Genomic DNA, 144,179 nt, shown 5'->3' with positions numbered 1-144,179 from the left:
GGCCGCCATCTTGTCCGCCATATTGGCTGCCATCTTGGCCGCCAGCTTGTCCGCCATCTTGGCCGCCAGCTTGTCCGCCATCTTGGCCGCCAGCTTGTCCGCCATCTTGGCTGCCATCTTGTCTGCCATCTTGTCCGCCATCTTGTCCGCCATCTTGTCCGCCATCTTGTCCGCCATCTTGTCCGCCATCTTGTCCGTCATCTTGGCCACCATCTTGGCCACCATCTTGTCCGCCATCTTGTCCGCCATCTTGAGTCCGCCATCTTGTGTCCGCCATCTTGTCTGCCATCTTGTCCGCCATCTTGGCCGCCATTTTGGCCGCCATCTTGAATGCCATCTTGTCCGCCATCTTGTCCGCCATATTGGCTGCCACCTTGGCCGCCATCTTGGCCGCCATCTTGTCCGCCATATTGGCTGCCATCTTGTCCGCCATCTTGTCCGCCATCTTGTCCGCCATCCTGTCCGCCATCTTGGCCGTCATCTTGTCCGCCATCTTTGACGCCTTCTTGTCCGCCATCTTGTCCGCCATCTTGTCCGCCATCTAGTCCGCCATCTTGTGTCCGCCATCTTGGCGCCATCTTGTCCGCCATCTTGTCCGCCATCTTGTGTCCGCCATCTTGTCCGTCATCTTGTACGCCATATTGGCTGCCATCTTGGCCGCCATCTTGTCCGCCATCTTGTTCGCCATCTTGTCCGCCATCTTGTCCGCCATATTGGTTGCCATCTTGGCCGCCATCTTGTCCGCCATCTTGTGTCCGCCATATTGGCCGCCATCTTGGCTGAAATATTGTCCCCCATCTTGTCCGCCATCTTGTCCGCCATCTTGTCCGCCATCTTGTCCACCATCTTTACCACCATCTTATCCACCATCTTGTCCGCCATCTTGTCCGCCATCTTGTCCGCCATCTTGTCCGCCATCTTGGCCGCCATATTGGCTGCCATCTTGTCCGCCATCTTGTGTCCGCCATCTTGTCCGTCATCTTGTACGCCATATTGGCTGCCATCTTGGCCGCCATCTTGTCCGCCATCTTGTCCGCCATATTGGTTGCCATCTTGGCCGCCATCTTGTCCGCCATCTTGTGTCCGCCATATTGGCCGCCATCTTGGCCGCCATCTTGTCCGCCATCTTTACCACCATCTTATCCACCATCTTGTCCGCCATCTTGTCCGCCATCTTGTCCGCCATCTTGTCCGCCATCTTGGCCGCCATATTGGCTGCCATCTTGTCCGCCATCTTGTGTCCGCCATCTTGTCCGTCATCTTGTACGCCATATTGGCTGCCATCTTGTCCGCCATCTTGTCCGCCATCTTGGCCGCCATCTTGTCCGCCATATTGGTTGCCATCTTGGCCGCCATCTTGTCCGCCATCTTGTGTCCGCCATATTGGCCGCCATCTTGGCCGCCATCTAGTCCGCCATCTTGTGTCCGCCATCTTGGCGCCATCTTGTCCGCCATCTTGTGTCCGCCATCTTGTCCGTCATCTTGTACGCCATATTGGCCACCATCTTGGCCGCCATCTTGTCCGCCATCTTGTCCGCCATCTTGTCCGCCATCTTGTCCGCCATATTGGTTGCCATCTTGGCCGCCATCTTGTCCGCCATCTTGTGTCCGCCATATTGGCCGCCATCTTGGCCGAAATATTGTCCCCCATCTTGTCCGCCATCTTGTCCGCCATCTTGTCCGCCATCTTGTCCACCATCTTTACCACCATCTTATCCACCATCTTGTCCGCCATCTTGTCCGCCATCTTGTCCGCCATCTTGTCCGCCATCTTGGCCGCCATATTGGCTGCCATCTTGTCCGCCATCTTGTCCGCCATCTTGTGTCCGCCTTATTGGCCGCCATCTTGGCCGAAATATTGTCCCCCATCTTGTCCGCCATCTTGTCCGCCATCTTGTCCGCCATCTTGTCCACCATCTTGTGTCCGCCATCTTGTGTCCGCCATCTTGTCCGCCATCTTGTCCGCTATCTTGTCCGCCATCATGTCCGCCATCTTGTCCGCCATATTGGCTGCCATCTTGGCCGCCATCTTGTCCGCCAAATTGGCTGCCATCTTGGCCGCCATCTTGTCCGCCAAATTGGCTGCCATCTTGGCCGCCATCTTGTCTACCATCTTGTCCGCCATCTTGTCCGCCATCGTAGCTGCCATCTGGTCCGCCATCTTGTCCGCTATCTGGTCCGCCATCTAGTCCGCCATCTTGGCCGCCATCTTGTCCGCCATCTTGTCCGCCATCTTGTCCGCCATCTTGTCCGCCATCTTGTCCGCCATCGTGTCCGCCATATTGGCTTCCATCTTGGCCGCCATCTTGTCCGCCATCTTGACCGCCATCTTGTCCGCCATCTTGGCCGCCATTTTGTCCGCCATCTTGGCCGCCATCTTGTCCGCCATCTTGTCCGCTATCTTGTCCGCCATCTAGTCCGCCATCTTGGCTGCCATCTTGTCCGCCATCTTGTCCGCCATCTTGTCCGCCATCTTGTCCGCCATCTTGGCCGCCATCTTGTCCGCCATCTTGTCCGCCATCTTGTGTCCGCCATCTTGGCGCCATCTTGTCCGCCATCTTGTGTCCACCATCTTGTCCACCATCATGGCTGCCATCTTGTCCGCCATCTTGGCCGCCATCTTGTCCGCCATCTTGGCCGCCATCTTGGCCGCCAGCTTGTCCACCATCTTGGCCGCCATCTTGTCCGCCATCTTGTCCGCCATCTTGTCCGCCATCTTGTCCGCCATCTTGTCCGCCATCTTGTCCGCCATCTTGTCCGCCATCTTGGCCGCCATCTTGGCCGCAATCTTGGCCGCCATCTTGTCCGCCATCTTGTCCGTCATCTTGTACGCCATATTGGCTGCCATCTTGGCCGCCATCTTGGCCGCCATCTTGTCCGCCATCTTGTGTCCGCCATCTTGTCCGCCATCTTGTCTGCAATCTGGTCCGCCATCTTGTCCGCCATCTTGTGTCCGCCATCTTGTCTGCCATCTTGTCCGCTATCTTGTCCGCCATCTTGTACGCCACCTTTTCCGCCATCTTGACAGCCATCTTGTCCGCCATCTTGTCCGCCATCTTGGCCGCCATCTTGTCCGCCATATTGGCTGCCATCTTGGCCGCCAGCTTGTCCGCCATCTTGGCCGCCAGCTTGTCCGCCATCTTGGCCGCCAGCTTGTCCGGCATCTTGGCTGCCATCTTGTCTGCCATCTTGTCCGCCATCTTGTCCGCCATCTTGTCCGCCATCTTGTCCGCCATCTTGTCCGCCATCTTGTCCGCCATCTTGGCCACCATCTTGGCCGCCATCTTGTCCGCCATCTTGTCCGCCATCTTGTGTCCGCCATCTTGTGTCCGCCATCCTGTCTGCCATCTTGTCCGCCATCTTGGCCGCCATCTTGTCCGCCAGCTTGTCCACCATCTTGGCCGCCATCTTGTCCGCCATCTTGTCCGCCATCTTGTCCGCCATCTTGTCCGCCATCTTGTCCGCCATCTTGTCCGCCATCTTGTCCGCCATCTTGGCCGCAATCTTGGCCGCCATCTTGTCCGCCATCTTGTCCGCCATCTTGTGTCCGCCATCTTGGCGCCATCTTGTCCGCCATCTTGTGTCCACCATCTTGTCCGCCATCATGGCTGCCATCTTGTCCGCCATCTTGGCCGCCATCTTGGCCGCCATCTTGTCCGCCATCTTGGCCGCCATCTTGTCCGCCAGCTTGTCCACCATCTTGGCCGCCATCTTGTCCGCCATCTTGTCCGCCATCTTGTCCGCCATCTTGTCCGCCATCTTGTCCGCCATCTTGTCCGCCATCTTGGCCGCCATCTTGGCCGCAATCTTGGCCGCCATCTTGTCCGCCATCTTGTCCTCCATCTTGACCGCCATCTTGTCCGCCATCTTGGCCGCCATCTTGTCGTCATCTTGTCCGCCAGCTTGTCCACCATCTTGGCCGCCATCTTGTCCGCCATCTTGTCCGCCATCTTGTCCGCCATCTTGTCCGCCATCTTGTCCGCCATCTTGTCCGCCATCTTGGCCGCCATCTTGTCCACCGTCTTGGCCGCCATCTTGTCCGCTATCTTGTCCGCCATATTGGTTGCCATCTTGTCCGCCATCTTGTCCGCCATCTTGGCCGCCATCTTGGTCGCCATCTTGTCCGCCATCTTGGCCGCCATCTTGTCCGCCATCTTGGCCGCCATCTTGCCCGCCATCTTGTGTCCGCCATCTTGTCCGCCATCTTGTCCGCCATCTTGTGTCCGCCATCTTGTCCGCCATGTTGTCCGCCTTATTGGCTGCCATCTTGGCCGCCATCTTGTCCGCCATCTTGTCTACCATCTTGTCCGCCATCTTGACCGCCATCTTGTTCGCCATCTTGGCCGCCATCTTGTCCGCCATGTTGTGTCCGCCATGTTGTCCGCCATCTTGTCTGTAATCTGGTCCGCCATCTTGTCCGCCATTTTGTGTCCGCCATCTTGTCTGCCATCTTGTCCGCTATCTTGTCCGCCATCTTGTACGCCACCTTGTCCGCCATCTTGACAGCCATCTTGTCCGCCATCTTGTCCGCCATCTTGGCTGCCATCTTGGCTGCCATCTTGTCCGCCATCTTGGCCGCCAGCTTGTCCGCCATCTTGGCTGCCATCTTGTCCGCCATCTTGTCCGCCATCTTGTCCGCCATCTTGTGTCCGCCATCTTGTCCGCCATCTTGGCCGCCATCTTGTCCGCCATCTTGGTCGCCATCTTGTCCGCCATCTTGTGTCCGCCATCTTGTCCGCCATCTTGTCCGCCATCTTGTGTCCGCCATCTTGTCCGCCATCTTGGCCGCCATCTTGTCCGCCATCTTGGCCGCCATCTTGTCCGCCATCTTGTCCGCCATCTTGGCCGCCATCTTGTCCGCCATCTTGGCCGCCATCTTGTCCGCCATCTTGTGTCCGCCATCTTGTCCGCCATCTTGTGTCCGCCATGTTGTCCGCCTTATTGGCTCCTATCTTGGCCACCATCTTGTCCGCCATCTTGTCCACCATCTTTTCCGCCATCTTGGCTGCCATCTTGTCCGCCATCTTGTCCGCCATCTTGTGTCCACCATCTTGTCCGCCATCATGGCTGCCATCTTGTCCGCCATCTTGGCCGCCATCTTGTCCGCCATCTTGGCCGCCATCTTGTCCGCCAGCTTGTCCACCATCTTGGCTGCCATCTTGTCCGCCATCTTGTCCACCATCTTGTCCGCCATCTTGTCCGCCATCTTGTCCGCCATCTTGTCCGCCATCTTGTCCGCCATCTTGTCCGCCATCTTGGCCGCCATCTTGGCCGCAATCTTGGCCGCCATCTTGTCCGCCATCTTGTCCGCCATCTTGTGTCCGCCATCTTGGCGCCATCTTGTCCGCCATCTTGTCCGCCATCTTGTCCGTCATCTTGTACGCCATATTGGCTGCCATCTTGGCCGCCATCTTGGCCGCCATCTTGTCCGCCATCTTGTGTCCGCCATCTTGTCCGCCATCTTGTCTGCAATCTGGTCCGCCATCTTGTCCGCCATCTTGTGTCCGCCATCTTGTCTGCCATCTTGTCCGCTATCTTGTCCGCCATCTTGTACGCCACCTTTTCCGCCATCTTGACAGCCATCTTGTCCGCCATCTTGTCCGCCATCTTGGCCGCCATCTTGTCCGCCATATTGGCTGCCATCTTGGCCGCCAGCTTGTCCGCCATCTTGGCCGCCAGCTTGTCCGCCATCTTGGCCGCCAGCTTGTCCGGCATCTTGGCTGCCATCTTGTCTGCCATCTTGTCCGCCATCTTGTCCGCCATCTTGTCCGCCATCTTGTCCGCCATCTTGTCCGCCATCTTGTCCGCCATCTTGGCCACCATCTTGGCCGCCATCTTGTCCGCCATCTTGTCCGCCATCTTGTCCGCCATCTTGTCCGCCATCTTGTGTCCGCCATCTTGTGTCCGCCATCCTGTCTGCCATCTTGTCCGCCATCTTGGCCGCCATCTTGGCCGCCATCTTGAATGCCATCTTGTCCGCCATCTTGTCCGCCATATTGGCTGCCACCTTGGCCGCCATCTTGGCCGCCATCTTGTCCGCCATATTGGCTGCCAACTTGGCCGCCATCTTGTCCGCCATCTTGTCCGCCATCCTGTCCGCCATCTTGGCCGTCATCTTGTCCGCCATCTTGGACGCCTTCTTGTCCGCCATCTTGTCCGCCATCTTGTCCGCCATCTTGTCCGCCATCTAGTCCGCCATCTTGTGTCCGCCATCTTGTCCGCCATCTTGGCCGCCATCTTGTCCGCCATCTTGGTCGCCATCTTGTCCGCCATCTTGTGTCCGCCATCTTGTCCGCCATCTTGTCCGCCATCTTGTGTCCGCCATCTTGTCCGCCATCTTGTCCGCCATCTTGTGTCCGCCATCTTGTCCGTCATCTTGTACGCCTTATTGGCTGCCATCTTGGCCGCCATCTTGTCCGCCATCTTGGCCGCCATCTTGTCCGCCATCTTGTCCGTCATATTGGTTGCCATCTTGGCCGCCACCTTGTCCGCCATCTTGTCCGCCATCTTGTCCGCCATCTTGTCCGCCATCTTGTCCGCCATCTTGGCCGCCATCTTGTCCGCCATCTTGGTCGCCATCTTGTCCGCCATCTTGTGTCCGCCATCTTGTCCGCCATCTTGTCCGCCATCTTGTGTCCGCCATCTTGTCCGCCATGTTGTTCGCCTTATTGGCTCCTATCTTGGCCGCCATCTTGTCCGCCATCTTGTCCGCCATCTTGTCCACCATCTTGTCCGCCATCTTGACTGCCATCTTGCTCGCCATCTTGTTCGCCATCTTGGCCGCCATCTTGGCCGCCATCTTGGCCGCCATCTTGTCCGCCATCTTAGCCGCCATCTTGTGTCCGCCATTTTGTCCGCCATCTTGTCCGCCATCTTGTCCGCCATCGTGGCTGCCATCTTGTTGGCCATCTTGGCCGCCATCTTGTCCGCCATCTTGTCCGCCATCTTGCGTCCGCCATTTTGTTCACCATCTTGTCCGCTATCTTGTTTCCGCCATCGTGTCCGCCATCTTGTCCGCCATCTTGGCCGTCATCTTGTCCGCCATCTTGGACGCCTTCTTGTCCGCCATCTTGTCCGCCATCTTGTCCGCCATCTTGTCCGCCATCTAGTCCGCCATCTTGTGTCCGCCATCTTGTCCGCCATCTTGGCCGCCATCTTGTCCGCCATCTTGGTCGCCATCTTGTCCGCCATCTTGTGTCCGCCATCTTGTCCGCCATCTTGTCCGCCATCTTGTGTCCGCCATCTTGTCCGCCATCTTGTCCGCCATCTTGTCCGCCATCTTGTCCGCCATCTTGGCCGCCATCTTGTCCGCCATATTGGGCGCCATCTTGTCCGTCATCTTGTCCGCCATCTTGGTCGCCATCTTGTTCGCCATCTTGTCCGCCATCTTGTCCGCCATCTTGTCCGCCATCTTGGCCGCCATCTTGTCCGCCATATTGGGCGCCATCTTGTCCGCCATCTTGTCCGCCATCTTGTCCGCCATCTTGTCCGGCATCTTGGCTGCTATCTTGGCCGCCATCTTGTCCGCCATCTTGTCCACCATCTTGTCCACCATCTTGTCCGCCATCTTGTCCGCCATCTTGTCCGCCATCTTGTCCGCCATCTTGTCCGCCATCTTGTCCGCCATCTTGGCTGCCATCTTGTCCGCCAGCTTGTCCACCATCTTGGCCGCCATCTTGTCCGCCATCTTGTCCGCTATCTTGTTTCCGCCATCGTGTCCGCCATCTTGTCCGCCATCTTGACCGCCATCTTGTCCGCCATCTTGTCCGCCATCTTGTCCGCCATCTTGTCCGCCATCTTGGCTGCCATCTTGTCCGCCAGCTTGTCCAGCATCTTGGCCGCCATCTTGTCCACCATCTTGTCCACCATCTTGTCCGCCATCTTGTCCGCCATCTTGTCCGCCATCTTGTCCGCCATCTTGTCCGCCATCTTGTCCGCCATCTTGTCCGCCATCTTGGCTGCTATCTTGGCCGCCATCTTGTCCGCCATCTTGTCCACCATCTTGTCCACCATCTTGTCCGCCATCTTGTCCGCCATCTTGTCCGCCATCTTGTCCGCCATCTTGTCCGCCATCTTGGCTGCTATCTTGGCCGCCATCTTGTCCGCCATCTTGTCCGCCATCTTGTCCGCCATCTTGGCCGCCATCTTGTCCGCCATATTGGGCGCCATCTTGTCCGCCATCTTGTCCTCCATCTTGTGTCCGCCATTTTGGCCGCCATCTTGTCCGCCATCTTGTCCGCCATCTTGTCCGCCATCTTGTCCGCCATCTTGTGTCCACCCTCTTGTCCGCCATCTTGTGTCCACCATCTTGTCCGCCATCTTGGCCGCCATCTTGTCCGCCATCTTGGCCGCCATCTTGTCCGCCAGCTTGTCCACCATCTTGGCCGCCATCTTGTCCGCCATCTTGTCCGCCATCTTGGCTGCCATCTTGTCCGCCATCTTGTCCGCCATCTTGTCCGCCATCTTGTGTCCGCCATCTTGTCCACCATCTTGTCCACCATATTGGCTGCCATCTTGGCCGCCATCTTGTCCGCCATCTTGTCCGCCATCTTGTCCGCCATCGTGGCTGCCATCTTGTTGGCCATCTTGTCCGCCATCTTGGGCGCAATCTTGTCCGCCATCTTGTCCTCCATCTTGACCGCCATCTTGTCCGCCATCTTGGCCGCCATCTTGTCCGCCATCTTGTCCGCCATCTTGTCCGCCTTATTGTCCGCCATCTTGGCCACCATATTGGCCGCCATCTTGGCCGCCATCTTGTCCGACATCTTGTCCGCCATCTTGTCCACCATCTTGTCCACCATCTTGTGTCCGCCATCTTGTGTCCGCCATCTTGGCCGCCATCTTGTCCGCCATCTTGGCCGCCATCTTGTCCGCCATCTTGGCCGCCATCTTGTCCGCCATCTTGGCCGCCATCTTGGCCGCCATCTTGTGTCCGCCATCTTGGCCGCCATCTTGTCCACCGTCTTGGCCGCCATCTTGTCCGCTATCTTGTCCGCCATATTGGTTGCCATCTTGGCCGCCATCTTGTCCGCCATCTTGGCCGCCATCTTGGTCGCCATCTTGTCCGCCATCTTGGCCGCCATCTTGTCCGCCATCTTGGCCGCCATCTTGCCCGCCATCTTGTGTCCGCCATCTTGTCCGCCATCTTGTCCGCCATCTTGTGTCCGCCATCTTGTCCGCCATGTTGTCCGCCTTATTGGCTGCCATCTTGGCCGCCATCTTGTCCGCCATCTTGTCTACCATCTTGTCCGCCATCTTGACCGCCATCTTGTTCGCCATCTTGGCCGCCATCTTGTCCGCCATGTTGTGTCCGCCATGTTGTCCGCCATCTTGTCTGCAATCTGGTCCGCCATCTTGTCCGCCATTTTGTGTCCGCCATCTTGTCTGCCATCTTGTCCGCTATCTTGTCCGCCATCTTGTACGCCACCTTGTCCGCCATCTGGACAGCCATCTTGTCCGCCATCTTGTCCGCCATCTTGGCTGCCATCTTGGCTGCCATCTTGTCCGCCATCTTGGCCGCCAGCTTGTCCGCCATCTTGGCCGCCATCTTGTCCGCCATCTTGTCCGCCATCTTGGCCGCCATCTTGTCCGCCATCTTGGCCGCCATCTTGTCCGCCATCTTGTGTCCGCCATCTTGTCCGCCATCTTGTCCGCCATCTTGTGTCCGCCATCTTGTCCGCCATGTTGTCCGCCTTATTGGCTCCTATCTTGGCCGCCATCTTGTCCGCCATCTTGTCCACCATCTTTTCCGCCATCTTGGCTGCCATCTTGTCCGCCATCTTGTCCGCCATCTTGTGTCCACCATCTTGTCCGCCATCATGGCTGCCATCTTGTCCGCCATCTTGGCCGCCATCTTGTCCGCCATCTTGGCCGCCATCTTGTCCGCCAGCTTGTCCACCATCTTGGCCGCCATCTTGTCCGCCATCTTGTCCGCCATCTTGTCCGCCATCTTGTCCGCCATCTTGTCCGCCATCTTGTCCGCCATCTTGTCCGCCATCTTGGCCGCCATCTTGGCCGCAATCTTGGCCGCCATCTTGTCCGCCATCTTGTCCGCCATCTTGTGTCCGCCATCTTGGCGCCATCTTGTCCGCCATCTTGTCCGCCATCTTGTCCGTCATCTTGTACGCCATATTGGCTGCCATCTTGGCCGCCATCTTGGCCGCCATCTTGGCCGCCATCTTGTCCGCCATCTTGTGTCCGCCATCTTGTCCGCCATCTTGTCTGCAATCTGGTCCGCCATCTTGTCCGCCATCTTGTGTCCGCCATCTTGTCTGCCATCTTGTCCGCTATCTTGTCCGCCATCTTGTACGCCACCTTTTCCGCCATCTTGGTCGCCATCTTGTCCGCCATCTTGTCCGCCATCTTGGCCGCCATCTTGTCCGCCATATTGGCTGCCATCTTGGCCGCCAGCTTGTCCGCCATCTTGGCCGCCAGCTTGTCCGCCATCTTGGCCGCCAGCTTGTCCGGCATCTTGGCTGCCATCTTGTCTGCCATCTTGTCCGCCATCTTGTCCGCCATCTTGTCCGCCATCTTGTCCGCCATCTTGTCCGCCATCTTGTCCGCCATCTTGGCCACCATCTTGGCCGCCATCTTGTCCGCCATCTTGTCCGCCATCTTGTCCGCCATCTTGTGTCCGCCATCTTGTGTCCGCCATCCTGTCTGCCGTCTTGTCCGCCATCTTGGCCGCCATCTTGGCCGCCATCTTGGCCGCCATCTTGAATGCCATCTTTTCCGCCATCTTGTCCGCCATATTGGCTGCCACCTTGGCCGCCATCTTGGCCGCCATCTTGTCCGCCATATTGGCTGCCATCTTGGCCGCCATCTTGTCCGCCATCTTTTCAGCCATCCTGTCCGCCATCTTGGCCGTCATCTTGTCCGCCATCTTGGACGCCTTCTTGTCCGCCATCTTGTCCGCCATCTTGTCCGCCATCTTGTCCGCCATCTAGTCCGCCATCTTGTGTCCGCCATCTTGTCCGCCATCTTGGCCGCCATCTTGTCCGCCATCTTGGTCGCCATCTTGTCCGCCATCTTGTGTCCGCCATCTTGTCCGCCATCTTGTCCGCCATCTTGTGTCCGCCATCTTGTCCGCCATCTTGTCCGCCATCTTGTGTCCGCCATCTTGTCCGTCATCTTGTACGCCATATTGGCTGCCATCTTGGCCGCCATCTTGTCCGCCATCTTGTCCGCCATCTTGTCCGCCATCTTGTCCGTCATATTGGTTGCCATCTTGGCCGCCATCTTGTCCGCCATCTTGTCCGCCATCTTGTCCGCCATCTTGTCCGCCATCTTGTCCGCCATCTTGGCCGCCATCTTGTCCGCCATCTTGTCCGCCATCTTGTCCGCCATCTTGTCCGCCATCTTGTCCGCCATCTTGTCCGCCATCTTGTGTCCGCCATCTTGTCCGCCATGTTGTCCGCCTTATTGGCTCCTATCTTGGCCGCCATCTTGTCCGCCATCTTGTCCGCCATCTTGTCCACCATCTTGTCCGCCATCTTGGCTGCCATCTTGCTCGCCATCTTGTTCGCCATCTTGGCCGCCATCTTGGCCGCCATCTTGGCCGCCATCTTGTCCGCCATCTTAGCCGCCATCTTGTGTCCGCCATTTTGTCCGCCATCTTGTCCGCCATCTTGTCCGCCATCGTGGCTGCCATCTTGTTGGCCATCTTGTCCACCATCTTGTCCGCCATCTTGTCCGCCATCTTGTGTCCGCCATCCTGTCCGCCATCTTGTCCGCCATCTTGTGACCGCCATCTCGTGACCGCCATCTTGTCCGCCATCTTGTCCGCCATCTTGTCCGCCATCTTGGCCGCCATCTTGGCCGCCATCTTGGCTGCCATCTTGTCCGCCATCTTGTCCGCCATATTGGCTGCCATCTTGGCCGCCATCTTGGCCGCCATCTTGGCCGCCATCTTGGCCGCCATCTTGTCCGCCATATTGGCTGCCATCTTGGCCGCCATCTTGTCCGCCATCTTGTCCGCCATCTTGTCCGCCATCTTGTCCGCCATCTTGGCGCCATCTTGTCCGCCATCTTGTCCGCCATCTTGGCCGCCAGCTTGGCCGCCATCTTGTCCGCCATCTTGTCCGCCATCTTGTGTCCGCCATCTTGTCCGCCATCTTGGCTGTCATCTTGTCCGCCATCTTGTCCGCCATCTTGTCCGCCATCTTGTCCTCCATCTTGTCCGCCATCTTGGCCGCCATCTTGTGTCCGCCATCTTGTCCGCCATCTTGTCCGCCATCTTGTCCGCCATCTTGTCCGCCATCTTGTCCGCCATCTTGTCCGCCATCTTGTGTCCGCCATCTTGTCCGCCATCTTGTCCGCCATCTTGTCCGCCATCTTGTCCGCCATCTTGGCCGCCATCTTGGCCGCCATCTTGGCCGCCATCTTGGCCGCCATCTTGGCCGCCATCTTGGCCGCCATCTTGTCCGCCATCTTGTCCGCCATCTTGTTCACCATCTTTGCAGCCATCTTGTCCGCCATCTTGTCCGCCATCTTGTGTCCGCCATCTTGTCCGCCATCTTGTCCGCCATATTGTCCGCCATCTTGTCCGCCATCTTGGCCGCCATCTTGTCCGCCATCTTGTCCGCCATCTTGTGTCCGCCATCTTGTCCGCCATCTTGGCTGTCATCTTGGCCGCCATCTTGTCCACCATCTTGGCCGCCATCTTTTCCGCCATCTTGTGGGGAAGAGGGGGAGGGGGATGGAAGATGTTACCTCTTGAACAACATGCTCTCCTGGTATCGGAAATCTGAAAACAGCTGGTTTGTATGAAAAGTTAGTGTATAAACATTGCATACCTTACGGCGGAAAATTGGTTGCAAAGTTAGTGTATAAACATTGCATACCTTACGGCGGAAAATTGGTTGCAAAGTTATTGCATACACATTGCATACCTTACGGCGCAGTACCAGGAGCTACCTCTTCCGTGGATGCTCTCCTGGTACTTTAAATTCGGAAACTGGTAGTTTTTGAAGAAATTTTTCACGACCAACGGGAAAGTTAGCGTTTAAACATTGCATACTTTTCGGCGGTTTTCGAGCAAAATTGCTGCAAAATTTTACTCGACCCGAGGGAAAGTTAGTGTTTAAATATTGCATACCTTTCGGCGGTTTTCGACCAAAATTGCTGTACAAGGTGCTGTACAGGTGCAAAGTCTTCCGTGGATGCTTTCCTGGTATCGTAAATCGGAAAACAGCTGGTTTTGTATGGAATTTCTTACCAGCCGACGGAAAGTTTGAGCGAGATGAAGGATGCTTTCCGTTTTATTGATATTACTTATTAGCGATCGTTCTCACGTGTTTGATAGTATGCAATAGCAATTGTGATGGGCAAATTTGTCCCAAGCTGCAGATGTCACCTCTGGAAAAACATGCTCTCCTGGTATCGGACATCTGAAAACAATTGTGTGCATTGATTTCTTCAAGTATCTTTTTTCGTGTTTTTTTTTATTTAGATCAACGATTTCGCGGTGATGATCTTCAACTGTATGGATTTAGAATTGGAAATTTTAGAACAATTTCAGTCCAACAACGATGCAAATGTTACCGAGATTACAGTAATGTAGTTTGATCAGTATTCTACACAGGGATATGATAAAGTGTTTGGTGACCTACAATCCAGCTTCGATTAAGTAATAATCAAGAAAGACAGAAACCATGAGGTATGAAATATAAAACGGAAAAGAGAGTTCTAATGATTGCAATATGATTTTATTCATAATCTATGACAATGCTAGCTATGTCGTAGTACACTGGCATATTGTGTCGGTTATAACATCAATACCGGCTTGCAAACTTGCAGAAATTGTGACAATCGACATACTAAACACAATACTCCACCACAATACTGTTTCAAAACACATAGGCTAGACATTTTCACGGTTCAATCGAGGAGAGAAACAATACCTTGCGAATATTGCGGATGTGAAAATAAGCATGGTTTCTATACTAGCATCTAACGGTAGGATCATTTACGAACAGATGAAAAAATCCCGTTCAAGAAATAGAATACATGAACAGGTTGAAGTAAAAGGGCATATAAGGGTTCACGGGGCGGCCAGATGGTGTATTGGTAGCGCAGACGGTTTGCACAAGACAGGACCACGGAAAAATTTCATTTGGACCACCAAACCTCCGTACGCAGCACTAACTATCCTACGGGTATATAAAGTAAAAAAATAGAAATGGTAGGCTTAAACATCCTGAAGATGTCGTGCCGATAAAAAAGAAGCAGTTTGAGTACACTGCATACTTCTCTTGCGTAGCCGTGTAACTGGGCCGATATAGCTAATCAAATAAAAACAAATTATCTAACCAAGGATATATAAAATCTAAGGATATTTTCAATCAATTTTCTACCTTTTTTAATCAGATTTTGTGCTATAAATTAACTCTGCTGCTAAATTTCCAAAAATCGCCCAATCGGCACAAGTTGTTTGGGGCCCCCAACACGGCGAGGCCCTAGGCGGCCGCCTACTCCGCCTACCGTATGATTCGCCGCGATTGATTGGTACAGGAAAGAGTCACAGCAATTCCAAAATATCACCCCTCATCAAGAATGCATTTAAACTGTCGCAATAAAGGTAAAACTTGGGGGTCTTCACGTGACAATTACATCTGTTTATATCCCCCCGATATAATATGTCGATGAAATCGACATAATTGAAAAGTCCTAAAAGTAAATTGGAAATTTGGCAGCCATCTTACCTAGGCCGCTTTTAATCCTGCGAGATTGCCAAGCGGCTTTAAACAATAAGCGGAGCCATTTAAAATATTAGATTTGAAAAGAAAATTTGGGAAATTTGGGAAAAAAAGATTTGGGATTTTGGGATAGAAACAGTTTCTAAGAGCAAAATCATTAGGCCGTCTCCACATGGGCCACGTTTTCCGCGGTACCGCGAAAAACGCGTATAACTTGTATGCCACTTCGCCGCGTTCGGCTGCCAAATCTCCGCGGGAGACTGTCAAACAGGCCCGGAAACGCGGCTTTGTTCAAGATGGACAAGTGTGGGAACCGTTCACAACCGCGGAGATACGCGTGTTCCGCAGTACCGCGGAAAACGCGGCCCATGTGGAGACGGCCTTAAAATTTATAATGGATTTGTTGCTCTACAAGTCAACCCTAGCACCCCATAAGTAAATCGGGCTGCCCTTGCTGAGCGTTACAGTTTCATTGTTAGTACAGACTCCTCGAAGCGCGGATTTCTCTGGACACATTATCAGCGTATCTCGGGCATCGACTGCATTCTGAGATGCGCTGTCTTGGCGGAGAAGGATGCTCCGTTAATGTCTATGCTAATATTTGGTTTCGGGGTTTGCCAGCCACTGCACGTTCAAAACGAATAGACGATCAAGTAAACGTAACACACAAAATACTCGAAGGTCGAAGCAAGCATGGAACCAACGAATTCCAACCGAGAGCACCGCGCTAATGGCTCTATTGGTTTCGTTATCAGCTTGGCAACAAGGCCGAAAAGAATGGAAAAGAGAGCTTCTACCACTTCTACCACAAAAATGCTTATTTTTTCGAAAAGCGCGTGCCAATTTTCTCCTGCAAAAAAATAGTGTGAATCTCTCGCCTAGAATTTTATACAGCCTGAAATAGTTTAAATTTGTCAACTAGCTTGTAAGTAGCTCTGTTTATCCAACTTTGAATTTAGGTTTATCCAACTTTTAGTTTAAAATTTTCCTTACTAACGTTATAGGTTGACTATAAGAAAATTCCAACGCACTGAACTTATTATTGGCAGCGTGAGTAATTCTCACTAAATTTTAAGAGGGTACACTCAGATAATAAAGGCTAATATATCACCGTAAGAATTATTAAGCGAAGTATTAAGTAGTAGTTGTACCTCTACTAAACTTCCTCGTCATCTTTATCGTTCATTATGATAAGTTCATTATGACCTCTACTAAACTTCCTCGTCATGAATGAAATTATCAAAATAGTTATAGAGTCTTTTATATTTGTTAAAGGATGGCCTAGTCTTTCAAGCAAATATATTGAAACACAATAAATTGCTTATTATTTAGTATAATCTACAATATTGTCTCTAAGTAAGTACATATAAACATTTAAATGAGTTTATGGTGAAATGGGAGCCAGATGGTTGCATGTAGTACTAAATATATCACTCTTGATATAGGATATAGGATGTTTGCCACAACGGGCTATAAAACAAGACTTACACTAAAAATTATAGAAATCTTACAAACTAGGTTAATCCTAACAAAGAAAACTTCACAGACCATCACGCAAAAAGGAGCAAGCAAAGCAACACAGGAAGGGACATTAGGAACTATTGCGGATGTCGACTCGCATATAGTTTATCGATCAACTAAGTAACGCCTCGCTTACTGAAAAAGAACACAAGATTGTTCTGCGAACGGAATCAACATTTTATATCCCCCATGAGGATCTCATTTTTATTTCAACGTGATGGTGTGGATCTCACTAGACGCTTCCAATGCAGGAATCCAGGTTTTTGCTCACTAATTTGCTTTTGACGTCTGTACTACTACCTATTTGCACCGTAACTCCGTTCGTAAAATGCGCGTTTCCTCTTCCCATTTCTTTCTTGATTCATTTAGCTCCTTTTTAAACCTACTGCAATGTCCTGCCGGACCATGACCGGGTATGTAACATTGGTACCTAGCGCGAACGAAATTAACTACCAGTCGCTAAAATATCAACCCATATAATGACAGTTGTGGCGGATTGGTATCGCAACGCAGCAAATTTGTCAACCCTTAAAACGGTGAAGAAAACTGCCATGACTACCATACAAATCGTGGGGGAAAAATCAAGTAGTAGTTAAAAAAGTCTTTAATTTGTATCGCGTACGAGCTAAACTAATTATATCGATCGATATATTTATCTACTGCCTCGATGCAGTAGATATACGGTACCAAGCCCGTTTTATGTGAAGATTTAAGAACTTATTTTACGAGAAATGTAATGCAATGTAATGGGAAATGAATTATTGAAAAGGAAAAGTACAATCTTATAAAAAAATTAAAAGATTTTATTAATCTAATTTATTTTATTCTGGTAGAACGGACTTCCGTTTTTTTCTTCTTAGTTTTTGTCTGCTTTTCTTTACTAATCTCTTTCCTTTTCTAAACTAAACGTATTCTGTTAGGCCGTCTACACATGAGCGGTACCGCGGAAAACGCGTATAACTTTCGTTGCCAATACAGAACATCTGCTCGGCCCGGCTTATCTGGGTCCGTGTCAGTTGTCAAATCTTCCGTGACTGCTGTTCCGCAAAGCCGCGTTTTTCGCGGTACCGCGGCGAAAGCGGCCCATGAGGAGTTGGCTTTACATTTGGCTTTGATTTGACCACGTCCATATGAAAAACATATTAGGCCAACTCCACATGGGCCGCGTTTTCCGCGGTACCGCGGAAAACGCGTATAACTTTCGTTGTTAAATCTTCCGCAGAGTTGTCCATCTTGAACAAAGCCGCGTTTCCGCGCCTGTTTGACAGCCTGCAGCGGAGAATGACAGCCGCGGCGAAGTGGCATACAAGTTATACCGCGGAAAACGCGGCCCATATGGAGACGACCTAACGTTCTTCCGTTCGGTGCAACCAGTGAAGTTTCTGGTAGCGAAATTATTAATACGCAAAAAGTGTGGAAAAACTCGGCTTATTACACTATCTACTTCTTCGCGCAACCCTATCTCCTGACTTGTCTCTGCCTCTTTGCCAGGCCTTTCTTTTGAAGTGGCCATTCTAGTGATTGTAAATGACTTACCTCTTCTACTTCTCATCTACAGTGTAGACGTGCAGCTACTACATCCTTGGCAACGGTGGCGTCGTATCAGCAACCAGGAACATTGGTGACGAAAGGCTGGGACCTCCTTGGCAGCGGCGGCTTCGTGCCAGCAACCGAGCTCGGATGAGCTCTTTCCTTGCACGTTGCAACTCCTAGTTTTCATCGATGTAAGTGCTGCGTCTAAAAAGAGGATAGAAGCCGCTGATATTGTTCTGGGAATTCCGTTTTTTGTACTTCTGTAAATATGGACTGCTCAACTTGTAGTAGTTCCTTCACTGTGAGATGTCTTTACTGCCTATCTTTTGTGGCTGAGCGAGAATTGTTGATGAATCTCCATAAGTAAGCGATGGCGCGATGCAGACGTTTTCAGTGGGAGAATCTATCTAGAATGGGATTATCGGCGTTAGTTCGACATGATATGAGATGGTTGATCGTATTTCATCGTCCGTCCTCATAGGATCGAAAGCTTTCACTCGTTCTCCAGTTGTTGCAAGAAAGTTGGCCATTTAAACTAGCTTCCTTGCAACAACCGGAGAATGAGTAGAACACAGGTTTGAGAGAAACAAAATTTTCTTCCAGAACTGTTAAACTCCATTACCCATGTATAAATAGACTACTGAATAAGTGGTGGCATCAAGGACCTTTCTAAGGCACGGTTCTGTAGTGTCTTGAATAAAGAGATCTCACTCGTCTGATGGTCTATGTGCAACTGCCTAGTGTTGGGCGGATCGGATCGGATCGGATTCTGGGATTGGATCCTTCATTGGATCAATCCGGATTCGATCCCAGATCCAGGATCCTCTGAATTGGAATCCCAAACAATCCTTTTCGATCCGGATCTGTTATGACGGGAATCCGGGATCGAAATCCAAAACAAGAGTCCGGATTCGGATCCTTCAGGATCCGGATTCGTCAATACGAGAATCCGGGATCGAAATCCAAAACAAGAGTCCAGATCCCGGATCCGGATCTGTCATGATTGGAATGTGGGATTGTGGTAGGGATTGTTTTCGGATGCGGATATTTTGTGATTTATTGCCTTTTAATTCTGTTCCATGTGAACGTATTTTCTCTAAGGCAGGACAAATTTACACGGGCAGAAGAAATAGGCTGCTCCCCACAAAATGAATGAAATATTATTTCTAAAGCATAATTTAAACGAGGAAGACATAGAAATAATTGGATAATTTTTTTTTTTGATAAAATTGTGATATGCTGATAATCTGCTGATGCTGAAAAATGATAGTCTCATGAATGTTGAGTAATACTGAAATCGATACTGAAAATAATGAATTAAAAAGTATGAATTTTTAAATAATGAATAAAAATAAATAAATTTAATTTTCCCTTTTTTTGTTTTACAATAGCTCAATTGTGAACCCACTTTTTTAATTCAAGAAAAAAATGTCGTATTAGCAAATCCACTATGCATTTTCTTTGTTTACACAGCCAAGATTTTTTTTGTGGTCATAAAAAAATCTAGCAGGATTCGGATCTGATTCGGAGGATCGATCCCAAGGCGGATCCGGATCGGTCGGATCGAATCCCACATGGGAGTGATTTTTCCTATCACTACTACTGCCTATACTTTATTGTTCTCCCGGTCATTCAGTTCACACTACAGGGTCGAGTTCCATACGATCAATTCTCCGGATTGTTTCATGCATCCACATTCAACAGACACAGATAGCGTGTAAGGGTTGTTGAAATCAATGGAAAAACTTGATGTTTGTTTAACAAACACAGCACACCTACGCTTAAACTCTTGTAAACTACTCGCATTCTCTATTTCATTGGGTAACTTGTTGTACCGTTGAATGCCTTTGAAAAACAAAAAAATTCTAGCACTATGAGTAGTAACAGGTGGGCTGATAATTGTTTGGCCTAACACATTTATCGCACTAGAAAATTTTTATCCATATCATATTTCGTTTGTACCAACCTTCAAAAGAATTCTGTCCAAATTTGACAGCACTCGGGCCACAACCTAATGAGCTAGAGCATTTTGTGTGACGCAACTTTTGTGTTTTGAGTAGTCATGGAAAAGAAGGAATTTCGCGTGATAATAAAATATTAGTTTTTGAAGGGGAAACATATATTGTTTTTATTTTTATTTATTTTTCCATTATGACGGCCAAGGGCCGTATGATCAAGGGGAAACATATAGTTAAAGCCAAAAATTGGCTTGATGAAGAGTCTTTGGACACTGCTCTACCAAAATCAACCATCAGATATTGGTATGCTAAATTTAAAAGAGGTAAAATGAGCACTGAAGGTGGTGAACACAGTGGACGCCCAAAAGAGGTGGTCGAAACTGACGAAAACATAAAAAAAATCACAAAATTATTAAGAACACCCATAATGGAAAGCTGATCGAGATAGCTGACACCCTAAAGATGTCTAAGGAACGTGTTGGACATATCGTTCACGAGTATTTGGATATGAGAAAGCTCTGTGCAAAATGGCTGCCGCGCGAGCTCACATTTGACGAAAAACAACAACGAGTTGGTGATTCGGAGCAGTGTTTGGAGCTGTTTGAGCGAAATAAATCCGAGTTTTTGCGTCAGTATGTTACCATGGATGAGTCTTTGCTTCTCCACTTCACTCCAAAGTCCAATAGACAGTCATCCGAGTGGACTGGACGCAATGAACCTGCTCCAAAACGGGGAAAACGCAACAATCAGCTGGCAAGGTTATGGCGTCAATTTTTTTGGGATTTGCGAGGAATAATCTTCATCGACTATCTTGAGAAAGGAAAAACCATTAACAGCGACTATTACATCAAAATTTTGGAGCGATTGAAGGACGAAATCGCCAAAACACGGCCGCATTTGAAGAAAAAAAAAGTTTTGTTCCGTCAAGAAAACGCACCGTGCCACAAATCAGTGAAAACAATGGCAAAAATTAATGAATTAGGCCACGAAATGTGTTGCGTCCAGCAACAAAGGTCGCGTCCAGCGACCGCTTTTCTACCGCAAAGGCGACACTAATAGCTTCTTTTAACACTTTTATTCTTAAAGGAGAGTGTATCTCTCGTGTTAGGTTAAGAGAGGGAAGAGGGGGGTTAAAAAAACTTCTATCCTTTGCCTAAGCTGGTATCGAAAAAGACCCTAGCTGTCCCTGCGCGCTGCTTTTATCTGCCCTCTCTCCCGTTTTCCTAGAACGGGAATTCGGGAGAAGAACGCACGATCCTGCTACGCAAGCGCCACCTAGCGTAAACCTACTGAATGAGGCTGCTGTTGGTTCAAATGAACCGTTGCTCGCAACAAAATGCTTCGCCACCCTCCGTTTTTCGTAGATCTGGCTCTCAGTGACTAACTCCATTTCTCAGATCCCAAAAGGATGTCCTCTGAGAAGAAATTTTCGTCGGATAAAGAGGTGTTCGCCGAAACTGAGGCCTTTTTTGAGGCAAAGGTCAAATACTACTACAAAAAGGGTATCGAAAAATTTAAAGACCGCTAAAATTGGTATATCGCCCTTGAAGGGACGTATGTTGAATACAAAAAAATAATTTGGCCAAAAAAAAGTGTTTTACTGTCAAAGGCCAATCAATTATCAGCCCACCTGTTAAGTTCGCAACCCTGGCGTCAATTACCCTGTGTGTACGGTACCCTTGGAAGTTACAGTCGTAACAGAGGACATACTCATTACTAAATCGTCCTGTTACCATCGATATATACACATTTTAACCCCCTATCTTTTAAACCTATTGAGATTATGCAGTTTAACTTGTATAGTTTCGGATATCAAGTATCGACTTGACTCTGACACGTGAGTTTGGTTGTACATCTATTGGCAAAATGAATTAAATACATGCAAACAATACAAACTACAAGCCAACTAGCCATATCAGCATGAGCATATTGAGTTTCATTTAAAATTGAACAGTATCTGCTGCGGTGACGTAACATTTTGTAAACTTCCCGCCACCTAACAATAAAGATCTCTCTCTTGGTGCTGAATTCCTAACGATACGCCATGTGTTTTCTTCTGCTCAGTGTAGTGACTAAGCGTAGTATGTAAGATTGTTAGTAATAGGTTAGTATTAGTATTACCGTTAGATTAGGAATAAAAGGGAGAGATAGACCAGTCGTAATAAAATGAAGTACAAGTATTGATATGACTGATATTGGTAATTATACTACAATATCTATAAGAGTTGATAGAAGTGCGTTAAAAATATATATTTATTGATAAAGAACAGTATCAATGCGTACGTAACTAAAAGATTATGATCGGTCCAATGGAACTTTTAGCAAATCTCAGAGAAAATGCGAAATTATAGTTCTGGTAGACTATAGGTGTTTTATTTAAATTGTTTATTAGTCAGCAGAAATCAACTAAAAGTCCTTTAGATGTGAGTATCATTATTGATTACAGGCATTTCCCGAATTACGCAAATTTCCAAATTTTGACAGTTCGTGTGATTGGATTTTTTATTTGTCAAATTCCAAATTTCCCCAAAAATACGATACATTTTAAAATTTTAAACTAAAATATTAGTAAAAACTTGCTTTAATTATCGATGTGTTGATAAATGATATGTAAAAACATCAATTATTAAATGCGTTTCATGACATGAAAAGAAAAAATCGATCCCTGAGTACTAAATAAAAACGATATTATAATGAGAGTTCCATGGAGCGGCCCGGTAGCACGATGATAGCGGAGCCGGTATTCACACGAACGGACCGGACCAAAATCCCATCCGGATCAATCCCCCGTAGCAAGGACTTGACTATCCGCCTACCTAATAAAATAAGTTGATACGGCCAGGCCGTTCGAAGGAAAAAAATAGGGAATTCCAGTTACGCGAAAATTCGAGTTACGCGAGTTTCTCTGGTACGCATTATTCGCGTAATTCGGGAAAAACTGTACTTAAACTTTGGAGAACCTATGCGTTCATACTTCGTTTGGCGATAAAAGTTAATGAAGCTCAAACTGTCTAGTGTACTATGCTTCGATCTTTAAATATGCACATAGCTCAGTTGATTTTGCTGTCTTGCAGAAGCTCTCAAGCTTAATGGTGATACATTGACTGCATTCGTCGTATGTGAAACATATTTTCGAGCAGGAGTAGCTCTGATCGGCACAATTGCTGCAGTCAGCCGATCCTAGTGGGATAAAAGAAATTACATTAAGTCATACATTGGTTAAGTCTTACACCATCGTACTTCGAACGTACCTTCCTCCTCTTCCTCAGCATCTTCATCATCATCATCATCATCACCATCATCATCGTCGTAGCCGTCTAATCCTTCTTCTTCTGGTACTTGTGGAGCCATTACAATAAATGTGGCATTATAGGCCATGTGTTGATCTACAACCAATTGGATGACTGAGCTTTCACTCTCGCAATAGCTGGATGCGATGTCGCGATACTGATTCTGTTTGCATGTCCAACTTGCTCCATCGTTCATGCACACGCGAGGTCCGTTCACGGTGCAACGCTTCCCTCGTGTTGTTTCCATAGCATTTGACTGTGATGTTCCTTCCGTCACGCTAAATATAGTGGATTCATTCGACGACGAAATGCTTTGGGACGTAGTTACAGAGGACGTATTACCATAGGACGCACCGTCATAGGACGAACTGCCGTAGGACGACTTGTCGTAGGACGAACTGCCGTAGGACGATGTGTCGTAGGTCGAACTGTCGTAGGGCGGTGTGTCATAGGACGATGTACCGTAGGACGAACTGCTGTAGGACGATGTGTCGTAGGACGAACTGTCGTAGGACGAACTGCCATAGGACGAACTGCCATAGGACGAACTGCCGTAGGACGAACGATCATAGGCCGAACTGTCGTAGGATGATGATGAAGAAATGTCGTAGGACGATGTGTCGTAGGATGTATCTACCTTGGAGCTGGAGTATGTGGGATACTCCTCATAACCGCTGACGAACTTTTCATCGGTGATATAATCATCAAAATTACTACTACTTTTACTATTAGATCTATCGTAGTCATACGAAGGGACTACGTTCGATGCGATAGACGTGCCTGAATCGACTGCGAAGTATGATGGTATGGATTGAATCGTCTCAGTTACTATCGTTGGTGCACTACTCACGATGCTGCCGCTGATGGTGCTGGTCGATGGTGCACTTGTCACTATGTTATTGTTATACACGCTGTTGCTGCTTGAAAATGATGCTGAAGAAGTGGTCGTACATGTTGCTTGTGCTTGGATCATACGCACGCACATGCCTCCCTGAAGCGTATACCCTTGTGAGCAATAGGCGCTAGAGGTGGTCGTCTTGGTCACGCACATACCATCTCTCAGTACGGCATCAACTCGGCATTGGGCCCGTATCTTCGTCATACTCGTACAGCGACCGTTCTCGTACCGGAAATCATTCGTACATTTTGGTCGACCAATCACACAGAAATTGTTCTGCAGATTTCCCCCTACTGGACAGCTCGGTTGCGTAGTTTCACGCCTTACGCACCCATCAAGACGCATCTCGTACTCTGGAGGGCAGTTCGGTCCCGGTGCGACACACTTTCCGTCCTGTAATAATCCTAGAGCGCACGTTAGCTGAGCGACACGCTGCTTTACGCAAAGGTTGCCGCGAAGCTGGTAGCCTGGAGCACAAGTTGCACTATGCACGCAGCGCCCACCGGTTAAGACTGTACCAGGAGGACACTCTGGTGGTTTGTAGCTAACACGGACGCATTCCTCCCGAACCATTCTGGAGCCAGGTTCGCAAGATGGACCTTCGCCGATGCAGAGATTACCGCGTAGAGTGCTTCCATATGCACAGGACATCGTACGGCGGACTTCACGCTCACATTCCCTTCCGTTCTGCGTAAAGCCGGCCGGGCAGATCAACCGTTGCGAAATGCACCGATCACCTTGCACTTGGAAATCGGACGGACAGTTGATCGGTTGCCGTTCCAACTTTGTGCACTGGCCTCCTGAGAATGTATAACCATATTCGCACTGTGGTGATCTGGCTAATATGCAGAGATTATCACGTAGGCGAGTATCTGACGGACATATCGGACGTCGGTATTCCGTTTTAACGCAGCGACCTCCGATGTAATCGTAACCGTGCTCACAGGCAGGACTGCTTATCACGCACAAATCACCTATAAGCCGTGACGATGATGGACACGATACAGTACGTTGTTCCACGCGCACGCATATGTTACCCTCCAGCTGGAATCCGGCTGAACAGCTTGTTTGTGCGATACACTCTCCATCGATCAGCACAAATTCACTAGGACAATGAATAACCGTATGCTCTTCCCGTTGACATATATCCTTGTGTAGGTAGTAGCCAGGCGGGCAGGTTGGTGTGGTAACACAGTAACCTTGTTTCTTGGCGCTTCCAATCGCACAGGTGGCGGCCCTTTCATTCACGGTCACACATGTTCCACCCTCATTACGATAGCCTGATGGGCAGTTTGGTCGCATGTAGACACAGAGGTCCCCGAACTGTTGGAAACCTTCCCGACAGGAGGCAGACTGTGTCTGCAGCCGCACGCATCGATCACCTTGTAGTACACTACCGGCAGTACAAGTCATCGCATGGTAACCGATACACTGACCGGAATCCATTGTATAGCCGTACGGACACTCCATCTGTATTACGGAACGCCGAGTACATACACCGTTGTTCATGTTGAATCCTGCGGGACACGAAGCTGCCTGCGTCGACTGAATCGTCTGAAGTGTTTGTGTGGCACATCCTGTTGCCTTTTTATTATGTTCCATGTGAACGTATTTTCTCTAAGGCAGGACAAATTTACACGGACAGAAGAAATAGGCTGCTCCCCACAAAATGAATGAAATATTATTTCTAAAGCATAATTTTAACGAGGAAGACATAGAAATAATTGGATAATTTTTTTTTTTGATAAAATTGTGATATGCTGATAATCTGCTGATGCTGAAAAATGATAGTCTCATGAATGTTGAGTAATACTGAAATCGATACTGAAAATAATGAATTAAAAAGTATGAATTTTTAAATAATGAATAAAAATAAATAAATTTAATTTTCCCTTTTTTTTGTTTTACAATAGCTCAATTGTGAACCCACTTTTTTAATTCAAGAAAAAAAATGTCGTATTAGCAAATCCACTATGCATTTTCTTTGTTTACAAAGCCAAGATTTTTTTTGTGGTCATAAAAAAATCTAGCAGGATTCGGATCTGATTCGGAGGATCGATCCCAAGGCGGATCTGGATCGGTCGGATCGAATCCCACATGGGAGTGATTTTTCCCATCACTACAACTGCCTATACTTTATTGTTCTCCCGGTCATTCAGTTCACACTACAGGGTCGAGTTCCATACGATCAATTCTCCGGATTGTTCCATGCATCCACATTCAACAGACACAGATAGCGTGTAAGGGTTGTTGAAATCAATGGAAAAACTTGATGTTTGTTTAACAAACACAGCACACCTACGCTTAAACTCTTGTAAACTACTCGCATTCTCTATTTCATTGGGTAACTTGTTGTACCGTTGAATGCCTTTGAAAAACAAAAAAATTCTAGCACTATGAGTAGTAACAGGTGGGCTGATAATTGTTTGGCCTAACACATTTATCGCACTAGAAAATTTTTATCCATATCATATTTCGTTTGTACCAACCTTCAAAAGAATTCTGTCCAAATTTGACAGCACTCGGGCCACAACCTAATGAGCTAGAGCATTTTGTGTGACGCAACTTTTGTGTTTTGAGTAGTCATGGAAAAGAAGGAATTTCGCGTGATAATAAAATATTAGTTTTTGAAGGGGAAACATATATTGTTTTTATTTTTATTTATTTTTCCATTATGACGGCCAAGGGCCGTATGATCAAGGGGAAACATATAGTTAAAGCCAAAAATTGGCTTGATGAAGAGTCTTTGGACACTGCTCTACCAAAATCAACCATCAGATATTGGTATGCTAAATTTTAAAGCACTGAAGGTGATGAACACAGTGGACGCCCAAAAGAGGTGGTTACTGACGAAAACATAAAAAAAATCACAAAATTATTAAGAACACCCATAATGTGAAGCTGATCGAGATAGCTGACACCCTAAAGATGTCTAAGGAACGTGTTGGACATATCGTTCACGAGTATTTGGATATGAGAAAGCTCTGTGCAAAATGGCTGCCGCGCGAGCTCACATTTGAGGAAAAACAACAACGAGTTGGTGATTCGGAGCAGTGTTTGGAGCTGTTTGAGCGAAATAAATCCGAGTTTTTGCGTCAGTATGTTACCATGGATGAGTCTTTGCTTCTCCACTTCACTCCAAAGTCCAATAGACAGTCATCCGAGTGGACTGGACGCAATGAACCTGCTCCAAAACGGGGAAAACGCAACAATCAGCTGGAAAGGTTATGGTGTCAATTTTTTTGGGATTTGCGAGGAATAATCTTCATCGACTATCTTGAGAAAGGAAAAACCATTAACAGCGACTATTACATCAAAATTTTGGAGCGATTGAAGGACGAAATCGCCAAAACACGGCCGCATTTGAAGAAAAAAAAGTTTTGTTCCGTCAAGAAAACGCACCGTGCCACAAATCAGTGAAAACAATGGCAAAAATTAATGAATTAGGCCACGAAATGTGTTGCGTCCAGCAACAAAGGTCGCGTCCAGCGACCGCTTTTCTACCGCAAAGGCGACACTAATAGCTTCTTTTAACACTTTTATTCTTAAAGGAGAGTGTATCTCTCGTGTTAGGTTAAGAGAGGGAAGAGGGGGGTTAAAAAAACTTCTATCCTTTGCCTAAGCTGGTATCGAAAAAGACCCTAGCTGTCCCTGCGCGCTGCTTTTATCTGCCCTCTCTCCCGTTTTCCTAGAACGGGAATTCGGGAGAAGAACGCACGATCCTGCTACGCAAGCGCCACCTAGCGTAAACCTACTGAATGAGGCTGCTGTTGGTTCAAATGAACCGTTGCTCGCAACAAAATGCTTCGCCACCCTCCGTTTTTCGTAGATCTGGCTCTCAGTGACTAACTCCATTTCTCAGATCCCAAAAGGATGTCCTCTGAGAAGAAATTTTCGTCGGATAAAGAGGTGTTCGCCGAAACTGAGGCCTTTTTTGAGGCAAAGGTCAAATACTACTACAAAAAGGGTATCGAAAAATTTAAAGACCGCTAAAATTGGTATATCGCCCTTGAAGGGACGTATGTTGAATACAAAAAAATAATTTGGCCAAAAAAAAGTGTTTTACTGTCAAAGGCCAATCAATTATCAGCCCACCTGTTAAGTTCGCAACCCTGGCGTCAATTACCCTGTGTGTACGGTACCCTTGGAAGTTACAGTCGTAACAGAGGACATACTCATTACTAAATCGTCCTGTTACCATCGATATATACACATTTTAACCCCCTATCTTTTAAACCTATTGAGATTATGCAGTTTAACTTGTATAGTTTCGGATATCAAGTATCGACTTGACTCTGACACGTGAGTTTGGTTGTACATCTATTGGCAAAATGAATTAAATACATGCAAACAATACAAACTACAAGCCAACTAGCCATATCAGCATGAGCATATTGAGTTTCATTTAAAATTGAACAGTATCTGCTGCGGTGACGTAACATTTTGTAAACGTCCCGCCACCTAACAATAAAGATCTCTCTCTCTTGGTGCTGAATTCCTAACGATACGCCATGTGTTTTCTTCTGCTCAGTGTAGTGACTAAGCGTAGTATGTAAGATTGTTAGTAATAGGTTAGTATTAGTATTACCGTTAGATTAGGAATAAAAGGGAGAGATAGACCAGTCGTAATAAAATGAAGTACAAGTATTGATATGACTGATATTGGTAATTATACTACAATATCTATAAGAGTTGATAGAAGTGCGTTAAAAATATATATTTATTGATAAAGAACAGTATCAATGCGTACGTAACTAAAAGATTATGGTCGGTCCAATGGAACTTTTAGCAAATCTCAGAGAAAATGCGAAATTATAGTTCTGGTAGACTATAGGTGTTTTATTTAAATTGTTTATTAGTCAGCAGAAATCAACTAAAAGTCCGTTAGATGTGAGTATCATTATTGATTACAGGCATTTCCCGAATTACGCAAATTTCCAAATTTTGACAGTTCGTGTGATTGGATTTTTTATTTGTCAAATTCCAAATTTCCCCAAAAATACGATACATTTTAATATTTTAAACTAAAATATTGGTAAAAACTTGCTTTAATTATCGATGTGTTGATAAATGATATGTAAAACATCAATTATTAAATGCGTTTCATGACATGAGAAGAAAAAATCGATCCCTGAGTACTAAATAAAAACGATATTATAATGAGAGTTCCATGGAGCGGCCCGGTAGCACGATGATAGCGGAGCCGGTATTCACACGAACGGACCGGACCAAAATCCCATCCGGATCAATCCCCCGTAGCAAGGACTTGACTATCCGCCTACCTAATAAAATAAGTTGATACGGCCAGGCCAGTTCGAAGGAAAAAAATAGGGAATTCCAGTTACGCGAAAATTCGAGTTACGCGAGTTTCTCTGGTACGCATTATTCGCGTAATTCGGGAAAAACTGTACTTAAACTTTGGAGAACTTATGCGTTCATACTTCGTTTGGCGATAAAAGTTAATGAAGCTCAAACTGTCTAGTGTACTATGCTTCGATCTTTAAATATGCACATAGCTCAGTTGATTTTGCTGTCTTGCAGAAGCTCTCAAGCTTAATGGTGATACATTGACTGCATTCGTCGTATGTGAAACATATTTTCGAGCAGGAGTAGCTCTGATCGGCACAATTGCTGCAGTCAGCCGATCCTAGTGGGATAAAAGAAATTACATTAAGTCATACATTGGTTAAGTCTTACACCATCGTACTTCGAACGTACCTTCCTCCTCTTCCTCAGCATCTTCATCATCATCATCATCATCATCACCATCATCATCGTCGTAACCATCTAATCCTTCTTCTTCTGGTACTTGTGGAGCCATTACAATAAATGTGGCATTATAGGCCATGTGTTGATCTACAACCAATTGGATGACTGAGCTTTCACTCTCGCAATAGCTGGATGCGATGTCGCGATACTGATTCTGTTTGCATGTCCAACTTGCTCCATCGTTCATGCACACGCGAGGTCCGTTCACGGTGCAACGCTTCCCTCGTGTTGTTTCCATAGCATTTGACAGTGATGTTCCTTCCGTCACGCTAGATATAGTGGATTCATTCGACGACGAAATGCTTTGGGACGTAGTTACAGAGGACGTATTACCATAGGACGCACCGTCATAGGACGAACTGCCGTAGGACGACTTGTCGTAGGACGAACTGCCGTAGGACGATGTGTCGTAGGACGAACTGTCGTAGGGCGGTGTGTCATAGGACGATGTACCGTAGGACGAACTGCTGTAGGACGATGTGTCGTAGGACGAACTGTCGTAGGACGAACTGCCATAGGACGAACTGCCATAGGACGAACTGCCGTAGGACGAACGATCATAGGCCGAACTGCCGTAGGATGATGATGAAGAAATGTCGTAGGACGATGTGTCGTAGGATGTATCTACCTTGGAGCTGGAGTATGTAGGATACTCCTCATAACCGCTGACGAACTTTTCATCGGTGATATAATCATCAAAATTACTACTACTTTTACTATTAGATCTATCGTAGTCATACGAAGGGACTACGTTCGATGCGATAGACGTGCCTGAATCGACTGCGAAGTATGATGGTATGGATTGAATCGTCTCAGTTACTATCGTTGGTGCACTACTCACGATGCTGCCGCTGATGGTGCTGGTCGATGGTGCATTTGTCACTATGTTATTGTTATACACGCTGTTGCTGCTTGAAAATGATGCTGAAGAAGTGGTCGTACATGTTGCTTGTGCTTGGATCATACGCACGCACATGCCTCCCTGAAGCGTATACCCTTGTGAGCAATAGGCGCTAGAGGTGGTCGTCTTGGTCACGCACATACCATCTCTCAGTACGGCATCACCTCGGCATTGGGCCCGTATCTTCGTCATACTCGTACAGCGACCGTTCTCGTACCGGAAATCATTCGTACATTTTGGTCGACCAATCACACAGAAATTGTTCTGCAGATTTCCCCCTACTGGACAGCTCGGTTGCGTAGCTTCACGCCGTACGCACTCATCACGACGCATCTCGTACTCTGGAGGGCAGTTCGGTCCCGGTGCGACACACTTTCCGTCCTGCAATAATCCTAGAGCGCACGTTAGCTGAGCGACACGCTGCTTTACGCAAAGGTTGCCGCGAAGCTGGTAGCCTGGAGCACAAGTTGCACTATGCACGCAGCGCCCATCGGTTAAGACTGTACCAGGAGGACACTCTGGTGGTTTGTAGCTAACACGGACGCATTCCTCCCGAACCATTCTGGAGCCAGGTTCGCAAGATGGACCTTCGCCGATGCAGAGATTACCGCGTAGAGTGCTTCCATATGCACAGGACATCGTACGGCGGACTTCACGCTCACATTCCCTTCCGTTCTGCGTAAAGCCGGCCGGGCAGATCAACCGTTGCGAAATGCACCGATCACCTTGCACTTGGAAATCGGACGGACAGTTGATCGGTTGCCGTTCCAACTTTGTGCACTGGCCTCCTGAGAATGTATAACCATATTCGCACTGTGGTGATCTGGCTAATATGCAGAGATTATCACGTAGGCGAGTATCTGACGGACATATCGGACGTCGGTATTCCGTTTTAACGCAGCGACCTCCGATGTAATCGTAACCGTGCTCACAGGCAGGACTGCTTATCACGCACAAATCACCTATAAGCCGTGACGATGATGGACACGATACAGTACGTTGTTCCACGCGCACGCATATGTTACCCTCCAGCTGGAATCCGGCTGAACAGCTTGTTTGTGCGATACACTCTCCATCGATCAGCACAAATTCACTAGGACAATGAATAACCGTATGCTCTTCCCGTTGACATATATCCTTGTGTAGGTAGTAGCCAGGCGGGCAGGTTGGTGTGGTAACACAGTAACCTTGTTTCTTGGCGCTTCCAATCGCACAGGTGGCGGCCCTTTCATTCACGGTCACACATGTTCCACCCTCATTACGATAGCCTGATGGGCAGTTTGGTCGCATGTAGACACAGAGGTCCCCGAACTGTTGGAAACCTTCCCGACAGGAGGCAGACTGTGTCTGCAGCCGCACGCATCGATCACCTTGTAGTACACTACCGGCAGTACAAGTCATCGCATGGTAACCGATACACTGACCGGAATCCATTGTATAGCCGTACGGACACTCCATCTGTATTACGGAACGCCGAGTACATACACCGTTGTTCATGTTGAATCCTGCGGGACACGAAGCTGCCTGCGTCGACTGAATCGTCTGAAGTGTTTGTGTGGCACATCCTGTTGCACAAGGAACACCGCAAATACCGGTTGTGCAAGGATTTGGACAGCCACCATACATGCAGGGACTTGGGGCAGGTACCGGTGCAGGTGCCGCAGCACTCACTGTACCGTGACACTGTCCACCATAGTAACTGTAACCAGCTGGACAAAACGGATAGGACGTTTCCTGAATTTCACATCCACCATTCATGGCAATACTTCCGGCACGACATTGAGGTGCAATGCTCATTTGACACCGGTCCCCTCGCATTGTAGAACCTGAAGGGCAAACAGGGGTCGTAGTCATCTGCATGACACACTGGTTACCCTGCAGCGTATAGCCCTCCATGCAGATCATGTCACGTGAAACACACCGTTCGCCCTCTAGTACTGAACCACTCGGACAGGACATCGCTGTCTTGGTGGTGCTTACACACACGGAATCGGATTTTTTGTAGCTGTAACCATACTCGCACTGTGGTTCCGCCAGACAGCGACCTCGGTAGTACGAAAAGCCGACTCCACACGTTGGTGTGATCTGCTCTTCCCGTACACATTCTCCACCGCGCCGTACCGCTCCCGGTGGACAATCTTCTACACGCATGACACACTTGCCATTGCGGAACTGAGCTCCAGATGCACAGCGCGGTTGCTCTCGGCTCTGGTGTACACAAATACCGTCACGTAGTACGAAGCCAGAATCGCATCTCGGTTCACCTATAACGCACTGTTCGTTGCGTAGAGTACTTCCGGGTGGACAGGTGCGTCGACCAACCAGTTCCCGTACGCACTCACCATTCCTTAGCGTGAATCCTGCCTCACAGTTCACTGATGATGCAATACACTCGCTACCCAGCAAGCGCATCTCACGAGGACAAGTTGCGGGTTTTTGGCTGTACCGGACACACTGCATGTACTCGAGCTTGAAGTCACGCGGACAAATCTGGCGCTCTAATTCGCACACATCGCCAACCAGACGAGCTCCATTCGGGCAGATGGCAGGTCTTCGCTCTTGATTCACACAAACACCGCCTCCGCGTTCGGTGAAGCCGGGCGGACAGCTTATTTCCTGCACAACGCACACACCGCCTTGGTGTCTCGACCCAGGTGGACAACGTGGCACAGTACGGTGCTCCAGTATACATTGTCCGCCGGAAGTTTGGTACGCTGGTGGACACTGCGGGCTTCCCACGACGCACGTACCTTCGGAAAAGGATCCCGCTTTACAGGTGACCGGGAGTTGCTCACGTTGAATACATATGCCTGCTTCCTTCTGGTAGCCCGTTGGACACTCGGGTGTGTTGTAAAGACATACGCCTCCCATAAGCCTAGTTCCCGATGGACAATTTGCTTGGGTGGTCGTATTCCTGGTACACCGTCCATACTCATCGATCACGAATGGATAGCTACACTCAGCTGATACCACACAAACATCGTCCCTCCGCATGCCTCGCTCGCAGCGCGCTTCTTGGCTGTTGTACTGTACGCAATCCTCATAATTGAGATCATACCCTGCCGGACAGTTAAGTGGTTCTACGTGGCTACTCTCTTGAGTGCGTGTTTCGGCCGCCTTCGATTCATGCTTCATACACTGGTTGCCTACTTGTACATAACCTACCTCACAAGTACATGTTACAATTGGTGGAGGTGGAGCTTGGACCTGTACTACTGGAACTGATCCACAAATTTGTGTAGCACAAGGGGCTTGTAGCTGACATTGTCCACTGACAAGGTTGTATCCTTGCTGGCAAACAGCCTGACCTACACAGGTGTTTCCGACCAGATTATAGCCTGATCCACAGTAGCTTAATTGCTGCAAGCACTGCCCATTACGATATATGCTTCCAGCGGGACAAATAACGGAGGGTCCCGAACTTGAAATTGCACCACCTACTGGTGAGACATTCTGGATTGCGCCACCGATTGGTAAAATGCTAGAAGTACCTAATCCATAAGAACTGAAGCTGTTCCCGGGAGCGTAGGATCCCGAAGTCGTAATGGCACCACCTACTGGCAAGACATTCTGGATTGCGCTTCCGACTGGTAAAATGCTAGACGTGCCTGATCCATAAGAACTGAAGCTGTTCCCGAAAGCGGAGGATCCCGAAGTCGTAATGGCACCACCTACTGGTAAGACATTCTGGATTGCGCCATCGACTGGTAAAATGCTAGACGTGCCTGATCCATAAGAACTGAAGCTTTTCCCGGAAGCGGAGGATCCCGAAGTCGTAATGGCACCACCTACTGGTAAGACATTCTGGAATGCGCCATCGACTGGTAAAATGCTAGACGTGCCTGATCCATAAGAACTGAAGCTTTTCCCGGAAGCGGAGGATCCCGAAGTCGAAATGGAAGCACTTGCACCACCAACTCGTAAAGTTCTAGATGTGCCTGATCCATAAGAACTGAAGCTTCCGGAAGTGGAGGATCCCGAAGTCGAAATGGAACCACTTACTGGTAAGACATTCTGGATTGAACCACCGACTGGTAAAATACTAGATGTGCCTAATCCATAAGGACTAAAGTTGTTATAAGCTATTTGCCTATTAAATCGCTTTAAAATGCCATCATTTACACCTGTTGCATTCCCAACAGGTACATCGCTTGCGGCTTCATTAGCTGCAGTTACATTTCCACCAGTTACATCTGTAGCCGTTTCCTTCGCATCCGTTATATTGGTGACTGTAACATTTTCGCCAACAGGAATGCGTGATATTGTTTTATTCGTGCCCACACTAACAACGAACGTAACGTGAAGCATCCACACCAAGAGTAGGCCGCGAAACAGATACTGTAGAAAGAAAATACAGAATAGTGCATACACCATTACCAAAAAGAAGGAAAGAAAGAACGGGAACACTTCTTCCACAGATCATCTTCGATGGTGATAATGAGGTCCCGCCACTAAGCACTTAGTGTACGAACGAGGTCAAATATTAGCCAAGATAGGCTTTCACCATTTTGGATTTCATTTGACGTTCGGTCACCCATGTCAGTTGCATAATTTACTCACTTACACTTTCTTATCATGGTATTAGTCTTGCGTCTAGCCTACTTGTTTACTATATCGCAAAGTTTCGCGTTGTGCTTGGTCGTTAGAGTTTTCCTTCGTTTTGATTGCTTTTAGTTAAAACAGCAAACTGTTGATGGTGTCATAAAGTGGTGTGTGGTCATCACCGATTAGTGTTCTGAAACCAAGGGTTGCTGACACGGTACCGGACTTTCATGCCGTACTGTGAACCGGCAGATATGATAAGCCTCATCCTCATCCTCATATATAAAGAGCCTCACCTACTCGTTGCCTAATGATCACATTGCAAAATCCGATTCTCTGCCGATACCTTGAAGACCAATCACCAATAAGACCTGTAGATCTCATTCCGGACTAAAATTGAAAAACAGTGATGGGTCGATTGAAATGTGAGCTGAAATATGTTTTGTTCTACTTACAAACAAAATACAATATTTCTTCAAACATAAAACACCAAAAAAGGGCGACACAAATATTCAACCAAATCCAAAACATTAAAAATCTTCCTGCTATGTTACACACCTATAAACAAACCAATTGAATGGAAAAGGGCGTCCAAACGTCAAATCACGTGCACGTGCACTTTTTGCTACTTGTCAATTCGCCGAGCTTATTACTAGACCTCGTTCCTACACAGACCTTGATTTCAACTAATGAACGAATAGGTGTTTGGTCAAAAATTGTACTTAGAGGTAAGGTTTACAACTGCACACAGATTACTTCTTCACTCACTACTCCCGAATGTCAATCTTTGGACAAAGTCCATTGAACGCACATGTGTCTCAATTCAATGTAGGCTCATTCTATTTCCTTCTTTTTTAAATTTATCATTTACAATTTATCATTTGAAAACCTCACATATAGATGACGCAGAGCGCATTTCGAAAACAACACCACGTGGTAAAATCTCTCGCGCGTAATGCATGCAGAACTGTCCTTAACCGCACAATCTCACGTTCTTTCTAGCCCTAATGCACCTTATTCTGTTATCTACACTAACAATATGATATAGTTGAACAACCACGATGATACAATGATTGCAGCGTACAAGAATTACATCCTTATCTTGTCCCTTTCCTTCGTACCACTTTGTTGTGTACCATAATTTTTCTGTATGAAAATGTCACAACTTCCCCGGGATAGATTTCAGCAATGCGGCACACATGTTAAATCTTTCCACTCGTTCAAACCCACCATTCTTACAGCTGGTTCCATCGCGAACACTCTTAATCACACCGTAAATTCCATCGAGTGTTACGGCGTTCACCATATAACAACTGGATTAACACTGACCCCAAAAGAGTTTTGGTATGATTTAAATACTCTTTGCTACTACTGACTATCATTAATCAAAGGTCAAAACCGCGCGTCTAACGAAGAAGCGTTAAACGTATGGTATGGTTATTTTTGTCTTCCTGTAACTGCTGGTGAACAGTGGAGTTACGTAAAATGAAAAGTATGTCCCGTGGAGGAACTCATAACCGCGTAATATTTTGATGATTCTTATCAGCGAGTTAGTTCAAAACTTCTGACCTGGTCGTTCTTTATCGCCAGGAGAAAAAAAATCCTAGAATTAGCATTGTTGAACAGCAACTAACCAATCGTTATTACAGGGGTTTCCAATAATCGCGAAAATAGCGCGAGGATTCAGGCCTCAACATCCGGATCCCGAGAGGATGTGAGTGAAATTCGTTAGTTATTGTACTGTAGTGTGTAAGAATCTACTTGCACAGTTTGTGTGTTTTATTTTTAGTAAAATAAAAAGAGATGCGAATATGATATTGTGAACCCTATATGTTAAAATGTGCGAGAATGTTTCTATCAGTGAATGTTCTTTTGACCTTTTGTTTGCGTGCTTTCTTATCAGAATTCTTGGAATCGCTTGATTTTAACAAATTTTCGGAATCGATTTACAATGTACAGTCAATACCAGAGTTGCGCGGTACTCGTCATACGCGGATTCCAAGATACGCGGATTTAAAATAATTTGACATTTTACAGAGATTTGTATGCAGAATTCAATTTTAAAATCGCAAATTTTCAATTAGTTTTTGATCTATATAAATGCTGGAAGCTTCGGACGCAACGAGAAAAACACGTGTAGTACATTTAGATGTCCAAGCTCAACAACAACAAGTTCTCTTTATTATCTCTTTAAGTGTTTTTAACACACAACGTCTTACGCTACGTTTATACAAAGTAGTTCAAATCTCAACATTATTTACTTTGAGTAAAATGTTTAAAAACAATATGACACTCGTGATATATAGCTCTATTCAATAATGAATAATTTTATTATTCATTCCTACCTGCTGAGTGTTTCGGTCCCCGACCACTTTTAAATCTTCCCTACTACGCGACAAGTTTTCGAGTTAAAAGTATACTGATCACTGCTCGTACACCGGAGAAAACTTCCTCGTCGGAGGTAAAAGGATAACTGTTGTTGCTTGTTATTTTTATAGAGACTTTGAGCTGGGCAGCTACATTCGCCACTCAAAGGATAACTAACTTTTGGGACGGACATGTTACCGTTTTATACTATTTTTTGGACGTGTCGCCATCTGTCGATTTTGAGTATATTGGTACATGTATCCCATTTTTTTCCGTAATTCTCTTTTACCTGTATTCCTGAACATAGTTCCCGTACATGTTTCGTGTTGTTGTAAAGTCTCCTCGTCGGGCTTACCTACAAGGACCTCATTGTTCTCGTTTTCGTTCAGCGCCCACCAGCTGACGAACGACAATGGACTTCGCTTCGTAAATTTCGCCTCGTCCAAGCACATGAACCTTCGCAGCACCTTCTTTCAGCACGCACCTCGTTTCAGCTACACCTGGAGATCACCACAGTACACCACACACTTTTCGAATATTATCGATGTACGGACATTCAGAGAAACAAACGTCGACTCAGACCATTTACCACTTACGGTTAAGTTACGCCAATAAGCTGCGCAATCAGCCTATCGCAAGGCTCAACACTGAGGCAAGCTGATGTGGCGACAGATTTCGCGATCGCGCTTGGGAAGCACTGCTGAAGGACAACACTACCGAGGCGATGTTATTCACCCCTGGCATATTGTGGAGCAAGCAGATACACGTAACCAGAGGAAGGAATAGTTTGACGATGAGTGCAGGCCAGCACTACACGAGAAGTACGCGGTGCGTACCCATATACTCCAGCGCGAGACCCAGCAGATCGTGGAAAACTATAAACGACTGAGAAGGCAAGCCAGGACGAGAAGCGCAGCTTCGTAGAGTCGGACGAGCTATCCCAGTCGGGGGAAACTCGCAAGTTCTTCAGGATGTTGAATGCGGCACGAAGCGGTTTTACTCCCATGATCGCGATGTGCCTCGATGAGAAGGGAGAAATCTTGTCAGACAAGCGAGAGGTGATCGACAGGTGGAAGAGCTACTTCGACTAGCACCTGAACGGAGCAGATGCAGTAGATACCGGACAAGGCGCAGGAAGCGATACGATACCATAGATCGGACCCTTCGAAACCTGGAACAAGCCCAGATCACTGTGGGATCACTGGGTAGGACCGCAAAAACGAATTTAATTTTTTGGATCAGTTCCGCTTTTGTGTTGCAGGACGTTCGGTTGGCGTCTCTTTCAACCATGCTCAACACGAAATAGTCCATCGGGTTGAGGTTCCGTGAGCTGGGGGGTCAAACATTGGGGGGCGGTGAAGTCGTAAAAATAGTCCATGAGCCATTTTTGCGATTTTACAGCCATATGGGAATCTTACAGCCACACATACAGTCTATAGGGCTTGACGACCGTGTCCAACAGCTTCACACAGCTGTCCGCGTTCAGCCTCAGGCCCTGCTCAAATAAATGTGGTAGCATGACATCCCCTTCCGATGGCACGCACCCGAACACTATGACTGTCTGTGGAAACTTTGGTTGCGGCAAACGTGGAACGTCGGCAGCACAGAAAGTAAGCCATCTGTTAAAGGTTATGCAGTGATATAAAGGCACAAGCAAAAGAAAAACGTGTATTGCCGCATTCGTTGTAAACTTCGGAACGAATTTATTTCAGTGTTGCCAATAAAAATGGCTCTACTGTAAATGGTTTACAGTAGAGTCTTCAACATCTATTGTTTTGAACGTTCAGTTTCTGGCCTTGACAACATTTTTTTTCGTCAGAAAAAACAGTGGAGGATCAAACCCCTTGGAGGCCCAGGGCGGAATTATAGTTGGGGCCTCTAATTTTAAAAGCGATGCAGGAGGGAAGAGGGACATTGAGGGACTTGAAATGAGACAAGCAGCGGCGGATCAAGCGGTAGGCAGTTGCCGTGTTGGGGGCCCCGAACAATTTGTGCCGATTGATTTGTGTAGTATTCGTCAGCTATTGCCATTGCGATACTGGTGGTGTGGTATTGTTTTCTCTCACCGATTGAACCGTGAAAATGTCCTGCCTGCGTGTTTCTGCACAGTATTGTGGTGGAGTATTGTCTTTAGTATTTCGATTGTCACAATTTCTGCAAGTTTGCAAGCCGGTAATGATGTTATATCCGACACAATCTGTACGACATAGCTAGCATTGTCATAGAATATGAATAAAATCATATTGCAATCATTAGAACTCTCTTTTCCGTTTGATATTTGATACCTCATGGTTCTTGGAATACCATTTCTTTTCTATTACCCATCCCAAACTGTCCGAACACTTCATCATAGTGTTGGACTGTAGAATACTGTTCAAACTACATTGTTGTAATCTCGTTGTAACATTTGCATCGTTGTTAGCCTGGAATTGTTCTAAAATTTCCAATTCTAAATCCATACGGTTGAAGATCATCACCGCGAAATCGTTAATCTAAATAAAAAAAACACGAAAAAAGATACTTGAAGAAATCAAGTATACATTGATATAAAAACAATGTATTCGGTGAAGAACCTATCATAGTAGTCTTGCTAAAACATTGTCGTGCCATAGTCGTTTTTTGCATTGAAAACTCAGTTAATTTGAGAAAAATTATTGAGTGCTTTGTGGTGTTGTATCCCTATAATTTGCTACTGACTATCAAATTGTGCCTGAGGAGCACATAGTGTGTTTCATACTGATGTAAAAGTGACGAAATGATCGCAAGTGTCTTCACAATGACCGAAGAGATCGGTCCAGAAATTCTTGGATTTCTTGAGGCACGGAGAACCGATCTTCACTTGAAGCTTCAAACTTAATACGCGAAAATCAAGCGAACGATCGAAATTCACATTAATATGTGCAGGGCCACGAGAGTTGCCCTCACCACAATGACCAGTTTGTCAAGCTCTGATACCAGGAGAGTATCCAACACAGGAGGATGCTTTTTCCGTATTGATCGAGACAGAGAACTCACCAAAAATGACCAGTTTGTCAAGCTCTGATACCAGGAGAGTATCCAACGCAGGAGGATGCTTTTTCCGTGTTGATCGAGACAGAGAACACACTAAAAATGAACAGTTTGTCAAGCTCTGATACCAGGTGAGCATCCAACGCAGGAGGATGCTTTTTCCGTGTTGATCGAGATAGAGAACTCATCAAAAATGACCAGTTTGTCAAGCTCTGATACCAGGAGTGCATCCAACGCAGGAGGATGCTTTTTCCGTGTTGATCGAGACAGAGAACTCACCAAAAATGGCCAGTTTGTCAAGCTCTGATACCAGGAGAGCATCCAACGCAGGAGGATGCTTTTTCCGTGTTGATCGAGATAGAGAACTCATCAAAAATGACCAGTTTGTCAAGCTCTGATACCAGGAGTGCATCCAACGCAGGAGGATGCTTTTTCCGTGTTGATCGAGACAGAGAACTCGCCAAAAATGGCCAGTTTGTCAAGCTCTGATACCAGGAGAGCATCCAACGTAGGAGGATGCCTTTTCCGTGTTGATCGAGACAGAGAACTCACCAAAAATGACCAGTTTGTCAAGCTCTGATACCAGGAGAGCATCCAACGCAGGAGGATGCTTTTTCCGTATTGATCGAGACAGAGAACTCACCAAAAATGACCAGTTTGTCAAGCTCTGATACCAGGAAAGCATCCAACGTAGCAGGATGCTTTTTTCCGTGTTGATCGAGACAGAGAACTCACCAAAAATGGCCAGTTTGTCAAGCTCTGATACCAGGAGAGCATCCAACGCAGGAGGATGCTTTTTCCGTGTTGATCGAGGCAGAGAACTCATCAAAAATGACCAGTTTGTCAAGCTCTGATACCAGGAGAGCATCCAACGCAGGAGGATGCTTTTTCCGTGTTGATCGAGACAGAGAACTCGCCAAAAATGGCCAGTTTGTCAAGCTCTGATACCAGGAGAGCATCCAACGCAGGAGGATGCTTTTTCCGTGTTGATCGAGATAGAGAACTCATCAAAAATGACCAGTTTGTCAAGCTCTGATACCAGGAGAGCATCCAACGCAGGAGGATGCTTTTCCGTATTGGTCGAGACAGAGAACTCACCAAAAATGACCAGTTTGTCAAGCTCTGATACCAGGAGAGCATCCAACGCAGGAGGATGCTTTTTCCGTATTGATCGAGACAGAGAACTCACCAAAAATGACCAGTTTATCAAGCTCTGATACCAGGAAAGCATCCAACGTAGCAGGATGCTTTTTTCCGTGTTGATCGAGACAGAGAACTCACCAAAAATGGCCAGTTTGTCAAGCTCTGATACCAGGAGAGCATCCAACGCAGGAGGATGCTTTTTCCGTGTTGATCGAGGCAGAGAACTCATCAAAAATGACCAGTTTGTCAAGCTCTGATACCAGGAGAGCATCCTACGCAGGAGGATGCTTTTTCCGTGTTGATCGAGACAGAGAACTCGCCAAAAATGGCCAGTTTGTCAAGCTCTGATACCAGGAGAGCATCCAACGCAGGAGGATGATTTTTCCGTATTGATCGAGACAGAGAACTCACCAAAAATGACCAGTTTGTCAAGCTCTGATACCAGGAGAGCATCCAACGCAGGAGGATGCTTTTCCGTATTGATCGAGACAGAGAACTCACCAAAAATGGCCAGTTTGTCAAGCTCTGATACCAGGAGAGCATCCAACGCAGGAGGATGCTTTTTCCGTATTGATCGAGACAGAGAACTCACCAAAAATGACCAGTTTGTCAAGCTCTGATACCAGGAGAGCATCCAACGCAGGAGGATGCTTTTTCCGTGTTGATCGAGACAGAGAACTCACCAAAAATGACCAGTTTGTCAAGCTCTGATACCAGGAGAGCATCCAACGCAGGAGGATGCTTTTTCCGTGTTGATCGAGGCAGAGAACTCATCAAAAATGACCAGTTTGTCAAGCTCTGATACCAGGAGAGCATCCAACGCAGGAGGATGCTTTTTCCGTGTTGATCGAGACAGAGAACTCATCAAAAATGGCCAGTTTGTCAAGCTCTGATACCAGGAGAGCATCCAACGCAGGAGGATGCTTTTTCCGTATTGATCGAGACAGAGAACTCACCAAAAATGACCAGTTTGTCAAACTCTGATACCAAGAGAGCATCCATCGTAGGAGGATGATTTTTCCGTGTTGATCGAGATAGAGAACTCACCAAAAATGACCAGTTTGTCAAGCTTTGATACCAGGAGAGCATCCAATGCAGGAGAATGCTTTTTCCGTGTTGATCGAGACAGAGAACTCACCAAAAATGACCAGTTTGTCAAGCTCTGATACCAGGAAAGCATCCAACGTAGCAGGATGCTTTTTTCCGTGTTGATCGAGACAGAGAACTCACCAAAAATGACCAGTTTGTCAAGCTTTGATACCAGAAAAGCATTCATCGTAGGAGGATGATTTTTCCGTGTTGATCCAGATAGAGAACTCACCAAAAATGACCAGTTTGTCAAGCTCTGATACCAGGAGAGCATCCAATGCAGGAGAATGCTTTTTCCGTATTGATCGAGACAGAGAACTCACCAAAAATGACCAGTTTGTCAAGCTTTGATACCAGGAGAGCATCCAACGCAGGAGGATGCTTTTTCCGTATTGATCGAGGCAGAGAACTCACCAAAAATAACCAGTTTGTCAAGCTCTGATACCAGGAGAGCATCCAACGCAGGAGGATGCTTTTTCCGTGTTGATCGAGACAGAGAACTCACCAAAAATGACCAGTTTGTCAAGCTCTGATACCAGGAAAGCATCCAACGTAGCAGGATGCTTTTTTCCGTGTTGATCGAGACAGAGAACTCACCAAAAATGACCAGTTTGTCAAGCTTTGATACCAGAAAAGCATTCATCGTAGGAGGATGATTTTTCCGTGTTGATCCAGATAGAGAACTCACGAAAAATGACCAGTTTGTCAAGCTCTGATACCAGGAGAGCATCCAATGCAGGAGAATGCTTTTTCCGTGTTGATCGAGACAGAGAACTCACCAAAAATGACCAGTTTGTCAAGCTCTGATACCAGGAAAGCATCCAACGTAGCAGGATGCTTTTTTCCGTGTTGATCGAGACAGAGAACTCACCAAAAATGACCAGTTTGTCAAGCTTTGATACCAGAAAAGCATTCATCGTAGGAGGATGATTTTTCCGTGTTGATCCAGATAGAGAACTCACGAAAAATGACCAGTTTGTCAAGCTCTGATACCAGGAGAGCATCCAATGCAGGAGAATGCTTTTTCCGTATTGATCGAGACAGAGAACTCACCAAAAATGACCAGTTTGTCAAGCTTTGATACCAGGAGAGCATCCAACGCAGGAGGATGCTTTTTCCGTATTGATCGAGACAGAGAACTCACCAAAAATGACCAGTTTGTCAAGCTCTGATACCAGGAGAGTATCCAACGCAGGAGAATGCTTTTTCTGTGTTGATCGAGACAGAGAACTCGCCAAAAATGGCCAGTTTGTCAAGCTCTGATACCAGGAGAGCATCCAACGCAGGAGAATGCTTTTTCTGTGTTGATCGAGACAGAGAACTCGCCAAAAATGGCCAGTTTGTCAAGCTCTGATACCAGGAGAGCATCCAACGCAGGAGGATGCTTTTTCCGTGTTGATCGAGGCAGAGAACTCATCGAAAATGACCAGTTTGTCAAGCTCTGATACCAGGAGAGCATCCAACGCAGGAGGATGCTTTTTCCGTATTGATCGAGACAGAGAGCTCACCAAAAATGACCAGTTTGTCAAGCTCTGATACCAGGAGAGCATCCAACGTAGGAGGATGATTTTTCCGTGTTGATCGAGATAGAGAACTCACCAAAAATGACCAGTTTGTCAAGCTCTGATACCAGGAGAGCATCCAATGCAGGAGAATGCTTTTTCCGTATTGATCGAGACAGAGAACTCACCAAAAATGACCAGTTTGTCAAGCTTTGATACCAGGAGAGCATCCAACGCAGGAGGATGCTTTTCCGTATTGATCGAGGCAGAGAACTCACCAAAAATAACCAGTTTGTCAAGCTCTGATACCAGGAGAGCATCCAACGCAGGAGGATGCTTTTTCCGTGTTGATCGAGACAGAGAACTCATCAAAAATGACCAGTTTGTCAAGCTCTGATACCAGGAGAGCATCCAACTCAGGAGGATCCTTTTTCCGTGTTGATCGAGACAGAGAACTCACCAAAAATAACCAGTTTGTCAAGCTCTGATACCAGGTGAGCATCCAACGCAGGAGGATGAATTTTCCGTATTGATCGAGACAGAGAACTCACCAAAAATGACCAGTTTGTCAAGCTCTGATACCAGGTGAGCATCCAACGCAGGAGGATGATTTTTCCGTATTGATCGAGACAGAGAACTCACCAAAAATGACCAGTTTGTCAAGCTCTGATACCAGGAGAGCATCCAACGCAGGAGGATGCTTTTTCCGTGTTGATCGAGACAGAGAACTCACCAAAAATGACCAGTTTGTCAAGCTTTGATACCAGGAGAGCATCCTACGCAGGAGGATGCTTTTTCCGTGTTGATCGAGATAGAGAACTCACCAAAAATGACCAGTTTGTCAAGCTCTGATACCAGGCGAGCATCCAACGCAGGAGGATGCTTTTTTCGTGTTGATCGAGGCAGAGAACTCACAAAAAATGACCAGTTTGTCAAGCTCTGATACCAGGAGAGCATCCAACGCAGGAGGATGCTTTTTCCGTGTTGATCGAGACAGAGAACTCATCAAAAATGACCAGTTTGTCAAGCTCTGATACCAGGAGAGCATCCAACTCAGGAGGATCCTTTTTCCGTGTTGATCGAGACAGAGAACTCACCAAAAATAACCAGTTTGTCAAGCTCTGATACCAGGTGAGCATCCAACGCAGGAGGATGAATTTTCCGTATTGATCGAGACAGAGAACTCACCAAAAATGACCAGTTTGTCAAGCTTTGATACCAGGAGAGCATCCAACGCAGGAGAATGCTTTTTCCGTATTGATTGAGACAGAGAACTCACCAAAAATGACCAGTTTGTCAAGCTCTGATACCAGGAGAGCATCCAACGCAGGAGGATGCTTTTTCCGTGTTGATCGAGGCAGAGAACTCGCCAAAAATGGCCAGTTTGTCAAGCTCTGTTACCAGGCGAGCATCCAACGCAGGAGGATGCTTTTTCCGTGTTGATCGAGACAGAGAACTCATCAAAAATGACCAGTTTGTCAAGCTCTGATACCAGGAGAGCATCCAACGCAGGAGGATGCTTTTTCCGTGTTGATCCAGATAGAGAACTCACGAAAAATGACCAGTTTGTCAAGCTCTGATACCAGGAGAGCATCCAATGCAGGAGAATGCTTTTTCCGTGTTGATCGAGACAGAGAACTCACCAAAAATGACCAGTTTGTCAAGCTCTGATACCAGGAGAGCATCCAATGCAGGAGGATGCTTTTTCCGTGTTGATCGAGACAGAGAACTCGCCAAAAATGACCAGTTTGTCAAGCTTTGATACCAGGAGAGCATCCAACGCAGGAGGATGCTTTTTCCGTATTGATTGAGACAGAGAACTCACCAAAAATGACCAGTTTGTCAAGCTCTGATACCAGGAGAGCATCCAACGCAGGAGGATGCTTTTTCCGTGTTGATCGAGACAGAGAACTCGCCAAAAATGGCCAGTTTGTCAAGCTCTGATACCAGGTGAGCATCCAACGCAGGAGGATGCTTTTTTCGTGTTGATGGAGGCAGAGAACTCATCAAAAATGACCAGTTTGTCAAGCTCTGATACCAGGAGAGCATCCAACGCAGGAGGATGCTTTTTCCGTATTGATCGAGACAGAGAACTCACCAAAAATGACCAGTTTGTCAAGCTCTGATACCAGGAGAGCATCCAACGCAGGAGGATGCTTTTTCCGTGTTGATCGAGACAGAGAACTCACCAAAAATGGCCAGTTTGTCAAGCTCTGATACCAGGAGAGCATCCAACGCAGGAGGATGCCTTTTCCGTGTTGATCGAGACAGAGAACTCGCCAAAAATAGCCAGTTTGTCAAGCTCTGATACCAGGAGAGCATCCAACGCAGGAGGATGCATTTTTCCGTGTTGATCCAAAAATGACCAGTTTGTCAAGCTCTGATACCAGGAGAGCATCCAACGCAGGAGGATGCTTTTTCCGTGTTGATCGAGACAGAGAACTCGCCAAAAATGGCCAGTTTGTCAAGCTCTGATACCAGGTGAGCATCCAACGCAGGAGGATGCTTTTTCCGTATTGATCGAGACAGAGAACTCACCAAAAATGACCAGTTTGTCAAGCTCTGATACCAGGAGAGCATCCAACGCAGGAGGATGCTTTTTCCGTGTTGATCGAGACAGAGAACTCATCAAAAATGACCAGTTTGTCAAGCTCTGATACCAGGAGAGCATCCAACGCAGGAGGATGCTTTTTCCGTGTTGATCGAGACAGAGAACTCATCAAAAATGACCAGTTTGTCAAGCTCTGATACCAGGAGAGCATCCAACGCAGGAGGATGCTTTTTCCGTATTGATCGAGACAGAGAACTCGCCAAAAATGGCCAGTTTGTCAAGCTCTGATACCAGGTGAGCATCCAACGCAGGAGGATACTTTTTCCGTATTGATCGAGACAGAGAACTCACCAAAAATGACCAGTTTGTCAAGCTCTGATACCAGGAGAGCATCCAACGCAGGAGAATGCTTTTTCCGTGTTGATCGAGACAGAGAACTCGCCAAAAATAGCCAGTTTGTCAAGCTCTGATACCAGGAGAGCATCCAACGCAGGAGGATGCTTTTTCCGTGTTGATCGAGACAGAGAACTCATCAAAAATGACCAGTTTGTCAAGCTCTGATACCAGGAGAGCATCCAACGCAGGAGGATGATTTTTCCGTATTGATCGAGACAGAGAACTCACCAAAAATGACCAGTTTGTCAAGCTCTGATACCAGGTGAGCATCCAACGCAGGAGGATGATTTTTCCGTATTGATCGAGACAGAGAACTCACCAAAAATGACCAGTTTGTCAAGCTCTGATACCAGGTGAGCATCCAACGCAGGAGGATGCTTTTTCCGTGTTGATCGAGACAGAGAACTCGCCAAAAATGGCCAGTTTGTCAAGCTCTGATACCAGGAGAGCATCCAACGCAGGAGGATGATTTTTCCGTATTGATCGAGACAGAGAACTCACCAAAAATGACCAGTTTGTCAAGCTCTGATACCAGGAGAGCATCCAACGCAGGAGGATGCTTTTTCCGTATTGATCGAGACAGAGAACTCACCAAAAATAACCAGTTTGTCAAGCTCTGATACCAGGAGAGCATCCAACGCAGGAGGATGCTTTTTCCGTGTTGATCGAGACAGAGAACTCACCAAAAATGACCAGTTTGTCAAGCTCTGATACCAGAAAAGCATTCATCGTAGGAGGATGATTTTTCCGTGTTGATCCAGATAGAGAACTCACGAAAAATGACCAGTTTGTCAAGCTCTGATACCAGGAGAGCATCCAATGCAGGAGAATGCTTTTTCCGTATTGATCGAGACAGAGAACTCACCAAAAATGACCAGTTTGTCAAGCTTTGATACCAGGAGAGCATCCAACGCAGGAGGATGCTTTTTCCGTATTGATCGAGACAGAGAACTCACCAAAAATGACCAGTTTATCAAGCTCTGATACCAGGAGAGTATCCAACGCAGGAGAATGCTTTTTCTGTGTTGATCGAGACAGAGAACTCGCCAAAAATGGCCAGTTTGTCAAGCTCTGATACCAGGAGAGCATCCAACGCAGGAGGATGCTTTTTCCGTGTTGATCGAGATAGAGAACTCATCAAAAATGACCAGTTTGTCAAGCTCTGATACCAGGAGTGCATCCAACGCAGGAGGATGCTTTTTCCGTGTTGATCGAGACAGAGAACTCGCCAAAAATGGCCAGTTTGTCAAGCTCTGATACCAGGAGAGCATCCAACGTAGGAGGATGCCGTTTCCGTGTTGATCGAGACAGAGAACTCACCAAAAATGACCAGTTTGTCAAGCTCTGATACCAGGAGAGCATCCAACGCAGGAGGATGCTTTTTCCGTATTGATCGAGACAGAGAACTCACCAAAAATGACCAGTTTGTCAAGCTCTGATACCAGGAAAGCATCCAACGTAGCAGGATGCTTTTTTTCGTGTTGATCGAGACAGAGAACTCACCAAAAATGACCAGTTTGTCAAGCTCTGATACCAGGAGAGCATCCAACGCAGGAGGATGCTTTTTCCGTGTTGATCGAGACAGAGAACTCGCCAAAAATGGCCAGTTTGTCAAGCTCTGTTACCAGGCGAGCATCCAACGCAGGAGGATGCTTTTTTCGTGTTGATCGAGACAGAGAACTCATCAAAAATGACCAGTTTGTCAAGCTCTGATACCAGGAGAGCATCCAACGCAGGAGGATGCTTTTTCCGTATTGATCGAGGCAGAGAACTCACCAAAAATGACCAGTTTGTCAAGCTCTGATACCAGGAGAGCATCCAATGCAGGAGGATGCTTTTTCCGTGTTGATCGAGACAGAGAACTCACCAAAAATGACCAGTTTGTCAAGCTCTGATACCAGGAGAGCATCCAATGCAGGAGGATGCTTTTTCCGTGTTGATCGAGACAGAGAACTCGCCAAAAATGACCAGTTTGTCAAGCTTTGATACCAGGAGAGCATCCAACGCAGGAGGATGCTTTTTCCGTATTGATTGAGACAGAGAACTCACCAAAAATGACCAGTTTGTCAAGCTCTGATACCAGGAGAGCATCCAACGCAGGAGGATGCTTTTTCCGTGTTGATCGAGACAGAGAACTCGCCAAAAATGGCCAGTTTGTCAAGCTCTGATACCAGGTGAGCATCCAACGCAGGAGGATGCTTTTTTCGTGTTGATGGAGGCAGAGAACTCATCAAAAATGACCAGTTTGTCAAGCTCTGATACCAGGAGAGCATCCAACGCAGGAGGATGCTTTTTCCGTATTGATCGAGACAGAGAACTCACCAAAAATGACCAGTTTGTCAAGCTCTGATACCAGGAGAGCATCCAACGCAGGAGGATGCTTTTTCCGTGTTGATCGAGACAGAGAACTCACCAAAAATGGCCAGTTTGTCAAGCTCTGATACCAGGAGAGCATCCAACGCAGGAGGATGATTTTTCCGTGTTGATCGAGACAGAGAACTCGCCAAAAATAGCCAGTTTGTCAAGCTCTGATACCAGGAGAGCATCCAACGCAGGAGGATGCATTTTTCCGTGTTGATCCAAAAATGACCAGTTTGTCAAGCTCTGATACCAGGTGAGCATCCAACGCAGGAGGATGCTTTTTCCGTGTTGATCGAGACAGAGAACTCGCCAAAAATGGCCAGTTTGTCAAGCTCTGATACCAGGTGAGCATCCAACGCAGGAGGATACTTTTTCCGTATTGATCGAGACAGAGAACTCACCAAAAATGACCAGTTTGTCAAGCTCTGATACCAGGAGAGCATCCAACGCAGGAGGATGCTTTTTCCGTGTTGATCGAGACAGAGAACTCATCAAAAATGACCAGTTTGTCAAGCTCTGATACCAGGAGAGCATCCAACGCAGGAGGATGCTTTTTCCGTGTTGATCGAGACAGAGAACTCATCAAAAATGACCAGTTTGTCAAGCTCTGATACCAGGAGAGCATCCAACGCAGGAGGATGCTTTTTCCGTATTGATCGAGACAGAGAACTCGCCAAAAATGGCCAGTTTGTCAAGCTCTGATACCAGGTGAGCATCCAACGCAGGAGGATACTTTTTCCGTATTGATCGAGACAGAGAACTCACCAAAAATGACCAGTTTGTCAAGCTCTGATACCAGGAGAGCATCCAACGCAGGAGAATGCTTTTTCCGTGTTGATCGAGACAGAGAACTCGCCAAAAATAGCCAGTTTGTCAAGCTCTGATACCAGGAGAGCATCCAACGCAGGAGGATGCTTTTTCCGTGTTGATCGAGACAGAGAACTCATCAAAAATGACCAGTTTGTCAAGCTCTGATACCAGGAGAGCATCCAACGCAGGAGGATGATTTTTCCGTATTGATCGAGACAGAGAACTCACCAAAAATGACCAGTTTGTCAAGCTCTGATACCAGGTGAGCATCCAACGCAGGAGGATGATTTTTCCGTATTGATCGAGACAGAGAACTCACCAAAAATGACCAGTTTGTCAAGCTCTGATACCAGGAGAGCATCCAACGCAGGAGGATGCTTTTTCCGTGTTGATCGAGACAGAGAACTCGCCAAAAATGGCCAGTTTGTCAAGCTCTGATACCAGGAGAGCATCCAACGCAGGAGGATGATTTTTCCGTATTGATCGAGACAGAGAACTCACCAAAAATGACCAGTTTGTCAAGCTCTGATACCAGGAGAGCATCCAACGCAGGAGGATGCTTTTTCCATATTGATCGAGGCAGAGAACTCACCAAAAATGACCAGTTTGTCAAGCTCTGATACCAGGAGAGCATCCAACGCAGGAGGATGCTTTTTCCGTGTTGATCGAGACAGAGAACTCACCAAAAATGACCAGTTTGTCAAGCTCTGATACCAGAAAAGCATTCATCGTAGGAGGATGATTTTTCCGTGTTGATCCAGATAGAGAACTCACGAAAAATGACCAGTTTGTCAAGCTCTGATACCAGGAGAGCATCCAATGCAGGAGAATGCTTTTTCCGTATTGATCGAGACAGAGAACTCACCAAAAATGACCAGTTTGTCAAGCTTTGATACCAGGAGAGCATCCAACGCAGGAGGATGCTTTTTCCGTATTGATCGAGACAGAGAACTCACCAAAAATGACCAGTTTGTCAAGCTCTGATACCAGGAGAGTATCCAACGCAGGAGAATGCTTTTTCTGTGTTGATCGAGACAGAGAACTCGCCAAAAATGGCCAGTTTGTCAAGCTCTGATACCAGGAGAGCATCCAACGCAGGAGAATGCTTTTTCTGTGTTGATCGAGACAGAGAACTCGCCAAAAATGGCCAGTTTGTCAAGCTCTGATACCAGGAGAGCATCCAACGCAGGAGGATGCTTTTTCCGTGTTGATCGAGGCAGAGAACTCATCAAAAATGACCAGTTTGTCAAGCTCTGATACCAGGAGAGCATCCAATGCAGGAGAATGCTTTTTCTGTATTGATCGAGACAGAGAACTCACCAAAAATGACCAGTTTGTCAAGCTTTGATACCAGGAGAGCATCCAACGCAGGAGGATGCTTTTCCGTATTGATCGAGACAGAGAACTCACCAAAAATAACCAGTTTGTCAAGCTCTGATACCAGGAGAGCATCCAACGCAGGAGGATGCTTTTTCCGTGTTGATCGAGACAGAGAACTCATCAAAAATGACCAGTTTGTCAAGCTCTGATACCAGGAGAGCATCCAACTCAGGAGGATCCTTTTTCCGTGTTGATCGAGACAGAGAACTCACCAAAAATAACCAGTTTGTCAAGCTCTGATACCAGGTGAGCATCCAACGCAGGAGGATGAATTTTCCGTATTGATCGAGACAGAGAACTCACCAAAAATGACCAGTTTGTCAAGCTTTGATACCAGGAGAGCATCCAACGCAGGAGGATGAATTTTCCGTATTGATCGAGACAGAGAACTCATCAAAAATGACCAGTTTGTCAAGCTCTGATACCAGGAGAGTATCCAACGCAGGAGAATGCTTTTTCTGTGTTGATCGAGACAGAGAACTCGCCAAAAATGGCCAGTTTGTCAAGCTCTGATACCAGGAGAGCATCCAACGCAGGAGAATGCTTTTTCCGTATTGATCGAGACAGAGAGCTCACCAAAAATGACCAGTTTGTCAAGCTCTGATACCAGGAGAGCATCCAACGTAGGAGGATGATTTTTCCGTGTTGATCGAGACAGAGAACTCACCAAAAATGACCAGTTTGTCAAGCTCTGATACCAGGAGAGCATCCAATGCAGGAGAATGCTTTTTCCGTATTGATCGAGACAGAGAACTCACCAAAAATGACCAGTTTGTCAAGCTTTGATACCAGGAGAGCATCCAACGCAGGAGGATGCTTTTTCCGTATTGATCGAGACAGAGAACTCACCAAAAATGACCAGTTTGTCAAGCTCTGATACCAGGAGAGCATCCAACGCAGGAGGATGCTTTTTCCGTGTTGATCGAGACAGAGAACTCATCAAAAATGACCAGTTTGTCAAGCTCTGATACCAGGAGAGCATCCAACTCAGGAGGATCCTTTTTCCGTGTTGATCGAGACAGAGAACTCACCAAAAATAACCAGTTTGTCAAGCTCTGATACCAGGTGAGCATCCAACGCAGGAGGATGAATTTTCCGTATTGATCGAGACAGAGAACTCACCAAAAATGACCAGTTTGTCAAGCTTTGATACCAGGAGAGCATCCAACGCAGGAGGATGCTTTTTCCGTATTGATTGAGACAGAGAACTCACCAAAAATGACCAGTTTGTCAAGCTCTGATACCAGGAGAGCATCCAACGCAGGAGGATGCTTTTTCCGTGTTGATCGAGACAGAGAACTCACGAAAAATGACCAGTTTGTCAAGCTCTGATACCAGGAGAGCATCCAATGCAGGAGAATGCTTTTTCCGTATTGATCGAGACAGAGAACTCACCAAAAATGACCAGTTTGTCAAGCTTTGATACCAGGAGAGCATCCAACGCAGGAGGATGCTTTTTCCGTATTGATCGAGACAGAGAACTCACCAAAAATGACCAGTTTATCAAGCTCTGATACCAGGAGAGTATCCAACGCAGGAGAATGCTTTTTCTGTGTTGATCGAGACAGAGAACTCGCCAAAAATGGCCAGTTTGTCAAGCTCTGATACCAGGAGAGCATCCAACGCAGGAGGATGCTTTTTCCGTGTTGATCGAGATAGAGAACTCATCAAAAATGACCAGTTTGTCAAGCTCTGATACCAGGAGTGCATCCAACGCAGGAGGATGCTTTTTCCGTGTTGATCGAGACAGAGAACTCGCCAAAAATGGCCAGTTTGTCAAGCTCTGATACCAGGAGAGCATCCAACGCAGGAGGATGCTTTTTCCGTGTTGATCGAGATAGAGAACTCATCAAAAATGACCAGTTTGTCAAGCTCTGATACCAGGAGTGCATCCAACGCAGGAGGATGCTTTTTCCGTGTTGATCGAGACAGAGAACTCGCCAAAAATGGCCAGTTTGTCAAGCTCTGATACCAGGAGAGCATCCAACGTAGGAGGATGCCGTTTCCGTGTTGATCGAGACAGAGAACTCACCAAAAATGACCAGTTTGTCAAGCTCTGATACCAGAAAAGCATTCATCGTAGGAGGATGATTTTTCCGTGTTGATCCAGATAGAGAACTCACGAAAAATGACCAGTTTGTCAAGCTCTGATACCAGGAGAGCATCCAATGCAGGAGAATGCTTTTTCCGTATTGATCGAGACAGAGAACTCACCAAAAATGACCAGTTTGTCAAGCTTTGATACCAGGAGAGCATCCAACGCAGGAGGATGCTTTTTCCGTATTGATCGAGACAGAGAACTCACCAAAAATGACCAGTTTATCAAGCTCTGATACCAGGAGAGTATCCAACGCAGCAGAATGCTTTTTCTGTGTTGATCGAGACAGAGAACTCGCCAAAAATGGCCAGTTTGTCAAGCTCTGATACCAGGAGAGCATCCAACGCAGGAGGATGCTTTTTCCGTGTTGATCGAGATAGAGAACTCATCAAAAATGACCAGTTTGTCAAGCTCTGATACCAGGAGTGCATCCAACGCAGGAGGATGCTTTTTCCGTGTTGATCGAGACAGAGAACTCGCCAAAAATGGCCAGTTTGTCAAGCTCTGATACCAGGAGAGCATCCAACGTAGGAGGATGCCGTTTCCGTGTTGATCGAGACAGAGAACTCACCAAAAATGACCAGTTTGTCAAGCTCTGATACCAGGAGAGCATCCAACGCAGGAGGATGCTTTTTCCGTATTGATCGAGACAGAGAACTCACCAAAAATGACCAGTTTGTCAAGCTCTGATACCAGGAAAGCATCCAACGTAGCAGGATGCTTTTTTTCGTGTTGATCGAGACAGAGAACTCACCAAAAATGACCAGTTTGTCAAGCTCTGATACCAGGAGAGCATCCAACGCAGGAGGATGCTTTTTCCGTGTTGATCGAGACAGAGAACTCGCCAAAAATGGCCAGTTTGTCAAGCTCTGTTACCAGGCGAGCATCCAACGCAGGAGGATGCTTTTTTCGTGTTGATCGAGACAGAGAACTCATCAAAAATGACCAGTTTGTCAAGCTCTGATACCAGGAGAGCATCCAACGCAGGAGGATGCTTTTTCCGTATTGATCGAGGCAGAGAACTCACCAAAAATGACCAGTTTGTCAAGCTCTGATACCAGGAGAGCATCCAATGCAGGAGGATGCTTTTTCCGTGTTGATCGAGACAGAGAACTCACCAAAAATGACCAGTTTGTCAAGCTCTGATACCAGGAGAGCATCCAATGCAGGAGGATGCTTTTTCCGTGTTGATCGAGACAGAGAACTCGCCAAAAATGACCAGTTTGTCAAGCTTTGATACCAGGAGAGCATCCAACGCAGGAGGATGCTTTTTCCGTATTGATTGAGACAGAGAACTCACCAAAAATGACCAGTTTGTCAAGCTCTGATACCAGGAGAGCATCCAACGCAGGAGGATGCTTTTTCCGTGTTGATCGAGACAGAGAACTCGCCAAAAATGGCCAGTTTGTCAAGCTCTGATACCAGGTGAGCATCCAACGCAGGAGGATGCTTTTTTCGTGTTGATGGAGGCAGAGAACTCATCAAAAATGACCAGTTTGTCAAGCTCTGATACCAGGAGAGCATCCAACGCAGGAGGATGCTTTTTCCGTATTGATCGAGACAGAGAACTCACCAAAAATGACCAGTTTGTCAAGCTCTGATACCAGGAGAGCATCCAACGCAGGAGGATGCTTTTTCCGTGTTGATCGAGACAGAGAACTCACCAAAAATGGCCAGTTTGTCAAGCTCTGATACCAGGAGAGCATCCAACGCAGGAGGATGCCTTTTCCGTGTTGATCGAGACAGAGAACTCGCCAAAAATAGCCAGTTTGTCAAGCTCTGATACCAGGAGAGCATCCAACGCAGGAGGATGCATTTTTCCGTGTTGATCCAAAAATGACCAGTTTGTCAAGCTCTGATACCAGGTGAGCATCCAACGCAGGAGGATGCTTTTTCCGTGTTGATCGAGACAGAGAACTCGCCAAAAATGGCCAGTTTGTCAAGCTCTGATACCAGGTGAGCATCCAACGCAGGAGGATACTTTTTCCGTATTGATCGAGACAGAGAACTCACCAAAAATGACCAGTTTGTCAAGCTCTGATACCAGGAGAGCATCCAACGCAGGAGGATGCTTTTTCCGTGTTGATCGAGACAGAGAACTCATCAAAAATGACCAGTTTGTCAAGCTCTGATACCAGGAGAGCATCCAACGCAGGAGGATGCTTTTTCCGTGTTGATCGAGACAGAGAACTCATCAAAAATGACCAGTTTGTCAAGCTCTGATACCAGGAGAGCATCCAACGCAGGAGGATGCTTTTTCCGTATTGATCGAGACAGAGAACTCGCCAAAAATGGCCAGTTTGTCAAGCTCTGATACCAGGTGAGCATCCAACGCAGGAGGATACTTTTTCCGTATTGATCGAGACAGAGAACTCACCAAAAATGACCAGTTTGTCAAGCTCTGATACCAGGAGAGCATCCAACGCAGGAGAATGCTTTTTCCGTGTTGATCGAGACAGAGAACTCGCCAAAAATAGCCAGTTTGTCAAGCTCTGATACCAGGAGAGCATCCAACGCAGGAGGATGCTTTTTCCGTGTTGATCGAGACAGAGAACTCATCAAAAATGACCAGTTTGTCAAGCTCTGATACCAGGAGAGCATCCAACGCAGGAGGATGATTTTTCCGTATTGATCGAGACAGAGAACTCACCAAAAATGACCAGTTTGTCAAGCTCTGATACCAGGTGAGCATCCAACGCAGGAGGATGCTTTTTCCGTATTGATCGAGACAGAGAACTCACCAAAAATGACCAGTTTGTCAAGCTCTGATACCAGGAGAGCATCCAACGCAGGAGGATGCTTTTTCCGTGTTGATCGAGACAGAGAACTCGCCAAAAATGGCCAGTTTGTCAAGCTCTGATACCAGGAGAGCATCCAACGCAGGAGGATGATTTTTCCGTATTGATCGAGACAGAGAACTCACCAAAAATGACCAGTTTGTCAAGCTCTGATACCAGGAGAGCATCCAACGCAGGAGGATGCTTTTTCCATATTGATTGAGGCAGAGAACTCACCAAAAATGACCAGTTTGTCAAGCTCTGATACCAGGAGAGCATCCAACGCAGGAGGATGCTTTTTCCGTGTTGATCGAGACAGAGAACTCACCAAAAATGACCAGTTTGTCAAGCTCTGATACCAGAAAAGCATTCATCGTAGGAGGATGATTTTTCCGTGTTGATCCAGATAGAGAACTCACGAAAAATGACCAGTTTGTCAAGCTCTGATACCAGGAGAGCATCCAATGCAGGAGAATGCTTTTTCCGTATTGATCGAGACAGAGAACTCACCAAAAATGACCAGTTTGTCAAGCTTTGATACCAGGAGAGCATCCAACGCAGGAGGATGCTTTTTCCGTATTGATCGAGACAGAGAACTCACCAAAAATGACCAGTTTGTCAAGCTCTGATACCAGGAGAGTATCCAACGCAGGAGAATGCTTTTTCTGTGTTGATCGAGACAGAGAACTCGCCAAAAATGGCCAGTTTGTCAAGCTCTGATACCAGGAGAGCATCCAACGCAGGAGAATGCTTTTTCTGTGTTGATCGAGACAGAGAACTCGCCAAAAATGGCCAGTTTGTCAAGCTCTGATACCAGGAGAGCATCCAACGCAGGAGGATGCTTTTTCCGTGTTGATCGAGGCAGAGAACTCATCAAAAATGACCAGTTTGTCAAGCTCTGATACCAGGAGAGCATCCAATGCAGGAGAATGCTTTTTCTGTATTGATCGAGACAGAGAACTCACCAAAAATGACCAGTTTGTCAAGCTTTGATACCAGGAGAGCATCCAACGCAGGAGGATGCTTTTCCGTATTGATCGAGACAGAGAACTCACCAAAAATAACCAGTTTGTCAAGCTCTGATACCAGGAGAGCATCCAACGCAGGAGGATGCTTTTTCCGTGTTGATCGAGACAGAGAACTCATCAAAAATGACCAGTTTGTCAAGCTCTGATACCAGGAGAGCATCCAACTCAGGAGGATCCTTTTTCCGTGTTGATCGAGACAGAGAACTCACCAAAAATAACCAGTTTGTCAAGCTCTGATACCAGGTGAGCATCCAACGCAGGAGGATGAATTTTCCGTATTGATCGAGACAGAGAACTCACCAAAAATGACCAGTTTGTCAAGCTTTGATACCAGGAGAGCATCCAACGCAGGAGGATGAATTTTCCGTATTGATCGAGACAGAGAACTCATCAAAAATGACCAGTTTGTCAAGCTCTGATACCAGGAGAGTATCCAACGCAGGAGAATGCTTTTTCTGTGTTGATCGAGACAGAGAACTCGCCAAAAATGGCCAGTTTGTCAAGCTCTGATACCAGGAGAGCATCCAACGCAGGAGAATGCTTTTTCCGTATTGATCGAGACAGAGAGCTCACCAAAAATGACCAGTTTGTCAAGCTCTGATACCAGGAGAGCATCCAACGTAGGAGGATGATTTTTCCGTGTTGATCGAGACAGAGAACTCACCAAAAATGACCAGTTTGTCAAGCTCTGATACCAGGAGAGCATCCAATGCAGGAGAATGCTTTTTCCGTATTGATCGAGACAGAGAACTCACCAAAAATGACCAGTTTGTCAAGCTTTGATACCAGGAGAGCATCCAACGCAGGAGGATGCTTTTTCCGTATTGATCGAGACAGAGAACTCACCAAAAATGACCAGTTTGTCAAGCTCTGATACCAGGAGAGCATCCAACGCAGGAGGATGCTTTTTCCGTGTTGATCGAGACAGAGAACTCATCAAAAATGACCAGTTTGTCAAGCTCTGATACCAGGAGAGCATCCAACTCAGGAGGATCCTTTTTCCGTGTTGATCGAGACAGAGAACTCACCAAAAATAACCAGTTTGTCAAGCTCTGATACCAGGTGAGCATCCAACGCAGGAGGATGAATTTTCCGTATTGATCGAGACAGAGAACTCACCAAAAATGACCAGTTTGTCAAGCTTTGATACCAGGAGAGCATCCAACGCAGGAGGATGCTTTTTCCGTATTGATTGAGACAGAGAACTCACCAAAAATGACCAGTTTGTCAAGCTCTGATACCAGGAGAGCATCCAACGCAGGAGGATGCTTTTTCCGTGTTGATCGAGACAGAGAACTCACGAAAAAATGGCCAGTTTGTCAAGCTCTGATACCAGGAGAGCATCCAACGCAGGAGGATGCTTTTTCCGTGTTGATCGAGATAGAGAACTCACCAAAAATGACCAGTTTGTCAAGCTCTGATACCAGGAGAGCATCCAACGCAGGAGGATGCTTTTTCCGTGTTGATCGAGACAGAGAACTCGCCAAAAATGGCCAGTTTGTCAAGCTCTGATACCAGGCGAGCATCCAACGCAGGAGGATGCTTTTTTCGTGTTGATAGAGGCAGAGAACTCATCAAAAATGACCAGTTTGTCAAGCTCTGATACCAGGAGAGCATCCAACGCAGGAGGATGCTTTTTCCGTATTGATCGAGACAGAGAACTCACCAAAAATGACCAGTTTGTCAAGCTCTGATACCAGGAGAGCATCCAACGCAGGAGGATGCTTTTTCCGTGTTGATCGAGACAGAGAACTCGCCAAAAATGGCCAGTTTGTCAAGCTCTGATACCAGGCGAGCATCCAACGCAGGAGGATGCTTTTTTCGTGTTGATAGAGACAGAGAACTCATCAAAAATGACCAGTTTGTCAAGCTCTGATACCAGGAGAGCATCCAACGCAGGAGGATGCTTTTTCCGTATTGATCGAGGCAGAGAACTCACGAAAAATGACCAGTTTGTCAAGCTCTGATACCAGGAGAGCATCCAATGCAGGAGGATGCTTTTTCCGTGTTGATCGAGACAGAGAACTCACCAAAAATGACCAGTTTGTCAAGCTCTGATACCAGGAGAGCATCCAACGCAGGAGGATGCTTTTTCCGTATTGATCGAGGCAGAGAACTCACGAAAAATGACCAGTTTGTCAAGCTCTGATACCAGGAGAGCATCCAACGCAGGAGGATGCTTTTTCCGTGTTGATCGAGACAGAGAACTCAGCAAAAATGACCAGTTTGTCAAGCTCTGATACCAGGAGAGCATCCAACGCAGGAGAATGCTTTTTCCGTATTGATCGAGACAGAGAGCTCACCAAAAATGACCAGTTTGTCAAGCTCTGATACCAGGCGAGCATCCAACGCAGGAGGATGCTTTTTTCGTGTTGATAGAGACAGAGAACTCATCAAAAATGACCAGTTTGTCAAGCTCTGATACCAGGAGAGCATCCAACGCAGGAGGATGCTTTTTCCGTATTGATCGAGGCAGAGAACTCACGAAAAATGACCAGTTTGTCAAGCTCTGATACCAGGAGAGCATCCAACGCAGGAGGATGCTTTTTTCGTGTTGATAGAGACAGAGAACTCATCAAAAATGACCAGTTTGTCAAGCTCTGATACCAGGAGAGCATCCAACGCAGGAGGATGCTTTTTCCGTATTGATCGAGGCAGAGAACTCACGAAAAATGACCAGTTTGTCAAGCTCTGATACCAGGAGAGCATCCAACGCAGGAGGATGCTTTTTCCGTGTTGATCGAGACAGAGAATTCAGCAAAAATGACCAGTTTGTCAAGCTCTGATACCAGGAGAGCATCCAACGCAGGAGAATGCTTTTTCCGTATTGATCGAGACAGAGAGCTCACCAAAAATGACCAGTTTGTCAAGCTCTGATACCAGGAGAGCATCCAACGTAGGAGGATGATTTTTCCGTGTTGATCGAGACAGAGAACTCACCAAAAATGACCAGTTTGTCAAGCTCTGATACCAGGAGAGCATCCAACGCAAGAGGATGCCTTTTCCGTGTTGATCGAGACAGAGAACTCGCCAAAAATAGCCAGTTTGTCAAGCTCTGATACCAGGAGAGCATCCAACGCAGGAGGATGCTTTTTCCGTGTTGATCGAGACAGAGAACTCGCCAAAAATGGCCAGTTTGTCAAGCTCTGATACCAGGAGAGCATCCAACGCAGGAGGATGCTTTTTCCGTATCGATCGAGACAGAGAACTCACCAAAAATGACCAGTTTGTCAAGCTCTGATACCAGGAGAGCATCCAACGCAGGAGAATGCTTTTTCTGTGTTGATCGAGACAGAGAACTCGCCAAAAATGGCCAGTTTGTCAAGCTCTGATACCAGGAGAGCATCCAACGCAGGAGGATGCTTTTTCCGTATTGATCGAGACAGAGAACTCACCAAAAATGACCAGTTTGTCAAGCTCTGATAGCAGGAGAGCATCCAACGCAGGAGGATGCTTTTTCCGTGTTGATCGAGACAGAGAACTCACGAAAAATGACCAGTTTGTCAAGCTCTGATACCAGGAGAGCATCCAACGCAGGAGAATGCTTTTTCCGTGTTGATCGAGACAGAGAACTCGCCAAAAATAGCCAGTTTGTCAAGCTCTGATACCAGGTGAGCATTCAACGTAGGAGGATGATTTTTCCGTGTTGATCGAGACAGAGAACTCACCAAAAATGACCAGTTTGTCAAGCTCTGATACCAGGAGAGCATCCTACGCAGGAGGATGCTTTTTCCGTGTTGATCGAGACAGAGAACTCGCCAAAAATGGCCAGTTTGTCAAGCTCTGATACAAGGAGAGCATCCAACGCAGGAGGATGCTTTTTCCGTATTGATCGAGACAGAGAACTCACCAAAAATGACCAGTTTGTCAAGCTCTGATACCAGGAGAGCATTCAACGTAGGAGGATGATTTATCCGTGTTGATCGAGACAGAGAACTCACCAAAAATGACCAGTTTGTCAAGCTCTGATACCAGGAGAGCATCCATCGTAGGAGGATGATTTTTCCGTGTTGATCGAGATAGAGAACTCACGAACAATGACCAGTTTGTAAAGCTCTGATACCAGGAGAGCATCTAACGCAGGAGGATGCTTTTTCCGTGTTGATCGAGACAGAGAACTCGCCAAAAATAGCCAGTTTGTCAAGCTCTGATACCAGGAGAGTACCCAACGCAGGAGGATGCATTTTTCCGTGTTGATCGAGACAGAGAACTCGCCAAAAATGGCCAGTTTGTCAAGCTCTGATACCAGGAGAGCATCCAACGCAGGAGAATGCTTTTTCTGTGTTGATCGAGACAGAGAACTCGCCAAAAATGGCCAGTTTGTCAAGCTCTGATACCAGGAGAGCATCCAACGCAGGAGGATGCTTTTTCCGTGTTGATCGAGGCAGAGAACTCACAAAAAATGACCAGTTTGTCAAGCTCTGATACCAGGAGAGCATCCAATGCAGGAGAATGCTTTTTCCGTATTGATCGAGACAGAGAACTCACCAAAAATGACCAGTTTGTCAAGCTTTGATACCAGGAGAGCATCCAACGCAGGAGGATGCTTTTTCCGTGTTGATCGAGACAGAGAACTCACGAAAAATGACCAGTTTGTCAAGCTCTGATACCAGGAGAGCATCCAACGCAGGAGAATGCTTTTTCCGTGTTGATCGAGACAGAGAACTCGCCAAAAATAGCCAGTTTGTCAAGCTCTGATATCAGGAGAGCATCCAACGCAGGAGGATGCTTTTTCCGTGTTGATCGAGACAGAGAACCCATCACAAATGACCAGTTTGTCAAGCTCTGATACCAGGAGAGCATCCAACGCAGGAGGATGCTTTTTCCGTGTTGATCGAGACAGAGAACTCACCAAAAATGACCAGTTTGTCAAGCTCTGATACCAGAAAAGCATTCATCGTAGGAGGATGATTTTTCCGTGTTGATCCAGATAGAGAACTCACGAAAACTGACCAGTTTGTCAAGCTCTGATACCAGGAGAGCATCCAATGCAGGAGAATGCTTTTTCCGTATTGATCGAGACAGAGAACTCACCAAAAATGACCAGTTTGTCAAGCTTTGATACCAGGAGAGCATCCAACGCAGGAGGATGCTTTTTCCGTATTGATCGAGACAGAGAACTCACCAAAAATGACCAGTTTGTCAAGCTCTGATACCAGGAGAGTATCCAACGCAGGAGAATGCTTTTTCTGTGTTGATCGAGACAGAGAACTCGCCAAAAATGGCCAGTTTGTCAAGCTCTGATACCAGGAGAGCATCCAACGCAGGAGAATGCTTTTTCTGTGTTGATCGAGACAGAGAACTCACCAAAAATGACCAGTTTGTCAAGCTCTGATACCAGGAGAGCATCCATCGTAGGAGGATGATTTTTCCGTGTTGATCGAGATAGAGAACTCACGAACAATGACCAGTTTGTAAAGCTCTGATACCAGGAGAGCATCTAACGCAGGAGGATGCTTTTTCCGTGTTGATCGAGACAGAGAACTCGCCAAAAATAGCCAGTTTGTCAAGCTCTGATACCAGGAGAGTACCCAACGCAGGAGGATGCATTTTTCCGTGTTGATCGAGACAGAGAACTCGCCAAAAATGGCCAGTTTGTCAAGCTCTGATACCAGGAGAGCATCCAACGCAGGAGAATGCTTTTTCTGTGTTGATCGAGACAGAGAACTCGCCAAAAATGGCCAGTTTGTCAAGCTCTGATACCAGGAGAGCATCCAACGCAGGAGGATGCTTTTTCCGTGTTGATCGAGGCAGAGAACTCACAAAAAATGACCAGTTTGTCAAGCTCTGATACCAGGAGAGCATCCAATGCAGGAGAATGCTTTTTCCGTATTGATCGAGACAGAGAACTCACCAAAAATGACCAGTTTGTCAAGCTTTGATACCAGGAGAGCATCCAACGCAGGAGGATGCTTTTTCCGTGTTGATCGAGACAGAGAACTCACGAAAAATGACCAGTTTGTCAAGCTCTGATACCAGGAGAGCATCCAACGCAGGAGAATGCTTTTTCCGTGTTGATCGAGACAGAGAACTCGCCAAAAATAGCCAGTTTGTCAAGCGCTGATATCAGGAGAGCATCCAACGCAGGAGAATGCTTTTTCCGTGTTGATCGAGACAGAGAACCCATCACAAATGACCAGTTTGTCAAGCTCTGATACCAGGAGAGCATCCAACGCAGGAGGATGATTTTTCCGTATTGATCGAGACAGAGAACTCACCAAAAATGACCAGTTTGTCAAGCTCTGATACCAGGTGAGCATCCAACGCAGGAGGATGCTTTTTCCGTGTTGATCGAGACAGAGAACTCGCCAAAAATGGCCAGTTTGTCAAGCTCTGATACTAGGAGAGCATCCAACGCAGGAGGATGATTTTTCCGTATTGATCGAGACAGAGAACTCACCAAAAATGACCAGTTTGTCAAGCTCTGATACCAGGAGAGCATCCAACGCAGGAGGATGCTTTTTCCGTATTGATCGAGGCAGAGAACTCACCAAAAATAACCAGTTTGTCAAGCTCTGATACCAGGAGAGCATCCAACGCAGGAGGATGCTTTTTCCGTGTTGATCGAGACAGAGAACTCACCAAAAATGACCAGTTTGTCAAGCTCTGATACCAGAAAAGCATTCATCGTAGGAGGATGATTTTTCCGTGTTGATCCAGATAGAGAACTCACGAAAACTGACCAGTTTGTCAAGCTCTGATACCAGGAGAGCATCCAATGCAGGAGAATGCTTTTTCCGTATTGATCGAGACAGAGAACTCACCAAAAATGACCAGTTTGTCAAGCTTTGATACCAGGAGAGCATCCAACGCAGGAGGATGCTTTTTCCGTATTGATCGAGACAGAGAACTCACCAAAAATGACCAGTTTGTCAAGCTCTGATACCAGGAGAGCATCCAACGCAGGAGAATGCTTTTTCTGTGTTGATCGAGACAGAGAACTCGCCAAAAATGGCCAGTTTGTCAAGCTCTGATACCAGGAGAGCATCCAACGCAGGAGAATGCTTTTTCCGTATTGATCGAGACAGAGAACTCACCAAAAATGACCAGTTTGTCAAGCTCTGATACCAGGAGAGCATCCAACGCAGGAGAATGCTTTTTCCGTATTGATCGAGACAGAGATTTCACCAAAAATGACCAGTTTGTCAAGCTTTGATACCAGGAGAGCATCCAACGCAGGAGGATGCTTTTTCCGTGTTGATCGAGACAGAGAACTCGCCAAAAATAGCCAGTTTGTCAAGCTCTGATACCAGGAGAGTACCCAACGCAGGAGGATGCATTTTTCCGTGTTGATCGAGACAGAGAACTCGCCAAAAATGGCCAGTTTGTCAAGCTCTGATACCAGGAGAGCATCCAACGCAGGAGAATGCTTTTTCTGTGTTGATCGAGACAGAGAACTCGCCAAAAATGGCCAGTTTGTCAAGCTCTGATACCAGGAGAGCATCCAACGCAGGAGGATGCTTTTTCCGTGTTGATCGAGGCAGAGAACTCATCAAAAATGACCAGTTTGTCAAGCTCTGATACCAGGAGAGCATCCAATGCAGGAGAATGCTTTTTCCGTATTGATCGAGACAGAGATTTCACCAAAAATGACCAGTTTGTCAAGCTTTGATACCAGGAGAGCATCCAACGCAGGAGGATGCTTTTTTCCGTATTGATCGAGACAGAGAACTCACCAAAAATAACCAGTTTGTCAAGCTCTGATACCAGGAGAGCATCCAACGCAGGAGGATCCTTTTTCCGTGTTGATCGAGACAGAGAACTCACCAAAAATAACCAGTTTGTCAAGCTCTGATACCAGGTGAGCATCCACCGCAGGAGGATGAATTTTCCGTATTGATCGAGACAGAGAACTCATCAAAAATGACCAGTTTGTCAAGCTCTGATACCAGGAGAGCATCCAATGCAGGAGAATGCTTTTTCCGTATTGATCGAGACAGAGAACTCACCAAAAATGACCAGTTTGTCAAGCTCTGATACCAGGAGAGCATCCAACGCAGGAGAATGCTTTTTCCGTATTGATCGAGACAGAGAACTCACCAAAAATGACCAGTTTGTCAAGCTCTGATACCAGGAGAGCATCCAACGCAGGAGGATGCTTTTTCCGTGTTGATCGAGACAGAGAACTCATCAAAAATGACCAGTTTGTCAAGCTCTGATACCAGGAGAGCATCCAATGCAGGAGAATGCTTTTTCCGTATTGATCGAGACAGAGAACTCACCAAAAATGACCAGTTTGTCAAGCTTTGATACCAGGAGAGCATCCAACGCAGGAGGATGCTTTTCCGTATTGATCGAGGCAGAGAACTCACCAAAAATGACCAGTTTGTCAAGCTCTGATACCAGGAGAGCATCCAACGCAGGAGGATGCTTTTTCCGTGTTGATCGAGACAGAGAACTCATCAAAAATGACCAGTTTGTCAAGCTCTGATACCAGAAGAGCATCCAACTCAGGAGGATCCTTTTTCCGTGTTGATCGAGACAGAGAACTCGCCAAAAATAACCAGTTTGTCAAGCTCTGATACCAGGTGAGCATCCAACGCAGAAGGATGAATTTTCCGTATTGATCGAGACAGAGAACTCACCAAAAATGACCAGTTTGTCAAGCTTTGATACCAGGAGAGCATCCAACGCAGGAGAATGCTTTTTCCGTATTGATTGAGACAGAGAACTCACCAAAAATGACCAGTTTGTCAAGCTCTGATACCAGGAGAGCATCCAACGCAGGAGGATGCTTTTTCCGTGTTGATCGAGACAGAGAACTCACCAAAAATGACCAGTTTGTCAAGCTTTGATACCAGGAGAGCATCCAACGCAGGAGGATGCTTTTTCCGTGTTGATCGAGACAGAGAACTCACCAAAAATGACCAGTTTGTCAAGCTCTGATACCAGGAGAGCATCCAACGCAGGAGGATGCTTTTTCCGTGTTGATCAAGACAGAGAACTCGCCAAAAATGGCCAGTTTGTCAAGCTCTGATACCAGGCGAGCATCCAACGCAGGAGGATGCTTTTTTCGTGTTGATAGAGGCAGAGAACTCATCAAAAATGACCAGTTTGTCAAGCTCTGATACCAGGAGAGCATCCAACGCAGGAGGATGCTTTTTCCGTATTGATCGAGACAGAGAACTCACCAAAAATGACCAGTTTGTCAAGCTCTGATACCAGGAGAGCATCCAACGCAGGAGGATGCTTTTTCCGTGTTGATCGAGACAGAGAACTCGCCAAAAATGGCCAGTTTGTCAAGCTCTGATACCAGGCGAGCATCCAACGCAGGAGGATGCTTTTTTCGTGTTGATCGAGACAGAGAACTCATCAAAAATGACCAGTTTGTCAAGCTCTGATACCAGGAGAGCATCCAACGCAGGAGGATGAATTTTCCGTATTGATCGAGACAGAGAACTCACGAAAAATGACCAGTTTGTCAAGCTCTGATACCAGGAGAGCATCCAATGCAGGAGAATGCTTTTTCCGTGTTGATCGAGACAGAGAACTCACCAAAAATGACCAGTTTGTCAAGCTTTGATACCAGGAGAGCATCCAACGCAGGAGAATGCTTTTTCCGTATTGATTGAGACAGAGAACTCACCAAAAATGACCAGTTTGTCAAGCTCTGATACCAGGAGAGCATCCAACGCAGGAGGATGCTTTTTCCGTGTTGATCGAGACAGAGAACTCGCCAAAAATGGCCAGTTTGTCAAGCTCTGATACCAGGCGAGCATCCAACGCAGGAGGATGCTTTTTTCGTGTTGATCGAGGCAGAGAACTCACCAAAAATGACCAGTTTGTCAAGCTCTGATACCAGGAGAGCATCCAATGCAGGAGAATGCTTTTTCCGTATTGATCGAGACAGAGAACTCACCAAAAATGACCAGTTTGTCAAGCTTTGATACCAGGAGAGCATCCAACGCAGGAGGATGCTTTTTCCGTATTGATTGAGACAGAGAACTCACCAAAAATGACCAGTTTGTCAAGCTCTGATACCAGGAGAGCATCCAACGCAGGAGGATGCTTTTTCCGTGTTGATCGAGACAGAGAACTCGCCAAAAATGGCCAGTTTGTCAAGCTCTGATACCAGGTGAGCATCCAACGCAGGAGGATGCTTTTTTCGTGTTGATCGAGGCAGAGAACTCATCAAAAATGACCAGTTTGTCAAGCTCTGATACCAGGAGAGCATCCAACGCAGGAGGATGCTTTTTCCGTATTGATCGAGACAGAGAACTCACCAAAAATGACCAGTTTGTCAAGCTCTGATACCAGGAGAGCATCCAACGCAGGAGGATGCTTTTTCCGTGTTGATCGAGACAGAGAACTCACGAAAAATGGCCAGTTTGTCAAGCTCTGATACCAGGAGAGCATCCAACGCAGGAGGATGCCTTTTCCGTGTTGATCGAGACAGAGAACTCGCCAAAAATAGCCAGTTTGTCAAGCTCTGATACCAGGAGAGCATCCAACGCAGGAGGATGCATTTTTCTGTGTTGATCCAAAAATGACCAGTTTGTCAAGCTCTGATACCAGGAGAGCATCCAACGCAGGAGGATGCTTTTTCCGTGTTGATCGAGACAGAGAACTCGCCAAAAATGGCCAGTTTGTCAAGCTCTGATACCAGGAGAGCATCCAACGCAGGAGGATGCTTTTTCCGTATTGATCGAGACAGAGAACTCGCCAAAAATGGCCAGTTTGTCAAGCTCTGATACCAGGTGAGCATCCAACGCAGAAGGATACTTTTTCCGTATTGATCGAGACAGAGAACTCACCAAAAATGACCAGTTTGTCAAGCTCTGATACCAGGAGAGCATCCAACGCAGGAGGATGCTTTTTCCGTGTTGATCGAGACAGAGAACTCATCAAAAATGACCAGTTTGTCAAGCTCTGATACCAGGAGAGCATCCAACGCAGGAGGATGCTTTTTCCGTGTTGATCGAGACAGAGAACTCATCAAAAATGACCAGTTTGTCAAGCTCTGATACCAGGAGAGCATCCAACGCAGGAGGATGCTTTTTCCGTATTGATCGAGACAGAGAACTCACCAAAAATGACCAGTTTGTCAAGCTCTGATACCAGGAGAGCATCCAACGCAGGAGGATGCTTTTTCCGTGTTGATCGAGACAGAGAACTCACCAAAAATGACCAGTTTGTCAAGCTCTGATACCAGGAGAGCATCCAACGCAGGAGAATGCTTTTTCTGTGTTGATCGAGACAGAGAACTCGCCAAAACTAGCCAGTTTGTCAAGCTCTGATACCAGGTGAGCATTCAACGTAGGAGGATGATTTTTCCGTGTTGATCGAGACAGAGAACTCACCAAAAATGACCAGTTTGTCAAGCTCTGATACCAGGTGAGCATCCAACGCAGGAGGATGCTTTTTCCGTATTGATCGAGACAGAGAACTCACCAAAAATGACCAGTTTGTCAAGCTCTGATACCAGGAGAGCATCCAACGCAGGAGAATGCTTTTCTGTGTTGATCGAGACAGAGAACTCGCCAAACATGGCCAGTTTGTCAAGCTCTGATACCAGGAGAGTATCCAACGCAGGAGGATGCTTTTTCCGTATTGATCGAGACAGAGAACTCACCAAAAATGACCAGTTTGTCAAGCTCTGATACCAGGAGAGCATCCAACGCAGGAGGATGCTTTTTCCGTGTTGATCGAGACAGAGAACTCACGAAAAATGACCAGTTTGTCAAGCTCTGATACCAGGAGAGCATCCTACGCAGGAGGATGCTTTTTCCGTGTTGATCGAGACAGAGAACTCGCCAAAAATGGCCAGTTTGTCAAGCTCTGATACAAGGAGAGCATCCAACGCAGGAGGATGCTTTTTCCGTATTGATCGAGACAGAGAACTCACCAAAAATGACCAGTTTGTCAAGCTCTGATACCAGGAGAGCATTCAACGTAGGAGGATGATTTATCCGTGTTGATCGAGACAGAGAACTCATCAAAAATGACCAGTTTGTCAAGCTCTGATACCAGGAGAGCATCCATCGTAGGAGGATGATTTTTCCGTGTTGATCGAGATAGAGAACTCACGAAAAATGACCAGTTTGTAAAGCTCTGATACCAGGAGAGCATCTAACGCAGGAGGATGCTTTTTCCGTGTTGATCGAGACAGAGAACTCGCCAAAAATAGCCAGTTTGTCAAGCTCTGATACCAGGAGAGTACCCAACGCAGGAGGATGCATTTTTCCGTGTTGATCGAGACAGAGAACTCGCCAAAAATGGCCAGTTTGTCAAGCTCTGATACCAGGAGAGCATCCAACGCAGGAGAATGCTTTTTCTGTGTTGATCGAGACAGAGAACTCGCCAAAAATGGCCAGTTTGTCAAGCTCTGATACCAGGAGAGCATCCAACGCAGGAGGATGCTTTTTCCGTGTTGATCGAGACAGAGAACTCATCAAAAATGACCAGTTTGTCAAGCTCTGATACCAGGAGAGCATCCTACGCAGAAGGATGCTTTTTCCGTGTTGATCGAGACAGAGAACTCGCCAAAAATGGCCAGTTTGTCAAGCTCTGATACCAGGAGAGCATCCACCGCAGGAGGATGCTTTTTCCGTATTGATCGAGACAGAGAACTCACCAAAAATGACCAGTTTGTCAAGCTCTGATACCAACAGAGCATCCAACGCAGGAGGATGCATTTTTTCGTGTTGATCAAAAAATGACCAGTTTGTCAAGCTCTGATACCAGGAGAGCATCCAACGCAGGAGAATGCTTTTTCTGTGTTGATCGAGACAGAGAACTCGCCAAAAATGGCCAGTTTGTCAAGCTCTGATACCAACAGAGCATCCAACGCAGGAGGATGCATTTTTTCGTGTTGATCAAAAAATGACCAGTTTGTCAAGCTCTGATACCAGGAGAGCATCCAACGCAGGAGAATGCTTTTTCTGTGTTGATCGAGACAGAGAACTCGCCAAAAATGGCCAGTTTGTCAAGCTCTGATACCAGGAGAGCATCCAACGCAGGAGGATGCTTTTTCCGTGTTGATCGAGACAGAGAACTCGCCAAAAATAGCCAGTTTGTCAAGCTCTGATACCAGGAGAGTACCCAACGCAGGAGGATGCATTTTTCCGTGTTGATCGAGACAGAGAACTCGCCAAAAATGGCCAGTTTGTCAAGCTCTGATACCAACAGAGCATCCAACGCAGGAGGATGCATTTTTTCGTGTTGATCAAAAAATGACCAGTTTGTCAAGCTCTGATACCAGGAGAGCATCCAACGCAGGAGAATGCTTTTTCTGTGTTGATCGAGACAGAGAACTCGCCAAAAATGGCCAGTTTGTCAAGCTCTGATACCAGGAGAGCATCCAACGCAGGAGGATGCTTTTTCCGTGTTGATCGAGACAGAGAACTCGCCAAAAATGACCAGTTTGTCAAGCTCTGATACCAGGAGAGCATCCAACTCAGGAGGATCCTTTTTCCGTATTGATCGAGACAGAGAACTCACCAAAAATGACCAGTTTGTCAAGCTCTGATACCAGGTGAGCATTCAACGCAGGAGGATGCTTTTTCCGTGTTGATCGAGACAGAGAACTCACCAAAAATGACCAGTTTGTCAAGCTCTGATACCAAGAGAGGATTCATCGTAGGAGGATGATTTTTCCGTGTTGATCCAGATAGAGAACTCACGAAAAATGACCAGTTTGTCAAGCTCTGATACCAGGAGAGCATCCAACGCAGGAGAATGCTTTTTCCGTGTAGATCGAGACAGAGAACTCACCAAAAATGACCAGTTTGTCAAGCTCTGATACCAGGAGAGTATCCAACGCAGGAGGATGCTTTTTCCGTATTGATCGAGACAGAGAACTCACCAAAAATGACCAGTTTGTCAAGCTCTGATACCAGGAGAGCATCCAACGCAGGAGGATGCTTTTTCCGTGTTGATCGAGACAGAGAACTTACCAAAAATGACCAGTTTGTCAAGCTCTGATACCAGGAGAGCATCCAACGCAGGAGGATGCTTTTTCCGTATTGATCGAGACAGAGAACTCACCAAAAATGACCAGTTTGTCAAGCTCTGATACCAGGAGAGCATCCAACGCAGGAGGATGCTTTTTCCGTGTTGATCGAGACAGAGAACTCTCGAAAAATGACCAGTTTGTCAAGCTCTGATACCAGGAGAGCATCCAATGCAGGAGAATGCTTTTTCCGTATTGATCGAGACAGAGAACTCACCAAAAATGACCAGTTTGTCAAGCTTTGATACCAGGAGAGCATTCATCGTAGGAGGATGATTTTTCCGTGTTGATCGAGACAGAGAACTCACGAAAAATGACCAGTTTGTCAAGCTCTGATACCAGGAGAGCATCCAATGCAGGAGGATGCTTTTTCCGTATTGATCGAGACAGAGAACTCACCAAAAATGACCAGTTTGTCAAGCTTTGATACCAGGAGAGCATCCAACGCAGGAGAATGCTTTTTCCGTATTGATCGAGACAGAGAACTCACCAAAAATGACCAGTTTGTCAAGCTCTGATACCAGGAGAGCATCCAACGCAGGAGGATGCTTTTTCCGTATTGATCGAGACAGAGAACTCACCAAAAATGACCAGTTTGTCAAGCTCTGATACCAGGAAAGCATTCATCGTAGGAGGATGCTTTTTCCGTATTGATCGAGACAGAGAACTCACCAAAAATGACCAGTTTGTCAAGCTTTGATAGCAGGTGAGCATCCAACGCAGGAGGATGCTTTTTCCGTGTTGAGCGAGACAAAGAACTCACCAAACATGACCAGTTTGTCAAGCTCTGATACCAGGAGAGCATCCAACGCAGGAGGATGCTTTTTCCGTGTCGATTGAGATAGAGAACTCACCAAAAATGACCAGTTTGTCAAGCTCTGATACCAGGAGAGCATCCAACGCAGGAGAATGCTTTTTCTGTGTTGATCGAGACAGAGAACTCGCCAAAAATGGCCAGTTTGTCAAGCTCTGATACCAGGAGAGCATCCAACGCAGGAGGATGCTTTTTCCGTGTTGATCGAGGCAGAGAACTCATCAAAAATGACCAGTTTGTCAAGCTCTGATACCAGGAGAGCATCCAACGCAGGAGGATGCTTTTTCCGTGTTGATCGAGACAGAGAACTCATCAAAAATGACCAGTTTGTCAAGCTCTGATACCAGGAGAGCATCCAACGCAGGAGGATACTTTTTCCGTATTGATCGAGACAGAGAACTCACCAAAAATGACCAGTTTGTCAAGCTCTGATACCAGGTGAGCATCCAACGCAGGAGGATGCAGTTTCCGTGTTGATCCAAAAATGACCAGTTTGTCAAGCTCTGATACCAGGAGAGCATCCAACGCAGGAGAATGCTTTTTCTGTGTTGATCGAGACAGAGAACTCGCCAAAAATGGCCAGTTTGTCAAGCTCTGATACCAGGAGAGCATCCAACGCAGGAGGATGCTTTTTCCGTGTTGATCGAGACAGAGAACTCATCAAAAATGACCAGTTTGTCAAGCTCTGATACCAGGAGAGCATCCAACGCAAGAGGATGCTTTTCTCCGTGTTGATCGAGACAGAGAACTCACCAAAAATAACCAGTTTGTCAAGCTCTGATACCAGGAGAGCATCCAACGCAGGAGGATGCTTTTTCCGTGTTGATCGAGACAGAGAACACACTAAAAATGACCAGTTTGTCAAGCTCTGATACCAAGAAAGCATCCAACGCAGGAGGATGCTTTTTCCGTGTTGATCGAGACAGAAAACTCACCATAAATGACCAGTTTGTCAAGCTCTGATACCAACAGAGCATCCAACGCAGGAGGATGCATTTTTTCGTGTTGATCAAAAAATGACCAGTTTGTCAAGCTCTGATACCAGGAGAGCATCCAACGCAGGAGGATGCTTTTTCCGTATTGATCGAGACAGAGAACTCAGCAAAAATGACCAGTTTGTCAAGCTCTGATACCAGGAGAGCATCAAACGCAGGAGGATGCTTTTCTCCGTGTTGATCGAGACAGAGAACACACTAAAAATGACCAGTTTGTCAAGCTCTGATACCAGGAGAGCATCCAACGCAGGAGGATGCTTTTTCCGTGTTGACCGAGACAGAGAACTCAGCAAAAATGACCAGTTTGTCAAGCTCTGATACCAGGAGAGCATCCAACGCAGGAGGATGCTTTTTCCGTATTGATCGAGACAGAGAACTCACCAAAAATGACCAGTTTGTCAAGCTCTGATACCAGGAGAGCATCCAACGCAGGAGAATGCTTTTTCTGTGTTGATCGAGACAGAGAACTCGCCAAAAATGGCCAGTTTGTCAAGCTCTGATACCAGGAGAGCATCCAACGCAGGAGAATGCTTTTTCTGTGTTGATCGAGACAGAGAACTCACCAAAAATGACCAGTTTGTCAAGCTCTGATACCAGGAGAGCATCCACCGTAGGAGGATGATTTTTCCGTGTTGAGCGAGACAGAGAACTCACCAAAAATAACCAGTTTGTCAAGCTCTGATACCAGGAGAGCATCCAACGCAGGAGGATGCTTTTTCCGTGTTGATCGAGACAGAGAACTCACGAAAAATGACCAGTTTGTCAAGCTCTGATACCAACAGAGCATCCAACGCAGGAGGATGCATTTTTCCGTGTTGATCCAAAAATGACCAGTTTGTCAAGCTCTGATACCAGGAGAGCATCCAACGCAGGAGGATGCTTTTTCCGTATTGATCGAGACAGAGAACTCACGAAAAATGACCAGTTTGTCAAGCTCTGATACCAGGAGAGCATCCAACGCAAGAGGATGCTTTTCTCCGTGTTGACCGAGACAGAAAACTCACCAAAAATGACCAGTTTGTCAAGCTCTGATACCAGGAGAGCATCCACCGTAGGAGGATGATTTTTCCGTGTTGAGCGAGACAGAGAACTCACCAAAAATAATCAGTTTGTCAAGCTCTGATACCAGGAGAGCATCCAACGCAGGAGGATGCTTTTTCCGTGTTGATCGAGACAGAAAACTCACCAAAAATGACCAGTTTGCCAAGCTCTGATACCAGGAGAGCATCCAACGCAGGAGGATGCTTTTCTCCGTGTTGATCGAGACAGAGAACACACTAAAAATGACCAGTTTGTCAAGTTCTGATACCAGGAGAGCATCCAACGCAGGAGGATGCTTTTTCCGTGTTGACCGAGACAGAGAACTCACCAAAAATGACCAGTTTGTCAAGCTCTGATACCAACAGAGCATCCAACGCAGGAGGATGCATTTTTCCGTGTTGATCCAAAAATGACCAGTTTGTCAAGCTCTGATACCAGGAGAGCATCCAACGCAGGAGGATGCTTTTTCCGTATTGATCGAGACAGAGAACTCAGCAAAAATGACCAGTTTGTCAAGCTCTGATACCAGGAGAGCATCAAACGCAGGAGGATGCTTTTCTCCGTGTTGATCGAGACAGAGAACACACTTAAAATGACCAGTTTGTCAAGCTCTGATACCAGGAGAGCATCCAACGCAGGAGGATGCTTTTTCCGTGTTGACCGAGACAGAGAACTCAGCAAAAATGACCAGTTTGTCAAGCTCTGATACCAGGAGAGCATCCAACGCAGGAGGATGCTTTTTCCGTATTGATCGAGACAGAGAACTCACCAAAACTGACCAGTTTGTCAAGCTCTGATACCAGGAGAGCATCCAACGCAGGAGAATGCTTTTTCTGTGTTGATCGAGACAGAGAACTCGCCAAAAATGGCCAGTTTGTCAAGCTCTGATACCAGGAGAGCATCCAACGCAGGAGAATGCTTTTTCTGTGTTGATCGAGACAGAGAACTCACCAAAAATGACCAGTTTGTCAAGCTCTGATACCAGGAGAGCATCCACCGTAGGAGGATGATTTTTCCGTGTTGAGCGAGACAGAGAACTCACCAAAAATAACCAGTTTGTCAAGCTCTGATACCAGGAGAGCATCCAACGCAGGAGGATGCTTTTTCCGTGTTGAGCGAGACAGAGAACACACTAAAAACGACCAGTTTGTCAAGCTCTGATACCAGGAGAGCATCCAACGCAGGAGGATGCTTTTTCCGTGTTGATCGAGACAGAAAACTCACGAAAAATGACCAGTTTGTCAAGCTCTGATACCAACAGAGCATCCAACGCAGGAGGATGCATTTTTCCGTGTTGATCCAAAAATGACCAGTTTGTCAAGCTCTGATACCAGGAGAGCATCCAACGCAGGAGGATACTTTTTCCGTATTGATCGAGACAGAGAACTCGCCAAAAATGACCAGTTTGTCAAGCTCTGATACCAGGAGAGCATCCAACGCAAGAGAATGCTTTACTCCGTGTTGACCGAGACAGAGAACTCACCAAAAATGACCAGTTTGTCAAGCTCTGATACCAGGAGAGCATCCACCGTAGGAGGATGATTTTTCCGTGTTGAGCGAGACAGAGAACACACTAAAAACGACCAGTTTGTCAAGCTCTGATACCAGGAGAGCATCCAACGCAGGAGGATGCTTTTTCCGTGTTGATCGAGACAGAAAACTCACGAAAAATGACCAGTTTGTCAAGCTCTGATACCAACAGAGCATCCAACGCAGGAGGATGCTTTTTCCGTGTTGATCCAAAAATGACCAGTTTGTCAAGCTCTGATACCAGGAGAGCATCCAACGCAGGAGGATACTTTTTCCGTATTGATCGAGACAGAGAACTCGCCAAAAATGACCAGTTTGTCAAGCTCTGATACCAGGAGAGCATCCAACGCAAGAGGATGCTTTTCTCCGTGTTGACCGAGACAGAGAACTCGCCAAAAACGACCAGTTTGTCAAGCTCTGATACCAGGAGAGCATCCAACGCAGGAGGATGCTTTTTCCGTGTTGACCGAGACAGAGAACTCAGCAAAAATGACCAGATTGTCAAGCTCTGATACCAACAGAGCATCCAACGCAGGAGGATGCATTTTTCCGTGTTGATCCAAAAATGACCAGTTTGTCAAGCTCTGATACCAGGAGAGCATCCAACGCAGGAGGATGCTTTTTCCGTATTGATCCAGACAGAGAACTCAGCAAAAATGACCAGTTTGTCAAGCTCTGATACCAGGAGAGCATCCAACGCAGGAGGATGCTTCTCTCCGTGTTGACCGAGACAGAGAACTCACCAAAAATGACCAGTTTGTCAAGCTCTGATACCAGGAGAGCATCCAACGTAGGAGGATGCTTTTTCCGTGTCGATCGAGACAGAGAACTCACCAAAAATGACCAGTTTGTAAAGCTCTGATACCAGGAGAGCATCCAACGTAGGAGGATGATTTTTCCGTGTTGAGCGAGACAGAGAACTCACCAAAAATGACCAGTTTGTCATGCTCTGATACCAGGAGAGCATCCAACGCAGGAGGATGCTTTTTCCGTGTTGACCGAGACAGAGAACTCACCAAAAATGACCAGTTTGTCAAGCTCTGATACCAACAGAGCATCCAACGCAGGAGGATGCATTTTTCCGTGTTGATCCAAAAATGACCAGTTTGTCAAGCTCTGATACCAGGAGAGCATCCAACGCAGGAGGATACTTTTTGCGTATTGATCGAGATAGAGAACTCGCCAAAAATGGCCAGTTTGTCAAGCTCTGATACCAGGAGAGCATCCAACGCAGGAGGATGCTTTTTCCGTGTTGATCGAGACAGAGAACTCACCAAAAATGACCAGTTTGTCAAGCTCTGATACCAGGTGAGCATCCAACGCAGGAGGATGCAGTTTCCGTGTTGATCCAAAAATGACCAGTTTGTCAAGCTCTGATACCAGGAGAGCATCCAACGCAGGAGGATGCTTTTTCCGTGTTGATCGAGACAGAGAACTCATCAAAAATGACCAGTTTGTCAAGCTCTGATACCAGGAGAGCATCCAACGCAAGAGGATGCTTTTCTCCGTGTTGATCGAGACAGAGAACTCACCAAAAATAACCAGTTTGTCAAGCTCTGATACCAGGAGAGCATCCAACGCAGGAGGATGCTTTTTCCGTGTTGATCGAGACAGAGAACACACTAAAAATGACCAGTTTGTCAAGCTCTGATACCAAGAAAGCATCCAACGCAGGAGGATGCTTTTTCCGTGTTGATCGAGACAGAAAACTCACCATAAATGACCAGTTTGTCAAGCTCTGATACCAACAGAGCATCCAACGCAGGAGGATGCATTTTTTCGTGTTGATCAAAAAATGACCAGTTTGTCAAGCTCTGATACCAGGAGAGCATCCAACGCAGGAGGATGCTTTTTCCGTATTGATCGAGACAGAGAACTCAGCAAAAATGACCAGTTTGTCAAGCTCTGATACCAGGAGAGCATCAAACGCAGGAGGATGCTTTTCTCCGTGTTGATCGAGACAGAGAACACACTAAAAATGACCAGTTTGTCAAGCTCTGATACCAGGAGAGCATCCAACGCAGGAGGATGCTTTTTCCGTGTTGACCGAGACAGAGAACTCAGCAAAAATGACCAGTTTGTCAAGCTCTGATACCAGGAGAGCATCCAACGCAGGAGGATGCTTTTTCCGTATTGATCGAGACAGAGAACTCACCAAAAATGACCAGTTTGTCAAGCTCTGATACCAGGAGAGCATCCAACGCAGGAGAATGCTTTTTCTGTGTTGATCGAGACAGAGAACTCGCCAAAAATGGCCAGTTTGTCAAGCTCTGATACCAGGAGAGCATCCAACGCAGGAGAATGCTTTTTCTGTGTTGATCGAGACAGAGAACTCACCAAAAATGACCAGTTTGTCAAGCTCTGATACCAGGAGAGCATCCACCGTAGGAGGATGATTTTTCCGTGTTGAGCGAGACAGAGAACTCACCAAAAATAACCAGTTTGTCAAGCTCTGATACCAGGAGAGCATCCAACGCAGGAGGATGCTTTTTCCGTGTTGATCGAGACAGAGAACTCACGAAAAATGACCAGTTTGTCAAGCTCTGATACCAACAGAGCATCCAACGCAGGAGGATGCATTTTTCCGTGTTGATCCAAAAATGACCAGTTTGTCAAGCTCTGATACCAGGAGAGCATCCAACGCAGGAGGATGCTTTTTCCGTATTGATCGAGACAGAGAACTCACGAAAAATGACCAGTTTGTCAAGCTCTGATACCAGGAGAGCATCCAACGCAAGAGGATGCTTTTCTCCGTGTTGACCGAGACAGAAAACTCACCAAAAATGACCAGTTTGTCAAGCTCTGATACCAGGAGAGCATCCACCGTAGGAGGATGATTTTTCCGTGTTGAGCGAGACAGAGAACTCACCAAAAATAATCAGTTTGTCAAGCTCTGATACCAGGAGAGCATCCAACGCAGGAGGATGCTTTTTCCGTGTTGATCGAGACAGAAAACTCACCAAAAATGACCAGTTTGCCAAGCTCTGATACCAGGAGAGCATCCAACGCAGGAGGATGCTTTTCTCCGTGTTGATCGAGACAGAGAACACACTAAAAATGACCAGTTTGTCAAGTTCTGATACCAGGAGAGCATCCAACGCAGGAGGATGCTTTTTCCGTGTTGACCGAGACAGAGAACTCACCAAAAATGACCAGTTTGTCAAGCTCTGATACCAACAGAGCATCCAACGCAGGAGGATGCATTTTTCCGTGTTGATCCAAAAATGACCAGTTTGTCAAGCTCTGATACCAGGAGAGCATCCAACGCAGGAGGATGCTTTTTCCGTATTGATCGAGACAGAGAACTCAGCAAAAATGACCAGTTTGTCAAGCTCTGATACCAGGAGAGCATCAAACGCAGGAGGATGCTTTTCTCCGTGTTGATCGAGACAGAGAACACACTTAAAATGACCAGTTTGTCAAGCTCTGATACCAGGAGAGCATCCAACGCAGGAGGATGCTTTTTCCGTGTTGACCGAGACAGAGAACTCAGCAAAAATGACCAGTTTGTCAAGCTCTGATACCAGGAGAGCATCCAACGCAGGAGGATGCTTTTTCCGTATTGATCGAGACAGAGAACTCACCAAAACTGACCAGTTTGTCAAGCTCTGATACCAGGAGAGCATCCAACGCAGGAGAATGCTTTTTCTGTGTTGATCGAGACAGAGAACTCGCCAAAAATGGCCAGTTTGTCAAGCTCTGATACCAGGAGAGCATCCAACGCAGGAGAATGCTTTTTCTGTGTTGATCGAGACAGAGAACTCACCAAAAATGACCAGTTTGTCAAGCTCTGATACCAGGAGAGCATCCACCGTAGGAGGATGATTTTTCCGTGTTGAGCGAGACAGAGAACTCACCAAAAATAACCAGTTTGTCAAGCTCTGATACCAGGAGAGCATCCAACGCAGGAGGATGCTTTTTCCGTGTTGAGCGAGACAGAGAACACACTAAAAACGACCAGTTTGTCAAGCTCTGATACCAGGAGAGCATCCAACGCAGGAGGATGCTTTTTCCGTGTTGATCGAGACAGAAAACTCACGAAAAATGACCAGTTTGTCAAGCTCTGATACCAACAGAGCATCCAACGCAGGAGGATGCATTTTTCCGTGTTGATCCAAAAATGACCAGTTTGTCAAGCTCTGATACCAGGAGAGCATCCAACGCAGGAGGATACTTTTTCCGTATTGATCGAGACAGAGAACTCGCCAAAAATGACCAGTTTGTCAAGCTCTGATACCAGGAGAGCATCCAACGCAAGAGAATGCTTTACTCCGTGTTGACCGAGACAGAGAACTCACCAAAAATGACCAGTTTGTCAAGCTCTGATACCAGGAGAGCATCCACCGTAGGAGGATGATTTTTCCGTGTTGAGCGAGACAGAGAACACACTAAAAACGACCAGTTTGTCAAGCTCTGATACCAGGAGAGCATCCAACGCAGGAGGATGCTTTTTCCGTGTTGATCGAGACAGAAAACTCACGAAAAATGACCAGTTTGTCAAGCTCTGATACCAACAGAGCATCCAACGCAGGAGGATGCTTTTTCCGTGTTGATCCAAAAATGACCAGTTTGTCAAGCTCTGATACCAGGAGAGCATCCAACGCAGGAGGATACTTTTTCCGTATTGATCGAGACAGAGAACTCGCCAAAAATGACCAGTTTGTCAAGCTTTGATACCAGGAGAGCATCCAACGCAAGAGGATGCTTTTCTCCGTGTTGACCGAGACAGAGAACTCGCCAAAAACGACCAGTTTGTCAAGCTCTGATACCAGGAGAGCATCCAACGCAGGAGGATGCTTTTTCCGTGTTGACCGAGACAGAGAACTCAGCAAAAATGACCAGATTGTCAAGCTCTGATACCAACAGAGCATCCAACGCAGGAGGATGCATTTTTCCGTGTTGATCCAAAAATGACCAGTTTGTCAAGCTCTGATACCAGGAGAGCATCCAACGCAGGAGGATGCTTTTTCCGTATTGATCCAGACAGAGAACTCAGCAAAAATGACCAGTTTGTCAAGCTCTGATACCAGGAGAGCATCCAACGCAGGAGGATGCTTCTCTCCGTGTTGACCGAGACAGAGAACTCACCAAAAATGACCAGTTTGTCAAGCTCTGATACCAGGAGAGCATCCAACGTAGGAGGATGCTTTTTCCGTGTCGATCGAGACAGAGAACTCACCAAAAATGACCAGTTTGTAAAGCTCTGATACCAGGAGAGCATCCAACGTAGGAGGATGATTTTTCCGTGTTGAGCGAGACAGAGAACTCACCAAAAATGACCAGTTTGTCATGCTCTGATACCAGGAGAGCATCCAACGCAGGAGGATGCTTTTTCCGTGTTGACCGAGACAGAGAACTCACCAAAAATGACCAGTTTGTCAAGCTCTGATACCAACAGAGCATCCAACGCAGGAGGATGCATTTTTCCGTGTTGATCCAAAAATGACCAGTTTGTCAAGCTCTGATACCAGGAGAGCATCCAACGCAGGAGGATACTTTTTGCGTATTGATCGAGATAGAGAACTCGCCAAAAATGGCCAGTTTGTCAAGCTCTGATACCAGGAGAGCATCCAACGCAGGAGGATGCTTTTTCCGTGTTGATCGAGACAGAGAACTCACCAAAAATGACCAGTTTGTCAAGCTCTGATACCAGGAGAGCATTCAACGTAGGAGGATTTTCCTGAGGAGCACTTAGTCTGTTTCATACTGATGTAAATGTGCAAGTGTATATGTGATGAAATGATCGCAAGTGTCTTCACAATGACCGATGAGATCGGCCCAGTAATTCTAGGATTTCTTGACACACGGACAACCGACCTAAAATTGGAGCATCTAACTTAATACGCGAAAATCAAGCGAACGATCGAAATTCACATTAATATGTGCAGGGCCACGAGAGTTGATAAAATGCTGACAAATTGGTCAAAATTGGCAACAAATTGGTGCTGGTCAACTGTAAAAACCACTATACCGTAACCGCGCACACAATTGTTTTCAGATTTCCGATACCAGGAGAGCATGTTTTTCAAGAGGTGGAATAAATTTACCCATCACTATTGCATTGCATACTATCAAACCCGTGAGAGCGTTCACTAGTTTAAGGAATATGGATGAAACGGAGAGCATCCTTCATTTCGCTCAAACTTTCCGTCGGCTGGTATGAAATTCCATACAAAACCAGCTGTTTTCAGATTTCCGATACCAGGAGAGCATCCACGGAAGAGGTAGCACCTGGTAATTTTGCCCGCCTAAAGGTATGCAATGTTTAAACACTAACTTTCCATGCAAACCAGCTGTTTTCAGATTTCCGATACCAGGAGAGCATGTACATCAAGAGGTGACCCTCAGCCACTCAGGCACTCATGAGTGACCGGAACTCATGAGTGACCGGAACTCATGAGTGACCGGAACTCATGAGTGACCGGCACTCATGAGTGACCGGAACTCATGAGTGACCGGCACTCATGAGTGACCGGGACTCATGAGTGACCGGAACTCATGAGTGACCGGCATTCATGAGTGACTGGCACTCATGAGTGACCAGAACTCATGAGTGACCGGCACTCAGGAGTGACTGGAACTCACGAGTGACCGGAACTCATGAGTGACCGGCACTCATGAGTGACCAGAACTCATGAGTGACCGGAACTCAGTCACTCATGAGTGACCGGAACTCATGAGTGACCGGCACTCATGAGTGACCGGCACTCATGAGTGACCGGCACTCATGAGTGACTGGAACTCATGAGTGACCGGAACTCATGAGTGACCGGCACTCATGAGTGACCGGCACTCAGTCACTCATGAGTGCCAGTCGCTTAGTCACTCATGAGTTCCGGTCACTCATGAGTGCCTGAGTGGCTGAGGGTCACCTCTTGATGTACATGCTCTCCTGGTATCGGAAATCTGAAAACAGCTGGTTTGTATGGAAAGTTAGTTTTTAAACATTGCATACCTTTAGGCGGGCAAAATTACCAGGTGCTACCTCTTCCATGGATGCTCTCCTGGTATCGGAAATCTGAAAACAACTGGTTTTGTATGGAATTTCGTACCAGCCGACGGAAAGTTTGAGCGAAATGAAGGATGCTCTCCGTTTCATCCATATTCCTTAAACTAGTGAACGCTCTCACGGGTTTGATAGTATGCAATGCAATAGTGATGGGTAAATTTATTCCACCTCTTGAAAAACATGCTCTCCTGGTATCGGAAATCTGAAAACAATTGTGTGCGCGGTTACGGTATAGTGGTTTTTACAGTTGACCAGCACCAATTTGTTGCCAATTTTGACCAATTTGTCAGCATTTTATCAACTCTCGTGGCCCTGCACATATTAATGTGAATTTCGATCGTTCGCTTGATTTTCGCGTATTAAGTTAGATGCTCCAATTTTAGGTCGGTTGTCCGTGTGTCAAGAAATCCTAGAATTACTGGGCCGATCTCATCGGTCATTGTGAAGAAACTTGCGACCATTTCATCACATATACACTTGCACATTTACATCAGTATGAAACAGACTATGTGCTCCTCAGGAAAATCCTCCTACGTTGAATGCTCTCCTGGTATCAGAGCTTGACAAACTGGTCATTTTTGGTGAGTTCTCTGTCTCGATCAACACGGAAAAAGCATCCTCCTGCGTTGGATGCTCTCCTGGTATCAGAGCTTGACAAACTGCCCATTTTTGGCGAGTTCTCTATCTGGACCAACACGGAAAAATCATCCTCCTACGATGGATGCTCTCCTGGTATCAGAGCTTGACAAACTGGTCATTTTTGGTGAGTTCTCTGTCTCGATCAATACGGAAAAAGTATCCTCCTGCGTTGGATGCTCTCCTGGTATCAGAGCTTGACAAACTGGTCATTTTTGGATCAACACGGAAAAAAGCATCCTCCTGCGTTGGATGCTCTCCTGGTATCAGAGCTTGACAAACTGGTCATTTTTGGTGAGTTCTCTGTCTCGGTCAACAGGGAAAAAGCATCCTCCTGCGTTGGATGCTCTCCTGGTATCAGAGCTTGACAAACTGGTCATTTTTGGTGAGTTCTCTGTCTCGATCAACACGGAAAATTCATCCTCCTGCGTTGGATGCTCTCCTGGTATCAGAGCTTGACAAACTGGTCATTTTTGGTGAGTTCTCTGTCTCAATCAACACGGAAAAAGCATCCTCCTGCGTTGGATGCTCACCTGGTATCAGAGCTTGACAAACTGGTCATTTTTGGTGAGTTCTCTGTCTCGATCAATACGGAAAAAGCATCCTCCTGCGTTGGATGCTCTCCTGGTATCAAAGCTTGACAAACTGGTCATTTTTGGTGAGTTCTCTGTCTCGATCAATACGGAAAAAGCATCCTCCTGCGTTGGATGCTCACCTGGTATCAGAGCTTGACAAACTGGTCATTTTTGGATCATCACGGAAAAATGCATCCTCCTGCGTTGGATGCTCTCCTGGTATCAGAGCTTGACAAACTGGTCATTTTTGGCGAGTTCTCTGTCTCGATCAATACGGAAAAAGCATTCTCCTGCATTGGATGCTCTCCTGGTATCTGAGCTTGACAAACTGGTCATTTCTCGTGAGTTCTCTATCTGGATCAACACGGAAAAATCATCCTCCTACGATGGATGCTCTCCTGGTATCAGAGCTTGACAAACTGGCTATTTTTGGCGAGCTCTCTGTTTCGATCAACACGGAAAAAGCATCCTCCTGCGTTGGATGCTCTCCTGGTATCAAAGCTTGACAACCTGGTCATTTTTGGTGAGTTCTCTATCTGGATCAACACGGAAAAATCATCCTCCTACGATGGATGCTCTCCTGGTATCAGAGCTTGACAAACTGGTCATTTTTCGTGAGTTCTCTATCTGGATCAACACGGAAAAATCATCCTCCTACGATGGATGCTCTCCTAGTATCAGAGCTTGACAAACTGGTCATTTGTGGTGAGTTCTCTGTCTCGATCAATACGGAAAAAGCATCCTCCTGCGTTGGATGCTCTCCTGGTATCAGAGCTTGACAAACTGGTCATTTTTGGTGAGTTCTCTGTCTCGATCAATACGGAAAAAGCATCCTCCTGCGTTGGATGCTCTCCTGGTATCAAAGCTTGACAAACTGGTCATTTTTGGTGAGTTCTCTGTCTCGATCAATACGGAAAAAGCATCCTCCTGCGTTGGATGCTCACCTGGTATCAGAGCTTGACAAACTGGTCATTTTTGGATCATCACGGAAAAATGCATCCTCCTGCGTTGGATGCTCTCCTGGTATCAGAGCTTGACAAACTGGTCATTTTTGGCGAGTTCTCTGTCTCGATCAATACGGAAAAAGCATTCTCCTGCATTGGATGCTCTCCTGGTATCTGAGCTTGACAAACTGGTCATTTTTCGTGAGTTCTCTATCTGGATCAACACGGAAAAATCATCCTCCTACGATGGATGCTCTCCTGGTATCAGAGCTTGACAAACTGGCTATTTTTGGCGAGCTCTCTGTTTCGATCAATACAGAAAAAGCATTCTCCTGCGTTGGTTGCTCTCCTGGTATCAGAGCTTGACAACCTTTTCATTTTTGGTGAGTTCTCTGTCTCGGTCAATACGGAAAAAGCATTCTCCTGCATTGGATGCTCTCCTGGTATCAGAGCTTGACAAACTGGTCATTTTTCGTGAGTTCTCTATCTGGATCAACACGGAAAAATCATCCTCCTACGATGGATGCTCTCCTAGTATCAGAGCTTGACAAACTGGTCATTTGTGGTGAGTTCTCTGTCTCGATCAATACGGAAAAAGCATCCTCCTGCGTTGGATGCTCTCCTGGTATCAGAGCTTGACAAACTGGTCATTTTTGGTGAGTTCTCTGTCTCGATCAATACGGAAAAAGCATTCTCCTGCGTTGGATGCTCTCCTGGTATCAAAGCTTGACAAACTGGTCATTTTTGGTGAGTTCTCTGTCTCGATCAATACGGAAAAAGCATTCTCCTGCATTGGATGCTCTCCTGGTATCAGAGCTTGACAAACTGGTCATTTTTCGTGAGTTCTCTATCTCGATCAACACGGAAAAATCATCCTCCTACGATGGATGCTCTCCTGGTATCGAAGCTTGACAAACTGGTCATTTTTGGTGAGTTCTCTGTCTCGATCAATACGGAAAAAGCATCCTCCTGCGTTGGATGCTCACCTGGTATCAGAGCTTGACAAACTGGTCATTTTTGGATCATCACGGAAAAATGCATCCTCCTGCGTTGGATGCTCTCCTGGTATCAGAGCTTGACAAACTGGTCATTTTTGGCGAGTTCTCTGTCTCGATCAACACGGAAAAATCATCCTCCTGCGATGGATGCTCTCCTGGTATCAGAGCTTGACAAACTGGTCATTTTTGGTGAGTTCTCTGTCTCGATCAATACGGAAAAAGCATTCTCCTGCGTTGGATGCTCTCCTGGTATCAGAGCTTGACAGTCTGGTCATTTTTGGTGAGTTCTCTGTCTCGGTCAACACGGAGAAAAGCATCCGCCTGCGTTGGATGCTCTCCTGGTATCAGAGCTTGACAAACTGGTCATTTTTGGTGAGTTCTCTGTCTCGCTCAACACGGAGAAAAGCATCCTCCTGCGTTTGATGCTCTCCTGGTATCAGAGCTTGACAAACTGGTCATTTTTGGTGAGTTCTCTGTCTCGCTCAACACGGAAAAAGCATCCTCCTGCGTTGGATGCTCTCCTGGTATCAGAGCTTGACAAACTGGTCAGTTTTGGTGAGTTCTCTGTCTCGGTCAACACGGAAAATGCATCCTCCTGCGTTGGATGCTCTCCTGATATCAGAGCTTGACAAACTGGTCATTTGTGGTGAAATCTCTGTCTCAATCGACACGGAAAAAGCATCCTCCTGCGATGGATGCTCTGTTGGTATCAGAGCTTGACAAACTGGTCATTTTTAGTGTGTTCTCTGTCTCGGTCAACACGGAAACATCATCCTCCTACGGTGGATGCTCTCCTGGTATCAGAGCTTGACAGTCTGGTCATTTTTGGTGAGTTCTCTGTCTCGGTCAACACGGAGAAAAGCATCCGCCTGCGTTGGATGCTCTCCTGGTATCAGAGCTTGACAAACTGGTCATTTTTGGTGAGTTCTCTGTCTCGCTCAACACGGAAAAAGCATCCTCCTGCGTTGGATGCTCTCCTGGTATCAGAGCTTGACAAACTGGTCATTTTTGGTGAGTTCTCTGTCTCGCTCAACACGGAAAAAGCATCCTCCTGCGTTGGATGCTCTCCTGGTATCAGAGCTTGACAAACTGGTCAGTTTTGGTGAGTTCTCTGTCTCGGTCAACACGGAAAATGCATCCTCCTGCGTTGGATGCTCTCCTGATATCAGAGCTTGACAAACTGGTCATTTGTGGTGAAATCTCTGTCTCAATCGACACGGAAAAAGCATCCTCCTGCGATGGATGCTCTGTTGGTATCAGAGCTTGACAAACTGGTCATTTTTAGTGTGTTCTCTGTCTCGGTCAACACGGAAAAATCATCCTCCTACGATGGATGCTCTCCTGGTATCGAAGCTTGACAAACTGGTCATTTTTGGTGAGTTCTCTGTCTCGATCAATACGGAAAAAGCATCCTCCTGCGTTGGATGCTCACCTGGTATCAGAGCTTGACAAACTGGTCATTTTTGGATCATCACGGAAAAATGCATCCTCCTGCGTTGGATGCTCTCCTGGTATCAGAGCTTGACAAACTGGTCATTTTTGGCGAGTTCTCTGTCTCGATCAACACGGAAAAATCATCCTCCTGCGATGGATGCTCTCCTGGTATCAGAGCTTGACAAACTGGTCATTTTTGGTGAGTTCTCTGTCTCGATCAATACGGAAAAAGCATCCTCCTGCGTTGGATGCTCTCCTGGTATCAGAGCTTGACAGTCTGGTCATTTTTGGTGAGTTCTCTGTCTCGATCAACACGGAAAAAGCATCCTCCTGCGTTGGATGCTCTCCTGGTATCAGAGCTTGACAAACTGGTCATTTTTGATGAGTTCTCTGCCTCGATCAACACGAAAAAAGCATCCTCCTGCGTTGGATGCTCGCCTGGTATCAGAGCTTGACAAACTGGCCATTTTTGGCGAGTTCTCTGTCTCGATCAACACGGAAAAAGCATCCTCCTGCGTTGGATGCTCTCCTGGTATCAGAGCTTGACAAACTGGTCATTTTTGGTGAGTTCTCTGTCTCGATCAATACGGAAAAAGCATCCTCCTGCGATGGATGCTCTGTTGGTATCAGAGCTTGACAAACTGGTCATTTTTGGTGAGTTCTCTGTCTCGATCAATACGGAAAAATCATCCTCCTGCGATGGATGCTCTCCTGGTATCAGAGCTTGACAAACTGGTCATTTTTGGTGAGTTCTCTGTCTCGATCAATACGGAAAAAGCATCCTCCTGCGTTGGATGCTCTCCTGGTATCAGAGCTTGACAGTCTGGTCATTTTTGGTGAGTTCTCTGTCTCGGTCAACACGGAGAAAAGCATCCGCCTGCGTTGGATGCTCTCCTGGTATCAGAGCTTGACAAACTGGTCATTTTTGGTGAGTTCTCTGTCTCGCTCAACACGGAAAAAGCATCCTCCTGCGTTGGATGCTCTCCTGGTATCAGAGCTTGACAAACTGGTCAGTTTTGGTGAGTTCTCTGTCTCGGTCAACACGGAAAATGCATCCTCCTGCGTTGGATGCTCGCCTGGTATCAGAGCTTGACAAACTGGTCATTTTTCGTGAGTTCTCTGTCTCGATCAATACGAAAAAGCATCCTCCTGCGATGGATGCTCTGTTGGTATCAGAGCTTGACAAACTGGTCATTTTTAGTGTGTTCTCTGTCTCGGTCAACACGGAAACATCATCCTCCTACGGTGGATGCTCTCCTGGTATCAGAGCTTGACAAACTGGTCATTTTTCGTGAGTTCTCTGTCTCGATCAACACGGAAAAAGCATCCTCCTGCGTTGGATGCTCTCCTGGTATCAGAGCTTGACAAACTGGTCATTTTTGATGAGTTCTCTGCCTCGATCAACACGAAAAAAGCATCCTCCTGCGTTGGATGCTCGCCTGGTATCAGAGCTTGACAAACTGGTCATTTTTGGTGAGTTCTCTATCTCGCTCAACACGGAGAAAAGCATCCTCCTGCGTTTGATGCTCTCCTGGTATCAGAGCTTGACAAACTGGTCATTTTTGGTGAGTTCTCTGTCTCGCTCAACACGGAAAAAGCATCCTCCTGCGTTGGATGCTCTCCTGGTATCAGAGCTTGACAAACTGGTCAGTTTTGGTGAGTTCTCTGTCTCGGTCAACACGGAAAAAGCATCCTCCTGCGTTGGATGCTCTCCTGATATCAGAGCTTGACAAACTGGTCATTTGTGGTGAAATCTCTGTCTCAATCGACACGGAAAAAGCATCCTCCTGCGATGGATGCTCTGTTGGTATCAGAGCTTGACAAACTGGTCATTTTTAGTGTGTTCTCTGTCTCGGTCAACACGGAAACATCATCCTCCTACGGTGGATGCTCTCCTGGTATCAGAGCTTGACAAACTGGTCATTTTTCGTGAGTTCTCTGTCTCGATCAACACGGAAAAATCATCCTCCTACGTTGGATGCTCTCCTGGTATCAGAGCTTGACAAACTGGTCATTTTTGGTGAGTTCTCTGTCTGGATCAACACGGAAAAATGCATCCTCCTACGTTGGATGCTTTCCTGGTATCAGAGCTTGACAAACTGGTCATTTTTGGTGAGTTCTCTGTCTAGATCAACACGGAAAAAGCATTCTCCTGCATTGGATGCTCTCCTGGTATCAGAGCTTGACAAACTGGTCATTTTTAGTGTGTTCTCTGTCTCGGTCAACACGGAAAAAGCATTCTCCTGCATTGGATGCTCTCCTGGTATCAGAGCTTGACAAACTGGTCATTTTTCGTGAGTTCTCTGTCTCGATCAATACGGAAAAAGCATCCTCCTGCGTTTGATTGCTCTCCTGGTATCAGAGCTTGACAAACTGGTCATTTTTGGTGAGTTCTCTGTCTCGATCAACACGGAAAAATCATCCTCCTGCGTTGGATGCTCTGTTGGTATCAGAGCTTGACAAACTGGTCATTTTTGGTGAGTTCTCTGTCTCGATCAACACGGAAAAATGCATCCTCCTGCGTTGGATGCTCTCCTGGTATCAGAGCTTGACAGTCTGGTCATTTTTGGTGAGTTCTCTGCCTCGATCAATACGGAAAAAGCATCCTCCTGCGTTGGATGCTCTCCTGGTATCAGAGCTTGACAAACTGGTCATTTTTGGTGAGTTCTCTGTCTCGATCAACACGGAAAAAGCATTCTCCTGCATTGGATGCTCTCCTGGTATCAGAGCTTGACAAACTGGTCATTTTTCGTGAGTTCTCTGTCTCGATCAATACGGAAAAAGCATCCTCCTGCGTTTGATTGCTCTCCTGGTATCAGAGCTTGACAAACTGGTCATTTTTGGTGAGTTCTCTGTCTCGATCAACACGGAAAAATCATCCTCCTACGTTGAATGCTCTCCTGGTATCAGAGCTTGACAAACTGGTCATTTTTGGTGAGTTCTCTGTCTCGATCAATACGGAAAAATCATCCTCCTGCGATGGATGCTCTCCTGGTATCAGAGCTTGACAAACTGGTCATTTTTGGTGAGTTCTCTGTCTCGATCAATACGGAAAAAGCATCCTCCTGCGTTGGATGCTCTCCTGGTATCAGAGCTTGACAGTCTGGTCATTTTTGGTGAGTTCTCTGTCTCGGTCAACACGGAGAAAAGCATCCGCCTGCGTTGGATGCTCTCCTGGTATCAGAGCTTGACAAACTGGTCATTTTTGGTGAGTTCTCTGTCTCGCTCAACACGGAGAAAAGCATCCTCCTGCGTTTGATGCTCTCCTGGTATCAGAGCTTGACAAACTGGTCATTTTTGGTGAGTTCTCTGTCTCGCTCAACACGGAAAAAGCATCCTCCTGCGTTGGATGCTCTCCTGGTATCAGAGCTTGACAAACTGGTCAGTTTTGGTGAGTTCTCTGTCTCGGTCAACACGGAAAATGCATCCTCCTGCGTTGGATGCTCTCCTGGTATCAGAGCTTGACAAACTGGTCATTTTTGGTGAAATCTCTGTCTCAATCGACACGGAAAAAGCATCCTCCTGCGATGGATGCTCTGTTGGTATCAGAGCTTGACAAACTGGTCATTTTTAGTGTGTTCTCTGTCTCGGTCAACACGGAAACATCATCCTCCTACGGTGGATGCTCTCCTGGTATCAGAGCTTGACAAACTGGTCATTTTTGGTGAGTTCTCTGTCTCGATCAACACGGAAAAATCATCCTCCTACGTTGGATGCTCTCCTGGTATCAGAGCTTGACAAACTGGTCATTTTTGGTGAGTTCTCTGTCTGGACCAACACGGAAAAATGCATCCTCCTACGTTGGATGCTTTCCTGGTATCAGAGCTTGACAAGCTGGTCATTTTTGGTGAGTTCTCTGTCTCGATCAATACGGAAAAAGCATCCTCCTGCGTTGGATGCTCTCCTGGTATCAGAGCTTGACAAACTGACTTTTAGATGAGTTCTCTGTCTCGATCAACACGGAAAAAGCATCCTCCTACGTTGGATGCTCTCCTGGTATCAGAGCTTGACAAACTGGTCATTTTTGGTGAGTTCTCTGTCTCGATCAACACGGAAAAATGCATCCTGCTGCGTTGGATGGTCACCTGGTATCAGAGCTTGACAAACTGGTCATTTTTGGTGAGTTCTCTGTCTCGATCAACACGGAAAAAGCATCCTTCTGCGTTGGATGCTCTCCTGGTATCAGAGCTTGACAAACTGACTTTTAGATGAGTTCTCTGTCTCGATCAACACGGAAAAATGCATCCTCCTGCGTTGGATGCTCTCCTGGTATCAGAGCTTGACAAACTGGTCATTTTTGGATCAACATGGAAAAATGCATCCTCCTGCGTTGGAAACTCACCTGGTATCAGAGCTTGACAAACTGGTCATTTTTGGTGAGTTCTCTGTCTCGACCAACATGGAAAAATGCATCCTCCTACGTTGGATGCTTTCCTGGTATCAGAGCTTGACAAACTGATCTTTTTCATGAGTTCTCTGTCTCGATCAACACGGAAAAATGCATCCTCCTGCGTTGGATGCTCTCCTGGTATCAGAGCTTGACAAACTGGTCATTTTTGGTGAGTTCTCTGTCTGGATCAACACGGAAAAATGCATCCTCCTGCGTTGGATGCTTTCCTGGTATCAGAGCTTGACAAACTGGTCATTTTTGGTGAGTTCTCTGTCTCGATCGACACGGAAAAAGCATCCTCCTGCGTTGGATGCTCTCGTGGTATCAGAGCTTGACAAACTGGTCACTTTTGGTGAGTTCTCTGTCTCGATCAACACAGAAAAAGCATTCTCCTGCGTTGGATGCTCTCCTGGTATCAGAGCTTGACAACCTTTTCATTTTTGGTGAGTTCTCTGTCTCGGTCAACACGGAAAAAGCATCCTCCTGCGTTGGATGCTCTCCTGGTATCAGAGCTTGACAAACTGGTCATTTTTGGTGAGTTCTCTGCCTCGATCAACACGGAAAAAGCATCCTCCTGCGTTGGATGCTCTCCTGGTATCAGAGCTTGACAAACTGGTCATTTTTGGTGAGTTCTCTGTCTCGATCAATACGGAAAAAGCATCCTCCTGCGTTGGATGCTCTCCTGGTATCAGAGCTTGACAAACTGGCCATTTTTGGCGAGTTCTCTGTCTCGATCAATACGGAAAAGCATCCTCCTGCGTTGGATGCTCTCCTGATATCAGAGCTGGACAAATTGGTCATTTTTGGTAAATTCTCTGTCTCGATCAACACAGAAAAAGCATTCTCCTGCGTTGGATGCTCTCCTGGTATCAGAGCTTGACAAACTGGTCATTTTTGGTGAGTTCTCTGTCTCGATCAACACAGAAAAAGCATTCTCCTGCGTTGGATGCTCTCCTGGTATCAGAGCTTGACAACCTTTTCATTTTTGGTGAGTTCTCTGTCTCGATCAATACGGAAAAAGCATTCTCCTGCATTGGATGCTCTCCTGGTATCAAAGCTTGACAAACTGGTCATTTTTGGTGAGTTCTCTATCTCGATCAACACGGAAAAATCATCCTCCTACGATGGATGCTCTCTTGGTATCAGAGCTTGACAAACTGGTCATTTTTGGTGAGTTCTCTGTCTCGATCAATACGGAAAAAGCATCCTCCTGCGTTGGATGCTCTCCTGGTATCAGAGCTTGACAAACTGGCCATTTTTGGCGAGTTCTCTGTCTCGATCAATACGGAAAAGCATCCTCCTGCGTTGGATGCTCTCCTGGTATCAGAGCTGGACAAATTGGTCATTTTTGGTGAGTTCTCTGTCTCGATCAACACGGAAAATGCATCCTCCTGCGTTGGATGCTCACCTGGTATCAGAGCTTGACAAACTGGTCATTTTTGGTGAGTTCTCTGTCTCGATCAATACGGAAAAAGCATCCTCCTGCGTTGGATGCTCTCCTGGTATCAAAGCTTGACAAACTGGTCATTTTTGGTGAGTTCTCTGTCTCGATCAATACGGAAAAAGCATCCTCCTGCGTTGGATGCTCACCTGGTATCAGAGCTTGACAAACTGGTCATTTTTGGATCATCACGGAAAAATGCATCCTGCTGCGTTGGATGCTCACCTGGTATCAGAGCTTGACAAACTGGTCATTTTTGGCGAGTTCTCTGTCTCGATCAATACGGAAAAAGCATTCTCCTGCATTGGATGCTCTCCTGGTATCTGAGCTTGACAAACTGGTCATTTTTCGTGAGTTCTCTATCTGGATCAACACGGAAAAATCATCCTCCTACGATGGATGCTCTCCTGGTATCAGAGCTTGACAAACTGGCTATTTTTGGCGAGTTCTCTGTCTCGATCAATACAGAAAAAGCATTCTCCTGCGTTGGTTGCTCTCCTGGTATCAGAGCTTGACAAACTGGTCATTTTTGGTGAGTTCTCTGTCTCGGTCAATACGGAAAAAGCATTCTCCTGCATTGGATGCTCTCCTGGTATCAGAGCTTGACAAACTGGTCATTTTTCGTGAGTTCTCTATCTGGATCAACACGGAAAAATCATCCTCCTACGATGGATGCTCTCCTGGTATCAGAGCTTGACAAACTGGTCATTTGTGGTGAGTTCTCTGTCTCGATCAATACGGAAAAAGCATCCTCCTGCGTTGGATGCTCTCCTGGTATCAGAGCTTGACAAACTGGTCATTTTTGGTGAGTTCTCTGTCTCGATCAATACGGAAAAAGCATCCTCCTGCGTTGGATGCTCTCCTGGTATCAAAGCTTGACAAACTGGTCATTTTTGGTGAGTTCTCTGTCTCGATCAATACGGAAAAAGCATTCTCCTGCTTTGGATGCTCTCCTGGTATCAGAGCTTGACAAACTGGTCATTTTTCGTGAGTTCTCTATCTCGATCAACACGGAAAAATCATCCTCCTACGATGGATGCTCTCCTGGTATCAAAGCTTGACAAACTGGTCATTTTTGGTGAGTTCTCTGTCTCGATCAATACGGAAAAAGCATTCTCCTGCATTGGATGCTCTCCTGGTATCAGAGCTTGACAAACTGGTCATTTTTCGTGAGTTCTCTGTCTCGATCAATACGGAAAAAGCATTCTCCTGCATTGGATGCTCTCCTGGTATCAGAGCTTGACAAACTGGTCATTTTTGGTGAGTTCTCTGTCTCAATCAATACGGAAAAAGCATTCTCCTGCATTGGATGCTCTCCTGGTATCAGAGCTTGACAAACTGGTCATTTTTCGTGAGTTCTCTATCTCGATCAACACGGAAAAATCATCCTCCTACGATGGATGCTCTCCTGGTATCAAAGCTTGACAAACTGGTCATTTTTGGTGAGTTCTCTGTCTCGATCAATACGGAGAAAAGCATTCTCCTACGATGAATGCTCTCCTGGTATCAGAGCTTGACAAACTGGTCATTTTTGGTGAGTTCTCTGTCTCGATCAATACGGAAAAAGCATTCTCCTGCATTGGATGCTCTCCTGGTATCAGAGCTTGACAAACTGGTCATTTTTGGTGAGTTCTCTGTCTCGATCAACACGGAAAAAGCATCCTCCTGCGTTGGATGCTCTCCTGGTATCAGAGCTTGACAAACTGTTTATTTCTGGTGAGTTCTCTGCCTCGATCAATACGGAAAAAGCATCCTCCTGCGTTGGATGCTCTCCTGGTATCAAAGCTTGACAAACTGGTCATTTCTGGTGAGTTCTCTGTCTCGATCAATACGGAAAAAGCATTCTCCTGCATTGGATGCTCTCCTGGTATCAGAGCTTGACAAACTGGTAATTTTTCGTGAGTTCTCTATCTGGATCAACACGGAAAAATCATCCTCCTATGATGAATGCTCTCCTGGTATCAGAGCATGACAAACTGGTCATTTTTCGTGAGTTCTCTGTCTCGATCAATACGGAAAAAGCATCCTCCTGCGTTGGATGCTCGCCTGGTATCAGAGCTTGACAAACTGGCCATTTTTGGCGAGTTCTCTGTCTCGATCAACACCGAAAAAGCATTCTCCTGCGTTGGATGCTCTCCTGGTATCAGAGCTTGACAAACTGGTCATTTTTGGTGAGTTCTCTGTCTCGATCAACACGGAAAAAGCATCCTCCTGCGTTGGATGCTCTCCTAGTATCAGAGCTTGACAAACTGGCCATTTTTGGCGAGTTCTCTGTCTCGATCAACACGGAAAAAGCATCCTCCTGCGTTGGATGCTCTCCTGGTATCAGAGCTTGACAAACTGGCCATTTTTGGCGAGTTCTCTGTCTCGATCAACACGGAAAAAGCATCCTCCTGCGTTGGTTGCTCTCCTGGTATCAGAGCTTGACAAACTGGTCATTTTTGATGAGTTCTCTGCCTCGATCAACACGAAAAAAGCATCCTCCTGCGTTGGATGCTCTCCTGGTATCAGAGCTTGACAAACTGGCCATTTTTGGTGAGTTCTCTGTCTCGATCAACACAGAAAAAGCATTCTCCTGCGTTGGATGCTCTCCTGGTATCAGAGCTTGACAAACTGGCCATTTTTGGCGAGTTCTCTGTCTCGATCAACACCGAAAAAGCATTCTCCTGCGTTGGATGCTCTCCTGGTATCAGAGCTTGACAAACTGGTCATTTTTGGTGAGTTCTCTGTCTCGATCAACACGGAAAAAGCATCCTCCTGCGTTGGATGCTCACCTGGTATCAGAGCTTGACAAACTGGCCATTTTTGGCGAGTTCTCTGTCTCGATCAACACGGAAAAAGCATCCTCCTGCGTTGGATGCTCTCCTGGTATCAGAGCTTGACAAACTGGCCATTTTTGGCGAGTTCTCTGTCTCGATCAACACGGAAAAAGCATCCTCCTGCGTTGGTTGCTCTCCTGGTATCAGAGCTTGACAAACTGGTCATTTTTGATGAGTTCTCTGCCTCGATCAACACGAAAAAAGCATCCTCCTGCGTTGGATGCTCTCCTGGTATCAGAGCTTGACAAACTGGCCATTTTTGGTGAGTTCTCTGTCTCGATCAACACAGAAAAAGCATTCTCCTGCGTTGGATGCTCGCCTGGTATCAGAGCTTGACAAACTGGCCATTTTTGGCGAGTTCTCTGTCTCGATCAACACCGAAAAAGCATTCTCCTGCGTTGGATGCTCTCCTGGTATCAGAGCTTGACAAACTGGTCATTTTTGGTGAGTTCTCTGTCTCGATCAACACGGAAAAAGCATCCTCCTGCGTTGGATGCTCTCCTAGTATCAGAGCTTGACAAACTGGCCATTTTTGGCGAGTTCTCTGTCTCGATCAACACGGAAAAAGCATCCTCCTGCGTTGGATGCTCTCCTGGTATCAGAGCTTGACAAACTGGCCATTTTTGGCGAGTTCTCTGTCTCGATCAACACGGAAAAAGCATCCTCCTGCGTTGGTTGCTCTCCTGGTATCAGAGCTTGACAAACTGGTCATTTTTGATGAGTTCTCTGCCTCGATCAACACGAAAAAAGCATCCTCCTGCGTTGGATGCTCTCCTGGTATCAGAGCTTGACAAACTGGCCATTTTTGGTGAGTTCTCTGTCTCGATCAACACGGAAAAAGCATCCTCCTGCGTTGGATGCTCTCCTGGTATCAGAGCTTGACAAACTGGCCATTTTTGGCGAGTTCTCTGTCTCGATCAACACGGAAAAAGCATCCTCCTGCGTTGGATGCTCTCCTGGTATCAGAGCTGGACAAATTGGTCATTTTTGGTGAGTTCTCTGTCTCGATCAACACGGAAAATGCATCCTCCTGCGTTGGATGCTCACCTGGTATCAGAGCTTGACAAACTGGTCATTTTTGGTGAGTTCTCTGTCTCGATCAATACGGAAAAAGCATCCTCCTGCGTTGGATGCTCTCCTGGTATCAAAGCTTGACAAACTGGTCATTTTTGGTGAGTTCTCTGTCTCGATCAATACGGAAAAAGCATCCTCCTGCGTTGGATGCTCACCTGGTATCAGAGCTTGACAAACTGGTCATTTTTGGATCATCACGGAAAAATGCATCCTGCTGCGTTGGATGCTCACCTGGTATCAGAGCTTGACAAACTGGTCATTTTTGGCGAGTTCTCTGTCTCGATCAATACGGAAAAAGCATTCTCCTGCATTGGATGCTCTCCTGGTATCTGAGCTTGACAAACTGGTCATTTTTCGTGAGTTCTCTATCTGGATCAACACGGAAAAATCATCCTCCTACGATGGATGCTCTCCTGGTATCAGAGCTTGACAAACTGGCTATTTTTGGCGAGTTCTCTGTCTCGATCAATACAGAAAAAGCATTCTCCTGCGTTGGTTGCTCTCCTGGTATCAGAGCTTGACAAACTGGTCATTTTTGGTGAGTTCTCTGTCTCGGTCAATACGGAAAAAGCATTCTCCTGCATTGGATGCTCTCCTGGTATCAGAGCTTGACAAACTGGTCATTTTTCGTGAGTTCTCTATCTGGATCAACACGGAAAAATCATCCTCCTACGATGGATGCTCTCCTGGTATCAGAGCTTGACAAACTGGTCATTTGTGGTGAGTTCTCTGTCTCGATCAATACGGAAAAAGCATCCTCCTGCGTTGGATGCTCTCCTGGTATCAGAGCTTGACAAACTGGTCATTTTTGGTGAGTTCTCTGTCTCGATCAATACGGAAAAAGCATCCTCCTGCGTTGGATGCTCTCCTGGTATCAAAGCTTGACAAACTGGTCATTTTTGGTGAGTTCTCTGTCTCGATCAATACGGAAAAAGCATTCTCCTGCATTGGATGCTCTCCTGGTATCAGAGCTTGACAAACTGGTCATTTTTCGTGAGTTCTCTATCTCGATCAACACGGAAAAATCATCCTCCTACGATGGATGCTCTCCTGGTATCAAAGCTTGACAAACTGGTCATTTTTGGTGAGTTCTCTGTCTCGATCAATACGGAAAAAGCATTCTCCTGCATTGGATGCTCTCCTGGTATCAGAGCTTGACAAACTGGTCATTTTTCGTGAGTTCTCTGTCTCGATCAATACGGAAAAAGCATTCTCCTGCATTGGATGCTCTCCTGGTATCAGAGCTTGACAAACTGGTCATTTTTGGTGAGTTCTCTGTCTCAATCAATACGGAAAAAGCATTCTCCTGCATTGGATGCTCTCCTGGTATCAGAGCTTGACAAACTGGTCATTTTTCGTGAGTTCTTTATCTCGATCAACACGGAAAAATCATCCTCCTACGATGGATGCTCTCCTGGTATCAAAGCTTGACAAACTGGTCATTTTTGGTGAGTTCTCTGTCTCGATCAATACGGAGAAAAGCATTCTCCTACGATGAATGCTCTCCTGGTATCAGAGCTTGACAAACTGGTCATTTTTGGTGAGTTCTCTGTCTCGATCAATACGGAAAAAGCATTCTCCTGCATTGGATGCTCTCCTGGTATCAGAGCTTGACAAACTGGTCATTTTTCGTGAGTTCTCTGTCTCGATCAATACGGAAAAAGCATTCTCCTGCATTGGATGCTCTCCTGGTATCAGAGCTTGACAAACTGGTCATTTTTGGTGAGTTCTCTGTCTCAATCAATACGGAAAAAGCATTCTCCTGCATTGGATGCTCTCCTGGTATCAGAGCTTGACAAACTGGTCATTTTTCGTGAGTTCTTTATCTCGATCAACACGGAAAAATCATCCTCCTACGATGGATGCTCTCCTGGTATCAAAGCTTGACAAACTGGTCATTTTTGGTGAGTTCTCTGTCTCGATCAATACGGAGAAAAGCATTCTCCTACGATGAATGCTCTCCTGGTATCAGAGCTTGACAAACTGGTCATTTTTCGTGAGTTCTCTGTCTCGATCAATACGGAAAAAGCATTCTCCTGCATTGGATGCTCTCCTGGTATCAGAGCTTGACAAACTGGTCATTTTTGGTGAGTTCTCTGTCTCAATCAATACGGAAAAAGCATTCTCCTGCATTGGATGCTCTCCTGGTATCAGAGCTTGACAAACTGGTCATTTTTCGTGAGTTCTTTATCTCGATCAACACGGAAAAATCATCCTCCTACGATGGATGCTCTCCTGGTATCAAAGCTTGACAAACTGGTCATTTTTGGTGAGTTCTCTGTCTCGATCAATACGGAAAAAGCATTCTCCTGCATTGGATGCTCTCCTGGTATCAGAGCTTGACAAACTGGTCATTTTTCGTGAGTTCTCTGTCTCGATCAATACGGAAAAAGCATTCTCCTGCATTGGATGCTCTCCTGGTATCAGAGCTTGACAAACTGGTCATTTTTGGTGAGTTCTCTGTCTCAATCAATACGGAAAAAGCATTCTCCTGCATTGGATGCTCTCCTGGTATCAGAGCTTGACAAACTGGTCATTTTTCGTGAGTTCTTTATCTCGATCAACACGGAAAAATCATCCTCCTACGATGGATGCTCTCCTGGTATCAAAGCTTGACAAACTGGTCATTTTTGGTGAGTTCTCTGTCTCGATCAATACGGAGAAAAGCATTCTCCTACGATGAATGCTCTCCTGGTATCAGAGCTTGACAAACTGGTCATTTTTGGTGAGTTCTCTGTCTCGATCAACACGGAAAAAGCATCCTCCTGCGTTGGATGCTCTCCTGGTATCAGAGCTTGACAAACTGGTTATTTCTGGTGAGTTCTCTGCCTCGATCAATACGGAAAAAGCATCCTCCTGCGTTGGATGCTCTCCTGGTATCAAAGCTTGACACACTGGTCATTTCTGGTGAGTTCTCTGTCTCGATCAATACGGAAAAAGCATTCTCCTGCATTGGATGCTCTCCTGGTATCAGAGCTTGACAAACTGGTAATTTTTCGTGAGTTCTCTATCTGGATCAACACGGAAAAATCATCCTCCTATGATGAATGCTCTCCTGGTATCAGAGCATGACAAACTGGTCATTTTTCGTGAGTTCTCTGTCTCGATCAATACGGAAAAAGCATCCTCCTGCGTTGGATGCTCGCCTGGTATCAGAGCTTGACAAACTGGCCATTTTTGGCGAGTTCTCTGTCTCGATCAACACCGAAAAAGCATTCTCCTGCGTTGGATGCTCTCCTGGTATCAGAGCTTGACAAACTGGTCATTTTTGGTGAGTTCTCTGTCTCGATCAACACGGAAAAAGCATCCTCCTGCGTTGGATGCTCTCCTAGTATCAGAGCTTGACAAACTGGCCATTTTTGGCGAGTTCTCTGTCTCGATCAACACGGAAAAAGCATCCTCCTGCGTTGGATGCTCTCCTGGTATCAGAGCTTGACAAACTGGTCATTTTTGATGAGTTCTCTGTCTCGGTCAACATGGAAAAAGCATCCTCCTACAATCGGCACAAATTGTTTGGGGCCCCCAACACGGCGAGGCCCTAGGCGACCGCCTACTCCGCCTACCGTTTGATCCGCCGCTGGAAAAGAACCAGATCGTTCCTAGCTCCGCCGGATGATTGAACTTGTTCAGGAGTTTTTTAGCGAGTGCCAGACGCTTCTCACGGCCTTTTGACGTCTAAAGTTGACCCCTGTGGCGTTTATAGGATGCATAGCGAAGATCTTCATTCAATGCCTGTTTGACAGTGTTTGGAACCGCACCAATTTCGGATGCTGACACCCGGATCCTGCTGCACTCGCCCCTGCAATTCGGCCAGGAACACAACTGTAATCTCTGTAGATCGCCTGAAACTGGCCTTTTCGAGCGATCAGAGTAAATCGAAATGCCCAATTAACGCCCCTCTTTCCTCATCTTCCAAACAGTGTTACAATACCAGCTTACAAGGACCGGGCACCATCTGGTTTTCGACCTGTTTGATGCCAGTATGTGTATACCCTTATACAGTAGGACATCCCCACAACAAGAGCCTGAAGCAACTAGTGTCCTTATACGTTCTAGTACAGTGTGTAAAACGGGTGCAAAGCTACCGCTAGTGATCGCCACCTGAAACTTCGGAATAGCTTAAAAAAGTTGTAAGCACTCACAATTGGTAAAATCCATCTGATATTCAAACAATATATCATAGAAAAATCAAAACCAAAAACTTAAAATAGAATAGCCATCAATTGGAAAAAGTTATTAGTGACAGCAAGAAACTCATTATAAATATCCTAAAAGTCATTTTATTGAGCGCTACCTGGTGGTTTATGACTGACCTAAACCAAAGATGTATTTTTTATCTCTAATAAAAGGCCTTCGTCGTTGGGTCGGCCCGATGGCATGATGGTAGCGGAGCCGGTCTTCACACGAACGGACCGGACCAATTTATTTCTAAAACAAACGAACAATTAGTAACTATAAATCAATTTACACGTTAGCACGATCACCGCGTCTGCCCGGTTAGACGGCTGGGGAGCAAGAGAGCGTATCCCAGCTCGTCCTGTTAACAGCTGACAACCTAGTGCCTAGTGAGTGGCACAGGGTGGTCCTAACACTAAGACGTAACATTGGCGGCGAGGATGGGATTGCCAAAAAAATAATCTGAATCTGAATCCTAGTAAAGTATTAAATTAGAAATCTCACGCACTGGGTGCGTGATTGCCCATACGACTAGCGATAATGTACGGAATGCGGTAGATACAGGCCACAAACAGGATCGACTGCAGCATCGTCAGCGAAATCTTCTCTACATCGCAGGAGAGACAGAGACGATTACCCAAATAGCCAAATTGTTCAAAATCGTACTATGACACTGCTTACAGGCTGCTTAACTAAAAACCGAACCTTGCGTGACCCTTGTGGTCATTTAAACCGCACGCGGTACTGAATGGGATTACAGGACTTGTAATCATGGAACCGCCATGAAACTTTGCGGTTTGTAGAGAAGCACACGGTACTCGATGGAACTTGTTTACCCCCTGGTCAAACAAGCGCTCGAACCTGTATGCAACCCCCTAATTTCGGTTCACATGGCTTCAGCCTCTTGCAAAATTAGGGGATGCGTTATATGAAAATAGGGGAACATTAGGGGATGCAGCTACGTGCTCCTGAGGGTGTGTGAGTGAGCGTTTGCAGCCCAGGGGTATGCATGTGTGTGTGAGATCGCTCGGAATGTGTATGTAGTGGTGATATTCGTTTTCTTTCGCCCAGCTGATTAAATTTTATTTGTCAGTTTAATAAAAAAAAGATGATTATTTTTTATTGACTACATTGTTACATTTTCCTTAAATATAAGCTTTAAGAATAAAAATTTAAAAATAACCCTACTTCATTCATTGAATGTTTTCGTACCGCTTTTTACCGTATTCTCTATAATTAGCAGGATCATTTAAAAAAAATTTAATAAAAAAATATTAAATTCATTCCGCATTCCGAACGCATTCCGACGTCGCCAACAACGGTAGATAGTATGCAAAGGAATTCGTTGCATTTCTCGACATCTCGGCAACATCTCGTTGATTACCATCTTCTTAATACGTGTCCTTCATCATATTTTAGGCCATGCTTCTCCTCGATATGGGATATGTTGTTTTTCTCCTTCCATGATGATTTCACTAGAATTGAAAAGAAAATATCGTCTTGTATTAGCACTACGAAAGTAATCAATAATGTGCTCATTCGCTCAACAATATATCGTAATCGCAGTCGTATTGCATGGTTTAGTAAGAAATGTTACAGGTAGGAAGCAAATTTTTTTCATTTAGTGCTACAACCATTGAGACGACGGAAAAAAGAAACATTCTCCATACAAACTTCCACCACTGTGATGCAAAGATTTATTTAATTATCATATTTACCTTTTACGGTCTGCAACGATGAATTTATTCGTTGTATTAGATCAAACGATCGATTTCGTTTTCTGTAAATAGGATGAAATTTTAAGAGGATAAGATAATTAAATAGATAATTTATAATAATATATTAATTACACATTAAGTAAAAGTATGTAATTAATATATTGATGATATTTACTTACTTTTAAGCTATGCTTCTGTCCTCGTTGTACGCAGCTGAAGCAAATGCTACCGTATGTCCAAGGTTGGGTATATGGGCTAGTCCAACCCTTTGGGCTGTGAGTCCGCGATCCGCTATGCTGCGCCAATCTGGCGCGATGGACTGGAGATCCAGGAGTGTTGCCGGCTGCTGCAACGGGTGCAGCGGAAGATGGCATTGCGGGTGTCGCGATCGTTCCGGACCACGCGGTACGAGACGGCGGTGATGCTGTCGGGCTAGCTACCGATCTGCTTACTGGTGGACGAAGACCACCGCGTCTACCAGCGCCTTCGGGAACCGACGGAGCAGCAACAGTGAGCAGCAGCGAGGTGCGCCGCAAGGAACGGGAGCGGACGTTGCAGCTGTGGCAGGAGCGGTGGGATACGGATGCATCGTGCAGCGACGCCAGCCGCTTCACCAGATGGGCCCACCGCACCATTCCGGACGTTAGGGCTTGGCAGTCCTGGAAACACGGAGACGTGACTTTCCAGCTGTTGCAGGTGTTCTCTGGGCACGGATTATTCCGTGAGTACCTGTGCCGATTGGGTTTCACGTCGTCCCCGGACTGTCGCCGATGCCCTGGGATGGTGGAGTCGGTGGAACACGCTGTCTTTCATTGTACGCGTTTTGCCGCAACCCGACAGGAGCTCCAGAGTCCGGAGCAGCTATCGTACTACCGGAAATCCTCTGTTGAAAGAAAAGGCAGAATTTAGATAATGTGGTGCTGGTAGGAATAATAATAATGTTTAAAAAGTGGGTATATATGCAAGCAACCTAATACTATGTGGTTGAAACAACCCTTCACACGGTTGATGCCATGTACAATGAGTAACACTTTAACCACAGTGCTTTTACAGACCAAACCAATGGTAATTTGGCAACGGATTGAACGATAATTGACCCACGCTAAAAGTAAGTTTGACCACGGATCACACACGACGGAACCGCAATCCGAATTCTGAAAACGGAGCGTCGTGGATAGCAATTCGGAAAGCGAACATAACAAAGCAAACGTACAAAAGCTCACTGTCAAGTCACGGAAACTCACTATCCAATCCACACATGGATATTGAAGAACAGCGTCTTCTCTATCATTCAGAAAGGTCATGGAGGAGACAATATTTGCTGTGGTTCCCGAATTAGAATCATCTCACTCGATCGAGGAATCGTTCACCTAACCTCACTTTGCGCCCACAACACCAAACTAAGCGTTGAGCATATAATTGGTTTATTGCGGTTAAACCCGTAAATGAATGCACAACTGTGTTGATATAACACTAGTAAATCACTTCCCACTTGATGTTACACTATTTTCAGCGATGCTGGTATCAAAATAGAACCAGATACAAATTAGGGGATTCATCTTCTGTGTGTGTGAATGCGCGTTTGCAGCACAAGGATCTCGATAACCCCACTTTTCCACCCACAAAAGCTTAAAACTATGCACAACACATTCTAGAACACATTTTATAACACTTCCACTAATTAATTCACTATATTTAGTATATAAAAACGATTTAACTTACCCAAGATCATCTCCGTCGATGCCGGCACTGAAACGGTACCGGAACACGTCAATGCGTAGAGTTTTACGGCGTTTCTTGTATCTTCGGCGACGGCGCTGATGCTGGGACGGTTCCGACTTACATTTTAATCCGTGCGGAACAATTGTTTTGCTAAAAAGATATAAAATATAAGTTCGGAGATATAAAATATAATATTCACGATTGTTATTGTTTTGCTTACCAGCTTCCTTGGACTTGTCAAATTTTCAGCAACTCGCGTTTCATATGCACCAACACAATCATACACGTGAAATCACTGTGTACAGACACGTTCGGGTGGATCGAAACTGGTCGTTGGTCGTCTTTAGAGTAAGACAGGTATATTTGAGAAAGAGAGGTCAATATGAAATCTTGTGTGCGACCAGAAATGTGTGGACCAAGGGAGGCGCGCGGGTTGAGGAACGTGTGGAAAACTACTCGAAATGTCTAGGGGGTACAATATTGTTGTGGACATGCTGACCGACGCGCAACATTTGTCATCTGGGTCGCTCGTGTCGCGCGACAGTCCTTTGATGACAGGTGTCAGCTGTCCCACGTGCAACGGGATAAGGGCGCACCCATTTTGGATGTCATCCTGCAGGCCAGGACGTTGGCACCAAAAAGGGGACTTCATCTCAAGCTGCCGACAAGAGGAGACGTGCGTGGTGTGTTCGTTTGCGTGTGCGCGAGAAGTTTATGTTTTTAATGTATGTTTTAATATAGTGTTTTATTATGTTATTTGTGTTCAATGTTTTATGGATATTATAAGTGTTTTCTTTATGTAATATCACTAAACTTCCCTACCCGAACACAAAAAATATGATAGAACTACTGTCAAATGACGGCTCCGCAAACGACGCCATCCGTTTCGGGAAGTTGTAAGTGGAAATAAAATGGTTTTAATCCGTGGCGCAGGAGGATGCTTTTCCGTGTCAATCGAGACAGAAAACTCGGCAAAAATGACCAGTTTTTCAAGCTCCAGATACCAGGAGAGCATACAACGCAGGAGGATGCTTTTCCGTGTCAATCGAGACAGAAAACTCGTCAAAAATGTCCTGTCAAAAATCCCATCCGGACCAATCCCACATACGCAGGTCTGACTATCCAGCTACGGGTATATAAAGTTAAAGAAAGCCTAAAATGGCAGGCCCTTAGACCTCTTTAGGTTGATGTCCGACAAAGAAGGAGAACAAGACTCTGACGAGCGATAACCTTGACCATTTGATGATAACGATGACGATGATGTCTATAAGAAACGATGACCATGACCACCAGCCGATGATAATACTGCCGATGATCTCGATGGACAATTGCGATGTTGATGTCGTTCGCAATGTGGACGGTCCCCTTTTGTTCTAAGTTCTAGTCGTGTTCTTGCTTCGTGTCTGACACATTTCGTTGCGGCAAAACCCCTGTTTGTGGCCTGATCTACCGCATTCCGTACATTATCGCTAGTCGTATGGGCAATCACGCACCCAGTGCGTGAGATTTCTAATTTAATACTTTACTAGGATTCAGATTCAGATTATTTTTTTGGCAATCCCATCCTCGCCGCCAATGTTACGTCTTAGTGTTAGGACCACCCTGTGCCACTCACTAGGCACTAGGTTGTCAGCTGTTAACAGGACGAGCTGGGATACGCTCTCTTGCTCCCCAGCCGTCTAACCGGGCAGACGCGGTGATCGTGCTAACGTGTAAATTGATTTATAGTTACTAATTGTTCGTTTGTTTTAGAAATAAATTGGTCCGGTCCGTTCGTGTGAAGACCGGCTCCGCTACCATCATGCCATCGGGCCGACCCAACGACGAAGGCCTTTTATTAGAGATAAAAAATACATCTTTGGTTTAGGTCAGTCATAAACCACCAGGTAGCGCTCAATAAAATGACTTTTAGGATATTTATAATGAGTTTCTTGCTGTCACTAATAACTTTTTCCAATTGATGGCTATTCTATTTTAAGTTTTTGGTTTTGATTTTTCTATGATATATTGTTTGAATATCAGATGGATTTTACCAATTGTGAGTGCTTACAACTTTTTTAAGCTATTCCGAAGTTTCAGGTGGCGATCACTAGCGGTAGTTTTGCACCCGTTTTACACACTGTACTAGAACGTATAAGGACACTAGTTGCTTCAGGCTCTTGTTGTGGGGATGTCCTACTGTATAAGGGTATACACATACTGGCATCAAACAGGTCGAAAACCAGATGGTGCCCGGTCCTTGTAAGCTGGTATTGTAACACTGTTTGGAAGATGAGGAAAGAGGGGCGTTAATTGGGCATTTCGATTTACTCTGATCGCTCGAAAAGGCCAGTTTCAGGCGATCTACAGAGATTACAGTTGTGTTCCTGGCCGAATTGCAGGGGCGAGTGCAGCAGGATCCGGGTGTCAGCATCCGAAATTGGTGCGGTTCCAAACACTGTCAAACAGGCATTGAATGAAGATCTTCGCTATGCATCCTATAAACGCCACAGGGGTCAACTTTAGACGTCAAAAGGCCGTGAGAAGCGTCTGGCACTCGCTAAAAAACTCCTGAACAAGTTCAATCATCCGGCGGAGCTAGGAACGATCTGGTTCTTTTCTGACGAAAAAAAATGTTGTCAAGGCCAGAAACTGAACGTTCAAAACAATAGATGTTGACGACTCTACTGTAAACCATTTACAGTAGAGCCATTTTTATTGGCAACACTGAAATAAATTCGTTCCGAAGTTTACAACGAATGCGGCAATACACGTTTTTCTTTCGCTTGTGCCTTTATATCACTGCATAACCTTTAACAGATGGCTTACTTTCTGTGCTGCCGACGTTCCACGTTTGCCGCAACCAAAGTTTCCACAGACAGTCATAGTGTTCGGGTGCGTGGCATCGGAAGGGGATGTCATGCTACCACATTTATTTGAGCAGGGCCTGAGGCTGAACGCGGACAGCTGTGTGAAGCTGTTGGACACGGTCGTCAAGCCCTATAGACTGTATGTGTGGCGGTAAGATTCCCATATGGCTGTAAAATCGCAAAAATGGCTCATTGACTATTTTTACGACTTCACCGCCCCCCAATGTTTGACCCCCCAGCTCACGGAACCTCAACCCGATGGACTATTTCGTGTTGAGCATGGTTGAAAGAGACGCCAACCGAACGTCCTGCAACACAAAAGCGGAACTGATCCAAAAAATTAAATTCGTTTTTGCGGTCCTACCCAGTGATCCCACAGTGATCTGGGCTTGTTCCAGGTTTCGAAGGGTCCGATCTATGGTATCGTATCGCTTCCTGCGCCTTGTCCGGTATCTACTGCATCTGCTCCGTTCAGGTGCTAGTCGAAGTAGCTCTTCCACCTGTCGATCACCTCTCGCTTGTCTGACAAGATTTCTCCCTTCTCATCGAGGCACATCGCGATCATGGGAGTAAAACCGCTTCGTGCCGCATTCAACATCCTGAAGAACTTGCGAGTTTCCCCCGACTGGGATAGCTCGTCCGACTCTACGAAGCTGCGCTTCTCGTCCTGGCTTGCCTTCTCAGTCGTTTATAGTTTTCCACGATCTGCTGGGTCTCGCGCTGGAGTATATGGGTACGCACCGCGTACTTCTCGTGTAGTGCTGGCCTGCACTCATCGTCAAACTATTCCTTCCTCTGGTTACGTGTATCGGCTTGCTCCACAATATGCCAGGGGTGAATAACATCGCCTCGGTAGTGTTGTCCTTCAGCAGTGCTTCCCAAGCGCGATCGCGAAATCTGTCGCCACATCAGCTTGCCTCAGTGTTGAGCCTTGCGATAGGCTGATTGCGCAGCTTATTGGCGTAACTTAACCGTAAGTGGTAAATGGTCTGAGTCGACGTTTGTTTCTCTGAATGTCCGTACATCGATAATATTCGAAAAGTGTGTGGTGTACTGTGGTGATCTCCAGGTGTAGCTGAAACGAGGTGCGTGCTGAAAGAAGGTGCTGCGAAGGTTCATGTGCTTGGACGAGGCGAAATTTACGAAGCGAAGTCCATTGTCGTTCGTCAGCTGGTGGGCGCTGAACGAAAACGAGAACAATGAGGTCCTTGTAGGTAAGCCCGACGAGGAGGCTTTACAACAACACGAAACATGTACGGGAACTATGTTCAGGAATACAGGTAAAAGAGAATTACGGAAAAAAATGGGATACATGTACCAATATACTCAAAATCGACAGATGGCGACACGTCCAAAAAATAGTATAAAACGGTAACATGTCCGTCCCAAAAGTTAGTTATCCTTTGAGTGGCGAATGTAGCTGCCCAGCTCAAAGTCTCTATAAAAATAACAAGCAACAACAGTTATCCTTTTACCTCCGACGAGGAAGTTTTCTCCGGTGTACGAGCAGTGATCAGTATACTTTTAACTCGAAAACTTGTCGCGTAGTAGGGAAGATTTAAAAGTGGTCGGGGACCGAAACACTCAGCAGGTAGGAATGAATAATAAAATTATTCATTATTGAATAGAGCTATATATCACGAGTGTCATATTGTTTTTAAACATTTTACTCAAAGTAAATAATGTTGAGATTTGAACTACTTTGTATAAACGTAGCGTAAGACGTTGTGTGTTAAAAACACTTAAAGAGATAATAAAGAGAACTTGTTGTTGTTGAGCTTGGACATCTAAATGTACTACACGTGTTTTTCTCGTTGCGTCCGAAGCTTCCAGCATTTATATAGATCAAAAACTAATTGAAAATTTGCGATTTTAAAATTGAATTCTGCATACAAATCTCTGTAAAATGTCAAATTATTTTAAATCCGCGTATCTTGGAATCCGCGTATGACGAGTACCGCGCAACTCTGGTATTGACTGTACATTGTAAATCGATTCCGAAAATTTGTTAAAATCAAGCGATTCCAAGAATTCTGATAAGAAAGCACGCAAACAAAAGGTCAAAAGAACATTCACTGATAGAAACATTCTCGCACATTTTAACATATAGGGTTCACAATATCATATTCGCATCTCTTTTTATTTTACTAAAAATAAAACACACAAACTGTGCAAGTAGATTCTTACACACTACAGTACAATAACTAACGAATTTCACTCACATCCTCTCGGGATCCGGATGTTGAGGCCTGAATCCTCGCGCTATTTTCGCGATTATTGGAAACCCCTGTAATAACGATTGGTTAGTTGCTGTTCAACAATGCTAATTCTAGGATTTTTTTTCTCCTGGCGATAAAGAACGACCAGGTCAGAAGTTTTGAACTAACTCGCTGATAAGAATCATCAAAATATTACGCGGTTATGAGTTCCTCCACGGGACATACTTTTCATTTTACGTAACTCCACTGTTCACCAGCAGTTACAGGAAGACAAAAATAACCATACCATACGTTTCTTCGTTAGACGCGCGTTTTTGACCTTTGATAAATGATAGTCAGTAGTAGCAAAGAGTATTTAAATCATACCAAAACTCTTTTGGGGGTCAGTGTTAATCCAGTTGTTATATGGTGAACGCCGTAACACTCGATGGGATTTACGGTGTGATTAACAGTGTTCGCGATGGAACCAGCTGTAAGAATGGTGGGTTTGAACGAGTGGAAAGATTTAACATGTGTGCCGCATTGCTGAAATCTATCCCGGGGAAGTTGTGACATTTTCATACAGAAAAATTATGGTACACAACAAAGTGGTACGAACGAAAGGGACAAGATAAGGATGTAATTCTTGTACGCTGCAATCATTGTATCATCGTGGTTGTTCAACTATACCACATTGTTAGTGTAGATAACAGGATAAGGTGCATTAGGGTTAGAAAGAACGTGAGATTGTGCGGTTAAGGACAGTTCTGCATGCATTACGCGTGAGAGATTTTACCACGTGGTGTTGTTTTCGAAATGCGCTCTGCGTCATTTATATGTGAGGTTTTCAAATGATAAATTGTAAATGATAAATTTAAAAAAGAAGAAAATAGAATGAGCCTACTTTGAATTGAGACACATGTGCGTTCAATGGGCTTTGTCCAAAGATTGACATTCGGGAGCAGTGAGTGAGGAAGTAATCTGTCTGCAGTTGTAAACCTTACCTCTAAGTACAATTTTTGACCAAACACCTATTCGTTCATTAGTTGAAATCACGGTCTGTGTAGGAACGAGGTCTAGTAATAAGCTCGGCGATATGACAAGTAGCAAAAAGTGCACGTGCACGTTTTCAATTCAATTGTTTTGTTTATAGTTGTGTAGCATAGCAGGAAAATTTATATTGTTTTGGATTTGGTTGAATATTTGTGTCGCCCGTTTTTGGTGTTTTATGTTTGAAGTAATATTGTATTTTGTTTGTAAGTAGAACAAAACATATTTCAGCTCACATTTCAATCGACCCATCACTGTTTTTCAATTTTAGTCCGGAATGAGATCTACAGGTCTTATTGATGATTGGTCTTCAAGGTATGATTGGTGTTCATCAGCAGCGCCACGAGGAGGCAGAGAATCGGATTTTGCAATGTGATCATTAGGCAACGAGTAGATGAGGCTCTTCATATATGAGGATGAGGATGAGGCTTATCATATCTGCCGGTTCACAGTACGGCATGAAAGTCCGGTACCCTAAATAATAGACTAATCGGTGATGACCACTCACCACTTTATAACACCATCAACAGTTTGCTGTTTTAACTAAAAGCAATCAAAACGAAGGAAAACTCTAACGACCAAGCACAACGCGAAACTTTGCGATATAGTAAACAAGTAGGCTAGACGCAAGACTAATACCATGTTAAGAAAGTGTAAGTGAGTAAATTATGCATCTGACACGGGTGACCGAACGTCAAATGAAATCCAAAATGGTGAAAGCCTATCTTCGCCAATATTTGACCTTGTTCGTACACTGAGTGCTTAGTGGCGGGACCTCATTATCACCATCGAAGATGATCTGTGGAATAAGTGTTCCGGTTCTTTGTTTCCTTCTTTTTGGTAATGGCGTATGCACTATTCTGTATTTTCTTTCTACAGTATCTGTTTCGCGGCCTACTCTTGGTGTGGATGCTTCACGTTACGTTCGTTGTTAGTGTGGGCACGAATAAAACAATATCACGCATTCCTGTTGGCGAAAATGTTACAGTCACCAATATAACGGATGCAAAGGAAACGGCTACAGATGTAACTGGTGGAAATGTAACTGCAGCTAATGAAGCCGCAAGCGATGTACCTGTTGGGAATGCAACAGGTGTAAAGGATGGCATTTTAAAGCGATTTAATCGTCAGCTAGCTAACAACTATAAGAAGTTCAGTTCCTCCCGATCAGGCATATCTAGAACTGTACGAGTTGGTGGTGCAAGTGGTTCCATTTCGACTTCGGGATCCTCCGCTTCCGGGAAAAGCTTCAGTTCTTATGGATCAGGCACATCTAGAACTTTACAAGTTGGTGGTGCAAGTGGTTCCATTACGACTTCGGGATCCTCCGCTTCCGGGAAAAGCTTCAGTTCTTATGGATCAGGCACATCTAGAACTTTACAAGTTGGTGGTGCAAGTGGTTCCATTTCGACTTCGGGATCCTCCGCTTCCGGGAAAAGCTTCAGTTCTTATGGATCAGGCACATCTAGAACTTTACAAGTTGGTGGTGCAAGTGGTTCCATTACGACTTCGGGATCCTCCGCTTCCGAGAAAAGCTTCAGTTCTTATGGATCAGGCACATCTAGAACTTTACGAGTTGGTGGTGCAAGTGGTTCCATTTCGACTTCGGGATCCTCCGCTTCCGGGAAAAGCTTCAGTTCTTATGGATCAGGCACATCTAGAACTTTACAAGTTGGTGGTGCAAGTGGTTCCATTACGACTTCGGGATCCTCCGCTTCCGAGAAAAGCTTCAGTTCTTATGGATCAGGCACATCTAGAACTTTACGAGTTGGTGGTGCAAGTGGTTCCATTTCGACTTCGGGATCCTCCGCTTCCGGGAAAAGCTTCAGTTCTTATGGATTAGGTACTTCTAGCATTTTACCAATCGGTGGCGCAATCCAGAATGTCTCACCAGTAGGTGGTAGCATTTCAACTTCGGGACGCTCCGTTATTTGTCCCGCTGGAAGCATATATCGTAATGGGCAGTGCTTGCAGCAATTAAGCTACTGTGAATCAGGCTATAATCTGGTCGGAAACACCTGTGTAGGTCAGGTTGTTTGCCAGCAAGGTTACCACCTTGTAAGTGGACAATGTCAGCTACAAGCCCCTTGTGCTACACAAATTTGTGGATCAGTTCCAGTAGTACAGGTCCAAGCTCCACCTCCACCAATTGTAACATGTACTTGTGAGGTAGGTTATGTACAAGTAGGCAACCAGTGTATGAAGCATGAATCGAAGGCGGCCGAAACACGCACTCAAGAGAGTAGCCACGTAGAACCATTTAACTGTCCGGCAGGGTATGATCTCAATTATGAGGATTGCGTACAGTACAACAGCCAAGAAGCGCGCTGCGAGCGAGGCATGCGGAGGGACGATGTTTGTGTGGTATCAGCTGAGTGTAGCTATCCATTCGTGAGCGATGAGTATGGAGAGTGTACCAGGAATACGGTCGCCCAAGCAAATTGTCCATCGGGAACTAGGCTTATGGGAGGCGTATGTCTTTACAACACACCCGAGTGTCCAACGGGCTACCAGAAGGAAGCAGGCATATGTATTCAACGTGAGCAAGTCCCGGTCACCTGTAAGACGGGATCCTTTTCCGAAGGTACGTGCGTCGTGGGAAGCCCGGAGTGTCCACCAGCGTACCAAACTTCCGGCGGACAATGTATACTGGAGCACCGTACTGTGCCACGTTGTCCACCAGGGTCGAGACCCCAAGGCGGTGTGTGCGTTGTAGAGGTAAGCTGTCCGCCCGGCTTCACCGAACGCGGAGGCGGTGTTTGTGTGAATCAAGAGCGAAGACCTGCCATCTGCCCGAATGGAGCTCGTCTGGTTGGCGATGTGTGCGAATTAGAGCGCCAGATTTGTCCGCGTGACTTCAAGCTCGAGTACATGCAGTGTGTCCGGTACAGCCAAAAACCCGCAACTTGTCCTCGTGAGATGCGCTTGCTGGGTAGCGAGTGTATTGCATCATCAGTGAACTGTGAGGCAGGATTCACGCTAAGGAATGGTGAGTGCGTACGGGAACTGGTTGGTCGACGCACCTGTCCACCCGGAAGTACTCTACGCAACGAACAGTGCGTTATAGGTGAACCGAGATGCGATTCTGGCTTCGTACTACGTGACGGTATTTGTGTACACCAGAGCCGAGAGCAACCGCGCTGTGCATCTGGAGCTCAGTTCCGCAATGGCAAGTGTGTCATGCGTGTAGAAGATTGTCCACCGGGAGCGGTACGGCGCGGTGGAGAATGTGTACGGGAAGAGCAGATCACACCAACGTGTGGAGTTGGCTTTTCGTACGTCCGAGGTCGCTGTCTGGCGGAACCACAGTGCGAGTATGGTTACAGCTACAAAAAATCCGATTCCGTATGTGTAAGCACCACCAAGACGGCGATGTCCTGTCCGAGTGGTTCAGTACTAGAGGGCGAACGGTGTGTTTCACGTGACATGATCTGCATGGAGGGCTATACGCTGCAGGGTAACCAGTGTGTCATGCAGATGACTACGACCCCAGTTTGCCCTTCAGGTTCTACAATGCGAGGGGACCGGTGTCAAACGAGCATTGTACCTCAATGTCGTGCCGGAAGTATTGCCATGAATGGTGGATGTGAAATTCAGGAAACGTCCTATCCGTTCTGTCCAGCTGGTTACAGTTACTATGGTGGACAGTGTCACGGTACAGTGAGTGCTGCGGCACCTGCACCGGTACCTGCACCAAGTCCCTGCATGTATGGTGGCTGTCCAAATCCTTGCACAACCGGTATTTGCGGTGTTCCTTGTGCAACAGGATGTGCCACACAAACACTTCAGACGATTCAGTCGACGCAGGCAGCTTCCTGTCCTGCAGGATTCAACATGAACAACGGTGTATGTACTCGGCGTTCCGTAACACAGATGGAGTGTCCGTACGGATATTCAATGGATTCCGGTCAGTGTATCGGTTACCATGCGATGACTTGTACTGCCGGTAGTGTACTGCAAGGTGATCGATGCGTGCGGCTGCAGACACAGTCTGCCTCCTGTCGGGAAGGTTTCCAACAGTTCGGGGACCTTTGTGTCTACATGCGACCAAACTGCCCATTAGGCTATCGTAATGAGGATGGAACATGTGTGACCGTGAATGAAAGGGCCGCCACCTGTGCGATTGGAAGCACCAGGCAACAAAATAACTGTGCAGCCACACCAACCTGCCCGCCTGGCTACTACCTGCACAAGGATATATGTCAACGGGAAGAGCGTACGGTTATTCATTGTCCTAGTGAATTTGTGCTGATCGATGGAGAGTGTATCGCACAAACAAGCTGTTCAGCCGGATTCCAGCTGGAGGGTAACATATGCGTGCGCGTGGAACAACGTACTGTATCGTGTCCATCATCGTCACGGCTTATAGGTGATTTGTGCGTGGTTAGCAGTCCTGCCTGTGAGCACGGTTACGATTACATCGGAGGTCGCTGCGTTAAAACGGAATACCGATGTCCGATATGTCCGTCAGATACTCGCCTACGTGATAATCTCTGCATATTAGCCAGACCACCACAGTGCGAATATGGTTATACATTCTCAGGAGGCCAGTGCACAAAGTTGGAACGGCAACCGGCCACCTGTTCGTCCGATTTCCAAGTGCAAGGTGATCGGTGCATTTCGCAAAGGTTGATCTGCCCGGCCGGCTTTACGCAGAACGGAAGGGAATGTGAGCGTGAAGTCCGCCGTACGATGTCCTGTGCATATGGAAGTACTCTACGCGGTAATCTCTGCATCGGCGAAGGTCCATCTTGCGAACCTGGCTCCAGAATGGTTGGCGAGGAATGCGTCCTTGTTAGCTACAAACCACCAGAGTGTCCTCCTGGTACAGTCTTAACCGGTGGGTGCTGCGTGAGTAGTGCAACTTGTGCTCCAGGCTACCAGCTTCGCGGCAACCTTTGCGAAACGCAGCGTGTCGCTCAGCTAACGTGCGCTCTAGGATTATTGCAAAATGGAAATTGTGTCGCACCGGGACCGAACTGCCCTCCAGAGTACGAGATGCGTCTTGATGGGTGCGTACGGCGCGAAACTACGCAACCGAGCTGTCCAGTAGGTGGATATCTGCAGAACAATTTCTGTGTGATTGGTCGACCAAAATGCACGAATGATTTCCGGTACGAGAACGGTCGCTGTACGAGTATGACGAAGATACGGGCTCAATGCCGAGGTGATGCCGTACTGAGAGATGGTATGTGCGTGACCAAGACGACCACCTCTAGCGCCTATTGCTCACAAGGGTATACGCTTCAAGAAGGCTTGTGCGTGCGTACCATCTACGCGCAACCAACATGCACAACCAGTTCTTCAGCACCATTTTCAAGCAGCAACAGCGTGTATAGCAGTAACATAGTGGCAAGTGCACCAACGGTCGTAGCTGAGACGACTCAACCCCTTCCATTATATACTAAAGTAGATAATTTGGATGACTATATTACTGAAGAAAAACTGGTCGACGATTATGAGGAGTATTCCACCTCCAGCTCCAAGAAAGCCACGGAATACGACGCTTTGTCCTACGACGAATTACCCTATGACGTTTCGGATTACGACAATTTATCATCATTATCATCATCACCCAAAAGCAGAGCCTCCTTACGCAAATAGCCATCAGCATTATCATCATCTTCCTACAAGAAACTCCTTTCAGGCATATCGTCTGGTTAATTATCATCATCCCCCAGAAGCAAATCCTCATCACCATCTTCTTCTCCTGCATCGTCCGGCATGGTCCTGCATCGTGCATGGTTGTGCTGCGTGTCGCCGTATGCCTTACAGTCGTTCATCCTAAAATGTTCGCAAGATGAAGATATCCAATGTGACGGTCGGAACATCACAGTCAAATGCTATGGAAGCAACACGAGAGAAGCGTTGCACCGTGAACGGACCTCGCGTGTGTATGAACGATGGTGCAAGTTGGACATACAAGCAGAATCAGTACCGCAACAGACAGCAATTCAAACAAGCAGTCATCCAATTGATTGTAGATCAGCACATGGTCTATAATGTCACATTTATTGCAATGGCTCCACGAGTACCAGAAGAAGAAACATTAGACGGCGACGATGATGATGATGATGAAGATGCTGAGGAAGAGGAGGAAGGTACGTTCGAAGTACGATGGTGTATGAATTAACCAATGTATGACTTAATGTAATTTCTTTTATCCCACTAGCATCGACTTACTACAGTACTTGTGCAGGATCAGCTACTCCTGCTCGAAAATATGTTTCACTTACGAAGAGTGCAGCCACTGTACCACTTTTAAGCTTGAGAGCTTCTGCAAGATAGCAAAATCATTTGAGCTATGTGCATATTTAAAGATCGAAGCATAGTACACTAGACAGTTTGAGCTTCATTAACTTTTATCGCCAAACGAAGTATGAACGCATAAGTTCTTGAAAGTTTCAGTCAAAAATTAAAATCACAAAAAAAATTACAATCTTAAATACTAACAAAACGAACGCGTGTGAACGCGAAACTTCTCTAAAGTTTAAGTAATCAATACTAGTAATCAGTACTCATCAGGTTACTTAATGAGTAATCAAACTTAAATATTAACCAAACGAAGTGTGAACGTTAAGGTTCTTCAATGTTTAAGTAATCACTAATGATAATCACAAAAATCTAACAATCTTGTACTTGACTCCTTTTAAACTAACCAACAATTTAAATAAAACCCACATAGTTTACCAAAACGGTAACTTCAAGTTTTATGTAGTATATGCAAATTGCTCATTATGATGACATAACCGAATAGGAACAGTTCTTCCGACCACAGACTTTCAGTTACGTATTCATCTGTTCTTCATCAATGAATATTCCAACTATTGTGCTTTCCATCGTTGTAGACTATCGGACGAGTTTCGACACGTTCTATCTGGCATTTCGTGTCTTTTGTTGGGGATTAATGTTTTATGACTTACATACCGTGTCCTATCGAGATTTAACTGGATAACTCACCAGCTGCGTGTGTCTCGACATTGGCGTTTGTTTTCAACATTTTGTTAATAGAGCCTACATGTATTACGATGGCATTACGTTCCAAATCTAGATTTGTTTTATTGCTAAAAGTGTAACATATTGCAACACAGTTCCATGATTTATCTTTAAATAAAACAAAGTTTAGGGTGTGCGCGTTTGAACACAATCTCACTTAGCTAGTTCACACGTTTGTAGAAATTGCTACTCGAGGACTGGACATCGACACAGGTAAACTGGCAACATTACGACAAAGCTATAATCATAATAATGTTAACATCGGATAAAATATCATCTTCAATCGTGTAGGGTGCGCTCTGGACACTATGCCCTGTTCTTGTTGGACTTAACCCGAGGTGAACAGTTGGTTAGCTGGTGTTCGCTCCGTTCGGTCTAGTGGTGCGAGTTCATTTTTAGCTCCTGGAGTTCTTCCTCCGAATCAACCGAATCCTGCTCATCATCCGAACCGTGCAAGGAAGGGGCCGGTGTGGTATGTCCTAAAAGTGTATAGCTTGTGTTTGAGGACTGTGTTCATAAAACCATTCTACGAAGAACTAATGACTTACTGGATGAGCTCGGGCTTGGTGGGGCACTGATCGGTCGTGGATATGTGAAGTCTGTCGCTCGCTTTAAGTATTCCGTCGACTCGTCCACATAATCGGGATACACTCTTTGTAGTGCTTTTACTCTAGCTTGGCGGTAATACTGTAAGGGTAATGGAAATTACACAATTAGCTGCTGTGCACAATTACACATGACACATGATTACTACTCACAATTCCTAGATTTCTCCAGTCCAGTAGATCACTCAACCGCTCCGTACGGTTGCGCTGGATGATACGTTGGCGGCGGTTCAGCTTGGAAAACTCGAACATATACTTTGACAACTGTTGGACGCTCTCCTCCAACCCGACATGGCGCCGATCCACTATGTAGATACCGTAAGATTTGGGATCTGCTACGTGTTCGTGCATGAAGCACCCGAAACCAGACAGATTTGTAGTAATGCTCGGTATACCCATCACAGTGCACTCGGCCGGTGTATATCCCCACGGTTCGTAGTAGGACGGAAACACACCTAGATGGCAACCGCGTACGAACTCTTCATAGTCAAGCCCGAACAGTGGATTGGTCGAGTTGAGAAACTCAGGATGGAACACGACCTTCACACGATCGTACTTGGTGTTGAAGAGATGACACCGACGGATCGAGTCCAGTACCGGATCATTCCAGTCATCCACTACGTTATGCGTGGTGACGGGTGGATTGCCATCCCTTTGCAGTGCATACAGGCAACGCTTTATCTTTACAATATCCTCTTTCGTCAGTATTTCCGTGCCCTCGGGTAGCTGACCCTGCAGACACGTTTCGTACATTCGCTTGCCAATATCCTGTTGTATGCTGTTGATCGTGTCTCGCAGCTGCTTTGTGACTGCGTGGCCCCGCAATGACTCCACGTTGAAGTTGTTAGTTTTCGCAGGAAAGATGAGAAATGCCACCACCGTCACGTCCGAGTTGTTCGACTTCAGCATGTGATTCAAGCGGGCCAGCGCCTCGATGAAAATGTCCGCTCCCTTGTTCGTAAACTCATACCGGCCCGCTATGAACATGTACAGCGTTTTTTCAATATTGAAGTTAAAGTGCCCGTAAAAGTGACCTCGCGTAAACTCGTGTATCTTCTCCTTCGCCATCGCGTGCATGTTCTGGAACTCGTGAATGGCCGCGAACTTTTTCACGTTCAGCCCGTTCGGTGTGATGATATCCGGTTTGCGCTTGAGCAGATGTTCCGCCTCGTAACCCGTGATCTCCGAAACGGTGGTAAACACGTGCGATAGATGGGAGGCCGCCCGCTCCAGACAGTACCGGTGGTAGATTTGACGCTTGCCGGCTTCTTCGTCCACCGGGAATTTGTCGAGATTGTTGTAGAAATCGGTATTGCCCGCGCAAAGGTACCGTCCGAGCAGGGTGGCGTGTGTGGTAAAGACGGTTGCTACGTCCACCTGACGTGTTCGTAGTGCTATCAATCCAACACCTGCTTGCCACTCGTGAAAGTGTGCCACGATTCTTGGCGGTCCGTATTCGTTCTCGTGTGAATATACTTCAGCGCAGCGTTTAAACTAAAATGGGGAAGTACATTGAACGTTAAACAGCGGTTGATTTTCTAACACCATCGAGATGCTAAGCTTACCTCATCGATAAAGGATGCAACTGTATATCCCAGAATGATCGCATCGTTGCACTCAATGTCCAGGTGTGGAATGCCGATATTGGACGAGTCCCAGAGCTCCTGTTTATAGCCATCCATTTTCCATGCCGCGGAACCGATGTCGAACAGGATAATTTGTGGATTGCCATCTACCAACCATCGACCACAGTGCACCTTATAGCCTTGGTTGCGCATCGCGGTGACGGCACGATAGAAGGGACCATTGCTGGGAAACTCGCATGCCTCTACCTCTGTGCGCGCGGACGCTTCCTTGTACGGTCCAATTAGGCAGTACTGATCGCCCAGCTCCTCGGTCGAGACGAACGCTTTTGAGCGGATGACCGTGTATATACCTCCAACTGTAACAACAGATGGCAACAGATGGTTAGGACCGTTGGCTTCCACCAGTACCGTGCCAGTGCCGTGGTCTGTATACCTTTGTTGGCCACTTCCCACGCTATCTCGAACGTCCATCGGTTTTCCGTATTGGCCGAGTGACCCCGGTCCAGGAACTGCATCAGATCCGAGCTGGACTCGACGCGCGAATATCGACGACTCATGGCGCAGGTTCTGCAATAACAGCCACACAAGAAAGTATAAACATTAACTGTGGTTTACTGGCGAAATGCTACGATACACGGGACTTAGTTTTGCGTCTTGTTTGGCTCGCAAAGAAAACGCTACAGTGAGCAATAGAAGAAAAGTGAGAGAGAGAGAGAGAGAGAGAGAGAGAGAGAGAGAGAGAAAGAGAAAGTGCTAAAGAGACAGATCAAGAATTTAGTACACTAGTCTATTTATAGCGGCGTACGAGACATTCGCGAATTCATGTCCACACCGTCTCCTGCTCTCTGCTACATTATCTCATTCTATCCGACACGTTGGTGGTTGATGCGTGTGCCAAAGCAGTAGGACTTAAGGCCACCAACGGCTCAAGGTTATCAAACGACCTTGACATTGTCGTTTGCCACCGTGACAATGTCAACGCTGGAAATCGCATGCAGTATCGCGTGCCGCCGATGATAGGGAAACATCCGAGAACCGTTACGTGCACACCACATCCGGCGCCAACTGATCATCGCTGCAGTTATGTAAACATACACTGTCCATATCAATGGCACTACCGAGGATCAACATAATATAAACTAGAAGGCTGCAAAACAACACTGTGTGCTCGTGCTTAATGGGTGCTTTGTTTGCTGCACAAGGCCCTGCTGGACGATCGTGCGTGTATGATCGATTCCGAGCGCAAGATCGCGTACTGGATGGTAGAGGTCACTCCACTGGCTGCTTATGCAATGCGCCGCCCTTCCTGCACGGGTCGCTGAGGAACGTTACATTCCACTCCAGAAAACCAGTTCTTCCACTTCAAATTGCAGCGCGTCCGGGCCGCTGAAAGCCGGTTCTGGAAGCTTTCTCAAACCGTTCTGTTGTATGGTGCCGGTGTACGGTGGCGTACATTTCCGCGTGCATGAAGACACCCAATCAAAACACCGGGTCGGGCATTGGAGTTCGGCGTGCCGATAAGGCGCGCTGTATCTTATCGGCGTCGCTGACCTCGATGTTACGCTGGCACGGTTACGGTCAGGGGTAAGGTTTTCGGTTCTATTTTATTTTCGTTTCGACGTCATCGCCGTGTCGAAACGGTCCTAAAGTTCCGCTCACCAGCATTGGTACGCGATGCAAAGGTACGGGTATGGTAGGACACGCCAGAGCACATAAGGGAACGCAGGACGATAGGAACAGCTGGTTTGACGGCACCGTACTATGCTGAGGACAGCGTACGGCAGAGAAGGTGAGTGAGAGAGCGCGTGCATGGAGAGCACATGCGGGAGAAAGCGAGAGCGCTCCCGAGAAAGATGTGGGCCGGGTGTATCGTAGATGGTCGGATTTGGCCGCCAAAGAACTAGAGGAGAGTCGTTCGCTTAAATGTCAAATAAAGGTCAATGGCTAGTTGCTGCTGCACCGAGATGGCAGCGGGGTTAATCTCTGTTCTGGCACTACGCACTCCGTTCGGGATGGTAACGTCCGACTCCCGGTACAAACGTACGCATTCAGGGCCCGCTGGACACGGGTTCGGGTTTCCGATTATCCGGCGACTGAACCAGGTGTCCGATTACTTACACGGTCACGGAACGCAGAAATCTATATGTGTACTGTTCAAAATCGACAAGGCGAAGAGGTAATCAATCCACAGTACCGATGCACACACTGGGATCAACTAACGTACACGTTCACACGCGCAAACACTCCCGGTAGGGGACGGATTTATAGGAGCTTGTGGCACGACCCGCGAGATTGCGTCCGACTCCGGCAATCAGCTCGAAGGAACTGTTTTCGTCTCTCGCATTCGGACCTGAATCTCGTCACCGTGGTTGCTTTTAGAGCTGCAGATTACAGGGGTGGGCGTATTAAATCTGAATATTACACTTTCCTCTACTTTTTCCAGAATTATCTCATTAGTGGTGTAATTTTTTTTATGAATGGAGAATGTTATAAAAACAGCTAATTAATAGAAAGTTGCATAAGTCAGATCAAACAGTTTAAAAACAAAACTTAAGCAACCATGCGCGCCGATTGCGCACCGGTGAAGCGCCGATTTAACGGATTATCCATGCAGTTCGGAAATGAAAGTTCCAAAGGACATATTTGACATATTTACTGTCACATCGTTGACGGGAGAAATGGAAACCCAATATTTTCTATAATGATGATGATATTCTAAACAATCTACCGTTTCGTTTGCAGCAATAAAACAAATATGAAAAATATTAATTGCAGTAGAACTTTGATGATCGGAGCTACTGCGGACCGCCAGCATAATTCGGTAAATCGATTTTCACGGATAACAAGCTTTTCACTTTTGTACCTGTAATAATTGAAGTTGAAGATGACTGGTCATCGCTAAAAGCATTCACGTTCGCATTTGCTGGTTTTTAACATTAGAAGCTATCGTTTATTAACAACATGGCACATTTTCCAGGGGGTTTCACTTGATAAACGCTTTATAGAAAACTCTCAAGTTTACAAAACTCAACTCCTCTTGGGTCAACACTAAACGGTTAAAGCAATCAAAACTATTCCACTAGCTGCCATTTTTTAGCTCACGGATAATCAACGAGCCCCGTTAATCAGGCCCCCGGATAATCGATCTTCCATTGTATATTGCATTCAATTTGGGTTAAAAGTATGGCTGTTTGAAAACAATCCGAAACACAAATTTACTAAACAATTCAATCTTTCGTTCTTCCGTTGGGAAGCCATCCCTGCACTTTCGTTCAGTGGTTGAACGACTCAACGAAAAGGGAATCCAACACGCATGCTTGCTCGCGAGAAGGAAAATGTACGCATCTCCGAGATACCGCGTGTAAAGGGTTTGCTGAGAGAGAGAGAGAGTGGCCATGGTGTCCCTTAAATCGCCGGCAATTGCCGGGGAGAGAAATCACCTCCGGAATGACAACAAAACCTGTTGGGAGAATATATGAGCGACGAAGAGAGCTGAACAAATCGACGTTAGGGACAAAATCGCGTGGGATTCGAAATCAATTGTTTTTCAATGCAATACATAAACAGTTCGCATCAGCGCACAACGATCAGATTGTTCGGCCAAATGTTTAGCGTTGGAAAACAATCGCATAATTGAAAAATAAAAAGAGTTTGCAACATAATTTTAATTATTCTGTTTGGGATTTCATATCAGGATGGACGTGATACAATGTACCAGATTGAGACCTAGAGAGAATAGATTTCCAACTGCAACTGTCGTAGTTTCTTCTATAGTTTCTCATTACGCCCCGTGGAGTTCTGTCATATGGTCGGGATTTGTTTAGTTGACCACGGCTATAGCCAGCACCACTGGTTGTCGCCATAACGTCACCAAGAGCAGATACCACTTCCTGCCTGCTTTAAAGCAAGGATCCTCCTGATATGAATTGATTCCCGCCACCTCGAAACTGATGTTACAATTTATGCTTGAGAAAAAAAACATGCGGTTCTTTGCGCGAAATGAGCTTTCCCAGCTATTCTTAAGTGATAAACTCAAAGTAACGGTTTGAATTTCAACAGTTGATCTTGATTTTAATTCTTTTTTTGAGATTTTTTGTCATTTCTGGCGACAAATCAACCGGAAAAAGGGTCCCATAGTCAAACTGGCATGCAATTTCCGTTGGCTCGACCGAGAGCTTGCACGCTGCTTTGAAATATTTCGTGGTGAAATATTTCAATAAATCGGTTGAACATATAACGCACAATTCAGTGAATAAGCGTGAATATACAGGCAGCGAAACAAACGTGTGTTGCTTCTTCACTAATACTTATCTATACATGTTAAATTACTCATTAACGCTCATAAACACGTGCACACCTTCCACCAATTTCGCCCGGTTGTGCGAAGCAGTTGCGATGGCGTCTTCCTTAGGCATCATCACGCCTTCGTTTCCCGTATCATTGGTATCGTCACGTGCTGGATGGGTACCTGTTTGCGCGCCCTGCGCTTCAGCCGGTAGTAGCATATTTCGAAGAACCACGGTATGACGCAGAGTGCCATCACGAGCGTTAAACAGTGGAACGAAACGGTGTAGCTGCCGGTGACGTCACGGATGTAGCCCACTATTGGACCGATCGCAAACGTAATGTTGCCCTGCAGAAACATAAACAGCCCATAGCCGGAAGGAAACCTGCAAAACGAGACGTACAGGAAAGCGCGTCAGATCAGTGCGGGCAACATCAATCGCAATCGGGATGCGGTGACCGTACCGTTCCTGGGACAGATACTCGGAAAACACCAGCGGCAGCGGAACGTGGATCCAGGTGCGGAGGAACCCCATGATGGCGGTAACGATGGCCATGCCGTAAAAATCGAACACGCACAAAAATCCTGTGAAAATCCAAAATACGTTACGAGTGTCAGCGTTTCCAGTGATAATTGGATGGTTTGTTTAATGTCCTATTCTTCCAACGTCCTTCTCCACCCGTGCTTCGGTTTGCAGTGTCCCGAGCGTCTCCGCCGATGGATTACCGAACGGCGGTTGCCCGATACCGGGAGGCGTGGGGAATGGATTTTAAATAATTACCAAAACGTGCCACAATGGTAAAGAGTGCCCCGGCCAGATAGACGTAGCGGGCCTTAATGTTCAGACATGTGCTCGAAATGGCCAGAAAGATGCGCGATATTAGATCCGCTCCGGCACCGATGGCGATGATTAGCGAAACGTCCGACTGGAGCAGTGGAAGCAGTGAAAGGAACAGAAAAAAAAACACAAAACAAAAAAAGTGAACAGAAGGAACAGGTAATAGATTAGGGGTATGAGATGCAAACACAGAACCCCCAGACGGGTGTCCGATCAGTTTCCGATTTCCGGCCGAATGAAAAGGACCCGGTCATCCCGGGGGCGGCCTGGTGCGATGCGATGCGATGCTATTAGTATTCACGGCCATGCGTCAACCACCGGCTGCGGTTCTCGGGTTCGGGAAATTTAAATTGCATTCGCATACCCGGGACGGGGTTACGTACATGGGGCATGGTCGGTAATATGCCGACGTGACCTACCTTGCTGTACGCGAGCATGAAGAGGTACATCGGCTGCAAGGTGAAGAAGGCCAGATCCGAGTAGAGAGCGAACGAGATGCCGAGTACGATGTTGACGTAAATTGGATCCTTCAGCAGCGTCAGGTCAAGGAAGTCGACCAGGATCTGCCACTTGGTGGCCGGTTTCGTGTCACGTTCCGTGCTGTCACTAACGACCACCGGGCCGGACCAGTTGCCCAGTCCCGGTATCGATGACGCCCGGCGGGATCCTCTCAGCTTGGTGTTCCGCTGGTGCAACCCCTGTCCAGCCGGTAGCTCCTGGAAGTCATCCTCGGTCTTGGACCGGTCAGCCGGCGCCGTCGCCTCCGCCGCTACCGTTGTGGGTACCGGGCCGTACTCGACGCTGGACGTAGCATCGAGCGGTACCCGGCGCATATGCCACCCGACCGGATGCATCACGAGCATCGCGAGCAGCGTGTGGCTGTTGACCGCCGCCAGTACCGCCATACAGCCCCGAAACCCAAACGCATCCATCGAGCGCTGGATAAAGATGGGATAGAACATGGTGCCGAGCCCGATCAGTGTCTGGGCCACGCTCATCATCACCACCCGCCTTTCCACGAAGTAGGCGTTGAACGTCGTGTACGACACGGGAATCATCAGTCCAAAACCGGCGCCTACAATACACACAAATGCACACACTGGATAATTAGACGAGAGGTCACTTGACCGCGTCCCCGGTACGTACCTTGAAAGACGGCGAACGAGATGAGCAGCTCGTTGGTGGAACGCACAAAGATGGTCATCATGCTGCCGATGATGTAGGACACCGCACCTATTAACCCAACCGTCCGGCAGGACATTTTCTTCATCAGCGTGTTGGTGAACAGACCGGCGAAGCTGAGCGCACTGAAGAAGCAGCTGGTGATGAGCGCAATCGCGCTCGTTTCCTCGCCCAGTTCCGTCAGGAAGTCGCCGAACATTAGCCCGAACGAGGGTAGCGAACCGAGCGTCACGACGAACATCATGGCCATGCCCACGCCAACCAGCAAACCCCAGCCACCCTCGGGCGGTACACGCCGGTACCGGACATCGTCCACCACGCTTGCGGCCATTGCGGATTGGATGCGTCACACAACACGCGCACGGATGCTACCGTGTGTCTTTGGCCGGCAGCACATTATCGCACCCTTTTTATCAACTCACCGGGCAAGCACTAGGGGCTGACACTTGCTGTCGCTAACCTCAAGATGATCCTAAAAATAACACAGGTGTTGCCGGATGCCTGGGCCGCTTCGTGAAGGGCTCCGTACACGGGCAAACAGTAGCGACGATGGGCGGATTAGCTGGCCCCAACGTGTTATGGAATCGTGAGCGACCTTCCTGCCGAGCTGTGTGTGGCAGTCTAGGGGGGGGAGGAGGGCTGAGAAAGTTTATACAAAAAATCACATCTTGCTAGTACTATCGAAGGTGTGCTTTGCAACGTAGTACGAATAGAAAGTGTTGCAGCTGAGCACAGATGATAAGGCTGTTTGCGTTGAAGATATGCATCTTTAAAAGCGCGATATGTAAGTTTATTTCTGGAACGCGATTTAACGCACCGGATTGTTGCTACGAGAAGCGCGCACAGGTGCAAGCATTTTTTGCGTGAATCAAGTTTAGTTCTATTCATAAAAACTGGGCCTGTACTGTTCGATCAGTTCTTTTAAGTGAACGAGTGAACTTCGCTTGTCGAATTGTGTCGCTGCAGTTCGCCCCAGTTGTAACGCAGGTTGAACGGAATGTAACGTAGGTGGACCGACCTGAAACTGAAGGATAAGCAAACTGTCCGTCTAATGTGGGAGCGTGTGGTGAGTGATCTGGAACGGCAGTTCGATTGAACTATATACAGAAATAAGAGATGAGGGCAGTGGAGGATCAATCCCCTTGGAGGCCCAGGGCGGAATTATAGTTGGGGCCTCTAACTTTAAAAACGATGCAGAAGCGAAGGGGGACATTGAGGGGACTTGAAATGAAAAAAGGCAAAAAGCGCAGTAAGAAGAGGCCTACTCCGCCTACCGTTTGATTCGCCGCTGGGCTGCCCCTAATCATCTTCTTCAAATGGTCCGCCAGGGCCATCACCATCTTCGAATACAATATCGGAATCGGCTATATCACCACCAACTCCAGGTACCACTGTATCTGAACTCTTCAAAATGGAGCTACAATCATACGTGCGCCAACTTCGAGAAGCTGCACGTGGTGGAATTTACAACTACAGCATCCAAGGAACACTTTGCCATCGAATTGGTTCGCTCGATCGCTTCCGGGAGATTCGCCATGCAACACTCAGTTATACTTCTTCGATCTTAACTTAACTTAACAAAACACTCAAGCACCAGCATTTGGTGGTGGACTTAATCGATATTGTCTGTCCTGCAGCGAGTATTTATCATACGCAATCCACTAACATGGATGTTCAGTCATACGTATGAACGCATGTCTGTTCGCGATGAGCTGCGCCTTTGCCTCCTTTCACGTATACCAGGTATTGACCAGTGCCGGAACAACACACCGACTGCAGGTGAGATGGGTCATGTGTGTTTGGGATGATATCATCGGTAGCACGGAATATACACGGGAGATTGTGCTACAACATCGTGCTACAGGATCCTTAAGGCCAGTGTATGAGACCAACCAGATGATGCGTCCACTACAGTACCCGTTCCTGTTTCCACGGGGTGAAGCCGGTTGGACTCATGGTATGTTTAAGATACGTCGCCAAAGAAGACAGCCGAGATCATCGAGCACGGGGACAAACACAGATACTGGTGCGTCATCAATGAGAATGATCCCCAGATGGAGCCGAATGCAGAGGAAAATTCATCCAATCAAATTACTCCACGTAAATATGCCGCGTATAAATTGCATATCCTGGCGGGAGATCGCTTATTCTCTGATGCATTGTAAGGGGTAATCACCTGTCATACATTTTGAAATACAGAATGAGCGAGTTACTAAGTTGTGAATTTCGATTTTTTTGTTTATTTATTATTTAGTGGATTGTTTAACATTGTGTATCCCATAAAACAAACAACGCAAATTGTATATAATAATAATAATTTGTGTTATGCACAGTCGGTTAAATTTGCATAGCTTTTAGCATTTGAAAACTAAAATGCTAGGTAAAGTTTTTGTGTTGAAAGACTACCTCCATGATCATTCGCTCACGTCGATGTTTTAAGCGATGAACAAAAATTAACGGTTGATTTCTGTGGTGAGCTTCTACTTACTGAACTATTTCAACAATTGATTATGTTTTAAGCATTCTTTGATCCATTAGGTGCAGAGCCACGAGAGTTGACAAAATGCTGAAAATTTTTCCCATGACCTAATAAAATGGTCAACTGTGAAAACCACTATAACATAGCCGCACAAATAATTGTTTTCAGATTTACGATACCAGGAGAGCATGTTTTTCAAGTGGTGACATCTTCTTTCCCCCTCTCCCGCCTTCTCCCTTCATCGCTCACTTCTCGGCGCTTCCCGATGATAGTTGCAAATCCCAAGTGCAAGTGAGATGGACGAAATGGGAAGTATCCCTTATCTCTCTCGCTCAAACTTTCCATCGACTGGTACGAAATTCCATACAAAACCAGCTGTTTTCAGATTTCCCATACCAGGAGAGTATGTTTTTCAAGAGGTGACACCTGATACCAGCCGAGCAAGATGGCGGCAAGATGACGGTAGATGGCGAGCAACTTCGTATGCAATTCCATACGAAATTCCATACAAAACCAGCTGTTTTCAGATTTCCGATACCAGGAGAGCATGTTTTTCAAGAGGTGACACCTGGTACCAGCCGAGCAAGATGGCGGAAGATGGCGCGCAAATTCTTGTGCAATTCCATGCCAATTCCATGCCTGTTACCTCTTGAACAACATGCTCTCCTGGTATCGGAAATCTGAAAACAATTGTGTGCATTGATTTCTTCAAATATCTTTTTTCGTGTTCTTTTTTTAATTTAGATCAACGATTTCGCAGTGATGATCTTAAACCGTATGGATTTAGAATTGGAAATTTTAAAATAATTTCCAATAATTTCCAATCAGTCTAACGACGATGCAAATGTTACCGAGATTACAACAATGTAGTTTGAACAGCATTCTACACGGGGATATGATGAAGTGTTTGGAAAGTGGGTGGACATAAGCTGGACCTACAGTCCAGCTTCGATTAAGTAATAATCAAGAGAGACAGAAATGGTATTCCAAGAACCATGAGGTTTTAAAATCAAACGGGAAAGAGAGTTCGAATGATTGCAATATGATTTTATTCATATTCTATAACAATGCTAGCTATGTCGTAGTACACTGACAGATTGTGTCGGTTATAACATCATTACCGGCTTGCAAACTTGCAGAAATTGTGACAATCGAAATACTAAACACAATACTCCACCACAATACTGTTTCGAAACAAGTAGGCTAGACATTTTCACGGTTCAATCGGGGAGAGAAAACAATACCACACCACGAGTATCGCAATGGCAATAGCTTGCGAATATTGCGGAAGTGAAAATAAGCATGGTTTCTATTCTAGCATCTAACGGTAGGATCATTTACGAACAGGTTGGAATAGGTTGAAGTAAAAGGGCTCATAAGGGTTCACGGGGCGGCCAGATGGTGTATTGGTAGCGCAGTCGGTCTGTACAAGACAGGACCACGGAAAAATTTCATTTGGACCTCCAAACCTCCGTACGCAGCACTGACTGTCCTACGGGTAAATAAAGTAAAAAAAGCCAGAAATAGTAGGCTTCAACATCCTGAGGATGTCGTGCCGATAAAAAAGAAGGAGTTTGAGTGCACTGCATACTTCTCTTGCGTAGCCGTGTAAACTAATCAGGCCGATATAGCTAAACAAATAGAAACAAACGTTTTATATAACCAAGGATATATCAAATGCAAGGATATTTTTGATCAATTTTTTACCTTTTTAATTAGCCTTTTTAAAAACCTTTTTTAAATTAAAAACTTTTTTAAAAAATTTAATTTTTAATTTAATTTAATTTTCCAGCTTTTACCTTTAGAAATTTCCAAAAATCACACAATCGGCACAAGTTGTTTGGGTCCCCCAACACGGCGAGGCCCTAGGCGACCGCCTACTCAACCTACCGTTTGATCCGCCGCTGGATGAAGGACACATTTTTCTTATTAGAGGCAAACGGATTGGAAGATTGGAACCGTTTCTTCAGTTTTCCGCAACAAACGAACCAAACTCGCTCAATTGCATACGACCGTAGTCTGTTGACATTATGCACCGTTGATTTGGATGAAACTGACAGTTTACTAGCTGCAACGCTAGCGCCATCTAACGGCAATGAAGGAAAATCATATTTATTGGAGTGTAAACTTCTCGTGCTTAAACGCTGCCGAGCATTCAACAGAATGGTGCTCAAGATCTCAAGATCTTCAAGTTAGAAATAAATAAAATCATAATCCAAAACATGACGTGGACGGAGGGTAGCCTTGCGGAACCGTGGTTTAGCGATGGTAGATTTCCTGATCGTTGGCTTTGTTCGGCGTTGTATGCGGAATAGGCGTCGCCTCGTCGGTTTCCTGCGCCGTGGCGTTCGCGTACGCCGTAACGATCGGAATGGCTTAGCACGCGATTTAGCTGTTCTAGTCCTTAGCTTTCGCGTCACCGCCGACTTAGTGCGCAGGGAGATACTTTGCGGTGCAACTGCACGAAATCGTTTGCTACCGCTTGTTGTGGACGTAGCCGTTGACTTGCTAGAACGTCGTGAGGTTTGTGACCGTTTCTTAGCCGTTGTCCCTTTCTTCGTGGCAGCCATTTTAGTGCGAAAGCTCTTTGTTCGCACGGTGGTCGATCTATCCGTGGTAAGTTTGTGCTCGTCCTTCGGTGGGCTGCGCATTCGAGGCTGAACTCCAAATAGTGATGCAGGCGGGCCGGTAAATGCAGTTCGGTTGGATGTGCTAGGTTCACCCTTGTTAAAGGCACTGTAGGGCGAATAGGCGACTCCAAAAACGCTGTTTACTGGTGCTATCTTGAATGGGGTGTGAAACTGTGGACCAGCGAAAGTGCTGGCAAGCAAAGGGCTGATTGGTTCGATGTGGTTCGTTGGTGGCGGAGTGCGAGTATCTGAGCGATTGGAAACTGAAGCGAGTAAAGAGTTTAGTTGTTTTCCATCGCATCATTTCCAAACGTGGTTTACCACTATACGTACCGGTGCGGTTGCTAGAAATACCAATGAGGCTTTCATAGTCGTAGCTATAAGATGGTGGTAGCTGATAGTCTATTGCGTTGAACGAATAATGATATTCGGTCACTGGATCAGAAACTGGAGCTTTACTGGAGCGCGTCGTAATTGTTGCATTAGGCGCACTAAAATCTGGCCATGGAGTTGTACTAATCGTTCTATTGTGAACAGACGAGGAGTTAATTGGAGTGCCAAATACTAGCTCATTTTGATTCGTGAAAGACAGTTTGTACGGGATTATAGTAACATTCTGCTGCGTATCATTCCAAGTCGACTCTTCAACGGGCTCCGTGGAGAAAGGTTCCTCAGATTGCGTCTGCGAAAAGGGATAATATGACGTCGTTATGCATATCCCACATTCACCAATACAGTGCACACAAACGAACAGTGATGAGCTGTAGCTGCCAACCAAGCACCAGTCCACAAAAGTAAATGTACACGCAGGAACGCATCGTCACCTACTACCGTGTTCCGAAACGGGCAAGCTTTGAAATAATATACCTCGTTATTATTTTTTAGAAGTTTTATAATGCACTAACAGTACAATAACGAGCTAAGCGATAATGAGCTTTAAATAGAGATGTAATTGAAAATAAATGTGCCAAACTCTTTTGATCATTTTGATGGAAAAAATCTAAAAAAAACATATTGTTACGCTTTAAAAGTAAGTTTCCATTATAAAGAAATTAACTTTATCCGGCAAAAAGAGCGAACACATTTCTGAACTAAATTCAAATTCATTCTCTAAAGAATTTTTTAAACTTCGCAGCATATAAAATGGAATAAATGTATGTGTTTGACACCACTGCATAGAAAAGGCCTTTTGGATGAAAGTAATACGCCGTAAGTATGCAATGCGCACAACACGCAACCAGTGCGGATGCAGTCGAGCAATGTTACAAGAAAAAAAACATTTTCCATTCTTTTGTTATCGGTTTGAAAATAGAACTTTAAAGGATGGGCTTGAAGAAAAATTTTACTAAGTATAACATAAATATATTCGATTTAAAACAACGTAAACTAAATGCAACAGTTTATTCGATTCAAACCGACCAAAAGGACGTGATCAATTTTCACGGTCGGAGGTGGTATTTTTATTACATTTGTAAAGCGCTTCAAGATTGTGTTTGAGTTTTATTGCTCCTTTCTGGAGAGCCTTGCTGCACACTGGTACTTAAAATACAACCAACGACCAACCACCGATCGTCTGGTGTAATAATAAAGAAAATAATGATATAGTACACCGCGACAGACAGGATGAAACGAAAAGTTTCCTAGGCAGATTTTTGCCGCTCATAGCGATAGTAGGCAGCAATACCATAGAGGGATACAACCGCATATTAAAGCGTACATTTTAGCGAGATATTATTGAAACTATATTTGACCACCTGACGAGACGAGCACCGAGACTGCTCGACCTACCATTAGCGACCGGACCAGGACAGACAGTCCATCCGGTGAACCTGTACGGTCACCGTCGCGCGAGAGCTCATTATCAGCGTAATCCGACTTTAATTTACTCTGAGCTCATTCATGCTGACCTAGGCAAAGGGTGACCGTGCGGGGCATCTTCACCGCCAGATCCGTTCGCTAAAGAACCGAAGGTTGCGGTTGTACCAGCACTGCTGCAAACGGCGCTGCGTGAGGGTTTTCCGGTGGTCGGGGTGTTTATGACAAATAAAGTTACAGTTTTCGCGAACGCTCGAATGTGGCAAAGATTGCAAAAAAGATGGCTTGGTGTGTTTACATGCACAAAAAGTGGAAGCACTCGCGCTCCGCTCAAAGCCAACCTATGGGGCCAGGGTAAGTAAAAATAAATAAAAACACAACAGCGAAAATAAATGTTCACTGCAACGGGGAAGCTTTCACAGCACCGCGATGCAACACGCTGGTTGGGTCCGTTGTGTTGGTACTTTCCTTGTCGGTGCATTGCAACATGGAGATACGTAACGGTTGGAAGGTTGGTTGGTTTATAAATTTCCTTCGGTACGCGTGGGATTAATTTGAATAAACCAAAAATTGCCACCTAAACGATGGTTTCCGTTTGCTGCAATGCGGCCAAGTACGATCAATTACTGCTACCACTTCGGAGCTACGGTGTGTGTTGGTTGTATGCTAGCAAAGACTGTTTTATTTTACAATAAAATAATATTTATTTACTCTTTTATGCTCTCAATTTCGGGGATGAAAAATACTACAGATTATTTAAAAATTAATTTCCAAACCGAGAAACCATTCACCGTATTGAGCTATCAAAAACTTATCAGCCAATAACTGCAGTACTGCGATGAAAGCCGTCCGTCTCGTGGATTCCCTTTTCACACGAAACCCGATACAGACAAATGGCTTGATCATCCAGGAATGTCCTTGGTTTTCCGCTTCTTCTTCTTGTCCCGCGTGTAAGATGCGTTGTACCTGATCATTAATGAAACGTATAATTTACCTCTTCCACAACTGCAGCACCAAAAACAAAAAAAAACACACGCACACAGTTGACGTGCAATTCGAGAGAAAATAAGAAGCTTGTGATAAAATTAAAATATAGCATTGATGAAATTATTTGACACTGGGCACCGAACTCAGGAACTCAGGCAAGAAGAAAATATGATATTTCGCGCGCGCACACAACAAACGCGCGAAAGCCATGGGCAAAACATAACACGGCAAGGACAGCAGCAAGGAAGCGTACGATAAGTACGGCACGAAAACAAATGATTCCAGTGGGTAGAATAAATTAACCAGAAGCATGTAATCGATAGTCTGACCGGAAGGATGGGTTTTTGAATTTTTCGTTTTGCTTTGTTTCGGTAACCATCGCCCGCTGCCCAGCACTTTGACCAACACAGCAACAGGAAGGCGAAACAAGCGGGACAGCTTTATGTCACAGGGTACGGGCTCATCTGCTGCTGGCACATATGGTTGGTAGGATATTGATACGGCAGTACTGGCATGTTGGGGTAGTACATTGGCCACGGCCCACCCATGGGCTGATGGACCGGTGGAACGACAACGTAGCTAGTGAACGGTGGCATCACATGGGGCTTTGGATAGGTCGGAGGCACCGTTACCGTGATCCAGGTGGGTTCCACCACGTGTGGTTTGGCAATGGGTCGAGGCTGTTCGGTCTCGGATTGAATGGAATTGTAATCCGGCGTAGACTCTGGCACATAGTCCTGCAAGTGCTGGTGAAGAAGGGATTCAGCTGTTGAACAGTCGGAGTAATATACAGCACACGGGATGGCCCTATCTTACCACAGTTGGAGCACACAGCACTGAGACCGGCAGCAAAACTCCCGCCAGTATAACACACAAACGGAACATTTTGATTGGATTCGATCCACACCCCGTGGGCGCCTGTTTAGAACTGTTTTGTGAAATATATGCCAAATGCACTACCAGCTGCATTTAAATAGCTAGCCGATGATCGTCGCTGGAACATGATCGATCCACGATCGGGAACGAGGTTAAGGCTTATCGGTGATGCGGTACGCAAAACTAGTACGCAAAACGGCACGTGGTACACAAAGTAGCTAGCCATCCGATGATAACAGAGGCTCGGTGCTTTGATTGACGAGAATGTGGAGATAGTTTTGACGATCTGTTTTGTAAACTGATGCAAAGCGCATTTTCGCCAGAACTTTGCTACTTTTTTTAATATGATCCAATTCAGCATCATGATTGATGGCCGTGACATTGTTTGGCGTTTGGCGAATAGTTGAGATAATTTAGTCCTTACGAGTGCTGCATCGCGCCATGCAGATTGCATACTTTAGTTGCGCGCTGTTCATTCATCTGCTAAAACGCCCAAATAGCTGCAATTTGAAGTACGAGGGGTGAAAATTATCGGCTAATAATCTGTTCGTCATAATATACGGATTTAAATTGTCGATAAAATTGGCGACAGCAAAACAAAAAATAAGCAAATGTTTAAGCAACGATTTGGATTTTTTTCCGTAGAATATACTATACATTACCATACTGAACCACAGGCGGCAGTCGACCAAATCCTATTTGTCTAATCCTGTTTAGATTGTAAATCACCCGCAGCACACGGAGACTAACTCCCACCGCTCATTACTCAATCATGCTGAAGTACACCACGCAAACACTCGAACACGCTCCGATCGACTGGGTGAGCCCGAAACATATTTGAACCGGGCGCCACTCTACAGAGTCCCGTGAGGCTGCCGGCTGCATGCCAAATGTTCCTACGTGATAGCGTTCGTGGGTCTCAAACGTTATTTCTGACAGGGAACGGTACGCCGTCCAACGTTGGCGACATCAAAATCATGTTTTCATGCATCGGAAGTCGCTTCGGGAGTTCCGGGCCGGGTTCGTACAGCCCACGAGCAGCTCGTTTGTTTCTGCAGTTTACGAGCTGTGCCGGGTTCTGTTTGTGGGGGTTTATTTTTTATTCCGTGTGCTTCCCTCCTCCATACTGCCTTGGTCCAAAAAAAAAAAGGGGTGGCAATATTCTTGAGACAGTTTTCCCCTCTCGTCCTGAAGTGCAGACTTACCAACCGTTTTTGAGACAGGCAAACGAAACTCATGCAATTTCCATTCTCATGATGTGCGCGTACGAAATGTTGTTTGGGAATCGGGAATATACTTCTGCGCCAGACGGTACCGTACGGAGCGGGTCCCAAAACTTCGACCCGAAAATCGACGCTTTGCTCTCCTTCCACGGAAATCTTTGCATCCGTTCAAATTTGCCTGCTGGAGTTTTGAGTGAAATAGAACTTCGAACGACAAGCCTTTGGCTTTAGAGATTTTCATAGGTTTGGTTGGAAAATGCAAAATAATATAATCGTGCAAAGTGTTGCCATTCGAAAGATAAGTTTTCATTTTGTCCAAATATATTATAATTGGATTCTTCGACAAAAGTGAATTTAACTACGTTATTCTAAGTTCTAGTGTAGCATGTACGCTAGCGCCATCTGTGAGCAAATGCCCGGCGACTAATTTACACACTCAACGCTCATTTAAATACTCGATGCCGCAACCGCAATTCATTAATTTAACATACTCGAACAATTAATAGCTATCGATATCGGTTCATTCGAAAGATAGTTAATTATAATCTGACAATTAAAACGCTCGTGCTAGCATTACCATACGGCCCTTTTGTCGAAAGCTCAAACAAGCCTAAGCCGGAGCACAAAAACAAAAAGCAGGAATTATTACACATGTAAATGACACGCAAGCAATCAATGGTATTCGATGAGTGCGTTATATTGCCACCATCGACCATGATTGAATTTTACAATCACAAAACCCCTCGTTTCTTCTCCACCAACCGACCAGCGTTGCTCGCTTCTGCATCCCGCACTGCCCGAAACAGGAATTCAATCACAAACCGCTTCGATTCATCTTCAACGGCAATGCGATGCATGTTCGTAAGCACTTCGGTGAAGGAGGTGAAATAAACCATCGAGAAATGGAATAAAATAAATGACGCACAACCATAAACAGATTTACAACTCACCCGGTACGGTTGGTCTGCCGCTGGTCTGCCCACCCCGTTGCAAACTGATTCCAAACCGATTGGTACGCCGCTGCCGTCGTCGTTGTCGTCGTCGTAGTCGCCCGAAAGTACACGTGAAGAAATCGTTAAAGTTAACAACCAGAAGTCCACCATGTCGTTCCGAGTTGGATCGTGCAGCGTTGTGTACAATTAAAAACTTCTCTCCAACTCCCCAATCGGATGGGGTTGGTTCGATTCAAAGCATTTGGAACGCTTTTTTTTTGGCGGGCGTTTTGGTGCCTGCTTTAGGGAGGAAAATATCGGACCGGCCCTAGGCCGCGTATCAGCGAATTACGCGTGATTCGGGAAGAGTTTTGCTAAAATGTTTCCCGTTTTTTCTTTGTACTGCTTACAAAGCGACTGATTGCGCAACAAGTTCCACGCCGTCGGGCGTGGGCTGTTTGCTTTTATTGCTTGCCTTTTTTCCCCGATTTTTTTCCCTGCTACGGTTTTGTTTCATGTTGCTCCCAACGCGAAGGGCCACTTTCATTATGCGCGATGGGAATTTATAAATTGTTGACTGAAAGCAAATATTCGCACCACCTACTCCGCCAGCACCGCACATTGCCTGGAGCAGAGTGGGAGCTGGGGGTTGCTCGCAGAAGATCATAAAAACATAACGACTGTGAAATTGGTCGATAATTAACGACTCGATCGTGCCATAAGACGGGGCCCCTGCCACACTGCCATCGGGCGGAGAGTTTGGAACGCAGCGTGAAAAGAAGTCATTTAAAACTGGTAACGCAACGGTAAGGCAGCGGTGACACGGGACAAATTGGGCAGAATGCATTGTTGCAGTGCTGTCCGGTGCAGTTTCGGATGGTTTCGCTTCGCCCCGCTGAGTGATTAAAGCCGGGACGGACGGGAAGGTCGCACTTGATGCAGCCGAAAATTAGCTACCCCACTCGGTGGGGATGCCCACAAAATGAGCTTTACTCGACGGGGTTCTGTGTTGGGCCGAGTGGTTATGGTTTCATCGTTTCCAGTTCCCCGCGAACGTATTGGCACCAGAACAAGGAAGTGCTGGTGCCGGACAAGTGTTCGTTTCGGTGGATAGCACAATGGGAACCTTGAGACGCTTACATGAGACCCGCTCGTAAGCTCCAGGATAAAGGATAAAGTCGGGAGACACAGTCTCAAGTCATCCAAGCCGTGCCTTCAGTCAACCGTTCATTACGGCCAATTAGTGGAACACATGTCAGCGATAAATTTCACGCCATTTTTACAGTCTACAATTGCGATCCGTTGCCGAGTACATTGGGCGATCCGCAGGGAGAACCAGTCCCGGACAGCTTAACGACCACCGGAAACATTGCATACTGTTTGGCGCTTTGGATCGTTTCGGGGAAACAGAAATCGAACGGTTTCCAGCCGGTTGCCGGGATTGTAATCCGTGATGAGGATCTCGTTCCCGATTCCACCCGCTGAGTGACAAGTTTTATCACGGGACGAATAATTAAACACGGTCGATGGTTGGTTGAAATTAGGATGGCGCTATAAAAAAACACACAAAACCAAGCAAACGAGCACAATGGTTTCTGGCAGGATCACACGATCGTGCGTCGTTCAAACACGGACAATGTTATGGTACGGTTGTCGTCGCCTGGAGTGAAGGTCACCACCATAAATCATCAGCCCGTCCTGAAGGTGGACGTTTCGTGACGAATTCCAAACCGCACGGTTTCATCATCCGAACCGGGTCGGATATTGATTTCTTACCGACCGTTCGAACCGGTGATCATCTTCGTGGGAGAAACTGTGCGTATGCGTCTCGCGCGACTGTCGGTCAACCGCGAGTACAATATCTGGACGAAGGCTCTTCTCTATCGCTAGCGTCTGCGTACGTTCGTACGTTGTTTTGGTTTTATTGCTCACGGCTCGCGCGGAACATGGTTTTGGAGCCAATTTGATTTTTATGGTACACCGCACTATAAATAAAAAAAAAAGCCAACCATTGATAACAGTGGACGCTGCAGCACAAACATTTCAGTGTCGTTAAAGATGATTAATTGCACGAGCCAGGAATGGAAACGGTTGGCAGATGTGGTTGCCAGACGGTTCATCATGTCATGCGACCGCACCGGCACTGATCCACCGTCTCATAAACGGGCTTGAAATTGATTTTTCTCCTCCCTCCGGTGAGCGCGTTAACACAAAACAAAAGCTTATTAATGCGCGACGCTCGCGAATTGGGGGTGGTTTTGCTTACAGGCAAAGCAAATGAAATTGATGAACGGTTCCGTGAGCAGAAAAGCCTTACATTAAAGCTAGCAATAAAGCACCATCCATGAAGGGAACAGTTCTGTTTTCGCTCTGTTGGCGCATTGTTACACCGCGCTACAATTGTTTCACGATCGAGCGACCTCGACGAGGGGCCGATCGGTGAGCGCATCAATGCACAGCTAGGCAGAGGTTAAATGTGAACATTTGCATCCTTTCTCATTATCTCGAACCCGTGCGGTGAAGTCGGGTGCGTATCGAAGAGTGACACACGAACGCACACCGCATACCGCACGAGATGCCCGGCAGGAACGCCAACAACCGAACGGTACGGGGTAATGAAATGTGTGTAATTAAATTTAATAATCCATCCACACACGACCACAGACCGATCATCATATTTGTACATTATTTGCGATTGGCTGCATCCTCCGGACACGGGTGCTCATCACTTTAATGCCGCGGAGTGCAAAAACACTCCCCAGGCCTGATGAGGCTAGTTTGTGGAGCTGCCATCGCAATGCTGGCCTCCAACCGATGATTCCAACCGTGGAAGCCTCAAAACATTGGTCAACTTTTCTAGCACTATCGTGCGGTTGGCACCACACGCGGGGTTTGAGGTCGATTTAAGCCCTGGGCCAGGACGAGAGTTGATTGTGGCACGCGGATATTAACAGACACGCACATACAAGCGCAAATGCACACCCGAAACCGAAATTAATAGTGGCCTGGTGCATTGTTTCTGCGGTGCTGCCCACTTGAAGATGAATGGCCTCGCAACCGAGTGCGCTATAATGTTTGCGTACGCATCCGGACCGCTAACCTAATGAATGGTTTTCGAGTGTGATACATTCGGGGAAAGGAATTCTTTCAGATTCTTCTCGGCTTTGTTGCACAGGTTTATCGAGTGTAGTTGATGAATGTAGCCAGCTGCATAGGGTACATATTTACATGATAAATCAGTTGGAATGTGTGTACACCGTTGTTGATTTGAAGAGATAATTAATTGGTACTCTATGGTGGAATATTTGCAAATTAAGCTAGCATAATAGCGCTACACTAAATAAGTCACTCTGGGTAATTAATAGAATACACGATTATATAAAAAAGGGTGAGTAAGCTTAAGGGAAAATATTACTAGCAACAAGGATGGGGGTTATTTGTGTTATTGAACAATTAAATTTCAAAAATCTGAAGGTAATTTTTAAGTCGAAAAAAAATACACCGAAAGCATCCGCTAGGCCGCTGTGGTGTTTCAGAAAAAAAGATGATTGTTTGACAATGACAGTGGGACTCGTTGACAGGCATTCATTATGAGTTATGAGCAGGAATTTAATGCGATAAATGTGACGAAATTTTTAATCTTTTTGGCCGAAAATGTGAATTCTATCAATTTAATTGTAAGCTGCACACAATGGCAGAGAGAGAGAGCGGCATGTAGCACTCGCGATCAATTATCAATTTATCAATTATTATTATATCCCTTACCTTGCAGGACTTTTTGGTACATCAAGCTTCAAAGCTTCACTTCTTTAAGAATAAATATCTTACTTACTTATTTATCAGGTGTTACAGCCGCTTCACCATCCTGGTGTGCAGCAGGAGTCTCTCTAAAGTCCTTCGATCTAAGGATCTCAGATCATTATTATTTAAAATAGAGGATCTTCCTATTCGCCTCTCCATTTCTTCAAAAGAAATCTCCCAAAGATGGTGTTTTATTAATGTTTAACTATTCTATAAACCACTTCTACCTCGCACTCTCTTACACGTTCAGAGCATAATTATTTAGTGGATACTTGTATTCCATCCAAGCACATCGTAGACAACTTAAGAAAAGTACGGTTCATAAATTAAATCATTCACCCTTAACACATTGCTTCTGTAACCTCACATCCAACAGGATGCTCATGTCCTATTAAAGATACCAAACAGAATAAACCGAAAGGGAGAAACCGTGCTGAGCCTCCATAACATGTCGTACGGAAATTTATTACCGTCAACACGAATTTGCCTTCCAAAAATAGAGCTGATGTTCGCGGTGCCGATGTCTTGATGTATGTTACATCCTTCAAACCATATGGTGCATGGCTGATTCCTTTATGGACGGTTTTGAGGCGGACAGTTGGAAGCTTTAGTTTAGCAAACTTTAATACGCGGAAAACTGTGCCGCACGAGATTTCGTTATGGTCTGTGGCTAGTTCTGTCCCGTCACCGATTTTTCGCCGTTTCTTCCACGAAACACTCACAGCAAGCTTTAACCGCGGGTAACCAAAACCTCGAAAAAGTAAAACCCCGGTTCCGCTGTCCCGCAACACCCAAATCCGGGAAATTGGTTCGTGATTTGTGGTGGTAATTAATCTTTGTTCCGAGGTTCACAGTCTCTCGCATGCCGGCTGCGACTTCCCTTTGGTCACGGAGCAGCGTCTCCGTCTTTGACGATCGCTTGTCCCGTTTCCGTTCCCGTCGTGGCGTTCTGGGTTGCCCGGGGTTCTCGGTTTGCTGCCGCTTCCCGGAACGTAGCGTTTTCTACCAAAAATGCTTATCCGGGTGTTGAAACGATGATATTTTATGGTAATTTTTCTGTCCGCTCACGATGACAGGGAAGGCGTGAATTGGTTCAAATTACAAACCGCTACGCCACCAGGCACCAGACATCATCGAATGTTGTGTGTGTCGCACGAACGGTACAAGCCCGCGATCCGATCGATCGGCTGTTGACGGGGGAGTATTACTCGGTGTTTCACCAGCGGAAGGAATCCGGTGACTTCGACGACCGGCAAACGACATACACACACACACACACGCATGTGAGCCAACATGCTTCCGTCCGGCCGATCGGTCCGTTTTGTGGTGTCTGTTGTTTATTCCTTTTTCTTTTGGGAAGGGTATGCTTTGTCTTGGTTTCTGCCAGAGAAACTGAACCCGACACCATATGATCCTAATGATGACATGTTGGAATTTTTGGAACGCTGCACCGAAACGTTTCGCTCTCCAGCAACTGCACAAGATGTCACAACGAGCTGTGTCAGCACTTGTGCCGGGAGTTTTCGACCATTTCTGTTCTTTATTTCGCTTGCTCTCAGTGTTATCAGATGATTTATCGCGGTTTCATTCCGTAAAAAGTTTACAAACTGCAATCAAACACTGTGTTGATTGTGTGGGATTGAAATTGGTATGTCATCGTTTGTGTTGTTTGTGCCCCGATCGGCGCTATCCCAAAAACACCGAAACACATTTATTATGCAGCCTGTTCAACGGGGACAAGCGGTGCTAAACTACATGGTAGTTTAATGTGTGTTTGCTAGCAGCTACCACTACTAGACGTGCTTGCTGTTTATGAGTTATGGTTGCGATTAAGCAAAATACCCAGCTAGAAGGAGCTAATGGTTTTGTCACCTTGCTGCCGAAAATGGGTAACAGCATTAAGTTATGAATATTTTACGAAAACCCCCCAACGAGGGATGCGAACCAACAAACAACGAAAAGAACAACTTCATCAGCATCATTTCGAGCGTGTTGTGTCGCGAACATGTCTAGCGATCATGCATGGACGGATTGAGCTGGCCAGGCATCGATTCAAGGGCACGTTGGCCGAAACCAGCAACACCGCCCACTATAAACGCCCGCCGCGTGGGATGCTGGGGACGATAAATTGCCGACAACATCTTTAACTAAGCTGATCAAAGCGGACGGTCTCGTTTTCCCATGGGCGGAACCGATCGACTCCGAATGCGGACGGGCGAGCAATCCTTTCGCGCCACGCGAAGTACAACTTCGGCATCCCGCCAGTTGACGCCATCGTGCAGCACACGGCCAATTTCATCCGCTGCCTTATCGGTATTCGGTGTCTGGTTTGCTATCGCGCCGGGGTAGCCACCGATGTGGCACGTAAAATTAGCGGAAGATCAAAGGAACCACTTCTTGAACCGTTTGTTGTCTCGTATCGTTGGATTCACCTGCACCGACCCACCCGGCCCCGAACCCCCCCGAGTAATAGTTTTTGTGTGCATCCTGCGGGCGGCAGATGAAACGACGCAAATGTGGCGGCAACACAAAAAAAAATGCTAGGATCATGAGCCACCAAAACGGTGCACGGTTGCTCGTCATCTAACCGTACCGGCCGATCGTCGACAGCGTCGGGATGTTGGAGTGCATGAGGACATGCACATACACACGTGTGAAGATGCAGGATATCAATTTCCCGGTGTTGGATGCAAAAAAAAACTTTTCCACCATCCTTTGACAAATCCGGTGTCAGGGCAGGGAATCTCTTCAAACGCTTTACGCCAACTAGGATGATTCAAAAATTGTTAGACATATTTTAGACACATTTTAGATAGTGGAGTGTGGAGAAAACATTTAACTGTCTGTAATTTAAACGGAAAAAATCTGCTGTGTATAATTTTAAATCATCTCTCAACACTTGCCTGAACTTCCAATTTTCGGACAACCTGCCCCTATATGAAGCCCTACTTCAGAAATGGT

General features: G+C 46.4%; 6 protein-coding genes across 6 annotated transcripts; 1 reads left to right on the top strand and 5 right to left on the bottom strand.

Annotated features, from left to right (window-relative positions):
- Window positions 1-22,727: 22,727 nt before the first annotated feature.
- Window positions 22,728-25,498, bottom strand: LOC128308658 (uncharacterized). The gene is made up of 4 exons (XM_053045516.1): window positions 23,575-25,498; window positions 23,005-23,337; window positions 22,960-22,968; window positions 22,728-22,888 (listed from the first exon to the last, which is right to left on the bottom strand). The coding sequence occupies exons 1-4, from the start codon at window positions 25,496-25,498 to the stop codon at window positions 22,728-22,730; spliced, it is 2,427 nt and encodes an 808-aa protein (XP_052901476.1).
- Window positions 25,499-29,382: 3,884 nt separating this feature from the next.
- On the bottom strand, window positions 29,383-108,333 carry LOC128308509 (zonadhesin-like). Its single transcript, XM_053045501.1, has 6 exons — window positions 108,236-108,333; window positions 104,887-105,036; window positions 34,595-34,848; window positions 30,157-34,003; window positions 29,615-29,967; window positions 29,383-29,543 (listed from the first exon to the last, which is right to left on the bottom strand). Exons 1-6 carry the CDS (start codon window positions 108,331-108,333, stop codon window positions 29,383-29,385), a joined length of 4,863 nt encoding a protein of 1,620 aa, XP_052901461.1.
- Window positions 108,334-108,852: 519 nt separating this feature from the next.
- LOC128308362 (neurogenic locus notch homolog protein 1-like) lies at window positions 108,853-117,315 on the top strand. The gene is made up of 4 exons (XM_053045489.1): window positions 108,853-108,945; window positions 111,863-116,518; window positions 116,784-117,088; window positions 117,183-117,315. The coding sequence occupies exons 1-4, from the start codon at window positions 108,853-108,855 to the stop codon at window positions 117,313-117,315; spliced, it is 5,187 nt and encodes a 1,728-aa protein (XP_052901449.1).
- A 707-nt stretch (window positions 117,316-118,022) lies between these two features.
- Window positions 118,023-122,472, bottom strand: LOC128299004 (glycogen [starch] synthase). Its single transcript, XM_053034835.1, has 6 exons — window positions 122,289-122,472; window positions 120,604-120,737; window positions 120,150-120,526; window positions 118,738-120,078; window positions 118,528-118,666; window positions 118,023-118,458 (listed from the first exon to the last, which is right to left on the bottom strand). Exons 2-6 carry the CDS (start codon window positions 120,725-120,727, stop codon window positions 118,355-118,357), a joined length of 2,085 nt encoding a protein of 694 aa, XP_052890795.1. The 5' UTR covers window positions 120,728-120,737; window positions 122,289-122,472; the 3' UTR covers window positions 118,023-118,354.
- A 2,115-nt stretch (window positions 122,473-124,587) lies between these two features.
- LOC128299006 (monocarboxylate transporter 7) lies at window positions 124,588-126,806 on the bottom strand. Its single transcript, XM_053034836.1, has 5 exons — window positions 126,440-126,806; window positions 125,713-126,368; window positions 125,237-125,381; window positions 124,920-125,040; window positions 124,588-124,840 (listed from the first exon to the last, which is right to left on the bottom strand). Exons 1-5 carry the CDS (start codon window positions 126,804-126,806, stop codon window positions 124,588-124,590), a joined length of 1,542 nt encoding a protein of 513 aa, XP_052890796.1.
- An 8,020-nt stretch (window positions 126,807-134,826) lies between these two features.
- Window positions 134,827-135,271, bottom strand: LOC128308210 (uncharacterized). Its single transcript, XM_053045474.1, has 2 exons — window positions 135,203-135,271; window positions 134,827-135,132 (listed from the first exon to the last, which is right to left on the bottom strand). Exons 1-2 carry the CDS (start codon window positions 135,269-135,271, stop codon window positions 134,827-134,829), a joined length of 375 nt encoding a protein of 124 aa, XP_052901434.1.
- Window positions 135,272-144,179: the final 8,908 nt, after the last annotated feature.

The sequence above is a fragment of the Anopheles moucheti genome, chromosome 2 (assembly GCF_943734755.1).
Source record: "Anopheles moucheti chromosome 2, idAnoMoucSN_F20_07, whole genome shotgun sequence".
Taxonomy (NCBI): Eukaryota; Metazoa; Arthropoda; class Insecta; order Diptera; family Culicidae; genus Anopheles; species Anopheles moucheti.
The sequence above is the reverse complement of the archived record's forward strand: the minus strand, read 5'-3'. Positions and strand labels throughout refer to the sequence as shown.

Bases quoted from the DNA above. Each gene is read 5' to 3' on its own strand.
- LOC128308210 (XM_053045474.1), bottom strand. From the start codon at position 135,271: ATGTTCCGTTTGTGTGTTATACTGGCGGGAGTTTTGCTGCCGGTCTCA. The intron at 135,133-135,202 runs GTAAGATAGGGC...CTTCTTCACCAG, and splicing joins TGCTGTGTGCTCCAACTGTG to CACTTGCAGGACTATGTGCC.
- LOC128308658 (XM_053045516.1), bottom strand. From the start codon at position 25,498: ATGGAACATAATAAAAAGGCAACAGGATGTGCCACACAAACACTTCAG. The intron at 23,338-23,574 runs CGGCCTATGATC...CGTCCTATGGTA, and splicing joins ATCATCATCCTACGACAGTT to ATACGTCCTCTGTAACTACG.
- LOC128308509 (XM_053045501.1), bottom strand. From the start codon at position 108,333: ATGTTGAATGCGGCACGAAGCGGTTTTACTCCCATGATCGCGATGTGC. The intron at 34,849-104,886 runs GTAAGTTAAATC...GTTCGTTGTTAG, and splicing joins ATCGACGGAGATGATCTTGG to TGTGGGCACGAATAAAACAA. The intron at 29,968-30,156 runs GTCCTACGACAC...TACGTCCCAAAG, and splicing joins AGTTCGTCCTACGACAGTTC to CATTTCGTCGTCGAATGAAT.
- LOC128299006 (XM_053034836.1), bottom strand. From the start codon at position 126,806: ATGGCCGCAAGCGTGGTGGACGATGTCCGGTACCGGCGTGTACCGCCC. The intron at 126,369-126,439 runs GTACGTACCGGG...TGTGTATTGTAG, and splicing joins CTCGTTCGCCGTCTTTCAAG to GCGCCGGTTTTGGACTGATG. The intron at 125,041-125,236 runs GTAATTATTTAA...GGATTTTCACAG, and splicing joins TACCATTGTGGCACGTTTTG to GATTTTTGTGCGTGTTCGAT.
- LOC128299004 (XM_053034835.1), bottom strand. From the start codon at position 120,727: ATGAGTCGTCGATATTCGCGCGTCGAGTCCAGCTCGGATCTGATGCAG. The intron at 120,527-120,603 runs GTATACAGACCA...CTGTTGTTACAG, and splicing joins GTGGGAAGTGGCCAACAAAG to TTGGAGGTATATACACGGTC. The intron at 120,079-120,149 runs GTAAGCTTAGCA...TCCCCATTTTAG, and splicing joins TTGCATCCTTTATCGATGAG to TTTAAACGCTGCGCTGAAGT.
- LOC128308362 (XM_053045489.1), top strand. From the start codon at position 108,853: ATGTGCTTGGACGAGGCGAAATTTACGAAGCGAAGTCCATTGTCGTTC. The intron at 108,946-111,862 runs GTAGGTAAGCCC...TTCTTTCTACAG, and splicing joins ACGAGAACAATGAGGTCCTT to TATCTGTTTCGCGGCCTACT. The intron at 117,089-117,182 runs GTTCGAAGTACG...GTACTTGTGCAG, and splicing joins GAGGAAGAGGAGGAAGGTAC to GATCAGCTACTCCTGCTCGA.